We start from the raw sequence: 109,138 nt of genomic DNA on the forward strand, positions 1-109,138 counted from the left end.
TTGAACTTGCACTCCTCTTTTGTGAGCTTCCAAGTAGCTGGGATTACAACAGTAGAGTCTAAGAACTTTTTTTTCTTTGAGACAGGGTCTCGCTGTGCAGTTCAGGTTGGCCTTGAGCTCACTTTGTAACCCAGGCTGGTCTCAAACTCACAAAGATCCTTCAGCCTCAGCCTCCCAAGTGCTGAGATTATAGGCATGTGCCACCACATCCCACCCGTTTATGAACTCTTTTCTAACTGAAAGATTATATCCTGTTTTCCCCCTAAATGTTTAACACTTTTACATTTTATTTAAACAAGTCTTAAATAAGTTGCATTTAGACAGAACAATAGGAAAGAAAATTAAATGAAAGGGATACAGAGCAGAAAGGAAGAAATAAAATTGTCCTCATGCATAAGAAACACGATTGCTACATATAAAGTCCCAAGGTATCCACAAAAAAGTTTCCAGAACAGATAGGTAAGTTCAAAAAGTCCACAGAATAAACAGTCAATTCTATTTCTATATACTAGCGATGAACACATAGACATCAAAATTAAAAATACAATACCACTTATAATTCCTCAAAAAAGTACTTATATGTAAAAGTAAAAACAAAACAAAACAAAACATTTGTGCCGGGCTTGTAAGCCAAAAACTACATTTTGTTTTTGTATTTGTGTGGTGCTAGGGATCAAAACCAGGTTCTTGGGCATAGTAGGCAAACACTCTGCCACTGAACCATATCCTTACCCCTTACATAAATGTTTTTGACTCACTTTTTCTTTTTTTTTTTTGGTTTTTTGGTTTTTCTCCGGTACTGGAAACCGAACTCACGACCTTGCGCTTGCCAGACAGGCGCTTTTGCCACTGAGCTAAATCCCCAGCCCCATACTTTTTCATTTTTTAAATAAAGTGTGAGATTAGGCCAACGTTTATGTTTTTGTCTCTTGATGTCCAATTACTCCAGCACCACACGCTGATAAGTCTTTCTTTAGATTGCTTTGGCGCCTTCATAAGGAGGGTCAGCCGTACTTACACAGCTGTATGTCAGCATTTTCCATTCTTTTCTATTCACTACGTGTTTTATCCCTCTACTCCTACCACACAATCTTCATTACTATAGCTATATAATAAGTCTTGAAATTGGGTGGGCTTATTCCTTCCACCTTATTTTTCCCTTTCACAATTTTCTAGATACCTTTATTTATTTCCATGCCATATAAGTTTTAAAATTATCTTCTCTGTGTATCTGTAAGATATCTTGGTGGAATTTTAATAGATACCATACTAACTGTATATGTCAATTTTAGAAAATACATGTATGTTGAGATTTCCAATCCATGAAATTGATATGTCTCTTTATTTACTTAGATCTTCCACTTTTTTCTTCAGTGTTGTATAGTTTTTGGCTTCCAAGCCCCATACAAGTGTGTTGTTTTTTGTTTTTTTGGTTTTTTTTACTTTTACATATAAGTACTTTTTTGAGGAATTATAAGTGGTACTGTATTTTTCATTTTGATGTCCATGTGTTTATTGCTAGTATATAGAAATAGAATTGACTGTGTGTTCTGTGGACTTGTTGAACCTGCCTATTTGGTCTGGGAACATTTTTGTGGATACCTTGGGACTTTATATGTAGCAATCATGTTTCCTATGCATGAGGACAATTTTATTTCTTCCTTTCTGCTTTGTATTCCCTTCATTTAATTTTCTTGTCTATTGTTTGTCTAAAATTTCCAGTACTAAGTTGAATAAAAGTGATGAATGAACACACTTTGTTTTGGTTTTTTGTTTGTTTTCAATACTTGAGATTGAACCCAGGGCTTTCATACTAGCTATATCCCCATCTCATTTTTTATTTTTTATTTTGAGACAGATTCTCACTAAGTCACTAAGTAACCCTGGCTGGGCTCAAACTTACTGTCTGCCTGATTCAGCCTCCCAACTCTTCTTGAACTTAGGGGAAAAGCATGCTATTTTTCATTATTAAGTATAATATTAGTGAAGGGGATTTTTTTGTGAGTGCTCTTTATCAAATTGAGGTTCTATCTCTACTTACTCAAAAGTTTTTATCATGAGCAAGTGTTGAATTTTTCATATACTTTTTCTGCACTGATTGATATGATTATATTCTTTTTCTTCCATAGCCTTTAACAGGGTAAATTACATCAATTTGAAATGTTGAATTAGCCTTGCATCTATGGAATAAACTCCACTTGGTCATTATATATAATTATGTTTATATATTGTTTTAGTTTAGTTGTGAATATTGGAGATATGTTTGTCTATATTTATGAGGGATCTTGGTCTACTTTTTTTTTAGACTGTCTTTGCTTTGGGACAGTACAAAAATCAGGATAATACTAGTATTATTAAGTGAACTAAGAACTGTTCTATCTTCCAGAAGAGATTGTGTAAATTTTATGTCCCTTCTTTTTTTAATGTTTTATTAGTCCATATTTGCAGCATATAATGATTATATTCATCATGGGGAACTGATATACATTTTTTTTTTTGGTACCAGGAATCAAACTCAGGACCTTGTGCTCACCAGGCAGGTGCTTGTGCCACTGAGCTATATCCCCAGCCCTACATTTTCACGTTTTGTTTTTTTTTTTTTTTGCAATTTAATTCTTTTTATGCTCCCTTGTCCTCCCCATCCTTCCTTTGCTGTTACTTTTTAAACACTTGTAGAATTCTCCATTAAAACCATCTTGACCAGGAGATTTGTTTGGGGAAAATTTTTAAATTATAATATCAATTTCTTCCAAAGTTATAGATCATCTCAGTATCTTTTACATTTAATAACTTGTGATAGTTGTGTTATTTGAGGAATTGGTCCATTTAATCAGAGATGGCAAATTTCTGTGTAGAGTTGTTTGTGATATGTTCCCTGACTATCTTTTCTATGTCTACAGTGATATTCCTGGTTGTCATCTGTGATAGTGGTTGTTTATATCGTCCCTCTTTCATTGTCAGTTTTGCTACAAATTTGTCAATTTTACTGACCCTTTCAAAGTACCAAGTCTGCTTCATGTGTTTTCTCTATTGTTTTCAATTTAATTAATTTTTTCTTTAATCATTCTATTCCCTCTCCCTTTGAACTTGGGTTAAATTTGCTTTCTTTGATTTTTCTCCTGTTTTTCTTTTTTCTCCTGTTTTTTTTTTTGATTTTTCTCCTGTTTTTCTTTTTTCTCCTGTTTTTCTTTTCTTTTCTAAGATAGGAACTTAGGTCACTGATTTTAGACTTTTTCTCTGTCTTTGTATATGAATAGAGTGCTATAAAATTTTCTTTCCATACTGATTTAGCTACATACCATCAATTTTGATATAGTTTCTATTTTCACTCAATTCAGAGCATTTTTAATTTCCCTTTAGATTTCCTTTTTGACCTAGAGTTAGATGGATTTTCAGTGGAGATTTTCCTTTTATCTTTCTAATTTGATTCCATTTAACACACTATATGATTTTAGCTCTTTTAAATTTGTTGAAATTAGTTTATACCTTAAAATATGGTCTGTAGTACATGGTTTATGTTAACTTGAAAATAATACATTTTCTCTCATTCGTAAGTGGAGGTTCTATAAATGTTGAGTAAATCCTGTTGGCTGGTAGTGTTAGTGATATCTTCTCTGTGCTGGCCAATTTTCTGTCCCGTTTTTCTTCAAGTTGTCAAGAGATAAATAGGGAAATCTCCGACTATAACCATGAATTCATGTACTTCATTCAGTTCTATCAATTTTGCCTCTCATATTTTGTAGCTGCTTTGTTTAGTGAGTACTCTTAGGGTTGGTATGTCTTCTTGATCCCTTTAATGCCCCTGTTTGCTGTTATGTAATATTCCTTTCTGAAAATTTTCATTGCTCTATAGTCTACTTTATCTTATATTAATATATCTAGTTCTGCTTTCCTATGATATTTTTTTATTGACATTTTCATAATATATTTTTCCATTCTTTTACTTTCAGTATGCATCAGTTATATTTGAAGTGATAGGGCATTTTTGTTTTTGCTTTTATTTTTGTTTTGGGTAGAGAGCATGGAGTTGGGTTATATGTTTTAGTCCCACGGGCAACCTCTGTCTTTTCATTGGTATATAGAGAGCATTTACATCTACTGTGACTGTTAATATGAGAGTGCTTATGTATGACATTTTGTTTTCTGATCTCTGTTTTTTGTTTATAGTTTCTTTTTGCTGCTTTCTGTTGGGTTACTGGAACATTTTTTTTCTAGAATTCTGTTTTGATTTATCCATAGTGTTTTTTAGTATATCTATTTTTTTCAGTTTTTTCAGTGGTTGCACCAGGTATTACACTATTTGTACATAACTTCAGAGTCTTCATATGTTATCATTTTACAGTATGACTGAAATATAGAAATCTTACTTCATTTTATTTCCCTTTTCAATTACCTATTTATAATTTGATGATCTTACACATTAACTTTTCAAACATTTAGAACCAGACAAGAAATTTTTGATTAAGCTATCAAACATAATTTAGAAAAGATTAAAAAATGAAAAACTATTGTTTTCTTTCTTTTCTTTTTCTTTCTTGGTTCTTTTTTCCTTCTTTCTTTCCTTTCTTCCTTCCTTCTTCTTTCTTTCCTCTCTCTTCTTTCTCTTTCTTTCTTTCTTTCTTTTTTCTTTCTTTCATTCTTTCTTTTGCTTACCATGTACTTTGTCTTTTATTATCTTCCATGATCTATCCCACCAGTTTTTTTTTTAATTAAACAATGTTCTTTTCATTTTGGGAAACTTCCTTTAGAGATTCTTTTGAAATAGCTCTACTTGTAACAATATTATTTTCCTTCAACTGAATATGTCTAAGTTTTCTGTTCATTCCTGCAGTACAGATTTTCTGAGCCAAGGATTCTGTATTTTTAGTTATTCTCTTTCAGCCCCTATAAAATATTGTGCCAGGGGGCTGGGGATTTAGCTCAGCGGCAAAAGCGCCTGCCTGGCAAGCGCAAGGTCGTGAGTTCGGTTCCTGGTACCGGAGAAAAAACCAAAAAAAAAAAAAATATTGTGCCATTTGCTTCTGTCTTCCATAATTTCTGATGAAAGCTTCACTATCATTTGAATTGCTATTTCTTATAGTATGTTGTCATTTTTCTCTGGTTGCTTTCAAGACTTTTTTCTTTTTTAAGAGTTTGATTATGACTTGTTTGGGTCTAGATTTCTTTGAGTTTATCCTACTTGGTGGTTACTTAGCTTATTGGATCTGTAGATTTGTACCTTTTGCCAAATTTTAGAAATTACAGTCATATTTCTTCTAGTATTCTTCAGCCTTGCCCTTTACCCTCTTCTTCCATGATTGAGTGATCTGCTGTAGTCTCCCAGGTCCTTGAGGTTCCATTCACTTTTGAGGTTCCATTCACTTTTGGTCATTGAGGTTCCATTCACTTTTTTATTTTTCTAATCATTTTTCTCTAAATTAAACAATTTAATTTATTTCTAAATTATTTCTATTATTTTCTCTTTCAGTTCACTAATTCTTTCTTCTTCCTCATTCAATCTGCTGTTGTACCCAACTACCAAGCTTTTTTACATAGCTATTAAATTTTCAGTTATAAAATGTCTATTTGGTTCTTCTTTTTATCTATTTTTATCTTTTTATCTATTTCTGTGCAGAAAAAATTATTTTATTTAAGAATTTCTACTTTTCATATGTTTCAGTAATATTGCTAATTCCTTTGGTTTGAATGCTTTAAATCCTTGTCAGATAATTCTAACATCTCTGTCATCTTGGAGTTTCCACATATAGATTATCTTTTTTTATTTGGTTTTATATTTGTCTGTTTCTTGGTACGAAAATTGATTTTTGGCTAAAATGGACATTCTTGCATTATATGAGGAGGCTCTGGGTCTTTTTAAACATTCCTTTAATGGGCTGCTTCTGATAGTACTCTTGGAGGAGAGTGGAAGGGGGCTACTCCTTGCTACTCTAGTAGAAATCCACATTCTCCACTGGTCTTCTGTTCACACCTCCAGATGTTGGGGCTTCTCATTACTGCTGGGCAAATGTAGGAGTTCCATATACCCACTGGTGTACGCCATCTTTTTGGCTACATAATTATAACCAGTTCATTTTTTAGTAGTGAACTAGCGAGGCAATCAATGGGATATTTCTTTTCTTCTTTTTATAATCTATATGTTATAAATTTTCTGAGACACATACATTATTTTCAATAAGAAAATGTATTTCATTTAAAGATTATTTAAAACCAAACTCATAATGCTATATGGTAGTATGCTTTTGTTAGTTATTATCAACTCTTCACAGGTTCATGGAGTCAGAAGGAAGTGACTCCTGCTAATTCAGTGTTGTGGGTGATAGTCTCCGAGAAGCTGATTCTGAGCTGGAGGTGTGGGAAGGAAGAGTTCTTAGGATCGGCACATAGAAGAAGTTGCCTTCAATTTAGGCTTCACAGGAAACTCTGAGACAAGAGCAGCCCTTGCAAGTCAGTTTTGTGGCACTGAGAGGGCCAGAGCTTCGTACTTCACATTTTTCAGTCTTTGATGTAGGCTCTGAGCGAAGACCATCCCTTTGGGTGAGGGAATTCTCTCCAGCTGAAGCAGTTTCCAAATGTGCTGCCAGCTGAAGGCTGTTGAGGAGCAGCACTCCCAGTGCATGAGGCCACAAGTCCTTCACTGAAGGAGTTTCTGGGCAGTGCATCACTTTGTCCACCTCATAGGACACCCATTCTGAGGGGGGGTTGTCTTTTTGAACTTCTCATCTTTTTCTTTCTTTTCTTTCTTTTCTTTCTTTCTTTCTATCTTTCTTTCTTTCTGTCTGTCTTTCTGCTATACTGGGGGTTGAATTTAGCAGCGCTGTACCACTGAGCCTGTCCTTTATTTTACTTTGATATAAAGTCTTACTAAGTTGCCAAGGCTGCCCTGAAACTTGCTGTGCTCCTGCTTCAGTGTCCCAGCTAGCTGAAATTACAGGTGTGTGCCACCTTGTCTGGCTACTTTCCTCATTTTATAGATCCTGCTGCAAAAGACATATATTTCTTCTGCTTAAGACTTCAACATGATAGACCCAAGAAAGATCTTCTATTTCTGTCGGCAAAAGATCCCTTTGTTAACCTGTGTGTATGCTATACATTTGGGACACTTGTTCGTAGTCAGCTGTAAATGGCCTCATTGCACCTGCAGCAGCAGAATTGCTGCTATGATGATAAATATTGCTGTTAAAAATATTGGCCTTTATCTGACATAGGTATTGCCTTGATCCCTCAATTGATATTTCTCTCTGAAGGAAGAGGCCTGGTGCTTTGAAATGTGTAGGCGTTTATGCATGTGTCTCTTGATCAAATGTCAGATAGAAAAGGAAATGCAAACAAAGTGCCTGGCTGGCAGAGCACACCACGGTAGGCAAGTCCCCACCTCCACTTCACTTTTTGGCGTTTGGGTAAATTGTGGGTCTGCTCAGCTAACACCTTGCATGGTTGGTAAACCTTGTTCATGTCAAAGAAGCCCTGCAAAGCAGAGCAGTATATGACCAAGACTAGGAGAAGGACAAAAGATAAGGCTATGTTCCACAAAATCCTGAGGTTCAGCTGTTTTCACCTGGGCTAATTCAGCCTCTGGCATAGCCGTAAATTTGAGACTCAGCACCAAAATCTTGGAAAGTGTTCCCCCTTTCTTCTGTCCTCTACTCTACATACCAACCTCTCGCATTCCAGGAGGCTCCACCAAAGACTCTCAGATTTTTAAAATGTGCTCCTCTTCATCCTTCTACTCGTACCCACTACTCAAGGGTCAGCCCCAAAGACGTATGGATTCCTAGCATCTGTCAACCCTTATAGTGAAAATCACAAGGTGTGATTTTTCCAGACATTCACCAGACCAACTGATGAAAGCTGCCCTTGCTACTGCCAAACCCACAGACACTTTTTACTTTTTTCTCTTTAGAGGAGGTGCCTGCTTTTCTGGAAATCCAGTGTTTGTCCTAGAAGATGCCATTATAAGAGAATAAACCAAACAATTTCAAGGCTGGGAAAGTGTCTCTTGCCCAAGTTCATGTGAACACACATGTGCCCACAGTTATTTTTCTCAAATCTAATTTTTATCATGTTGTTAATTAATAATTTCCATACACTCATTAAGTTGTCATTTTTTAAATTAAGAAACAATTCCCAGAAGTCCAAAGTAGGCACAGAATCTAGAAAGCTGTTGGAGAAAAGCAATGAATCAGTTACAAACGGAAACCCACTAGAATTACAACAGACTTCTCAACACAAACCTTAAAGGCCAAGACACCTTGGAGCAATGTGTTTCAATCCCTAAAAAAGAACAGTTTTCAACCATGACTTATGCAAATAATATCATGCAAAACTTCTTTTCAAAATTGATGGAGAAATAAGGTATTTTCATGACAAAAGACACCTTAAGAAATTCCTGACTACGAAACAAACAATACAAAAAATTCTCCAGGGTATCCTAGAACACACCAGGCACGGTGAGCAGCTAATCAAAGGAGGAGGATCATCAACAGGAAAATATAACAATCACAGGGAGAAGTTAATACCTTTTAGGAATAATGCAACATGAATGGTCTTCGTTCCCCAATCAAAAGAAACAGACTGGCAAAATTGATCAATAAACAAAACCCAAATGATATTCAGTAGACAGGAAACATATTTAATCCAGAAAAAAATTCACAGATTAAAAAATCAAAGGATGGAAAACAATATTCCATGCAATGAGAACCTGGAAAAACAAATGTAGCTGTCCTATTTTCAGACAAAGTAGACTTCAAACCAAGACTGATCAAAAGAGGTAAAGAAGGTCACTCCATACTGCCTAAGGGACAATTCAAAAGTAAACGTTAACAATTTTAACATATATGCACTGAACACAAACACACCCAACTTCATGAAATAAACACTACTAGATATAGAAGCTCACATAAACACCAACACAATTTTAGTTAGGGTCCTCAGTGTATCACTGTCACAAGTAGACAGATTAACTAGATAAAAAGCATATCAGGGTTAAACCAAACCCTGAAACAAATGGACTTAATAAATACATAGAGAGTATTCCACTCAATAAAAATGAAATACACTTCTCAGTAGCACATGGGACTTTTTCCAGAATAGGCCACATGCTAGCCTATAATGCATGCATATGTAAATGCAAAAGGATCAAAATTATCCCAGACATATTATCAGATCATAGTGCAATGAAGCTAGAAATAAGTGAATGAAAAAAGTACAGAAATTATGCAATTGCATATAAATTAAACAGTACCCTCTTGAATAAACAATGGATCAGAGAAGAAACCAGGGAAGAAATGATACAGTTCCTAAAATCAAATGTTAATGCAAATAGAACATACCAGAGCCTATGGGACATGATGAAATCAGACCTAAGACAAAAGCTTATAGCTGTGAATGCCCACATCAGAAGAGCAGAGTGAGCCCAAAGAACCCAATGATGTACCTCAAGGTCCTAGAAAAGCAAGGACAACCCAAATCCAAATCTAATACAAGAAAAAATATTATAAAGATAACAGCAGAAACTGAGATGACAAATACAAAAGATCACTGAATCAAAGAGCTGGTTCTTTGAAAAAATAGACAAACCCCTAGCAAATCTTACTAAAAAGAGGAAGACAAGACCCAAATCAATGCAATTAAAAATAAAAATCGCAACAAATTCTACCAAAACCCAGAAGATTATTATTATCTATTATTAGTATCTATTATCTATTATTAGTATCCAATTATTATCTATTATTAATAACTACTTTTTTATTAGTAGTATCTACTTTGAGAACCTGCACTCTGAATTCAGAGGAAATGGATAGATTCTTAAACATGTATGGATTACCAAACCCAAACCAAGAAGATATAAAAAAAACTCTCAATAACCCAATAACAGACAATGAAACTGAAGCACTAATTAAAAAAAAAAAAAAAAAACTACCAGCTAATAAAAGCCCAGGTCGCAGTGGATTCACCACTGAATTCTGTAAGAACTTAAGGGAAGATGTAATGCCAACTACTCTTCAAAATGTTTAGTGAAAGTGAAGGGACGGAGTTCTCCTAAAGTCATTCCTAGAAGCTAGCATTACCCTCATTCCAAAACCTGCAAAGGACCCAACCAAAAAGAACTACAGGCCAATCTCTTTAACTGAACATAGCTGCAAAAATCCTCAAGTCCAAGAGATGGAAGGAGAAGGAGGAGAACAAGGAGAAGTGTAGAAAAAGAGAATTAAGATATATCATGTACATGGAACAACTCATGATGAATGTAATCTTAATGTACTACAAATGTGTACAAAACAAGGCAAAGAAAAGGCAGATAATAGGAAACAGAGATAGATCTTTTGCAAATGAGAATGAGACTAAGAGATAGAAGGAGTAGGGAAATAGGGAGAAGGAATGGATGAGAGAGGAAGTAAAAATAATTAAGATGTGTTATGTATATATACCACTCTACATGATGAATGTAAGCATTATGTACTGCAAACAATAAAACTAAAACAGTTTAAAATTTTTTTTAAAAGTCCTGTTCAAGGTACTGACATACAGTGCAACAAAACCATCAAAAAGATCATGGCCAAGTAGGATACATCCCAGGGATGCAGGAATGGTTCAACATATTGCAAATCACTAAATATAATACCATCACATGAATAGAAGCAAAGACAAAAAATCATATGATCATCTCAACACAGAAACATACATTGGATTTGACAAAACCCAGTATCATTCATGATAAAATCCTTGAAGAAAATAGGTGTAGAAAAAACATCACAATCTGATAAGAACTATGACAAACCAATGGCCAATACCACATTAAATGTGGAAAAAACTGAAAACTTTCCTTTTCATATAAAGAAGAAGACAAGGACGTCCACTGTCACCAATTCTGTTCAATATAGTTCTTGAAACATTAGCAAAAGCAATTGGGCAAGAGAAGGAAATAAAAGGGGTTGTATAGGAAAGGAAGAAGTCAAATTATCATTATTTGCAGATGACATGATCCTCCACATAGAATACAAAAAATTCCATCAAAAGACTCCTAGAATTAATAGCTAAATTTAGTAGTGTAGCAAGATATAAAATCAACACTGAAAAAATCAATAGCATTCCTGTATACCAATAATAAACTTACCAAAAAACAAGTTATGGAAACAATACCTTTCATAATAGCATCAAGAAAAGTTAAATATTTATTTATTTTTTGTCTTTTGGAGATAGGGTTTCACTATGCAGTTCAGTCTGGCCTTGAACTCACAGTGATCTTCCTGCCTCAGCTGCTGAAGTACTGGAACTATCGGTGTGTGCCACCACTTCTGGCCAAAAAATGAAATATATAGAAATTTACCTAACCAAAGAAGTGAAAGACTTCCACAGAGAAAATTCTAGTACTCTGAAAAAGGAAATCAAAGAAGATATCAGAAAATAAAAAGATATCTTCTATTTTTGGATAGGCAGAACAAATATTGTCAAAATGGCCATATTTCCAAAACTAATACACAGATTTAATGCAATCCCAATCAAAATATCAATAGCATTCTTCAGAGAGCTAGAGAAAATAATCCCAAAATTCATGTGAAACCAGAAAAGAGCCAGAATAGCAAAAACAATCCTGGGCAATAAGATCAAGGCTAGAAGCATAGCAATCCTGGACTTCCAAGTTATATTTGAAAGCTGCAGTGAAAAAAAACAGTATGTTGTTGGTCAAAAAGGCACATTGCTTGATGGGACAGAATAAAGGGTACAGAAACAACTCCATGTGCATTTAGCTATGTGATCTCCAAAAACATATGCTAGAAGAAAGATGACCTCTTTAACAAATGGTGCTGGGATAACTGGCTATCCACATGCAGAAGAATGAAGCTAGATCCATATCACTTAGCATGTATAGACTAAAATCAAAATGGATCGAAGATCTAAATGTTAAAACAGAAATACTTGATCTGCTGAAAGATAAAACAGGTAAAACTTTTGAAGACATAAGCATAGGCAAGGACTTTCTGAACAGAGGAACCCGAATTGCACAAGAAAAACTACCAAGAATCAAAAATAGAACCATATCAAATTAAAAGTTTCTGCATAGCAAAGGAGACAATCAACCGAGTGAATAGACAACCCACAGAATGGGAAAAATATTTTGCCAGCTACTCCTCAGATACTAGACTAATATCTAGAATATATAAAGAACTCCAAAAATAGACCCCCCCCAATAGAAGGCCTAATAAATAATGGGCAGCTGACGTACATGTCACTTTATACTTATTGAAGAAGAACACATGGCCAATAAATACGTGAACAAAATGTTCAACATTGCTGGCCATTTGAGAAACTCAAATTAAAACAACGCTGAGATTCCACCTTACTCCAGAAAGAATGGGGTGCCAAGAAACACTTCCATGTTGTTGGCAGATATGTAAACTAATACAATAACTGTAGAAATCAGTGTGGAGATTCCTCAAAAGACTAAAACTGGAAATTCCACTCAACCTGGCTATTCCCCTTCCTGGTAAGTTCCCAAAACAGTTAATTAAGTACATCATATGACAGTGATATATGCATGCCCATGTTTAAAGCAGCATAATTCATACTAGCTAAATCTTGCAGGAGGACTATATGTCCATCAGCAGATGAATGAATAAAGAAAATGTAATTATCCACCCAGCCTCCTATTATTTAATGATATATTTAAATATTTTGTTTCAATATTGTGAATAGTCTCTTTTATGACAATAAAATTTTATACTCATTGAAAGATATCTTGCAAAATTAGATATTTTTCATAAATCTCTTACAGATATAAAAAGGAAGACATAAATGAAATGTCAGCTAAGGTCTTTCTAAGGCAATGCCAATGACACACAACTGCTGCTTGGATGACAGTGACTTATTAACTGTGCTGATTTCAGAGATATTAAAATAGAGATATAATAGACTCCCATAGATATATTCTCTTGCTTAAGAAATAAAACAATTCAGCTGGACATGGTGGAACATTCCTGTGATCTCAGCTACTCAAGAAGCTGAGGCAGGAGGATCTTAAATCCAAGGCCAGCCTGAGCAATGTAGCAAGACACTATCTCAAAATAAATATAAAATCAAATGGATGTTGGGGATGTAGCTTAGTGGTACAGTATTTGCCTAGTAGGCATGCGGCCCTCGGTTCAATCCATAGTGCCACAAAAAATAAACAATTCCCACTCTGTTCCAACTTCTTCCTACAGCCCACACCTCTCCTTTTTATCCTGTGGACCACCACTATCCTGAATTTTGTTTATTCTACTGTTTTTGGCAAATACATGCTTCAAATATGGTTTATTCTTCTTGTACTATTGTATACATGGAACTCTATGGAGTGTATTTCTCTGACTTTTATTATTCAATGTTATGTAAGATTCACCTATGCTCAAGTGAATACCTGCTATTCATTTTCATTGCTGTATAGCAGGCCCTGCGGCATGTACCAGTTTATCATTTCTCCTGTTTGGTGAACATTTGGGCTGTTTCCAGGATTTTACAGTTGCAAATTGTTTTGTCTTTTTTTGGGGGGGTACCGGAAATCGAACTCAAGACGTTGTGCTTGCCAGGCAGGCGCTGTGCCATAGAGCTAAATCCCCAGCCCCCTCAAATGGTTTTAGTATAAACATTCATGTCTCTGTCTCCTGATAAACACTTGTGAGCTTTTCTCCAGGGCATGGACATGGGAGGAAGGAGAATTGCTAAGATTAGCTCAGGAGTCAGCAAATTTTTTCTGTAAAGGGCCAGAAAGTAAGTACTTTAGATTCCGTGGGTCATATAGTCTTTATGGCCTTACTGCAAAGCTGCCATTTTGGTGGGAAAATAGCCAAGACCATACATAGCTGTGAATGTGCTCTGGTAAAATTTTGCTTACAAATCTGAGCAGCTGGCTACTGTATGGACCTCTGAACATGTGCTGCTAAGTCCTGATGGCTCCCCTATTCCAGTTGCGTGCAGATGTTACCGCATCCTCTCATTCCGCTATGGAAATATGAGGATAATCTTTCTCTGTCTACAGACTGGACTGAATCTCCGTATTCACAGACCTTCAGAGGAAGGGAAGACGGACATGAGGATATGATGGTGGTGAGGGATCCAACCCATCATCTGTAACCTTTATAATCTTAGGGAATCAAAGGCAGAAAGGAGTTGAAGTTCTGTCTTCAGCATTGGCTCTGTTGGGCCTGGGAGTGTGAGGCTGTCCTTGCCTGGAGCATTAACATCACAGAAGCCACTGTGAGGTCACTGCCAGGCAGTGGGTGGGAGAAACTCAAACAGAAGACAGTATACTTTTGGAGTTGTAGGACCTTTATTATTTGAACTGTAATGGGCTCACTGGGGATATTTTCCTGAGCCCAACTCTCTGTTGTTACGGTTCTAGCTTCCCGCCTGGCTCCTATTTAAATGGATACGGCTTCAAAGATGATCGTTTCCGTTGTCTCAGATGTCATGGTACCGTAGAGCTCCAGCTCCTGACCTGCCTGGCCCTTTTCCACCTTTGTCTCTATGTTGCGCTTTTCCACTGTCTTTGTCATGATGTCTACTTCTCTGTCACGTGATCCAAGGGCTATTTTGGAACTAGATGCAGTTAGGAAGCTCCTCAGAAATGAGCTGATTTTACTGGATTTCTTACTTACAGAGCTTGAACTGGCTGCAGATCGTCCTTTCCCTGCTTTGCGAGAGGTCCTAGATCCCTTGTTGGAGGAACTGCGGCTGGCGTTTTTGTGAGGGGAACTGCGTCCCCTGCTGCTCCTTGCCTTTCTTGACCCTTTTTCCTTTTTTTCTTCTCTCTTGCTCCTGTGGCCAGACACAGAATGGTGGGATGATGATTTCCGGCTCTTGTGCCCACCTGACCTGTGCCGGTGACTTTCACCTGTCCTGCGGTGATGGGAACTTTTCCTGCTGGCAGTTCTGTTCTTTTCTCTTCTTTCCCTTTTCTCCTTCCTGGCTTCAGCACTGACCTGGGAAACCTTCTGGCTACCATCCCGTTCACACATGTAGCTTTCACTCTGCAAGGCTGAGACAACGGGTACCACCGCTGACCCTTCAGCTTTTTCTCCCATAGGCGCCTTGGTCATCATGGTGCCTGCAAAAACCACATTCATGCTGTCCTGGGAGACACTGGCGGCACCCGCCGTGGAAGTTCCCGCTGAGGAGCTGCTTGCAGCGCCCGCCATCGCCACATTGATATTGTCCGCAGATACACTGGCAGAAGCTGCCACGGCCTTGCTGGCTCTGCCTTCTCCGGACTCCTTGATGGCCGTCCCTGCCAGGGCTGTGGTTACCTGGCCTGAGCCTGCAGACTTAGCTGCTGCCATGCTCATCGCACCAGCTGCAGGGCGCGTCGCTGTCCCTGCCACGGCCGTACCTGCTGTAGGACCGGTTGTTGTCCCCACGGCTGCCACACCACCCACTGTCCTTGCTGCTCCTCCTGTGGCTGATGCTGCAAGAGCAGCAAGTTGGATTCCCTCTCCCCCAGCAAAAGCAGAAGAGCTGGCTCCACGCACCTCATGAAGCTTCAGAAGCCCAGAATCCTGGTCCCCTTCTCCACAGAGGTCTGAAGCCTATGCCAAAGAATAGATGGAGGGAACAGGTGAAATAGAGAAAACAAAGTCAGAACTGCCTGGTGCTCTCATCCTGGAGCTGAGCAACTCAAGGGCTCATCATTAGAACCCCTGAAATCATCACCTTTTAGGTCACACTGATTATAGGCCCCATCTTTACACCTCTGTCAAAAATCAGTTTCACTCCAACAATACTAGTGCCAATGATATCACGGATACAACTCCCTGTCCTGGGATTTTGTTTACACACTCATCTTCAGTCTTTTCAAGACAGATGTCTAGAGGTGGGATTGTTGGATCTGGGTTTACATTTCACATTTTGGTGGCTGCTGAAACAAATTGTGTGTTTGTATACACACATATGTGTTGTGTTGATTTATACAGAACAGCCCATTGTAGTCACAGGGAGGCAGATCATGGCTCAAACGAAACAAGGACTTTCTAGTTTTTAAAATGTACCACACTAAAAAGTTGGTCTCAGAGAAATAGAGAATAGACTAGTGTTTGTCAGAACTTGGGGAGAGCGCACAGAGGAAGGTATAGGAAGGGAGATTCATGGGTATGGGGTGTAGTTGGGTAGGAGGATTAACATAATGTTCTATGTCATAGTAGGATAACTTGGTTGACAAAAAATTAGCTATATATTTCAAAAACTAAAAAAGAGGATTTTGACTATTCCAAGCACAACATAATGATAAATGTCTGAGGTGGTGGATATGTTTGTTACTCTGGTCTGGCTATTACATGTTACATATAAGCATTGTAATATCACACTGTACTATATACATAGGTACAATTATAGTGCATCATTTAAAACACAAAAATATATATTTTTTAAGAGTTCCATAATGAATAGGTTCAGGTATAAAATGTTCAAGAAGAAATTGGACCATCAGGATATTGTAGAAGCCGTTACAGCATTGAATGTGAGACAGAGTAGTTGATACCTAAGATGTCTGATATTTGGCCTTTGGTGCATCTTAGAGAAGCACTTAACTGCCCAAGATGCTAAGTGCCTAGTGGTAGTTCATTTGGCCCTAAGCCCTTTCAAATGCAATGCATCTCCCAGCATGGAAAGCCCTGTAGGACCTGCATTGGGATTCTCTCCCTAAGCCCTCTGCCCCATTTCCCTGGGGCTCCACCTGCTTACCAGTAGACTCTTGATGTCCTCAGGAGTGCCTGCATCCCCAGTCTGAATAGTTGGGGTGCTACTGCAGCTGTCGACTGGTGGCCTCAGGAGATAGACAAGCTTTTCCCAATAGCAGAAGAGATCTTCGCGCGTATCTGAAGAGGGGCACAGCTGCAGATAGAAAGTTCGGCCTGTGGCAAGCTTCAGGCGCAGCTGCTGTTTCTCACGATCGTGGATGGAGATCTTAACAAACTTCAAGGGAAGTAGCCTGGTGAGCTCTAGAGTCCTCTTGGGCATCTGAGTTCTTTTTTTGGGGAGTAGGCCGCGTTTGGCATGCTCTTCACAGACTTTAGCTGGCCGGGCCAGCAGCATGACGTCAGGGAGCGGGAGAACGGGGCTGGTGGACGCAATGCATACAGTCACCATTCGCACACGATTGTGCACATCGATGACCTCTCCTTTTTTGCTAATCTGGATAAAGTCGCTCTCAAACATTGGTGCATACTTGAAGATTTCATACTCTCCTCCCTTGTACAGCTGCCGCTGCAGGTCCCCCATGGAGGTATTAAACACGCCCATCGAGCGGTAGCTGCGGGCTGTGTAATAAGGCAGCACACACTCACTGCTTCGAATTCTTTTTCCTCCAGACATCTTTGCCAGCTACAAATTGAGTCCCCAAGAGAGAGAGGGAGTGATGGCAACATACCATCTCCTTGCAAGGCTTCTGCCTACATCTCTTCACACCACTGCATTTATCCTCTGCTGTCCTTTGTGACCTGTCACCAACACACACCCCTTTGTCCTGTCCTCCCAGGAGCCTCCCCTCAAGATGGCTTCAGCAGCCCTTCAAAACAATGAAAACAAAAACACACAAGCTACCGCCTCCAGGGAAAGCAGGCTGGCCCTGTCATGGGGTATTGTTTTTAATTGGAGAAGGCAGAATACTCTTTTTAATGAAAATATTGAGATGCTAAATTCATGAAACGATTGTTTTTGTGAACATCCAGGAGGTACCCATCCAGTTTTACTGTTCTTGCAAACACCCCTCCACAGACCATCTTGCTACAAAGATTTTTGCTCCACATGAATTACTTCCTGGAGATAAAACCCTAGAGGTGGACATTGTACTTGGCAAGGGCAGGGATCCAATCGATGCTTGCCATCCCCTCAGTATGTAGGTAGCACGGTTCAGACAGGTACTCAGGAGATGTTGGATGAACAGTAATAGTGCAGAGAAGCTTCTGCTACCTATCAGCACCAGTCTGATTGTCACAGATAGAAAATTTTGCATGTGACAGAAAACTTTCTCAGCATTTGAAGTTTGCAGGAAGTTAGTTTTTCAAAAACAAGTTTATGGACGGGGAAGCAGGCTCAGGATTGTCTTGCTTACGGTCAGAGTACAGAGGTGGATTCTGTTAGGTCTTACAACTCAGATCAGAGTTTTTTCTGTGCCTCAAGCAGCATGTCCAACTGTTACACTCTTGTTCCAGACAAACAGGGAGATGTGGCGGTAAGCAAAACATGTGGGGACTTAACTAGGAACCACAGGAATTCACAGAGGTCTTGAATCACCGTAGCATTTCCCACTATGATGTATCTTCTGCTTCACTCTTGATGTCTGCTTGATAAACCATTGACGTTTTCTTTCTTTGAAGAGCTCTTCAGAGAAATTGTGGCAAAGACATCTTTCTGGATTTATTTTTAATTTTTCACGAGGTTATGAATCCAAATTCCCCCTCCCCCAGTGAAAAAACTACTTCTGAAATCAGTACACATCCTCCAAACTCACTGATTGCTGTGTAGAGGTCTTGAAATAAATACCAACCACAGAATGTTCTTTTTTGTATCTCCCTTGCCTATGGCTGTGCCTAGCACATTATCGCTTTTCAAACAATATGAACTTACTTGTGCCAGTTGGGCCTCATCCTTCCTTCCATGTATTAAACAAAATTTAATGAGCAAGTATATTATTTGAGACCAGCTAGAAAAGGGAGATGCAGTAAAGTTCTTTGCCTCTGAAGAGCTAAAATATTTTTTTAAGAGCTGTTACTTCTCCAACAAAGGAACAAAGGGGCTTATATTGATTGTATTATAAAGGGATAATCACTAAAAGTCAACACACTCAGGATTAAAAGTAAGAATTTGGTTTTCACTATATATAATGTTATAAATTATTATATATTAATATTACATATGATACTAAACTATATATTCTCATAAATCCAATTTAATGTAATCATTAAAAATTAGAAAAATCACAACCATATTTTTGAGAACTTACTATAAGACAGGCATGATGCCAACCATTGTATTGTTTTTGTTTTTTTGAGGCAGGGTCTCCCTATGTGATGCAGGCTGGCCTTGAACTCGCTTATATAGCCCAGGCTGGCCTCAAATTCCTGCTTCAGCCTTGTGAGTGCTGGGATTACAGGCATGCACCACCATGCCCAGCAGGCCAACCTTGTTAAATTTTAGAAAAGTTTTAAGCTTCACAGCAGCCCTATAAGATAGAGGTATGAATATCAGCCTTGATTTATAGGGGGGAAATTAAGACTCAGAGAAGTTAAGCAGCTTCACCAAATCATAAGAGCCCAAATGATATGAAAGTCCCAAAATGCAGCAATGGATAATTACACTAGGCTGGGTCACACTAATAGAACTGACATATATAAGTATTACTACATGTGCATAAATTCATCCATTTGTTCAATTAATACTATGTGGTGCAGACTTTGTGCTGAGAATCCAACAGTGGATAAAAGACAAAATTCTTCAGTCTCCTGGAGCTTGCACACAGGCAGTAATTAAGTAAGTTATGTGGTATGTCAATGCTGATAAGGGGTGTAGAGAGAGATAAGTAGGCATGTGGGATGGGAGGGCATGGAGGTGCTGTGAGGGAAGGTTCAGTGAGAAGCAACATGTAGGCAAAAATATAAAGGAGGGCAGGGAAAATCCCATGCTGATGTCTGGAGGGAACAGCAAAAGGTCAAGCCCAGAATAACAACCTGTGCTTAGGATAGAGCACACCAGTTGCATTTAAGGAGCTCAAGAATGGAGTGAGTGGGGAAAGAGTAGTTGAAGATGAGTCTGACAGGTAAGTGGGAGATGCTAGAAGGACAAACTCTCATGGAACAGACCTCATCGACCATTGTAGAGTCTTTGCGCTGAATGGGCATTGTAGAGGTTTTGCGCTGAATGGGCAGCATTATGATCCACACACACAAAGGATCTTTCTGGCCACCATACTGAAATGTTTGTGGTGGTGCCAGGGGAAGGGGTGGAGTGGAGCAACTCCTGCAAGTGGTAACCATGAGGAAGATGTATGGCCTCGGGGAAAGGAATGGAAAATACCCAGCTCACGGACATATTCAACTGAGGTGTGTCTCAGTGTACTGATTTATACAGATATTAAACATCATTCAATAAATACTACTAAGTTAAATAATTACAAGCCGGGCATGGTGTTACACAACTGTAATCCCAGTGCTCGGATGGCTGAGGCAGGAGGATCGCCATGGGTTCGAGGCCAGCCTGTGTTACATAGTGAGTTCAGGGCCAGCTTAAACTACATAGCAAGACCTCGTCTCAAAACAAACAAACAAACAAACATTACAAAAGAATACAGATGATGTCTTTTTTTTTATCAAGCATTAGAAATTGAACCTCGAGTCTCACAATGTTAGAGCCATGCTCCAACGGTGAGCCTGCAAGTCCAGCCCTATATCATATATTTTTGAATGAAAAGTTCAAAGGCTGTGTATGTGTGTGTATGTGTGTGTGTGTGTGTGTGTGTGTGTGTGTGTGAAAGTATGCACAAGAAACTTGTAGCAAGAGCTACTCTGACGCATCTTGTCACCTGCGGGAAGTCACAGGATGAAGACTTTTTTCAGGGCATTTCCTTTTATACTTTTCAATTTTTTTTGCTACATATACTACTTTCATAAAAAGAAACAACATCTTAAGTTTATAGGTTGGTAAAATATTGTGCCAGTAAAACTATATTCTTAGAATATTTGACTTCCACCCTTCATGTAGAAGCCAGTAAATAGCTTCATTTAAATTTAACTCTGGCATGAAATTTCAGAATTTGAGAATGAAAGTACAAAATAACATGCAACTCTATTTGCTTATTTTTAAGACCTGTAAAAATTCATTCTACCTCCTAAAGCTTAAAACTCAGGAAGCTCTCCAGCCATTCAAGTTATATTTGTTAATGGCCCACTATGTCCTGTCATCAGGCTAAGGGGATTCAGGTTGTCAGAATACATTTCAGAAATTTTAAACCATGCCTCTCATGCAAATATAGAATGAATATGTGTCAAAGATGGAATTCATTCATTCATGGGGTAACATGAATGAACAGGATGATCAATCTGGATCAAAGGAGAATGAAAGGAGCAGGCACTAGCCTTCCAGCGCAGACCCTTCAGCCTCCTGATACGGACTCTCACAGGACACTGCATGGAGTTCCAGGCTTTTGACTGGATCCTTTGGATCCCCAATGACCAGACAAACTTTTGCCTCTTCTACACCCAGCTCTGTGGGTGACCATTGTAAGCCAATTTTGTAAATTCTTAAATATTTGTATGTCTTGTGTTATATCCAATTCTCTGGTAAACACTGACTGATAATAATAATAATAATAATAAGAAGAAGAAGAAGAAGAAGAAGAAGAAGAAGAAGAAGAAGAAGAAGAAGAATAGAAGGAGAAGGAGAAGAAGGAATGTAGGAATATTATTACCAGGTTAGATACCAACTGGTTAAATTCCAGTGCAACAAAATTATAGCCTGTGGGGTTACTTTCATTAGCAAGCAGAAATAATTTGCCTCTCTTTTGAATGCAGAGTCACACATTATTATGGAATTTATATCATTAAGACTTTAGTTATAGCTTTTTTGTGTTGAAAATATTCTAAAATTAAATTGCAATTCTGTGACTATGCTAAAAATCCCCGAACTGTCCTTAATGGGTGAATTTTATGGTATGTGAAATGCATTTCATGAAAGCCTTTAAAAATAATGGGTAGCAAACACCTTAGGCTTGACTAACTGAACTAACACCACTGTTTTCCTTGTTCTCCTGGACAATTAAATATCCTTGGGCAGCCACCAATATTAAAGCTCTAATATGATATTGAAAGTGTATATGTCTGCTTCATATGTTTGTGTTATGTACAAGCTTTGGCACTTTTTCATCGTTGTTGTTGCAGTACTGGGGATTGAACCCAGGGCCTTTGCACTGAACTACCTCCCCAGTCCTTTTTCTGTATTTTATTTTGAGACAGTCTCATTCAGTTGTCAGGTTACCCAGACTTAGCTCTAGTTTGGGGCATTCCTGTTGTGCTAGGATTACAGATGTGCACCACCACGTCTAGCTGAGTACTTTTCCTTAACAAGGAATATAGTGGAGCATATATAACCCATGACCCTAAATTCAGAGACTTTACAACCACTTAGGAGAACATACGCAGAGAAGAAAGCAGGGCAAATAAACATATGGCGCAGTAACAGTGAATTAGTTGAGTGAGTAGTGAACCTAATAGTACTTGTCACTATATTTGAAACCAACAATAATTGTTTCGTAAGAAGGAAAACCGTCAAAACCACAATTCTACAGATAGTGTTCTATACATTTTAAACTAGTGTAAAGTCTAAGAGATGTGAACATTACGAAAACACAAATAAGATACTGAGCATATTTAGATATGCAAGAGTATAGATGGCGAAAGTCTACATACTTATAGTGGGAAGTGGTTTTATGTCAATAGCTTTTGCTCCCCATGTATTATTTTGAAATTCAAGGTAGAGAAGCAGCTATATATAGACTTTTCAATGAGTTTGCAACCTGGAGAGGGGAGATGTTGTGAGCTAGGCAGGATGTGAGGGTGGGGAGATTTCCACACTGTACACAGTATGTACCTGTTGGGTAAATCCCCTGGCCTAAAATATAATCCACCATACTTTTATGTCAATTGTTGCCACCTGAAGTGGCGTGGGGTGAGCTGCGGTTTGCCTTGGGCACCTAGGACTTCAGGAAGCCAACCTGATCTCTGCCTTACCTTCTGGCTGGTAGAAAAGACCACAGGCACCTAAATGTTCCCCTGATCGCTAGTTATGCAAATTAGCTTGCATCTGCCTCAGGTTTGAAAGGAAAATGAGTTGGTATACATAAAAGAAGCTGACAGGCTATCAAAATAATTTTATTCTAAACATTATGATCCCTTCTTCTTCAATGTCCTCCCTTTCCCTTTTTTGTTCTTCTTTCTGCACTCCTCAGCTGCGTTTAGCTCTACTCTGAACCAAAACTCCTTCCTGCCCATCACAGTCTTAGGACTGTTTCCCTCTTAGTACTTCCTGTTTGGGTCTGCTCACAAGCCAGGATTTATTTCTTTGTATTTATTTCTTTGCTGCTACATTGAAAAAGGATTGCAGCTAAACACAACAATGGTGGAACAATTAACTTAGAGATAAAAATAAAGATCAGAAACTAGAAATATAGAGGGGAGTGACTGAGCCAGGATCGGGGATAAAATGATTATTACAGGTAGATACCAAATTTAACTCTGAAAAATATAAAAGAAATATTAACATAGATGATCATTACCTCTGAGTGGTGAAATTAGAAGCAATTTTTACATCTTACTTTCTTATCTGCTTTTTCCATCAAACATATCACTTTTGTAAATATTATATATATATATATATATATATATATATATATATATGCACATATATTTCAAAAATTATCTCTTCCTGGTCACCTCAGTTATCACTTCCTTCTATTAGTCAAAGCAATGATTTTTAACACAAGACATCATTTTCTTTTATTTTAAATTAAAAATTAAAATATTTTCTATCATTTTTTAAATTATATAAATTAAACATGAAATACCAGTTCCATCTGATGGAAGTTTGATATATAAGCTTCCTGACACTGCCATGTTTGTATACATATATGTTTAATGTTGACACAAAACATTTGTTTAAAAAGCAGGATGACTTTGTATCCAGCTACACTACTGAATCTGGTTATTAAATCTACATGTTTTTTGGTGGAGGTTCTGGGGTGTTATATGTAGAGTATCATGTCATCTGCAAATAATGATAATTTAACTTCCTTTTCTATCCTTATTCCTTCTATTTCTTTCTCTTGTCTAATGGCTCTGGCTAATGTTTCTAGAGCCATACTGAATTGGTATGGTTATAGTGGACATCTTTGTCTTATTCCTGATTTTTAGAGTCAAAGCTTTCAGTTTTTTACCATTTAGTATGTTGTAGCTGTTGGTTTGTCATAGATAGCTTTTATCAGGTTGAAGTAAAGACCTTCTATTTTCTGTAGGGTTTTTACAGTGAATGGATATTTTGACAAATGCCTTTTGTGCATCTGTTGAGGTGATTATGTGATTTTTGTCCTTGACTCTGTTGATATGGTGGATCGCATTTATTGATCTGCATATGTTAAACCATCCCTGCATCCCTGGGATGAACCCTACTTGGTCATGGTGTGTAATCTTCTTGATGATTTGCTACATTCTGTTTGCTAGTATCTTACTGAGGATTTTTCCATCTATGTTCTTTAGGGAGATTATCCTATAGGTTTCTTTCGTTTGGGTACTTCTCTGGTTTTGATATAAGGGTAATACTTGCTTCCTGGAATGATTTTGGAAGTATTGTTTCCCTTTCAATTTCATTAAAGAGTTTCAGCAGTAGTGGAATTAGTTCTCTAAATTTCTTGTAGAATTCAGCAGTGAATCTATCAAAACCTGGGCTTTTTTTGTTGGTAAGTTTTTTGTTTTTTGTTTTTTGTTTTTTGTTTTTTGTTTTTGTGTGTGTAGGGGGTACCAGGAATCAAACTCAGGACCTCACACTTGCCAGGCAAGCACTGCACCACTCAGCTAAACCCCTGGCCCCTACTGGTAAGTTTTTAATTATATTTTCAATTTCATTGATTGCTATCATTCCTGTACATAAACAAAAAACTCACTGAGAGAGAAATTAGGGAAATCACACTCTTCAGAATTGCATGTAAATAAATGAAATGCTTAGGAGTCAATTTAACAAATGACATAAAAGATCTGTATGTTAAAAATTACAGTACTCTGGAAAAGGAGACTGAAGGGGATATCAGAAAATTAAAAGATATCCCTTGCTCGTGGATAGGGAGAACTGACATAGTGAAAATGGCCATACTCCCAAAATTGTTACACAGATTTCATGCAATCCCAATCAAAATACCATTAGCGTACCTCACAGGTCTACAGAAAACATTCCTAAAATTCATTTGGAACCAGAAGAGACCTAGAATAGCAAAAACAGTTCTCAGCAACAAAGGCAAGGCAGGGGGCATCACAGTCCCTGACTTGAAATTATCCTACAAATCTACTGTGATAAAATCATCATGGTACTGGCTAAAAAACAGACCCAAGGATCAGTGGAACAGCTTAGAAGATACAGACACAACTACAAACACACTCACCTATCTCATCTTTAACAAAGGGCCAAAAATGTTCACTGGAAGAAAAATAGCCTTTTTAATAAATGGTGCTGAAAAAACTGGCTTTCCACATGCTGAAGACTAAAACTAGCCCCATGTCTATCACCATGCACTAAACTAAAGTCAAAATGGATGAAAGATTTAAGAATTAAAATAGAAACACTAAATCTACTGAAAGAGAAAATATGCAGAAATCTCAAAGACATAGGTGTAGGCAGAGACTTCATGAACCAAACCCATATCACACCAGAAGTATTACAAAGAATCAACCACTGGAGTCTCATCTTATTATAAAACACTTTTGCACTTCAAAAAAAAATCACCAGCAGAGTGAAAAGACAGCCCAGAGAGTAGGAAAAATTTTTGGCCAATTGTCCCTCGGAAAAAAGACCTCTATCTAGAACATATAAAGTATTGGGAAAAAAAATCAGACACCCAAAATTCAAAAACTCAATCCAAAAATGGGCATTTGTGATGAATATACACTTCTCAGATGAAGAAATAAAAATGGCAAATAAGTATATGAAAAAATGTTCAACAGACTGTCATTTGAGAGATGCAAATTAAAACAACACTGAGAGTCCACCTCACCCTCAAAAAAGTATGGCTATCATCAAGAACTCAACCAATAACAAGTGCTGGTGGAGCTGGGGGGGAAGGAACACTTCGCCACTGTTGGTGGGAGTGTAGAATGGTGCAACCACTGTGGAAATTAGTATGGAGATTCCTCAAAAAACTAGAATTAGAGGTCCCATTTGACATTATTCCCCTTCCGGGTATCTCCCCAGAAGAATTAAAAACATCATACCACAGTGATAGATGATTTAGTCTGCAAGGGAACCCAAGGAAGACTAAGGCCTTCAAAACCATTTAGAGAGGACAACTGAAGGATCTCTTTAGTGTGGAAATAAGAGAGGCTCTGAAGCTATATAAGAAGCGCGTTTCCTTATCTAGAGGATTGTCCCCTTCCCAGAGAAAACAACTGCAGTTGTAGAGCCTCAAATGGTAAGACAGCAAAACGAGGCTTTCAGTCAGTATCCAGGTGATCAAGGGTGAGCGCACCAAGACTAGAGATGTACAGAAACATGGTTACACCCAGAAATCTTCACTGCCTAAGTCTAGGGTCACCTTGGATTCCCGCAGAGCCTCACATGACTGCGACTGCCATTTAAATCATGAGGATTCCTTTCGTGAGAACTAAATTTCCCCTCCATTTACAAGGATTCAGCCTAGGCTATGAGACCAGGTCTGAGATAATCAACCAGACTCCTCCCAACTAGAACCCCATAAAACTGGCCTGTGGTCCTATGCTGGCAGGCCAGCCTGATCCTCATCATACTGTGCCACTTCGAGCTACTCCTCAAGTGGGAGTCCTTTGTTTATCTTCTCTCACCTTTCAGGTAAAGCTTTTCCTTGTAAATTCATACTGTCACTTTGGTTTTCATTTCCATTATTACTAAAGCAAGGACCCATGTTAGCCAATGATAGCTCCAGACAACCAAACATCCTATTGCCCTGGCTGTGGCAAATGGGAGATTTGTGAGTATGTTACACAACGTAAGCCAGTGATTCACAGTGCTGGGACTGTCACTGGAACTATGAGGAAACACAATCCAGTTCCGCTGACAAAATGTCAGCCTGCGATAGCTGGCAGCCATCTTGCTGCCACAGAGGACAGCCCTTCTCAGTGGGAAGCTGGTACAGATCTAAGGAGTGACAAGCACAATTTCTGATATCATTGCTTAAACAGGTGCATTCAGCAGTCCCAAGATGAACTGGTGTTTCTTTAATTATAGGATATTAAATGAAACGTTGTCAGCTCACCTTCATGTGAGGGTCCCAAGGCATCTAAAATATAATGAAACGAAGCAAGTACTTAAGTGCCTCACGGTGCAGTGCTGTACACTCTACACTTGTCGCAGGAAGAGACAAACCGGTTCTGCCTGTCACAGTGTTCACTCACCTCCAGTCTTTAGAAAACACAACTCACAAAGCCACGAGAGACAGTTCCTGGTGGGCTGTGTGCGTCTTCTCACCACCGCTGATGGTGGGCTGGGGAGGGGATCCTTGCATCCACCAGGAATCAAGGGATGGGGGCTTTAGAGAATGACTCTGAGCCTGGAATGAGTTTCAGAGTTTTGGGGATATAAAGACTGTGTCTAACTCCTGCTTGAAAAAAGCTGATGGTGAGCGCCACTTATTCTGATATCTCAGGATAAAGGGCTGTTCTTGGGACAAGTAGTATGACCTTCGATAGCAGGACGAAAATGCCTGAGGTTTCCAGGTGAACCATGGGAAAGAATAAATGGTATGTGGCTTATTTTCAAAGACATTTCACTCCAAGGACAAGCTAGTGGGCAATGAGATCTAAAGCAGTCAGAGGGCAGGTGGGGAGGTGGGCCAGCAGAACCCAAAGTCTGAAGGTTGAGTTCATTAGCCAGTTAGAGTGTCATCTCACATAAGGGAAACAGCTATTGAAGTTCTCAGCTGAAAAAAATCTCAGGAAACAGCAAAACACTAGACAAACATTTGTCATGAAGAAAAGCAGTCGTTGTGCATCTAGCCTGTCCCTCATGGCACTGCCATAGCTTTGTTGAATGCTGTGCTTCTTGTTCCTTTTCCCTTCTTCCCTCCAACTTGAGCCTGAGGGGGTGGATCAGAAATCAGGCGAGTGCCTGGGGAAAGGGGAGGATTAGGATATGGTGCAAAAGCCAAAGAGCTTCAACTCCTGGTTGTATATATGTACACAGGCTAGCTGGGATAATTGTACTGCTAATGTCTGTTGGCTTATTGAAAGGAACTATTAATGAATAATTGATCAATCTTACATGCTCATATCTCATTATATGTGCAAGCATTTTGAAGATGACATTGTGGAGTATAACAACCATTGTTGATTTCCTATCACCATGTTTTGAAATTCTGTATCATTTTTATTGCTCTCTATGCTGTTTTGTTTATGTATTTGTTTTTGTTATTTGGTTTTTTTTTTAAATGAAAACCAAAATTTATATGTATATATATTTGTATATATGTATATATACTTCCTCTCACACCACCTCAGGAGACATCCAGTGTCTGGTTGTCTTTTTGTGATGTTAAAGATGGAGCAGTGTGTTATGGTGTTGTCTGCTTCTTACAAGGATGGCGTATTTTCCCAGTGGCTTTGCACATGGTGACTTTACCATAGTAGCACTGAAGAAAAGCGTTATGTTGAATATGTGATTATTACACTGAACTGGACTATCTTTTCTTTTTTTATTTTAAAATTTAAAAACTGACAAAACAACAATGAAGACAAAATCAAAACAACGCAAAAACAACAAAAATGATACATGAACTCAGAACAAAATGATAGAAATTCACAATCATTGCTACATTACATACTGTTATCTTCAACGAAATTGCTCAGTCCACTAGACATAAGAATGTAAGATTGGGGCTGGGGATTTAGCTCAGCGGCAAAAGCGCCTGCCTGGCAAGCGCAAGGTCATGAGTTCGGTTCCCGGTACCGGAGAAAAACCAAAAAAAAAAAAAAAAAAAAAAAAGAATGTAAGATTGATCAAACAATCAAAGACAGTAACAAGTTAAAAAAAAATATTAAAAATAAATAAAAATACAACTTGGAAATGATGCAGAGCTTCACCATACAAGTAGTAGGAGTTCAACAATGGTTCTTATACTGCATATTGTTGATTTCAGATCAGTCATTCTGATTACCAAATTCAAGCATGCAAAATTCGTCAAGAAAAAAGAAAATTTTAAGCATTGACTGTTCCTCTCAATAAACCGCAGACATCATCAGTACACCTATTCCAGTTATCCTTATATATACATATCAATTTTGGCTTTCATTTTAAAAATAACAAAAACAAATACATAAACAAAACAGCATAGAGAGCAATGAAAATGATACAAAATTTCAAAACATGGTGACAGGCTATCAACAATGATTGTTATACTCCACAATGTCATCTTCAAAATAGTTGCACATATAACGAGATATGGGCATGTAAGACTGATCAAGTACTCATTAATAGTTCCTTTCAATAAACCAACAGACGTTAGCAGTACAATTATCCCAGCTAGCCTGTGTACATATATACATATTTTTTCCCTCTTCCTTATTTCTTTTTCTGCTGCCTTCCAACCCAGTTACTCCTTCTTATTTGAGCAGTTTCTTTTCTTTTTCACTATATCTATTGTATGGACTATCTTTTCCTAACTTAAAAACTTTCAAATATATATCAATATAAGGAGAATAGTATAATAAACCCTCATGTTTATTCAGTAATTCAACTTGAGTCTTTACCAACTCAGGAGCATTTTTCATTTCTCTCCCTACCTGTCCCTTCCTCTCTACTGGGTGATAACAAAGCAAATATCAGGCATCTGACTATTTTATCAGTCATTTAGTTTGTTTCTATACAAAATAAGGATTCTCCTTTAGCATGATTACAGGGTCATTATCATACTTTAAAAATTAGTATTTATCTGTATCACCAGGGATCAACTGTTCAAATGTCCCCCGTTGTCTCATGTTTTTGTGTGGTCGATTTGTTTTTTGCTCTGAATCCTAACTCCTTACAGGTTTGGTGACGTCGTCTCTTCATCTGTAGGTTCCCTTCCAGTTTATTTCTCTCAGATACCGGATAGGTTGTCCCTGGTGTTCTGTGTCTTCTTGACATACCCAGGTATAACTCCATCTTATCATTTTCCATGTTCTTTTATCTCTTATATTTCCTACAAACTCAGATTTAGATGTAGAGGCTTGGTTAGATTCGTGTTCGATTTTTTTTTCTTTCCTTTTGCAAGACTTCTGCATGGGTGGCTTGTGTACTTCCTCTCGTACCACTTCAGGAGATGTTCAGTGTCTGGTTGTCTCTTTTTGTGATGTTAAAGGTGGAGCAGTGTGTTACAGTGTTGTCTGCTGCTTACAAGGATGGCGTATTTCCCAGTGGCTTTGCACATGGTGACTTTAGCAGTCACTGATAATTGATGTATAGACCCATTTGTTTACTTAAGATTTCAAAACTGGGATATTCTATCATTCCTCCTTCATTTATTCAGTTCTCCAAAGAAAGACTTTACCTCATTCAATATTTGATTACTAAGTTGAAATCTAGTTCGTCATAAAAAGCAGCAAAATACAGGTTTTTCTGTTCTCAGCTTTTACTACATAAGTTAGTTCTTCACTAGCCTCTATTGTTTTGTTGTTGTTGGTTTTTTGTTTTGTTTTTTTTTTTTTTCCAGTACCAGGAATCGAATTCCCAACCTTGTGTTTGCCAGGCACGCACTGTGCCGCTGAGCTAAATCCCCAGCCCCTTCACTAGCTTCTAAAAGTGATCAGTAGTTTGAACTTTTTTCCAATTATCTTATGAACTCGTGATTTTAACATTTTTTGCTGTTCTTCAATTCACTGCAGTGATTGTTCTTTTTGATACCCAAATTGTTGTATCTTTGGCTAGTAGGAGCTCTTTGAATGTGTCTCCTGTGAACTGAACTTTGAAACCAAAACAAACAAAGAGCCTATTATTTTGTCCTCAAAGGGATGGAGAAAACATTGGCTCTTCTAGAGTTAGAGTTAAGAGTGACTAGAGACTAATCCCAGCAAGTGATTCTGAAGGCTCTATGAGTGAGATAATAAAGTTATTTATAATTGTACTCCATAGAGAGCTAGGAAATGAAAGACTCTGACTATTGCAATAGCTATTTTGCTTTCCTAGGTGAGAACGCTCCAGGAAGTAAATGTTTTAATTTAAATCAACTACATATAAACCAAGCCTTCCCAATGGAATTTATAGTGTGGTTTGAGAAAGTAGTACATAGTTTTAGTTAGAATTAGGTTTGCTGTTAATCACAAAAATCAAAACAGCAGGTCTTTTTATATTAAATAAAAGTAATCCAAGCCTAACATGGAAGATTCATGGTCATCCAGACCCCAAGCTCTTTCTATCACATATGTTCCATTGTCATCAACGTGCAACATCTACCTCATCACATTGAATGGCTGCTCTAGCTCCACCCATTACATCAATGTTCTAAGTAGCAGGAAGGAGAGTAAAGGGGAGAAAAAGGACATGGAGATTCCCATTAAAGACATTTCCACTTTGCTATATTCTGTTGATCAGCAAAGAGTCACATGAGTACACTTTATTACAAGGGAGGCTGAAAAATAATCTTTATCCTCGTTGGCCAGATGTCCAGATAAACATCAGGGTATCTGTTATTCTCAAAAGAGGAAAAAGCAATCCCTACCTCACAGCCATATTTTATAAAATACTATCTCTTGTGCAGTGCATTTCCACATATGTCTTGAGATCTCAAAATGGGGAGGTCACTTAAAATATTCTCTTTATCTTCCTTCCTGAGTATACTGATTATGTTAGGACATCGAATATATGAAATAAAATTAAGCTGTAGTCTGGTAATTATGTTTAAAAAGGAACTTGAAAGACAGGCACTCTTATACAGCAATAATGATCATTTTAGCTATCCATACACAGTCCAGGCCATCGCTGCTTACATTAGGATTTCTTGGTGATTAGCTTCGTGGTAGAAGTGAGCTTCATGGATATTTTTACAGGGGCTCCCCGATTGGCACTCACTGCTCATGGAATGTCTGGGGTTCAGTCCTCAAAGGACCCTCCCAAAGAGCCTGGGGATCAGAGACAGCAAGTCACTAGCTCAGAGGAAAACAACTTAGTAAGTGACAGAGCTGGAATCCCAACACAAACTCTCCTTTGTTTACTTTGCCACTCTGAAAGACCTGCTTATTTTCTGCTCTTCCACAAAATTTCAGGATAGAAAAACAACCATTTATATGTATCATAGAGAAACTTCTATGGGCTTTAATTTAAATTTTTTAAATTATTTTTTTAAAAATAATGAACTGCAGTATATTTCTGCTAAGAGCTGTAAGCCCACTGTCTCTTTTAATTGTCTAGCCTGATTTGGTGGTTACACGGTCAGTCATTTTTCCTAACCATCCTTTGTGTGCTGAGCTCTGTGATAGGTGCTGAGTGTATAGTAAAGAACAAAGCCGCATATATTCCTTACCCGACGGAGTTTCTAACCTAATGGGGAGACAAACAGTCCCAAAACCACTCTCCATATCGTGTCGTAAGAGGTATGAAGAGAAAGTTATGTGTGTGTGTGATGGGCGGACTTGACTTAGGAGAAGCGGGCGGACTTCCCCGAGGAGATGCCATGTAAGCGGAGGCTGACAATATAATTTTGACCTAACCAGGAAGTGAAATCTCAGGCAGAATGAGCGGCCTATGCAAAGTGGTGTGAGAGCCGTGCACAGGAGGGTTAGGGTGGGAACTTCTGGGCGAGCTGTAACACGAGGCTGAGCCAAGAGCCTAAGACGGGCCCTGCAGCCTCTGGTGTGAGGACCTGTTAGTCTCTTTCACAGGGGGAGAAGCTGATGCTCAGAGCCACGGAGGCATTTGCCTGCAGTCTCACCGCTAGTGCGATGTGGGACCAGGGCCAGCTTCGTCGGGGAGAATAACGGCCCTGACTAAAGACACCCGTGTCCTAATCCCCATCCTATATGTTAGGGTACATGGCAAAAGAGAATTAAAGTAGCAAATGGAATTAGAGTGCTAATAAGCCGACCCTGAAATAGGAAGACATGAGCCTAGATTACATGGGCCCTGTGCAATCAGGAGAACCTTCACACGTGGAAGAGGGTCATACAAGGGGTCATGGGGACACGAGGCAAGCGGCACTTGATGTGCTGTTGCTGGCTTTGAGAAGGAGGAAGAGGCAAAGACCCAAGCAGTACGGGTGCTCTTCAAAAGGCAGGGGGACCAAGGACACAGAGATTACCCCAGTAGTCCTCCAGAAAGGATCACAGCACCACAGAGCGCTCTGAGACCCGTTTATTCTCCCAAACAGAACTGTAAGACAATCAACTCGTGCTACTTTGAGCTACCATATTTGTCATAATTTGTTACATCAGCAACAGAAAATTTATGCACAAGGTATGTGCCATGAGCACCATGCTCTTATCTCTGTGCCAGTGTCTTACCTAGAAGGACTAAGCCAGGATCTATAAAAGTTAAAAATCCGCTCCTTAATACATGATGGAGTCTAAGGTTCTTCAAGTGTGATTTTCAAACCATACTTGAAAATCAAGTATGGTTTTCAAACCAGCGAAGGGTATGTACATTTTTTTACGTGTGCCTTTGGGTTTTGTGAATTTCGAAAGGAAGTGGTTGTGGCCTTTGACATCAAAGGAGAAGCTTGGCGCTGTCAGCTGAAGCTGATAGAAAGATAACGTGAGAGGCAAGCTGCCTTTGAGCGAGTCTCTGAAGATCAACTGCCTCCTGGTCACATTTCTGGTTCAGAAGCTGCTTGCCCTGGTTGTGCTAAGGGGTGATGCTCAAGACGCATCACTTTTCAAGAATTGGATCATGAACAACTTCATCCTCCTGGAAGAACAGCTAATCAAGAAATCCCAGCAGAAGAGAAGAACTTCTCCCTCAAATTTTAAAGTCCGCTTCTTTGTTTTAACCAAAGCCAGCCTGGCCTACTTTGAGGATCGTCATGGGGTAGGTGATCGCTTTCTTCTGTGTTTTCTTTTTGTATAGTATTTTATATTTGGACTGGGCTGACTGCAAAGGATATACACAGGATAAAACAATGCATGGAACACGAACAGGCTGGGTGTAACCACCAGTGTACAATATAAGTAATCAGAGGGGAATGTGAAAGGAGTCAAGAGGTAAGGTGTTGTGCTAGACAGTTTTGGTCCTGAAACCTATAACTTTGGATCCATCACCTAGAAAGCTAAGTTTAATTTTTAAATCATAATAATGTTTTATGTGGAAAATTTTGATTGGGTAGAAATTGAACTTCATATGAAATATGCTATATTTTATGGGTCTTGGATTAATAAAATATTAGTATTTGATGGGACCCAAGGGATAATCTAGCTAGATGTCCTTGTTATACAGTGGAAGAAAGAGTATTTAGAATGATTAAGTGGTATATCCAATGTTATGAATTCAACTCTATTTGTTTCAATGGCCATCACTGCCTAATACCTTGAAATAACAATCCCCAGGTATTTAATAGTCTGAAGTTTGCAAGGCATAATGCCAAGTCTCTGTATCCCTCGAAAAATGTCCCAGGAGACCTCGTGTACCGTGTACAACTTATTCTGCATGTACACCAGCAGTCCTTACCTGGAGATTACAGCAGCTTAGTGAGACTGAACTTACTTATATATCCAAAGACATTCTCATATTCTATAGCATCAGTGAGAGCAGAGGAAAAATTAAACATAGCAGTGTAGTTTGGTAGAAAATGGACTGGATGAGCAGTCTGGAGATCAAATTCTGCTTCTCACTGAGTGACTGCGCCTGGGCAAATGTCTTCCTCCTGCTTTTGGGGTTTTCTTTACAAAGGAAAGGACTGGAAATAACCTGTGAGATCCTTTCCTTCTTTAAGAATCCTTTGTGTCTCTGCAGTAGTGCATGTCTAGTCTTTCTCAGCCTTTTCTCAAAGCATATTTGATGTCTTATTATATCACTGTATTTTTTTAAATTATTAGGGAAATAGAGCAGAGATTATCACTTATATTTTACCAAAGGGACAATAACATTAGGTGCTTGGTGGTCACTTAGAGACAAAGGTATTCAGATTCCTTGTTGGTGTCTGACCTGCTGGTTGCAGGTATGAGCTTGGGGTGCCAGCATTAATGTAGGGGAATCCTAGAGGAGGTCAGGCTGGGTTTGGGCCTCTGGATGCTTGGCCTTTTGAAGTTACAAATAAAATAATGCCCCCTCTTCTTTAGAAGTAAAAAAATTATCTTCAGTAGATTCTTACTGATTGATAATTTTTCAGTCAATCAAAAAACACATAAGCATGTGCCAAGCCTCATTGGAAGGTGGCAGGTGCCAAGTTTTGAACTTGGGGAATTCCTCATATGGAGCTTAGACACTGCGTGACATCAATCAGGGCTTTTTTTTATGAATGGGACATTTAAAGTTCATGTTTTGTATTGAAAGAACAGTCACATACCTTTACATTTTTTTCAAAGGCCATTTTACAATTTTTACTAATTTGTTTTCCTGACTCAATATGGCTTCATATGATTTATTTAGAACTGGTTGCTGTTTATAAACTGTTTGATAGTGAATTCAGCACATTACTTGCAAATAATCGTATAACAAATGGTCTTGATTCAGGATTGCGCTGGTTACAATTTGCATGTTGGTAATGCAAAAATTAATCCACTTCCTTATGTGAGCATTATGAAAATTCGGGGGGTATTTAATTCTTTCTGGGTAGCCCTTGGCTATAGCATCTACGACACATGCACAAATGTCAAATTTCTTTAAAATTCTTAAATAACAGCTTTTAAAGCTTTTCTTTGTTTAAGTTTCTCTTCAAATGTCGTAGAAATTTACTAGTGAGAAAGTTTTTCAAGGTCACTGAGAAAAATATGTGAATTAGTATTGTGTAGGCTGCATCTGTAGTGCATTGTTTAGGATCATCGGTTTGCACACAAAAGCATGCTGTGCATCATTTATAAATAAATGGCACTACACTTAGGGGCACAAATTTTTTAATTTTTGAATTACAGCTTCAGTTTTCCAGTCTTCCCATCTATCAAATGGGTGCAGTGATAGTATCCATTTCATAAGAAGACGACAAAGACTCAGAGGAATAAATGTGCATTTAGGCTGAACTACTTGAAGTGACAATTTGTCAGGTAAAACATGGTCAGACAGTGGCAATTTCATAGTTCAGCTTAATACATAAAGTACTTAATATAGGCCCTGTTACTTAGTCAGCACCTAGGAAAAGCCATTTTCACATCGCTGATGGAAATGGCATGGTGGCATAATATGTTCATATCCAAGTGATAGTATACACTTAAGATTTCTTCAAAATCAAGCTGAGATCAGGGTCCCGAACTCCTATTTTGTGGCTAGATGTTAGCTTGTGGGGAAATATACACTCATCATAAGCTGCGTGATTCTTTCTTTCATGCCTATAATCCTAGCACTCAAGAGGCTGAAGCAGGAAAGATTGCCATGAGTTCAAAGCCAACCTGGAGCTCAAGGCCAGCCTGAACTGCATAGTGAGACCCTGTCTCAAAACAACAACAACAAAAATAAAATACAATAAAAATAAATGGCATCATCCTAGGTTGGCCCTTTTAAGGATCTCAGCTTCTTTTCTACCTCTGCATTATGTTTCTTTTAGTTATAACCATCTGTGAATGAACAACATCATATGAAAAAATCACTCCTTACATTCTCAAAAACAAATCCTGCAATCCTGCTAAGTGTTCACTCGAACTTTCAGCATCCGTGCCTCTTTCTAATGTCCTGATAACTCAATGAACCTTCTATTTTATCATGCACTTAACTGGGGAGTCAGCCGCCTCTTTCCCTTACCAAGTGTGCTATGCCAGTGCTTTCTGGAGGCCCAGGAAGCTCCTCCATCTTGCTGAAGCTTGAAGCGGGGGCTCAGAAAGATTTACCGAGTTGGCAGAGGGTGACTCACAGGCAGGCGTGATCTCAGATGCTCCCCTGTGCTTGCCAATTTCTAGACAATGTAGTCACTGGTGCCTGAAATTCTTTAATAGAGGACAGGGAGAGACAAGGACCTGGCAGTGCGATGTAATAGTCACTGTGACGGGGGAGGGAGTTGGGGGAGTACTGATTCACAGTGTTTGTCAATTCCTCTGGTGTAAATACTCCTATCATGGCCATATCAAGCTACCAATATGATATCTGCTCTTCACAAATTTCTGAAAATTTAACAATCCAGCCTCATGGGCCAATGAAAGTCAAATCTAGGACCTTCCATTGTTGGAAGGCTTAGCTACCAATAATCTTCAGAGAGGTAGTTACCAACTAAGCAATATACTTAGCAGCATATGACTGATATAAGATCACTGGAAGGGGTAAAAGGGGAAAATGGGGGCCTTGGGTGCTTAAGTAGGCACACGATGGAAGGGCCAGCAAGACGGAGACAAGCCACAGGGGGTGAGGACAGTGTGGCCAACAAGAGCTGGGTTCAAATCCTGCCTCTCCTACCTTGCAGAGGTGGGATCGCAGGTTAAGACATTTCACCTCTTTAAGCCCCTGTTTCCTATTTGTAAAATAAGAACCCTAATATTACCTACCAAGTAAATTATGAGAAAAATATTTAACAACCTTAATACTAATTGCTACATGGTAAGGTGATTATTATTCACACTTTTTTGCCAAGCACTACCCAGACCTTCTAAAAAAACACTCGGGAAGCCTGGAAAGATTTCCCTGAGGGTCAGGTTTGCTGTGCTTCCCACAGCAAGGGAGCAGTCGCTGTTTCTGTGGGACAGAGTAGACACTCAAGGTCCCCAAGCAGCCAGAGCCCTTGTGAGGACCTCCACTTCCCTAACCCGCAGTCTGATCTAGCGGCAGAACCATTTCTTAGAGTATTTGCCCATCCCAAAATGTCAGGAGGGGAGGAGATGGTTCCTCTTCTTTGCTTTTTGGAAGCATTACTGTCCCCTGGTCAAAAATGCAGCCTACATTATCAGAGAGATCTGGATCAGAGACCAGTTTCACCATCTGAGCTGTGTGACTTTGTGCAAAATACTAACTACTATGAAAGTCTCTAAAAAAGCTATTTGCGTTTTTAAATGGTTAAATATTCCTTCATCTTACTTCTTTTTAATGAGCTAAAGGCCACCATTATTCTATAATAGTAACATAGTAACTATCATTTACTGAAGCTGAGCACTTACTGTGTGTGTCAAGCTCTGGACTAAATAGAGATTACTTTGTCTAAACTTGGTAACCGTCCTGAAAGTTAGGAAGTATTATAACCCCCATTTCTAGATCAGGAAATGGAAGAAAAGGGAGTTTAAGTAACTTGCCCGAGACCCCTTATGTCTCCAGAGCCTTCGCACTTCCCTGAGTAATGGTGCTTATTTCTACGAACAGTTGTTACTCCTTGGTAATTGGGAACCCCATTGGGTTATTACAGAGAGTATGGTGTGCCCTTGCTCTGAAGTCCTTAATCTGAAGGGTGGTCTAGAAAATCACCATCCCAGGCTACACGACTACCTCGCAATGAGGTATACCATGAGGTCTATTTCCATACACACTTCAGGTTAATCCTTATCTTCACTCACTTTAGGGAGCTCCAGTGTGTCCAAAAAGAAATGGAAGCTCCAGCCAGATTTATCTCCCAAAGTTTCTCTAAAATCTCCCCAGATTTCCATAGTGACCTTCCTGGTAGAAGCCACCAACATCTCTCACCTGGGGACATCTCTAAGGGCCTCCTTGTGCCCGCCATCTTAGCCCCTAACACTCCTTTCTCCACACAGCGGCCTGCACGAGCTTTCACATGACGACCTTCCTCAGAAGTGACGTAGTGTTTCAGCATCTTTCCTATTAACAAAAGAGGGACACCAGAATCGACCGGGCTGTTCCAGCTCACATCCCTCTTCCTCTCATCTAAGTTCCAATCACACCAGATTGGCTTCAACTTTAAAGCCTCATCTTAAATGTCACTTGCTGAGAGAAGTTTTCCTTGAATCCCCTCAAGCAGATCAGAGCCTCCTGCCATGTTCTGCCGTAGTAGCAAGTGTTCCTTTTTTCAGAGTACACGCCAAAGTCATCATTACCCATCTATCATTATTATTGTATTAATGTCCTTCCCCCGCAACCTCCTCCATTTCACAATAACTCTCTGAAGGCAAGCATCCACTTTGCTGGACACAATGTTACCAGAGTCCACAATAGTGTCTGAGACATACAGTTCACTCAGGAGATGGCAGGTAAAATAAAAGCAGAAAGGGAGAAAAGCAATGAGGAAAAAGGAAATAAGATCTAGATCCAGATGGAAGTTAGAGTAAGAAAAATGAACTCCGAATAGAGAAAGTCTCAATGCTCAAAGAATAGACAACAAAGCATCGTGGGACATGAAGAGGGAAATTATGAGCATACAAGCGAGTAACTGACACTCCTCGGTGGGGAGTCGTGATGGTCTCCCTGAACAAGAAATAGGAGAATTCGGGGGTTGTAATTTTGACAGCCAGGCTTGAAAAGCACATGCAGGTGTGAACAGGAGGGCCAAGCTCCTCAGCTCCCAGCTCTCTCTAGGAGAACCTTGCAACTCTGCTCTTTTTTCCCTCCCCCTCACTTAGCCACCCTTCCTTCCTTCGGCGGCTAAGCTCTCTGGAGATGAGGTTCCGCCTGAGACTTTCCTCAGTCGGCCTCCTCCCGCTTCATTTCCCTGTGACTCAGTTGATTCCAACTGAACTCCTGCAGCACTCAAGGCGTTAGCACTGGTCTACCACACAGTTAGAGTGAACTTTCAAAATTATAAATCATGTACCAGCCCCTGCCTGAAAGCTGCCTATCACTGTGTAGTGTATTTAAGCAACTTCTCAGCCATAACCCGCAAACCCCTCCATTCTATGGTCTCTGCCTGCCTCTGTGATCTTACTTCACCCCACACTTTCTATGCAACTCTACCGTGTCTGTTTTCCTTCTGAATTTTGTTCCAAGCTCAAGTTCCCGGCAGCATCAGAACTAGGACGAGGTAAAGGAGACACACACTTAATTTTTTTTCAGGGTTTCACTGTATTTATATTCTTAATCCATTCTCATGACTGCATTTTCTTAAGAATTGCATTTATTTTTTAAATTAATTTTATCGGTATGCTTGTGATATACGTAAGAATGAGGTTCATCATAAGGCATTGGTACCTGTACAAATAATATATCTTGATTCTTCTTCCTCCCCCATTGCCCTCTGCTACCTTCAACCCTCCTTTCCCTCCTTATTTACAAAAGCTTCATTTCCGTTTCTATCCTTCTACTTTCTTTTTTCTTTTTCACTTCCTTCCCTTCCCCCTCACTTCTCCCTCACTCCCCTTCCCATTTGAACATTTTCTTCCTACTTCCCAATATCTATCATCCACTGTGGTGCTTAAATTTATGCTTTCAGCTTCTGACATAAGAGAAACAATGACATATTTAAGCACATGTGTCGGATTTATCTCACTTAAAAATGTGGTCTCAAGGTGCATCCGTTTACCTAAAAATGTCTCCAGCTATCCTTCTTTATGGCAGAGTAGTACTCCACTGTATATAAAAACCACATTTTCCTTATTCATTCATTCACTGATGGGCATCTGGGCTATTTCCAAGATTTAAGTATTACAAACTGTGCTGCTATAAACATGGGTGTCCATATATCACTGTGGTATGATGCCTTTAACTCTTTCAGGAAGATACCAAGAAGGGGAACAGCTGAGTCAAATGAAACCTCTAGTTTTAGTTTTCTGAGGAATCTCCACACTGATTTCCACAGTGACTGCACCAGTCCACACTCCCTTTAGCGGTAATGAAGAGTTATCTTCTCCCCATAGCCCCACCAGCACTTGTTATTGGTTGATTTCTTGATAATTGCCATTCTTTCTGGAATGAGAAATCCCAGTGGAATCTCTGTTGTTTTACTTTCATAACGCTTGAGTTCCAGTGATACTGAACATAAATAATATATTTATTTGCTGTTTGTACTTCTCCATCTCAGTGTGGATTTACCTTCATAACTCCCCAGGGCCTCACTGAGAGATCCAGAGAAGGGAGCAGTTCTCAGGCTTTCTTATCCAGATAAAATTCCTTCTTTAGATCAGCTATCTGATTCGTTCTTTGAAATTCAGTGCAAGGTTTTAATATGCTAATTTAATAAGAACTTGATGTAGGTCTTCTGTTACCATATCACTCCCATTAATCTAAGGGATTTTTTGCTAATTTAATAAGAACTTGATGTAGGTCTTCTGTTACCATATCACTCCCATTAATCTAAGGGATTTTTTTTTGTTTGTTTGTTTGTTGTGGTACTGGGGATTGAACCTAGATCCTTCACACTGAACTACATCTCAGTCCCTCTTTAAAATTCTTTTTTATTTTGAGACAGTCTCTGTAAGTCACTAAGCTGCACAGGCTGGGTTTGAACTTGTGATCCTCCTGCCTTAGCCTTCCAGAGTGGGATGATAGATATGCACTACCATACCACCTAATCTAAAGTTATTTATAAGCATGTTCCTCTTATACTGTTCATCTACGAAAGGATTAATATCCAGACTGTATAACAAATTGTAAAAGCTCAGTAAAGGTACAATGAATAATACAATTAGAAATGGGCAAAAGATACAAATAAGCACTTTTTGAAAATAAATCCAAATGTCCAATAAACTTATTTTTAAAAATAGTCAACTTCATTATCCATCAGGGAAGTGCAAATGAACACCACATGGGAAATATCTTTTCATCCCAGTTAGAAAAGCTATCACCAGGGCTGGGGATTTAGTTCAGTGGCACAGCACTGCCTGGCAAGTGTGAGGTTGTGAGTTTGATTCCTGGTACCAGAAAAAAAAAAAAAATGCTGGAAAAGATATGGAGAAAAAGGAAGTCTCATACAGTGCTGGTGGGACTATAACTTAGTGCATTCACAATGAAGACCAGCTCAGAGCTTCCTCAAGAAAGTAAAACAGATTTACCCTATACCTGCACACCCATGTGCATTGTGGTACTGTTCACGGTAGCAAAGACATGGAATCAACCTAAGTGCCCATCAACAGATGACTATGTAAAAATATTATATATACATTATATATATATATATACTGTCATAGTCAGGGGTTGCAAGAGGAACAATTTAATATGGGACACATAGGATTATTTTATAATAGTCACCCAAAGGGTTTAGTACAAAAGAGTGCAGGAAATCTATCCATACACTAAAGACCAAAAGAATCCAGCTGAGGGCCTGGATCCCACAGCAATGTCCTGCATGAGTCCAGCTGAAGACCTAGATCCCATAACAATGCCTCCCACGAGCCCATGCATAATGTCTCAGGCAGGCCTGTTGCATAGATCTACACCGGGAAGGCCCAAAGGTCAGTAGTGGAAGCTAGAAAGTCTGTGCCAGTGGGATGAAGGATCTGTGCTAGCAGGCTGAGGGTTCTGCACTGGAACCAGGAAGCAACACTCAAAGTAAAGACCAGAGCTCCCCCAAAAAATACCACAGCCATCCTCAGTGACAATAAGGTCCCAAGCTCCTCTGACAATGAGAACAGCCAAGTTCATATCAGGAAAGCCAGCGTGACAAGCTCCTCCAAGTGAAACAACAGCTCCAGGAGAACTAACAGCTCCCTAACAGCTTTTATTTCCTCTCCAGTTCTCGTTTTTATGCTGTTTGCAACAATCTTCAGGGGGGCCTCCTGCACCCAGCACCATGCTGGTTCAGTTCAGCTGGGTGTTACAAGTTGACCACCAGTTGTCAACCCACACACATATATATATACATATATATGTATATATATGTGTGTGTGTGTGTGAATATTATTCAGCCATAAAAAGTGGTGTCCTGTCAGTTGCAGCAAAATAGGCAGAACTAGAAGACATGCTAAACAAAATAAGTCAGACATAGAATGATAAATTGTTCGTGTTTTTTCTCATATGTGGATGTTTTACAAAGTTGATCAGAAAATAGAATAATTATTACTAGAAGCTGGGAAGGCTTGGGCGTAAGAGGGACAGTGGGAAGTTAGATCATTAGTTCCCCAACACAGATAGAAGTTCTAGTGGTCTGCAGAACTGTCGGGGAGAGCTACAGTTCCCAAACATCTACTCTGTGTTTGTGAAAAGACTACTATGTACTTTGTGTCTTTAGTTAGAAGAAAGGAGCTCAGAGGCTCCAAACACAAAGTAACAATCAGGAAATGAAAACGTCACTTTGATTTGATCAGAACATATTGTATATATGTATTGAAACATGACATTGTGCCCCACAAATATGCATAATTATTATGTGTTAACCACACATTCTTTAAAAAAAAAACTAAGGCTATGGCATTGATAACCGCCCTGATTTGATCATTGCGTACTATATGCCTATACTGAATGATTAAACAGTACAATTTGTACCATTAAAATAATTACATAACTTGTGCTATTTTAATTTGTACAATTAAAATAATAAAAGATCAAAATATGCATACATAGAGTCATATAAATTATACCTGCTTGATACAAAAAATTGAAACATAGGAATTTCTCTAAAACTGATATATATTTTTCTTGACCTAATACTGTACCAGGGAAATGTTTCAATTTTGGTAGGTTTAGATTACAATCATTTCTTAAGCACCTACTATGTGCCAGGCACTGTGCTAGATGTGAAGAAAACAGTGATACCAATAGGGATAAGGTGTCCTCCCTGTTCCGTTGGGGGAGACAGACAATAAGACAGTATCTGACTACACAGGACAGATACAGGCTGGTAGGTCCTATAATAAGTTTAAGCATTAGCAGAGGCTGAGAGGGGAGGGTGATTAGAGAAGAGATTGATATCTAAGCTGAGGTTTGAAGGATGAGGAAAGTGCCTGTCCAATGAGGAAAGAAAGAGCATTCTGATCAGAGAGAACTGCAAGTGTGCAGACCCTGAGGTAGAAAAAGGCTTGGCTTGCATGAGGAATAGAGAGACTTGTACATTCAGAGTTTAAGAGCAAAGGCAAAAGATGCAAAGGCAGAAGCCAGCTCCATGAGCCATGGTGGATCCTGGTGAGTAGTTTAGATTTTATTTCCACTACAAGGAGAAGCTACCAAAGGGCTGAAGCAGGAGCACAACACCACCCACTTTACACGCACATGCGCTTGTTCCGACAGCTGTAGGGCCCGCAGAGGATACACAAGACAAGAAGAGAATGCAAAAAGCTGGGTAAATGCTACTGTGGTGGTCTGTTCTGTTGTACAATATCCTGTTCTCTGAGCTGTTCTTCATTTATTTTTTAACTTTCTTGTGGCATGCTTCTTCCTGGGTTTTTTTTTTTAACCCAAAAACATGTTTCAATAGGAAAAGTGCCTATTTAAGTAGGGTAGGAATAAGGTAATCTTTGGCAACAAAGACAGAAAACAAGTTAGAAATCAGTGAAATGGACCTTGATGAATCTCAAGAGAGAAAGGAGTAAATTTTCAGCTCTTTATACTGTTAAAAAAAATTAAGGAAACAAACTGGGTGTGACGGTGCACACCTGTAATTGCAGCACTTGGGAGGCTGAGGCAGGAGGATCGCCAGGAGCTCAAAGCCAGCTTGAGCTACATAGCAAGACCCTATGTCAAAAAGTAAATTTAAAAAAATAAATACAGTTCAGGAAATAACTACACTCAAAATCTTCTCCATAACTCTTTTGTCTATAGCCGTGGTGGCGCACCTGTGGCTCGTGTGCCTCCACAAGCTGTTTGTCAGTGAGAGCTCTGAGATGTTTGCCACTGTTGGTCTACGGCATCGTGTCAATCCCTCTGCATGCACTGTTTTTTCTGTTCATGGAAATACATCTCTCACTTAGTTATAATCATACCACATGGCAACTTGTATTCAACTCTTTCCATTTCTTTGTATAAATATAGTCCCATATTCCTAAATGGTCTCCAAAGTAATGTATATAAAATTTTTAATTGTTGAGTCAGTTAATTGCAGGGATATACCTGTACATATCTATTTTAGGTATGCAGAAAAATGCATACGCATATCTGCGATCTATTGTCACACTCAGTGTGTTTCCAAGTATAATGAAAACCTTGAAAAATAACAGAATGCCTAATATAGGCTGTGTCCCTGCAAAATCGGCTTCTTAGGGTACAATGCCCCAAGCAGGATAACTGTCACAGAATGAGAACAATTTCTAGCCTCAACCATTTGTTGCTACAGCATCTTCAAAGAATTTAAGGCAGCAAACGAGGACACTCATATTTATTACCAGACCCATTAGGAAGGATTTGAAAAGGGAACTAATAAAAACAAAAGAACCCATTATTGTAATTTCAGTGTATGCTCTTTATGGTATGTCTTGGATGTTATGGTGAGAAGGAAAATTCGTAATACTTTATACATGGGTGAGATTGATTTAAAGTCAGTGTTGTGTACATATAAAGGGGGCTACTACCTGCACAGTAAGATTTAAGAAGTGCGTCAAAAAAGCTACAAAACATCCTTCTACTTAACGGACCATCTTGTGGGATCTCAGAAGGCTCACTTGAAAGCTCTTTGGGTTAGGCCATCATGTGCCTAATAAAGGTGCGATGGGTTTTAGCACGTTTTCATGAAAACCACTTTGGACGGCTGCACCTGCACCAAGGGAGGTCAGTTCTAGCGCTACAGAGGATCTGAGGCTTTGCGGGTGTCATGCAGGCTACAATTCTAGAGAAGTGAGACAGGCAAAGGAGCAAGAATGGCTTATCAGAATGGAGACTTGGCACTTAGGTGACTTCGGTCAGTCCCTTACTCTATCTGGGATTTGGCTTTCTTGTCCAGAAAATTGAGTAATTGGATTAGATCAGTGGTGTTCAAACTGTTTAAAATGTAGAACTCTTTTTTAACACAAACTCATACATGCTACCTTCATCCATGTAAATAAAACAGACAGAAAAGGAGGTCTTCATGTTGAAGCAGGACAAGGAAACCGCTCAGAACCCTCTCCTACCCGTGGCCTGCCAGGGCCCCAGAAAGTGAGACTGACTTTGATTAGTATCAAACCTCACGCTTTTGCACAATCCAAACAAGGCCAGCTCACAGACAATTCATTTAGAGATAATGTTTTAACGTGTTTTTTAGTTTAGTTGGTCATGTGTTTATTATAATTTGTATTAAAAATGAGCGTCCTTCAATCTGCGGTGGTGATTTAAAATTCTCTTTTAGAATAAGTCTGCTTCTGTGAAGAAAGTGAGTCCATTTAAAGAACACTGTTAAGTACACAATACCACGTGAGAAAACTATAGTGTGGTAGAAATTGCAGTCATGGTTCCTGATTCTTTATTTTTAAATACTAACCTCCACTGGGCACTTGGAGACACAGAGGTTGTCTGTGGAGGCCAGGACACTTGCAGCAGGTGTGACAGGCAAAAGCCATCGTCTCAGCCTAGGTGACCGTAACACAAGGGCACCACGAACACATGAATCTGTGGCCACAGTCTGATTCCAAATTTCTCTGCATTCAGGAAGAGGCAGTTTCAATTTCTAAAAACACAAGTCCACTATAAATCTCATTGACATTAGGGTTAGTACTGCTCATGTTATTTTTTAATGGTGTTTCCAGTTGATATACCTCACTCACAAAACAAATTGACTCTTGCTGGAATGAACCCTGGTCCCCTTGCCCTGTGCCTGTTGGACTTCATATCTGTGTATTTTAATAGGCACTTTAATTTGTCAATCTTTTGTAAGACACAGAACAAATTTTGTCTTGGATAGATAATGCCTCCACATAATTTTTTTTTAAATTACAGAATATTAATATAACAAAATCTCTCATCTTTGTCCCAAGTCCTGCTACGTCTTTGTCTGAAAGCAACCTGTATGATGGATGTCTTATAAACTCTTTTAATGATACTTTATCCATATACATGTAAATACAGATAGGCATTCTTTCCCTTATTTTCTATTAAATGGCAGCATAATCTACACACACTCTTCATTTTTTTAGTTGGTTAACAATATATATCAGAGATCAATCTATACCAATACATAAAATGCTTTGTGCTTTTAATGGTGGTATATTTCATATATGGATAAAATATCTCTGTTTTAAATTTAGTCTGTTTCCAGTCACTTGGTTAGCAAAGCAATGAGGAAGGAGTACCTTTGCAGCTGTGTCACTTGTCATGAGTATTATAGTTATTCTCAACCAGGTAATTTTACCTACCAGAGGAAATTTGGCAATGTCTGGAGAAATTTTTGATTGTCATCACTATGAAAATAAGTACCACTGGTATCTAGAGTTTAGAGGTCAAGGATGCTGCTAAATATCCTAAAATGCATAGAAAAGACTCAAAATAAAGACCTATCCCAAAATATGCTAAGGTTGAGAGGCCCTGGGCTCTATAGAAATATACCCAGAAGCAGGAATGCTGAGTCAAAGGATATTTGCATCTGTTATTTTGTTAAATATAATGTGATCACTATCCACAGAGGTTGTACCAATTAACTTTCCCCAGGGTCATGTGTGTGATGCTTGTTCTCTCAAAATCTCAATAACACCAGTATCTTGTGTTTTGATCTTTGCTAGTATGATAAGTTTTTTTAATGGTATCTAGGTAAAATTTACTTCCATTTCTGTCACCATAGTAACTTTGAGCATCTTTTTGTGTGTTTTAGAAACATTTATAGTCTTTCCTCCATTTTTCTATAAAGTTGTTAGCATCCTCCATAATTTGTAGGAGCTGTTCTTCTCTTACCTAAATTCTTTGTGCAGGCATTTTAATTTACTTTTTCATTGTTGAGAGGTTTTTATTCATCTAACAATTATCCTGGAACTCTTATCCCAAGAATTTCCATTAGCAGTTTTGTCATAGGGCACAAACATCAGCTTTTGCATCATACTTCATCTTACTTGCTGTACCCTCAACCCATCCATCAACATATATTCATTGAACATACTCTCTGTGTAAGGAGTTATTTCCTGAAATGCAATGAAGTGGTTTTTTTTTTTTTTTTTTTTTTTTTTTTTTTTTTTTCTCCAGTACCGGGAATCGAACTCACGACCTTGTGCTTGCCAGGCAGGCGCTTTTGCCGCTGAGCTAAATCCCCAGCCCCAATGAAGTTGTTAGTTACTTACATACTTTGGCTACTGAACCCTCAGTGCTTGAGAGGAAGACATAGAAATGTATTCTTTCAAACTCATTAGCCATCTCTTATTTCCTATTCTGGCAAGAGTTGGGCTCTGAAAGAGGGATCAGACTAGGGATGCTGAGAGCCACAGTGTTCAGGGCTCTTAGGGGCTGCACTTCCTTGGCCTATGACACTTAGTCCTTGATCTTGGTTTCCACGCCAGTCCTTTTCTCTCTTCCCGTTTTTGTAAGTGAATCTAAACGAACTCTAAGAAACATCCTAGAATCATTACCTTTATGTACTACGAATTGGGCTTAGAAATTACTCCTGAGTTATTGCTTCATTTATAAGATAAATATAACCACATGAAGGCACACAGAATTGCTTTGTTAAATTTATGAAGAAAATGGCCATCCTCCAAGAAGAACGTAAGAGGAACTGTCGTGAATCTGAACCTCGAGGGCTGTTGAACCACAGGTGCCAGGGGCGGCTGGCTGCCACTGCCTGCTAATGGGGACGTGAGGTTATGAGGACCAAGAGCGGCGTCACTGTACACACCCAGCAATTAAAGGGCACCCCTCTCCCAGTCCTCACCAGCACTGCACGACAGTGTGGTGTTTGTAAAATTTCCAACGGCTGTCAACATTACTTTCTTTTCCTTCTGCTTTTTGTCATTCTTTATGCTCACTGTAAAAAACTTCAAATATCAGAGAAATTTATTCCACCATAAAATCATGCCATGCTGACACCCACAAGAGAGAGCCAGTGCTGGCCGCTTGGATAATCTGTCTTCTTAGATTTTCTCTTTGGGTATTGTACATACTAATATATATTTCATCTCTTTTTCAAAAATGAGATACTTCACTTCGGTTTACATTTGCCCTTGTTACATTTAGCCTGTATTTGTGTTCCTCTGTGTAGATCAGTTCTATTCTTTATTAATGGTCAGATACTAGTCAGAATGGGTGCATGATAACTAACTTAAGCTTTGTCTACTGATGGATAGATATTTGAGTTTCTCTAGATTTTCTTAGTATCATAAACAATGTTGATGTGAATATCCTTCTACTATATCCTAATACATTGGGAACAAACATGTCCATGGGGAAAGCCGTATAAAAGAAATGTATTTATTTATTTTATTTAACTGTGTGTGTGTGTGTGTGTGTGTGGGTATGTGTGAATGTCTGTGTGCACCTGTGCAGTATTAGAGATTGAACCCAGGGCCTTCACAGTGAGCTACATTTTTGCCCGTTTTAATTTTACTTTTTGTTTTAATTTAGTTTTTTGGGGGAGGGAATAGGGTCTCACTATGCAGTTCAGGCTGACCTTGAACTCGCTATGTAGCCCTGACTGACCTTGAACTCAAAGGGTTCCTCCTGCCTCAGCCTCCCGAGTGCTGGAATTACAGGTGTGCACTACCACATCCAGCTTAGTCTTTGTTTTGAGAAACAGTTTCACCAAATCCCTGAGTTGCTTGGGCTGGGTTTGAACTAATAATCCTCCTGCCTCAGCCTTCCAGAGTTCTGAGATTATAGGCATGTACCACCACACCTGGCTTTAACTGTTTGTTTTTTTTTAATACAGTAAAAGAAATGCTTGCTCATGGCAAAATATTCAAACAGTATAGAAGGGTATAAAGTAAAAAAAGAAAAGTGTTCTTTTTACCCCCTGCTTCCAAACCCTAGGACCACTCCAACTGGCCTTAAACTGTTCTTAAACAGTTTCTTATGAGAAAATACATTCATAATTTGAATACAGGATCATGAATTACCCTCACACTGTTTTAAGACAATAGTAGTTTTTTGATTTCTCTCCTTTTTTTTTTTTCCGTGTTCTTCCTTTGTGTAAATTCGCACCTTTTACCTTGGGCAGTCAGAGTACTCCTACTGAAAACATGGCAGACCTTAAGAAAGACTACACTGTCTTCCCCACAGCCAGCCTCCTAGTAAACCACAGTGTGACAGCGCTGAAGTAATGAAAGCCGGATGACGGTGGGTTAGCTCTGAGTAACAGGTCTGTGGAGATGAGGAAAGAAAAGAGAGCAGGTATGGATAGGGAGTTTCCTGGCTTTAAATTGGCCCAGGGAGCCTCACCCTCAGCTGCCTTTGCCCCAGACCATCCCAGAGCTATCAAGTTCCTCTGCATTAGGTCCACTTGAAGATAGGCTGGGGCAAAGGAGGGATTAGTAGCAGCCAATAACAGTTGCATGGCTTCTCTTCCCAAAAAGTACTTTTTCCATAGAGATATCAGTGATTGCATCTTTATCTTGCGTACTCCCATGGCTCAGGTCATGGCAGCCTTGAGCAGCAGCTACCAGCATCTGCACTGGTGCTGGAGAACTAAGAGGTCTAAGAGGACCCACGAGAACTGAGCTCAGAGCACACCACTTACCCAGTGCCCCAATCACTGCAGGGATTCAGATCCTGCCTTTTCCAAGCCCTGAATCCCTGCTTTTCTCTTCCCACTGTTTGACAGCACTCCTTTTCATTAGACACAGAAAACTGAGCTAGGAGAATGGCAAGGAATTTGTGGCTCCCATTAAGCGGGCTTTGCAGAGGAGATGAAACCCAAATCTAGGAAGACTCCTTAAAACCAATTTTAGAACTGCTAATGTGAACTTTGCTGTGGGTGGGGGAAATAACCCCCATATCAGTCACTTAAGTTTCACTTCAGTAGGACATAAGTTTTAATTTCATGTATACCACTGAAATTTCAGATGGTACAATAGCTGTACACACCCAGAAGGGGCATTGAACGAAACATTTGCAATGCCTTGTTAAAATCATCCTAAAGAAAGATTTCCTGGACTTAGGGAAATTCAGATACTGCTCCATACAGTTACTGTTAGAGTGAGACCCCAGGAAAGTCTGAAATGCACCATCCCTTTATTGATTCAGTGAAAAAATGCCCTTGGCTGATGCTTAAAATTCCATTACCATATCTCCCTCTGTTCTCAAGTGTCTGATATTTTTCCTCATAGAAGCTCCTCAGAAGCAAGCCAAGTTTTAGGCCACCAGTGAAGTTATACTTTATGAGTGTCTGGGAAGGTTTTTATAGCTGAAGGAGAGGAAATGAAAAAGCTAAAGCCCTATGAGAATGAACAGGGCACAGCTGGGAAGATCAGGAAACTGGCCCTTTTCATGATTTTGCCCTGATTTTACAAATAATTGGCAAAATAAGCAAATGGCTCTTGCTGTTAAAATCACCACTAGCACCAGTTAAGAATTGTCCTGCCCATTGATGGTTCCTGGTTACACTTTTGCCCAAAAGAAAATCCCCAAAGAAAAAAAGATAGACACGGGAAAATGAAAGAGCAAGGTGTCATTTATGGCCAGCATTTGGGAAAGGAAAAGAAAGGAAGTACTACTGAGTGACCAGTTTATCATTTTAATGATATTCAATTGTAATAGACGGATGTAGTTGGTTTAAATTCTCTTAATGAACCTATGGCTTTAAGGGCTATTTTATGTCACTTTTTATAACGTGACTAAGAGACTCAGACAATTGCCTCAAGTTGCATCACTGTAGAAAATGAAGTGAGGGCTCAAACCTGAGTCTTCTTGAACTGAAGGCTCCAGTTCTTCCCCACGCTGCCTCACCAGAGTAGAAATATGAAATTCAGAATATCCCCTTTTCATGGGTGTCCAACACAGAACGGTCTCCTAAGGTATCTGCTGAGCAAGCAGAGTGGCGAAGGGGTCAGTGTCACTAGAGTAAAGAGGAACTGTCCCCCGAAAGAACCAGGGAGTGTGTTCCACCTTTAAAACTCAGCACATGCAGTGCAAAGCCCAGCAGGGGAGAAATCAAACTCTTTTAGGTCATGGCGTGCAGAAATAGATCATGCAACATGTTGTTCACCATTGAGTTTGGGTCTTGAAACCTTCCTGTGACAGCTGGAGCAAGCATAGAGCCAGAAGCACAGCAGTTAACCCTTAGGCCCTGGCATCGTAGAATTAAACTGCTGCTCTGCTTTTGCCCTGAGTGAGATGGACTCTCTAAACCTCAATTTTCTCACCAATGCACTGGTGAGAATAATACTTTGTTGGGTCGTGATTAAATGAGGTGAAGTATGGAGTATAAAAGTTCCCCCAAAGCATTGTATTTTTAAATTTTCCCAGCCTCTAGCTTTAAAATTCACAATCCAAATTCAACATGAAAAGGAGAATGTAAAAAGTCATTTGTGGTTTCTACACATCAGCATCCTGGACTGTGTTTGGTACACACAGATGTCTGCATGAGACATTAAAATGTGAGGTCAGGATAGCTACGAACACAGCCAAGAAAAACAAGGCTCAGTGGCACAGACAGAATAACAAAGAAAGAGGAGGGCAGGTTTTACGTGGTGTCTCTCTGGTGGCTTTCGTGTGGTTTCCTTGGAAGGCTGTGCCCTGGCATTTTGCAGAAATAGTGCAGTTGTTAGAGATGATTATAGGCAGCTGCCGTTTCCCAGAGACTGAGCTGTGTTTACTCATGGACCAGCTGACCGGCGGAGGAGGGCACAGTGGGTCTTGGTGTTTCCCACAGATTAGATCTTGTGAGAGCCAGGAGAACTGGCCTCGGGGCCCTGGGGAGACACACCAGACACAGTGGATCGTAGGGGAAGAACTCGAGCTCTGAGGTGGGAATGAGAGTGAGGTTGGCGGTAGATCAAGGAATCCATTCCAACAGAAGAGCAAACCTGAGCTCACTTGATAGACTAAAGTCTCCTACAATTCATGCTTGGAATCAATGAATATTAAGAAACCAACGGAGATCATCTGAGTTAAGAGGGGAAAACTTCCTTGAAAATTGTGTGGCTACTGAGTACTTACAACAAAGCCAGACGAAACGGACATGTGTTAGAAAACATGATTTCAAAGACTGAGGACTAACAAGGAATATATCACATTATGTTGCTTATGGTTGCAAATGACAGCATTTTAGATATAGAGTATTGGCTTAAATGACATAATTGCTGAAATTCATTTTAATTATTGTTCTTTAATGTGCCTACAGGAAAATTTTAAACGAATGTGTGCGTTGCATTCTATTTCTACTTCACATAGAAATTTTTATCCCTATTCTTGATTCTAGCTCACATTTATCTCCATTTTTATGCCCTGATTGCAGTGACATTCGTATCTTGCACTTTTCTACCCAGGGGTTTTGCTCTTGCTGTTTGCTCTATCAAGAATGCCCACTGCCCTACACCTGCTTGCAGATGGAGCTTATGTGACTGTCTGATTTCTTTTCAAATGCTCTCTCTCCCCTTCTCTCTCTCTCTCTCTCTCTCTCTCATACTGCCCTAATAACAAGTTGTTCCATTCTCTTTATGTTTGTCCTTTCTGCCTTCCCAGTCTTATAATGGGATCACATCCTACTAAACCCATCCTAACTTGAAGGTATTATAAGTCAAAAATGCATTTTCTATGCCTCACCTACTAAACATCCTAGCTTAGCAACAGCACACTGCAGAGTGTCAGGTCTGTCCACTCATGATTGTGTCCCCAGCCAGTAGCTGTGGCTTGCATGGCATCTCAAGAGAGCATCAAAGTAGATATTGCCAGCCTAGGAGAAAGATTAACATTCCAAATTTGAAATGCAGTTTCTACTGAACACCGCTGTGCCATTGTAAAGACAAATAAAACCCTAATTAGAAACATTAATTGGGAAACTATAGGTATAGTGTGAGCCTCATCGCTCCACTCCCTGAGCTCAGAACAGCATCTTATTCATAGCTGGCCCCAGGCAATATTTTCTGAAAGGTCAAATGCATGAGCCTTAAGCCCAGCTAAAGCTGTATACAATGTGCTTCAGCATGGTGGGCTCTGTTCCTTTCTTCCTAGTTGAGCAACGTAGAGGACCAGCTATGGTGCTCGGCACTTAGGCAACATCACAGGTGTCTTTGTTTCTGCTCCTAAAAGTTCTGAACTCAGTAGTTTTCATAGACAAAAGTGTCAGCAGAGTTTTGTGCTTTGCCTTGAGGCTTGTATTTCATTTCATTTCATTTCATTTCATTTCATTTCATTTCATTTCATTGTCTGTGCTCGGGAAATAACCCCACAGCTAGAAGAACAAGGTAACCTCAAAGCTCAGACTCTCTGTTTACCAGGAGCTGCAGATGGTTGTTGAAGGGGTGGTTCCTTTGTGCTCTTCTGTTTTTGAAAAACAGATTAACCTTTCCTGAGAACTATGATTATGGGCAGCATCCGGGCATGTATTTCTAGCTGCGGAAGATGCTAAATGAGGAGATGATTTGGGTCCAAACAGCATATGTTTTCAGAGGTTTTATGGGAGTACATCGGTGGATTACAAAAGCAACTTCTATAACAATATGTAGAACAAATTTTCATTTTTGTTTACATATATTCTATAAAGGTGCAAGGGGAAGACCAATCTACCCCAAACGGTTAACCTTACCTAGGTCAGGGTTGGAGAAGGGTGGGATAATAAGGCGCTACAAATATCTTTCTCATGTGCCTCCATATTATTTTATTTCTCTAAACATGTGTATGTTTTGTACCCTCAGAAATGAATAAAGTAACTTTCCTGAGGAAAATTTTAAAAGAAACATCACAAAGCTTCTCTGTTTGATAGGGTCTACTTCTCTCAATTTTGTACCTCAACTGTCCACTGCCAGGCTGGTCATAAAAACTCAAGAAGTGAAGATTTAGGTCACTTCTGGAGATATTGGTGACATCATGGCCCTTATACCTGCCAAGGACACTCATAAATCATGACTCCCATGCAGCAGTGAGGACTTTCTTCACCTCTTTATTCAGGAAGGCTATTGAGGGTACTCGTTATGACCCAAGTACTTTGTTTACATTGTCCTGTTTTATTCTTCAATCAGCCCTTTAAAAATAAGTGTTTTTGGATGTAAGTGTTTGGGGTGTAGAATCCAAGGTCCTGGAGGATTAGAAGAGTTGCCCAACATCACATCTGATAAGAAGCAGAGGGCGTGTTTGAGCCTCACCTTTTCCATGTTGTGCTAATTTCCCCACTAGTTGCTACCCTGTTAGGAGAGAGAAATCTTAGTAACATGTCCTGCAACTGGTTCTGTAGCTGAATGAAACTACTTTCAATGGCAGCCTAATTCTAGGCACCTGCGGAAAGGCTTCTGCTCTGTAAAAGCATTTTCCTTCCTTGGAGCCCAACAGTCCACCAGTAGAATCTGTCCCGTTGCATAAGGCATCCTGTCCCCTTCTCCAAATGTGAAGTCCCTTAGAAATGGGTGACATGTAACATCATTATACATCACAGACTATCATATGGGCAAGTTCATTATCTAGAAACTATATCAGCAAGGTAATGAGACATGGGGCCAGTGAGATTTGGTGGGGGTGGGAAGAAGTAGAAAAGGAATAATTACAGAGCACAGACAGGAATATCTGGCAGAGGTGTCACTGTGGGGCTGTGAATGACTAAGGAATGGGGAGAAGCCAACTGTGGAAAAGAAAGCTATCACTAACATAATACATCACCGTGCAGGTCAGGCCTGAGCTCAGTTACAATTCTGAAAAGTCATGGGTTGGCATGCGTGTAGCTCAGTCTCCATAGACTGCACTACCCATCCCAGTGATGAGTTCTGCAAACACTGCCGTCTGTCACCAAGGCAGTAGGGGATGTGATACCGTGGCTCAGCGAATAGAAAAGAAACGGTTCAGATGGCACATTCTCCCATGAGTCTGCTCAAAGTCTTTCTCAGATTGAAGGCCAGGAGCAGTTGGTTTACAGCGCTGATAGAACTTTTCTAGTACTAGATTTCTGGAAGCAGCCTAGACCAAAACCTCATTGTCTGTCTTACTGAAATGGGATGTTCTTATCTTCTCACAGAAAAAGCGCACACTGAAGGGCTCCATTGAACTCTCCCGAATCAAATGTGTCGAGATTGTGAAAAGTGACATTAGCATCCCATGTCACTATAAATACCCATTTCAGGTAAGTCCATCGGGCCTAAAGCAGATAGTTTCCCATTTCCTGGGCCATGGTTAAAATCCCAAGACAATGTAAGAGAATGTGGGAAAAGAACGATTCTGGTCCAGGATTAGAATTTAGACAAGCCCATAAGGAAACTTCTGCGTTGTTCTTCCTGTCAGTGACATTAATCCATTCACTTCTTCCACAAAACCTAAGCCAAAAATCTTGAAAAGGCTGTTGTTTTCCTCCCTGTTTCTCCCCTGCTTCAATGAAAGTCCTAATTACTCTGCTCCTGGGAGAAGTAAAAAAGCTCCTACCAACAGCCCCAAGCCTAGAGGCCACAAATTGCAATCCAGGGTTAGGAATTTCTTGCTGTTTCCAAGGGAAAAGTTCTTGCCTTTTACAATCTGAGGACTACCTGGAAATGGTTGCCTTATCCAAAATCTTAACTACTAGCAAGATGTGGTTATTTGCATTTAACTGCTGATTAATTAAAATTAAGTGGTTCTACTATTTTAGCTCCCAGTCAGTCTCATTGGTCACACTGCACATGTTCAGTAGCCATATGTGGTTGATAAGGGCTAGTATTGGACAGTACACATTGCAGAATATTTCTCATTGCAGAAAGTTCTATTGGACAGTGATGAAGGATGTCCCTTTGAAGTCTTTATCTGGCTTACCGCTCTTGACATTTACAGCTCCAAAGGAATTGAATTGATATCTCCTGGTACATCCCAGTGTCTCATTCTTGCTTGACATCCCAAGGGGTGAATATTCTATTTTTAATGTGGTAGAGAAAAGAACTTTTTCTACTCGAGAAGTGACCCCCATGATTTGGAATTTTTAGGACTGAAAGTCAAAGGAATGACATTGGCTTTCCAGTTGTTAAAAATCTCAATTGCAAATGAATGTATGACAAAAATTAGTGAAATTCAAAGATCTGTAGTCTAATTGATAGCACTGTACCAGTCTCAATTTTCTGCTTTAAAAATGTGCTGGGGACTAAGCTGAGTGTGGTGGTGCACACCTGTAATCCCAGCAATCAAGAGGCTGAGGCAGAAAGATCACCGTGTGTTCAAGGCCAGCCTAGGCTACATAGTGAGTTCAAAGCCAGCCTCAACTACAGAGCAAGAATCTGTCTCAAAAAAAAAAAAAAAAATGTTCTGGGGTTATGTAAGATGTTATCAGTGGGGAAAGGTGGGTGGAAGCATACAGGAACTCTGTACTATTTTTGGAACTTGTGAATCTTAAACTCTTTTCAAACAAGAAAGGTTTTTTAAAAAATTCTTATTACGTATTTGTCATTAACAACTTACTCTTGCATATGCTGGCAGAATATTTATAATGACTGAAAATTTAAGAGAAATAAATGTGCTACCTGGGCAAGATGAGAACTTTCTCCTGCTGTCTTAGCTTAAGAATTGCTTCACTTGCAGCATGAATCTCTGAGGAGAGCGCGAACTGCAGAGGTTCACCCTCCAATTTCACAGCACATAAACATGTGGATGAAAAGCCCACTAGCTCCCTAGTCATCCAGATTTGCTTATATAATGATGGGCACTGGGAGCTCCATCCTCAGCCCCGTCAACTGAATAAAGCTGCTGTTATTACCATCTTTGGGCACCCTGCTCACCTGGGACTCTGTGTGTGTGTGTCTCTAGGTTGTGCATGACAACTACCTCCTGTATGTGTTTGCTCCAGACCGCGAGAGCCGGCAGCGCTGGGTGCTGGCCCTTAAAGAAGGTAACTAAACTCCTATGCCACTGGGTCACTGAGACCTTTGATCCGTGGTAGGCTCAGGTTCCGTGATAGAACAGTGTGGTTTGAGAGCCACTCATTTCAAATATTTCTCCCTCTGGGAGTTAGTGCAGGTCCCAAGCTTTTACTCCAGACCCAACCAGAGGCAGCAAGCAGTACAGTCAAGGTTGGACAGACAGCCTGTCACCTATTCTTATAACGCTCCAAGCTAAGAACAGTTTTTATGTTTTTAAGTGGTATCTAGACTTTTAAGACAAAGTTTGCCAAGTTCTGGCGTAGTGACAAGATAAGAGTTAGGCCCTTGAGTTGGATGACTTCTTCCACGTATTCTGTGCTCTTGGGCCGATTCTTAACTGCTCAGGGCTTTGGTTTCCCTACCTACTAAACAAGGAGAGTGGCAGTGCTAAACAAGGAGAGAGGCAGTGACCTGCCTCAAGGGTCAATCTGGGTAAAAATCTTGACCCACATTCAGCCACCAATCAATATTAGCTGGGTTTCAAGTCACTGAGACAATCAGTAAGGGTGTGTCTTAAATCTTGCCTACCTGACAGCATAAGTAGAACTAGCGTAGTGTCAAAGTCCGTGGGCTGTAGGGCAGGCTGCTGAGGTGAAAATATCCAGTTATCAGTGTGTGATCTTAGCCAAATCTCTTGACCTTTGTGTGTCTCCACTTCCTCAGCTATAAATTTTGACTATGAATAGTGATAGAGTTGTGAGAATTAAATTTATTAGGACATATAAGGTACTTAGAATAATACTTATTATTAAGAACACCACATAATCAATATTCCTGATTATTGTTGTTCTTCAACCCAAAGCATCCCATGTATCAGGAAGTCTGTGCACAGGTAGTAGTCTGTCTATAATTGGCTACGAGAACTAAGGATATGCAAGTCTGGAAAATGGTAATAAAAATTCTGTCCACTTCCAAGGCTGTTGTGAGTCTCAAGTGAAATATGAACAGGCAAGTGTTGGGTAAACTGGAAAGTGCTCTCATATGTAACACTCACAAGAATGGAGCCCACTGTGTCCACCGGGCAGCCTCCCTGTGTGAATGGGCTTTACATATAGGATGCTGAGGTTGGGGAGGAGTGCTACAAATGAACTGTCTAGTTCTGTGGGTTTTATACTTTTTTTTTTTTGTAGTTACAGAATCTTCTTTTTCCCTACCAAAATCTTACCTCAGAGCAACATGTCTCTAAAGTATAAAAGCAAAGTTGCTGTAGTTGAAGGTGCAGACAGTGAGGTGGTGGGAATCCCATCCTCTCTTCCCATTACTGCTAAGGCACCAATGTGGGGACCACTGACCTAACAGTGAGTTTACCAGTCTCATTACTTAGCGGGGGGAAAAGGAGGTTCAAGATGAAGGTTCACCCAACCCAAGGACACACAACCAACTGGAGGCCTAGCCAGAGAAGGACCCTAATAGAATGAGGTGGAAATAACTCTTCTGTTGGTGTCAACCCCTTTTAGAAACAAGGAATAATAACAGTCTGGTGTCCAAGTATCACCCTAATTTCTGGATGGATGGGAAGTGGAGGTGCTGTTCTCAGATGGAAAAGCTTGCAACGGGTTGTGCCCACTATGATCCGACCAAGAATGGTAAGACGAGGGATCCCCTTTTGTCTCTGTGAAAGCCCTGTAAAGACGCGAAGTTATCGGTGTCCCATCATTGAGGGTATCATGGATTGAAAGTGAAAGGCTACCCTTGCAGAGGGAAATCCTCATCTCTCTTTCCTACCAGCCTGTTCATGCCTTTTCACCTCAAAGCTCATGTCTTATATCTCTTGGCTACTCGAAGTGTGGTCCTTGGGCCACCTGCATCAGCACACCCTAGCAGCTCATTAGAAACGCAAATTCTCTGTTCCCAGCCCAGATCTATTGGATCACAGTGTGCATTTTAGTAAGATCTCCAGGAGATTTATGTGCACAGTAAAGTTTGAGGAGCACTGCTGTAGTCTCATTTCAGGAAATTTGAATTACGTGGTCTACTTAAATCTTAAATTATGGACACCAGCTTAAGAAGTACAGAATAATATTCACTTATTTGTTACAATGACATCCTATGACACACAAGTTTAATTTCACAAATTTCAACTCTTGTTTTATACTAATTCAATTTGGGAAAGGAGGGAGAAAAAAGAAACCTTATTTTACTCTGTGGTTTCTTCCTACCTCTCCAGACTTGCCCTTGACCTACCCAATCTCAGAGAAAAAGAGTCCACACTCTAACCACAAAGTAAAAACAAAAGAAGTTGTTTCTTGGCCTTTGATAGCAAAGGCTCAGGTCCTGGTGATTGGAGTGCAACCTGATTTTACCTTATGTGTTGACTTTGGCACCGTAACCTCCCTGTCTAATGCACTTCCACATGTTTTATATCTCGTTTCTCACAGCCATCTGGAGTAGAGGGGGTAGTATGATGTTAAAGACATGGCTGACCTTGAGCAGTTCAGTATGTGCAGGGCTATACAGTGAAGCAAAGCTCTGCAAAACCATTATAGAATAGGAATGATAAGCTGGGTGTGGTGGTGCACACCTGTAATCCCAGTTCAGGAGGCTGAGGCAGGAGGGTTGCCTCAAGTTTAAGGCTATCCTGGGCTCCATATGGAGTCCAGGGCCTGAACTACATAGGGAGACCCTGTCTCAAAAACAAAAAAACAAAACAAAACAAAAAAACCAGAATAGGAACAATGGCTCATGCAAACTCTTTTGCTCCATTTTCCTCTCCTCCCAAACTTTTCTACCACAAATGCCTTTTCTCATCTGTCAGCTTCTTTTTCTGCACTAAGTTTACATATATTAGATTGACAACCCAAGGTGGGTGTAACACGTGGCTGGGTTTTCCGTGGCTTCCTGAGTCAGTAGCACTTTAAAAACCACCACTTCTCACCCTGCACCTTAGGAAAAAAGGTCTTGTAAGGGTATCAGCTCATTGCCCCAGGAGAATAACGTTTAGCAAGACTTAAAAGTTAGTGATCTGCATCTTAACCCTATTGGCCGTAATCACAAGAGCCTGTATTCTGTGGAAAAGAAATGAAAAGCTTGGTATCAGGGGAATCTGTTATGCTACAGGATGGCATGGGTTTGCCTCTGTAAAAACCCTCTGCAAAGCTAACGATCTACTCTCCAAATTCCTGCCAGCACCCACTGTAGGCCTCTGAGGAGTCCCTTGGCCACCAAGACCCCTAATATCCTCATCTCTAAAATTGTAGGGGAGGGGCTGGGGATTTAGCTCAGTGGCACAGTGCCTGCCTGGCATATGCAAGGTTGTGAGTTCAATTCCTGGTACCAGAAGAAAAACAAAAAAACAAAAATAAAATAAAATAGTAGGGGAGGTCTTAGTGACCTACAATGAAATACTAGCTATGCTTCCTTCCACATCTGAAATTCTGAGTCCGAGTCTCCACTTTCCACCTTTCACCATGCATGTCACAGCTATTCCTCCACAGTGTGCATAGATGTTCTCGCCACGGAGTGCTGCACACGGGACAGCAGTGTTAGGAGTTCCCACCTCGTAACTACGCTTGGTCAGGGCAAGCTCCTCCCCACATGAACCCAGGGCCTAGCAACTCTCAGCACCCCCCGACACGTGTGCCACACTGTTGGCGGTGTTGCTTTTGCACTGCAACACACTGCTATCCCCTGCCACACGCACACTTAGCATCTCCTCATGCCACTCTCTTCTGACTTAAGTAACTAACCTCATGCACCATCGTTTTGACTGAAGTGGGAGCAGTTTTTAAGAAGCAGATTGTGCTGTGAAGGCTCATCAAATTGTTGGTATTGGACACATTGACAGTATAGGGCTGATAAGCCCAGGGCTTTGGAGTATAAAGAAATACCTGGGCTGAGTCCTAGCCCATAATTTCATTGCTGTGTGATTTTATATGTTTCTTAACTGCTCTAGGCCTCTGAGGCAATTTCTTTATCTGTAAATGGGGATAATGATAATGATATATTGTGTGGTTGCTGGGAAATTTGTTGGAGTCACAGGACACTCGTAGCACTGCTGCTGGCACTTGAGTTCTTGGTAAATGGTCATTGTGTCTACAGGTCTTCCTTATTTGTCGATGAAAGAATCTGAGGCTAAGATAGCCATGTGTGTGTGTATCTGGAAAGAAGCAGAAGTGGTTGAGTGGAAATAGATTCTTCTACACCAGCTCATAGTCACACTCATCTCTGCAACTAGAACCAGCCCTAGTCCTATCATATCAGTGTCACACAGAGCAAGAGGAAGGAAGGGAAGATGAAAGACCAGGGCCACAAGAAGAAAGAGATCGATCACAGAGTGTCCCAGTCTCATAACGCTGGACCGGGGCTAGGACCCCAGTTTCCTGGCTCCAGTCTGAAAGCTAAATAAGAACCATGCTTCTAGTTATGTAGGTTTTCCATCTTGAATGTGAAATGTATACCCAAATTAATACTCTGGCCTACCCCAGCTTAAGGAATCAGCACTGGGCTGGGCTCCAGCATCAAGATGGGAATCTGCCCTGCCATATCCCGATGTGGGGTAGCCACCTTCAAGTCTACTTCCTGTATAGATGAGGACCTCACACCAGCCTATGGACTCACTTCCTGCTTATCTCTAATTATTACAGAGATCTTCGTGCTGAGCTAAAGCCCATGTAGTACCTCCTCATACCCTCACACGCACTCCTGGACACACACACAACTGTAGCCCATTGACTCCAGACCTGATCTTTGCAGTGCCACAAAGGAGAAATAGTGAAGGATGGAGATGAAATGATGAAAGGAGGCCTAGAGGGAAAAGGAGGGAAAGAATAGAGGAGAAAGGAGGAAAGGAGAGAGGAGAGCTAAAGAGAGCGGTATGGAGACAAGAGGGAACAACACAGAGAGAAACACTGAAAGTGCGTGGTTTGGGGAGGCAGCAGGAACAAGCAGTCAGATGCCTTCAGGCAGCTAAAGCCAGATTCCATCCCACTCAGAAAGCAGCACAACGACTCCCACCTCAGCCTTCTCCTCCTCCTCCTCAGGCACACAACAGCAGCAGGAAGCCAGTGAGTCACTGTCCCCTGAGTCACCTATTCCCACTTTGGGTGACAGATAGGTTCATAGAAATCCCTGCACCAGCGGCAGGAAGGGCCCGCGTATCACCTCCCTCCACAGTCAGGCTTTTTTGGAAAATAGAGAAAGGAAGATTCTATAATGTTGATGGCTAGAAGTTTCTGGTGCCTCCTAGAAAAAAACAGTTGGAAACCAGCAACCAGAAGACGTAGAAGACAGACTCTGCCAAGGCCGATTCTGGTTCCTGTGTGTCTTGCTACCTCCTTCTGGCCCATTTCCTTCTGTTGTTGTCCTCAGGCCCCTTTTCTCTGAAAGGCTGGGTGTCTCATGCTCACTTTCTTTTTCTGTTTTTCTCATTTCAGCTTCAAAAAAGCCTCTTCCTCCTACTCCTGAAGACAACAGGGTAAGTGAGAGCCCAAGCTCTGTGTGTGGGAGGAGGTGGGGGCAGCACGGTAGGTCTGACCGGCGCCTGCCTGTGTTTCTTAAACCCTGGATGCATGCCGCAGACAGCCATGATCCCACTGAATTCCACGTGTCACTTTTTGGGCTGTTCCATGGGTTTGGCCACTAAACGTCCACCTCTGCGTTTTCACTCCACACTTACTCTATCAAACTGTGTGTTCATTCTGTGCCTTGACACGCGAGCGAGCACTTTGGAGACCCACACTTGATAATGCTTCACATATTTCATAGTGCTTCTACACTTTTACTGCCTATGTTAAAACGGAGTATCTCTTCTAGCCACTTCAGAGCGTAACAGTTTCATGCTTCATTCCCTCTCTCTCTTCTTTCCTCTCTATTTTTCTGTGGTGCTGGGGATTGAACCTGGGGCTTATATGTGCTAAGCAAGTGCTCAACCACTTAGCTGCAGCCCTAGCCCTTCATTCTCATTTGAAAGTTTGGGAAAAGGAGCTCCAGGACAGAGGCCTTGAGGCTTTCCCAACGCCACTCACCCACTTAGCAGGACCCAGAGTTTCTGGGGTGATACTCCGGTGGTGCTTCTCAAAGTACAGTCCATAGAGAAGTGGTAGGTGTCAGCCTCACCTGAGAGCATGTTAGAAATGTGGGTATCCATGGCCACCTGACCTGCTGCATCCAAAACCCCATGGAAGGGCCCTGGGCTTGAGTAGGCCTCCAGGTAACTCTGAGGTTCATCCAAGTTTGAGAACCACTGGGCTGTAGTGTCCTGACTTACAAGACTTAGCTGGTATAGCACCCACTCTGGGGAAGATTATTTGGCACAGGGGAATAGGCCTTCATCTTATGGTCATATCAACACCAACGCATACCCACATTCAAGTACCAGCCCTCTATTCCAGAATCTACCAATCCTGCTTCCTCCTGAAGAATGAACTCTGCTTTTTTTTTCTTTTTTCTTTCTTTCTTTTCTTTTCTCCTCCTGCCAACGTGGTGACATTTCAAAGCTGGCAGCCTCCCCGTCAGTGAAGCTCTAAATCCTCCCAAGCTTGGCTGGGTTTTGGATCTGTCATCAGCCCACTCACTCACAACCCAAAAGAGGTGCACTTACATGTAGCAGCAGACAAGCTCTCTTTTCTTTCCTTTCCTTCCCAAGACCCGATGAGGTGCCGAGTCCCACACCCTCCCTGGCAGATGGCTCCCTCGCAGTTCCACCTAAACCCACACCTCCGCTTAGGGCGCTCTGCTCCTGCTTCCTTTCGGTACCATAGAAGAGGAAGTCCATTGCTCCCTGGACTCCACCTATTGGCTTTCTTGAAGGAGCAGCATCCATACCATTTTGGACATCCTGACCTTGGGGCTTATGCTTATGGCTATAATGTCAAGCACAGGTCTAAAGCCATGGCAGGGTTTCTCTGACCCTGAGTCCTTGAAGCCACTTCTCTCTCCACCTTCTTCTGTCACTCGAGGGGTCATGATATCTGAGGGTCACACACGGAGAAACAGTGTTTTAAAGCTAAGTTTGTAGGCCTCGTGCTCGACGTGAGGATGTATGAGAGGTAGTCGGTCCTCCACAGGGAGACAGAGGTTATTTTTGGTCAAAATGGAGAATATCCATGGTGGGAATAACTGACAACCACAGGTCTCTGCTGCTTGTGGCAGCAAAGCAGCTCAAGATCCACAGTGAAGTCCAAATTCCAGTCCCTCTTGGCCCTTCATGGAGTTCCTCTAAGGCCCTTCCAGTCACCCAGAAGAGCTTCCCAGAAGCCACTCAGGATGTGTCTGCCTTGTCTGTTCCCCAGGCTCCCTGTGAGAGACCCTTTCCCTGCTTCTGCACCCTGGGTTTTCTGTGAGGGCATGTAGGCCCATCGACACTCTCCCAGCGGGGGCCAGGAGAGCCATTCAGGCCAGGAAGTGGGGTCTGTGGCCTGTACAGAGTGGCCAGGAAAGCCTCACCTAACCCTGAGGCCTCACGCGGCTCTTCTGGAGCCCACAGATCCTTGATTTTCTCACTTTAATCCAGTGGTTCTCAACCGTATCAGGCCCACTGCTCCCTCTCATGACAAATATTTTGTAAAGATCCTTTTTCTATCCTGAAAAGCAAGCCATAAACAATACAGCTTTTATAAACACATATTTTTAAAAGAACCAGTACCTGCCATAACTGCAATATTAAGCACAGGGGAGAATTTATATAACATGTGTTTCTGCATATAAATATGGAGATAGGATTGTCCCAAAGGATATAATAAAATAACCAATTGCTTACACCTATAAGCAGAATCCCATTGAACTTGGCAACCCAATGCAACTGACACAGAAATGTTTTACTGGTGACTCAGACACAATGTTACCACCATCTATGATATGATTTTCCATCATGGTGAGCCATTCTTGGTGAAGATCTGAATTAAGTGTAAGCTCCCTTCAGTGCATTCCTGGGAAACCTAGTAGTCTGTATCAGCTAGAGGTAAGGACTAGGCTTAGGGTCTTCATATATGTTATAATCATAAGCAGACTTCTTACCACATAGACGTCTAAGGAACGTTCAAAAGTTTTACAAGATGTGGGACCTACAGAGCATTCTGCAGTGGCCCTTGCCCACCACATACCTATACCACACATCCAACTTGTAACAGCCCAAATACTCTCCCAGATATCTTTATGGAAAGGTCCCCTATAATTTGGGAATTCTGATCCTTCTCTTCCTAGCGATTAACCAGCAACCTGGACCTAGGGCAGTGTCATTCCATTTCTCCCCTGTGTTTTCTTCAGGTGTCCTTGAGCACTGTTCCTCACTCCACCATTTCCTAAGCAAAAGCCTGCAATCTGTCCAGCTTCTCTGTAGTGATCAGTGTATCACCGCCTCATTAGCTCGTTGTGCACCTTCGGATTCCAATCTGGGGACATTTGACCTCAGTAAGATAAAAACCCTCACACACTTTAGCTCAGATATTTTTATGCCACTAAATATTTCATTGTACTTAGAGAACTTGTGACTTCCTGACTGTTACTTCCTAGCCTGTCACTCATATATTCTCTGTCCCCAAATCTGCCAGCATGTTACAAGTGTGTCCATCCTGCAACTCTGGTGACTGATTTCTGATCTTGTCTTCACAGTCCCAATTTGTCGTCCTAAGAAAGGTACTGCAAGACAGAGCTATAGTTCAGAGAGGGTATGAGAGAAAGGAGGGAGCCTGTGTACAAGTAACGAAGGAAGCATTGTGATTGATTTCCCTAAATTGACCATATCCGTTTCCCCATCCTAAATAGCAGAGAAAATTGAGTGGTCTCTTAGAGAAATTTCAGCTCCCATAGCCTCTGAGTCTGTGGATGTGAACAAACGTACAAATCAAATCAGCCAGGCATGGGCTGGTGACTTGGTGTTGACCACACCTCCTTCCAAAGGTGTGATGCTTCCGGTAGGAGGCTGCAGAGCAGGACATGGTGCAGACAGAAATCAGCAGACAAACTGGCTGCTTGGCACTCGCTGTGGTTGAGATTTACCTCATAAAAAAGAATCGGACGCTGATGTCTTCACATCCTATTTAGCAGCAGTATTCTAGCTCCTAAAAAAAGCTAATAGAGGAAAGTAGATTATCTCTGAAAATGCCTCGGGGATGGTAGGAGCGAATCTGTTGACCTGGCATAAATCCAGAGTAAGTTACACCTTAGGAATTCGCTGCCCTTGCTTTTTACTTCACCTTTTTATGTCTTTGCTTGGTTTGGTTTTCCCCTCCCCAGCGATCACTTCAGGAACCTGAAGAGACCCTGGTCATTGCCTTGTATGACTACCAAACCAATGATCCTCAGGAGCTGGCGCTGCAGCGCAATGAGGAATACTACCTGCTAGACAGCTCTGAGATTCACTGGTGGAGAGTTCAAGACAGGAACGGGTAAGGCATCTTTGTGGTTATTGACCCAGCATGTAAGGTGCTGTGAAATCAAAGACAGCGCTGCAGCGATCAGTCCCGCCTTGCTTAGTCTGCCCACCAGGCCCACAGCCCTGAGCAGGGAGGGAACGCAGGGGCGAGAGGAGGAGGGGCGGAGAGCGGGTTCTTTCCTTTTCCCAGAAGCGGCCAGGAGGCAACCACTTGCTCCCCTTGCCCTCTGTACCCATGTGCGGTACTGCAGGCCCTGAACTCATCTAAAAATCCCCTGGGTTTTTCCACTGACACCTGCAGTTTGAGAGGTCGGAACTTGTTCTGCCCACCACTGCTGCTCTTGATTGCCGAAGTGCCGCTGGTGTTATGAAGCGCTTATTTTCAGTGGGAAGGAAAGACATGTAGAGATGGCACCGATGGGTGATTATATTCGGAAGCATCCGAACATACTAAAGATTTAATTATGTGTATAATCATTGAACCTAGCCATCTAGGCGAGTTATGGAGAAAATAAGGTTTAACATTTTAAAGCATAAGATTATTATTAATTTAAAAATAAAAAAAAAGAGGGCTGGGGATTTAGCTCAGCGGCAAAAGCGCCTGCCTGGCAAGCGGAAGGTCGTGAGTTCGGTTCCCGGTACCGGAGAAAAACCAAAAAAAAAAAAAAAAAAAAAAAAAAAAAAAAAAAAAAAAAAAAGAAAAAAGAAAAAGAAAACATGCTAGTTTTGCCTATGTCACTATTTTATTTGAAAAAAGTCATGAAAAAAAAAATTGAGGCTGGAAATGTGGCTCAGCAGCAAAATGTTTGCCTATCCTGTCAAGGCCCTCAGTTGGATTCCCAGCATTAGAGAAAAACAAAGAAAGAAATGAAGGAGGGAGGGGGGATTGAATGTGGAAATATAAAAAGTAAGCTACTCTCCTTGTACCTCCTACTTCAACCCTATCAGTACTTTTTCGTGTGCCCTAGACAAGAATTTTACACTGATACAAGTGCCCTTTTTATATTTGCATTAAGATGGTTTAGCCTGTCCTTTGCCTTTCTTTTAACCTTAAGTGATATTATCTTAGTCAGCTTTTCATATCAACACACATGGCTACCCCTTTTTAACATAATTGTACAGTATTAGAATGTGTGGTTTAATTGCAAATATTTCAAGATTTTGTGGTAGGACATTTCCTGTTCAAATTAGTTGGGTTTTTCTTCTTGTTTCAAGCAAGTATACAATGAAGACATTGCACTGCTGATACGTATAGCCTGGTAATCTTTTGAATTATAAAACATTTTAAATTGTTGAGTCAGAGTATGTGACAGTTTAATTTTGATAATAATTTCTTCAAAAAGCTTGCCAAACTTACATTGCCCCCAAAGAGTTAGGGATGTGCCCACTCTATTATTAATCAGATAAAGGAAGGAAGGCAGGGAGAGAGAGAAATCTGATGCATTAGAAAAAAAAGAGGCACATAAATATTTTTAAGATTAAGGCTTGGCTTTTAAAATCCACTAAAATTTACAATCTCGGGATATCTGCTCTTTAAGTAGGGACAGGGGCAGGAGAGGCCAGGTGGGTAAAATACAATTAGACAGAGAATGGCGCACTGAAAGACAAGTGGCTTACTAGCTAAGAGCAGACCTCAAAGCTCTCTCATTGGGAACTTCCCTTTCCCTTTCCAGCTGACTGGTGGGGGCAATCAAGATTCAAGACTCCCCTGGTCTACAAACACCAAGAACTTACTCAGAAATGCATCAGCTCAACCACCTGACATTTAGCACCCCTAAAGTGCCAGGAACGCTTCTAGGTCTTTCTTCCCCCAGTGACAGTTCACTCTTCAGTCATTGGCCCAAGGAAAGTCTCCATCTGCACTTCAAAGGGCGGGAAAGAGGAGCCCCAATGGGCCAGCCTGTCCGGAACTTCCTTGGTGTGCGTTATAATAGCGTGGCTATGGGAAAGCTCATGAACAGGGAGAGATAGGACTTGGACTTTAGCATCAGGACTCTTCTCATAGGTGACTGTGGTCAAGTTGCTGTCTTTCTGGGAACTCATTTCCTTATCTGTAAAATGCAGATGATATCAGCTTTTCCCGTCTCACAGCCTTGAAAAGAATCAGTGAAAGAATGGGAAATGAACGTCTTTGTAAATTCTATACATCCACACACAGCTGATGAGGATTATCTTTTGTATAAATTCCCCAACTGAGGGTGGCATATTAAAACCAGTTTATTGTATTCAATACAAACTATTGCTTGTTCTATTAATATAATTGTAAGTATACGGTGTAGCCAAAAAGAGAGAGAGAGAGACAGAGAGACAGAACTAAGAGAAATTCCAGAAAAGAAACAGGACTGGTAAATTTCACAAGTTGATTCCCATCACTTAGCCCTGAGTACTATGTTGAGGACGATTCTGAACCTAGATGCTCAACCCTCCAAGAAATTGTGCCATGATTGATTAGCCATGCTTGTTTTGAAAATAGTTTAGGTCCCTTGATTTTTAGGTAAGGGCTAGATGCTCAGAAAATGAAAGGATTCTACTTTCACACCGCGTGACTGTGAAAGTGCTTGGAAAACTGTAAAGCTATTCATAAATGTGAAAAACATTGATATTCTTACTAATTCCTGCTTACTTTTGTGCGCAAGTATTAATTCCTAATCTAAATTGCCTCTGTACCCCCAAATACAATCTGACTTTATTCTTTTGTTCTCTTGTTCATATAACTAAAGAAGCTCAATTAAAGAGTCCTTGAATTAAAAAGCTTATAATACCAAATGGGACAATCTTTCAGGAGCTGTGGTTAGAAAGTTATTACTTTAATTACTTTGGTTTCCTGACTATAAAATGATGGCACTAAAGTGGAAAAAAAATACTGATTATCACACACAAAAAGTGTTTCATTTTAAAAAATAGAATCTGAATATAATTTTTTTCCAGTAGAGGAAATTTCACAATAAAGGCAGGCAGCATCAGAGCTTTTTAAAGTCAAATGGACATTTGTTATTTATTATATTTTAGTAGTGAAATCTATCGCTTTTAAAAGATAACAAGCTTTTGTTACTTTTATTAAATTCTCTTCCTCTAAAACTTTAAAATACATCTTATCACAAACTCCAAATAATCTGAGATTTCTTCGTCTGGAACTGACTTTTGGTGGATTAAGCCTACAAAATGAAGATGTACAAATTGGTTCTATATTAGTCTAAACACTAATTTCCTTTTTAACAGGCATGAAGGGTATGTACCAAGCAGTTATCTGGTAGAGAAATCTCCAAATAACCTGGAAACCTATGAGTAAGATACTTTATTTATCTTTTGTAAAAAAAATATATAGTACTAAGGAATCCTCCCTTGCTTAAGAAAGTTATGGTTGACTATAAAAATACCAGATGGTTTCTTTTCTTGTCATACTTCTTTCGCTGCTATTATCTGACCCACTAAACAGTGAAAGAAAAATGAGGAGGTTGGATATACTACCCTCCCCTTTTATCAAAGGAATGATTCTCAGGTACCTGAAAAGATCGTAGTAAAAAGAAAAGATTCTTTTGGGAACTCCAGACATATTGGGTTTACTCGGAGGAAAAAAAACTAAGAACACTGACTCAGACATAAACTGATGTAAAACTTAGCTTACTGTGATAGTTCCAATACTAGGACAACATACAACCAAGGAGACATTAAATGTCTGTTTAGACCAAGGAAAGTGTTCATTCGTAAGCTATCATTTAGGAGGATAGCTCAAAGAGGCATGATTTTAATGCAGCTATGGAATGTTTAATGAAATTCGAATGTAGAGTACAAAAGACCTACCGTGTATGCATATGTTCTAGTGCAGAGTCCACAGGGAGCTGGGAGCAATGATACCACCGCTGCAGTGTTTACACATACTACTCACATCCTAAATTCTAACTAACACTCCCCACTGAAAAGAACCAGAATTTCTCCAAGAAATATCTTGGGCATTCTAAGTTTGGGGCAGGGAAAGAGCAAGATGAACTTTTAGTTATGTTCATCAGATAACAAAATTATAAAAATAATGCAATTACTTTGCAAAAGATCTGGAAGACCAACCCTAAAGAGACAAATATGGCAGTTGTTTTAAAAGGATAGTTGCTAAACTTTCAAACTGGTATTAGCTTTTTATAGCTGTGCGAACACTTTTCTACTTATAACCACCCACTGACTTATGAAATAGAGAGGAAACTAAATGTTTTGTAAAACTCTGTCATGGAAAATCTCCAACGTGCACAAAACCAGAAAATAATATGATCAATGCTCCCAAATCCAGCTTCAGCCATTATCAGTATTTTGCTAAATGTGTTTTATTTTGTGCCCTTCCAAGTGAACATTTTACTACCTAGAAATGGATTATGACTTTGCTTCTGAGTTAGAAACCACTGATAGAAACAGAAAGTGAATAGATGATTTCTCCGGCATTATTTTTTTAATAAAACTTTTAAAAATACCATTGACACATGACTGTTTCCTGCTTTCAGGTGGTACAATAAAAGCATCAGTCGAGACAAGGCTGAAAAACTTCTGCTGGAGTCTGTAAGTCTCCTCAACCTGTCTGTGGACTGAAAATAAATGGTGGTTTTTCAGCCATACTGTGGCTTATGCAATGTGGTGGGTTGGCATACTAGATTAACAACAGTTTTCGTGTTTGGGGACAAATATTCCGGAAGGGTTCTGGACCAGCAACCATTAGAGAAGAGACCTGGAGAGGCCATGATCATAGCATCGTAGCTGCAGAGGTCTTCAGTCTGGAAGCTATGGAGGCTCCTCTGCCGTGCCCACTTCTCTGCTAGCTCCAGAGGCAGATTCTGTGTGGTTGGACTGTGTGTCCGGACGAAATACAGCGCTTGCTTTCTCTTACTTTTTATCAGCATTGTTTCTCTAAAGCCATGCAGTATGAACAGCAGGCCTCACCTTACCCAAGGATATCAGCATGAAAGGAGAGATGCACAGGAAGACCGAGAGCGTGGTGAAGTGAGGTTGTAGTGGGCTCTGGTCCCTGTTCTCCAGCTCAGGGGACTCTGAGACATCTGTCCTCCTTCGGGCTTGTGCTCTGTCACTGCTGCCTCCCCCAAGAAGCCTCCCATGCCTTCCCAGTCCCTCGTCATGAGCTGTTGTTTCTCTCACCTTGGAACCTCTTGGGGCAATGTTATTACTTCTCCAGTGGCTCTGCTCTTACTGTGCCATGGCTCTTCTGATTTTCTCTCCTGACTTAATTCCATCTAGGTAGAGGTACAGTTCCTAGTGAGTAGGTGCTCAGTAAATCACTTAGTACACTTTGAGCATCTCACACACCAGGTGACCCACACCTTAGACAGGAGCCTTACCTGAAGCATCGATTTATAGTATTTCTGTGGTTCTAAAACATCATCAGAAATGCGCCATTGAGTTAACAGTAGTGTATTTTAAGATGAGAAAGGATCCCCCGCTCCCTCTCAGAATGAAAGCTGGCTGTACATCAGAGACACTCTGGAAGCACACTGCCAATTGCAGTTGGACAAGGCCACAATCATCAGTCCATCTTTCCACCACAGCTTACCCTTTGTGAAGAATATTTTCCATAAGGTCACTTTTGAGTTGTATGGATAGAAAGAAAAAAAATATATTCCTAACACAGCCAGCATGACTCAGGTGCTGACAGACAATGGAGTTCGTGCTCCCAGCAGATGGTCTACTGCAGCATGCAATAATAATGTCTAATAATAATCCTAATAGCCTTATTCTGGGATTATATTCCAGGAACTGTTCTACATACTCTACTTAATTTTCCCAGCAGCCTTACAAAGGTCATTTTACAGGTGAGGAAACTGATGTTCATATATTTAATCAGGAGCCATCTGGAATTCACAATGTTAGAGTTAAAATTCCCATGAGAAAGCATCTGGTCCTTGTCCTTCATTTAAAGGCAGATAATGGGGAATAAGCTCAGAAAGCAGGTCATTAGCATAGTCAGGACTAACACAGGGATGCTTCTTCAAACACACACACACCAGTTAATGAAGTCATAGTAATAAAGAAATATATGAATTGCTTTCTACTTTTCTATCCCACCAGGGATGGTACATCACCTCCTTTGCATTATTTTTCCTGTTGTTGCCTCTTTATTTTTCTGGATTAAGTAGCAAAAGGTAAAGTGAGACCTTCGGTGTGTCCCAAGGGAGTGATGGTCTTCTGCGGCTGCATCGCACAAGTGCCCCCAAGGGTAGCAGTCATAGGCGTGCTGAGCTCTGAGGTCCGGTGTCTTGGTGGCTGTAACTATCTCTGCGTTCCTTGAAGGAAGTGGGCAGTAAAGCACATGTGGGAAAGTGCGTGCTACACTTTCATCAGAAGCCTTGGTTCCCTTGGTTCAAACCAGAGTTTCCTGGTGCTATCACCAAATGTCACCCACAACAGCTATGTGTTCTTCAAAGATAACTTAATGCCTATCAGCTGATCAGTAGATAAAGAAATGTGGTAGATCTGGACAGTGGGACGGCATTCTGCCATAAGAGGCAGTGAAGTACTGCTGTGTGCTATGATTTAGATGAACTAAGTAAAAGAAGCCCACCATAAAGACTACACATTGTGTAATACTGTTTGCATGAAATATTGAGAATGAGCAGACCTATACTGTCATGTTGGATTAACATGTTGATGCTGGCATGTTATTCTAACATGCCAATGCACGTTAGTGTGGCAGGAGTGCAAATGGGACAGAGATTTCTTTCAGGGGAGGTGGAAGTGTTCTACATTTAGATTATGGTGGTGGTCATACATCTCTGTAAATTTACTAAATAATTATTGAATTCTAGACTTAAAATGGGGGGGAATTTCTTGTATGTAGCTTGTGCTTCAGAAACTATTTTTAACACCAAGAGAACTTAACCTGGGGGTTTTGATGTCCCCATAGATCAGAAATCAAGTAAATTGCTGATCCCAAAGGGGGAAAACCTAACTCTTAAAAAATCAATATTTAAAAGAATGATTTGTAAGCAAAAGTTAAAAGCATTCTTAATATTTTGTGGGTAAACAGTTAATATTCATATCTGAAACAGGAAAAAATAAGAATCTGGTTGGGTTTCCTTTTCTTTACAATGCCCAAGATCCCACACACATCATCCCCTGTGGATGATAAATCCACAAGAAGCTCAGCAATGTGCAAAAGATTGCATTAGTGTTTTCCAAAGACTTATAACTCAGTCTCCTGAGTTTAAAAGACATGATATAGGAAATACTTAAGGTATCCTTGATGTGTACAAAAGCGAAAGGACTGCTTCAGGTCATCTTAGAGAAAGCAATGTAGTCACTTTCTTGTTTTGCTGGATTCTTGCTCTGCACTCAGGCAGCAGCAGGAGAGGACAGCCTGAGCTCTCTACCTAGAAAAGGAAGGCCGCAGGTGCAGAACAGAGATCAAATCTGAACTTCCGGTTCCAAAATAGAGTCCTGAATTTCCAAGGGATCTAAGAGGCATTCAGGGATTTCAAGAGTCTGTTTAGTTCTCAAACCCAAAGTTTGTGTAATAAATTATAGGTTTGGCAAGAACATACAATGATGTAAGAGCAAAGCATCTGTCACTTCCATCCCCTACAGGGTTACAGCCATGTTATAGGAAGCAAGTGTGACTCCGGATGAGGATGAGCTTCCTAATCATCAGTTTGAAGAGACAGAGACTACTGATTAGGACTGTTACAAAGATGGGTTTTTGTTCAGTTAAGTCAGCAGTTAAATCAGCAGCTACCAAACCCAGAAATCCATGAGATCATATGGCATGTTTTCAAAATGTCCAGGAACCAGGGTCCCCATGGTGGAGATTCTTGGTGCATAGGCTTGGGGTGGGGAGCATGTTCTGCTACATTGTCTTATTTTGTGTTTTTGAGTCTTCAGATGATTGTGAAAATGAATGGTTTGGGACATATGGGTTTAAGGAGCTGAATCAGATCAGTGGTTCTCAACCAGGAGTGAGTTTTGTTTTCTACAGGACATTTGGTGTGCAGAAAGTAGAGGCTAGGAATGCTGCCAACCACCTAGTGCACTGGATGAGCCCACCTCCCATGACAAAGGACTACTGGGCTGAGGCTGGGAGAACCCTGGCATATATCATCTTTATAAGGTTCTTTTAAAAGCTATGAGCCTACATTTCAAACAATTACTATGACTTTCTACATGTATTTGTGTGTGTGTATGTGTGTGTGTGTGCTCGTGTGTGTATGTATGTACTTGCCCACCTTTGGGACCAGAAGATAGATGGTTTTGTCTTGTTCTACATAGTATCTAGTTCTGTATACTTTAAGAGTATACCAAAGTCTGAGGAGTCTCAGCCCACCACATGAGACTCCTGTCTAACTCTGACCTTCACTTAGGGCTCTCAGGATGTCTATATGAAGTAAATAATAGGCTTCACAAATGTTACCAGGGCAGACTTGTAGCTGGGTAGGAACAGTGCATTATGTATGCAGTACTTAAAAGAGAGCTCAGATTTTTCAGTTCCCACCAGGAATGAGTAAGTTGGCATAGCCATTTGCCTAGGTATATTGTCAGAGCTAGCAAAATTGTCAGGACTATGAGAGGTACATTCTCAGGGCACTCCCTTCTCCCAGCTCCCTTATGAAGCCAGGAGCTTAATATCTGTCCTCCTCCCCTGCAGCAAGGTTAGCACTCTGGAAAGGGTCTGAAATTATATTTCCATTAAGGAACTGGTGATGCTTCCAGGAAAAGAAGTTTTGTGCCTCTGTAGGGAATGGAGAAGTGGTTTCCAAATCTGTTGATCGGAGGCATCATGGAGCAATAGTGGGGTCATGGGCTTTGCTCACATGCCAGAGTTCAAATCCCAACTCTGCCTCTTACTAGTGTCGGGTGGTGGAAAAGCCACTTAAGCTCTCTGGAACTCTGTGTCCTCCTTGGAAATGGATGAAGATAATGTCCAGGCTACAGTGTTTTGGGAAATATCTGCAGAGTTTAGTACATGATGAGCTCTAAGAGGACAGGACTTGTGTCTGTCTGTTCTCACTCATGGCTAGTATAAGCCCTAGAACTTGGCCCCTGTAGGATCTCAAGAAACAGCTGTGGAATGAATGAATGAAATGGTAGCCACCATTACTGAACTACACCAAGCAGTACTTCCTCCTTCCACAAGAAAAAAGTGGAGCTGGGTGCGTGGGAAATCTCTAACCTTCCTTTCTTTCTAACCAACCCAGGGCAAAGAAGGAGCCTTCATGGTCCGAGATTCCAGGACCCCAGGAACATACACTGTATCTGTTTTCACCAAGGCCATTGTAAGGTATGGTGCTGGCTCAGCAGAGTAGAAAGGGAGACGCTACTAGGGTGGGGATGGGGTGGGTTACACAGAGCAAAGTCAAACAGTGCAGAAGGTAGAAGCCCACCAGAAATGGTATGGTCTGAGAAGGTCGAGGCTACAGAGATTCAGGACAGAATGAAGACAGTTAGAAAGAGACAGAGCCAGGGCTGGATGCCATCCAGGTCCTCTTCCCCATTGGCATGCCTAATAGCAGAACTCTAAAGAAACAAAGTATTTAGCCCTGCATTTGATGAGAATATCATTTCATTCAATGTATAAAGGAATAAAATGATATTTCCAATTGGAAGTGAAAATGGATAGATTCTAGTTCTGGCTGTACTAATAAAACTCTATTGATTGCTTATTATGTGCCAAGAACTTTACAGTTTGCAATCCTAAGAACCACTGGGAGCAGGTATTACCCTACTCACCTCTCACAGAAGAAACCAAGAGCTCAAGAGTTCAAAGAGCTGCTGGTGCCTCCCTGCACCAGTGCAGCTGGAGCAGCTGTGCCCCCTTCATGCGCCAGCCTGGCAAATCACAAGACCCTCACCGGTGGCACTCACTTTCTTCCTGTAAAATGGTGTCTAAGGGCCTATCTGGCTCTGGAAGCTCATTAGCAATAATGAAACAATTTGGCAAGTCCAGAGTGTAGTAAGAAAAAAGAGGAAAAGAATAATTTCCTAGGTGTCCTTAGGGAACGTTTGTCAGAAGGCGGAGGACATAAGCAGGACCTGGAGGAAGGCAGGGGTTAGACAGGTGGTAAGGAGCAAAGCCACTGCCTCTGGGAGGGACAGAACACAGTAAATGTCATGGGGGGGTTTGCAGCTCTGTCACAGCCAGGGGACAGGGGAGGAGAGTGACCTGAAACCTGTAAGACTTGGTGGAGAGAGAGTGAGAGCTCAGTTCTGTGTTGGGGTCCCCCACATCACCTGCAGCTCTAGTAATTCACGAGGATGACCCCTCACGCACAGAATAACATTCACTAAGATTATTTCAGCGAAGGAATACAAAGAAAACTCGACAAAAGGAAGAGGCACGTGGGGCAAAGTCCATAGGAAACCAAATGCAAGCTCCTCAGATACTATCCCAGCAGCGTCACACAGGACATGCTTAATTCCTCCCACAAGGAGTTCTGACAACGCTCGTGAGGTATTGCCCACTAGGGGACTCACTAGAGACTCACTCCCCGGGGCTTTTCCTGGAGACTGGTGAAGTACACAGCATCTGCCTAGCACCTCCCAAAGTTCCAGACTCACTCAAGGGAAACTCAGGTTCAGCACAAACCATAGTGACACCGTTTCATAACAGCCAGCCGCCCTTACCAAGAATGGTAACAGCCTCTCCGAAATCCCCGTTCCCAGCACCAGCCAAGGGCTGGCCGTGCAAGCAGTTCTTCCCGAGAACAGGAGCCAGCCTACTATGCTAACTGTTCTGCTCAAAGTTAAGTGAGTGTGAAGGGCCTGGAGAGGATTCCTCAACAGACTGCTGAAATTAGCTAAATCCTGCGGGGAAGATGACCAGGCAGTGTAGACCATGCCATTTCCCCGTTCTGTGGCTGTGGAAACTATGCCACCCATCCACCACTGCACTGCTGCCACGCTGGCCCAGGTGCAGCGTCGGAAAACTTCTGAACACGGCAGGGATGGACCAGCAACCAGCCCGTCAAGATTACTGTCTATCTGCCATGCCGTGGGAGGTTACAAAACAAAGACAATCCAAATCTGACAGCGGTAGATGTTTTATGTCTCAGTATTTTTCCGAATAATCACTGTGTTTCATTTGTTTAAAGTGAGAACAGCCCCTGTATAAAGCATTATCACATCAAGGAAACAAACGACAACCCCAAGCGATACTATGTGGCTGAAAAGTATGTGTTTGACTCCATCCCTCTCCTCATCAATTATCACCAACACAATGGAGGAGGTGAGTTCTAAAAGGCAAAGCCAAAGGGGGACCCTTGCAGGGAACTTAGAAAGAAAAGACAAAGCTCCAGTTGGTTTCTTCATGCCAGACAAACTGGCCATAAACAATAAGTAGATATGCAAACAGAAAGGGATGCCGAATGCTGGGTGATCTAAGTCATCTCCCATGAGCACTCTGCACTGTGGAAATGACTTTCACCGCCTCCCTGCCTCTGCATAGGAGGAAATGACTTTCACCGCCTCCCTGCCTCTGCATAGGAATCTGCCAAGCAGAACATAACATCAGTGAATAGACGTGGGGATTTGTTTTCCAGACTAAAAGTAGCTTTTACATCAGATTTTTTTCCTGGTAATTTACTTTGGACAGTTCCTACAGTAAGGCCCTAACCATCGCCTTTGGCTTTTCAATCAACCCAGGCCTGGTCACGCGACTCCGGTATCCAGTTTGTTCCTGGCGGCAGAAAGCCCCGGTAACTGCAGGGCTGAGATACGGTGAGCAACACAACAAAAAAATGTGAGGCATTTGAGCTCAGACTCGAATCTGTGAAAGTGACAGATAAATTGGAAGTGGATTTGCCACAAGCCTAACTGTTCTCAGACCCCAAATGATCATTAAGACAGGTATACTGTATATATAGGTAAGGCGTTCTGATGAATATTTTCAGCCTCTGGAAAGTGGTTTGTATGAGCATGTAGACCAAATCAATATCTTTTGGTTTTAAGGAAGAGTTTGTCAATGTAGTGTTTATTAAGTACCTACTTTGAACAAGGCAACCGTATTAGACAGCAATGCCTTAGCACTTTATTTCTGTGTATTTTCTAGAACTTTTTTATTACCTAGTTTGTTGGGCATTTTGCAATGGCTATGACCCAGCAGCATCCAGAGTTTTTTGCAGAGCAGAGTATTAAAAGTTTTTGAGAACCAGGGATGTAGATCAATGTGAGAGAGCATGGATTTCCAGCAATGCAAAAGAATACAAAATTTAAAATGTCTTTGGCAAAGTGTGAATCTCCAACGAAGCAGACCCTCCAGTGCCCTCTTGTCCTGTGGAACTTCTTCACTCATTTGGAATTATCTGCCTGGAACCTAAAGGCATTTGAGTTTACATCCCTTAAACAAGCACAGCATGTCTTATCATAGGTTGGTGGTTCTCAAACTTGAGTGAGCACCAGTGTGCCTCTTGGAACACTGATTAAAAATGTTGACTCCAGGACACTGCCCAGCACTTACCAAAGCTCAAACCCTGACAGTGGAGTCTGCATTTTAAACAAGTGCCCTGGGTGATTTTGACTCAGGTAGTCAGAGGGAAGCATTTCCTCCCTACCCAGCAGCGTGCTGGGCACACAGCAGAGACTCCATACAGTATGCTCTTAAGAGTGTGCCCCAAGGGGAGAAATCTGGCTATTTCTGCTATTAGACCAAACATTGGGAAAGGATACAGCATCTGTATCATCCTTACGAAAATAAGAGTCACTACAGAATCTTCAAGTGCCCCTGCTAGGTGAGATCTCAGAGATTATCTGGTCACCCACGTTGTCACTGGTAAAATTGAGGTCACATCCTTTCATTTGTTTATCAAATATTTATTGAGAACCAGCCATGTGTGAGGCCCTGTGCTCCCTAGCTTGTGCCTCTATACAGTCCTTTCTGAATCTACCTCGTTAACTGCCACTCCTGCTAAGCCTAGCAGAGTTCTGTGTGTACAGCGGATGATTCCAATGGATGGATGGATGAATGAATGAATGAGTGAATGAATGGATGAATGACAAACTCAAATGCGATTTGTTCTATGTGAAAAGTAACAATAAAAACTTATAGCCAGGTACAGAAAATGATTGGAACCTTGCAATAATCTTTTCATTTAGTTTCTCTCATATCTTGATTAATGTCATCCCTCTCCTTTCCATGTTACTGCCACACACACACATAAATGCATATTCCATGTTACTGTTTTGGGAGAAAAGATAATTATGTGTGATAGTTCCAAATTTAGGATTTACACCATTTGCCATCTTTGAGTTACGCTAACTATAGGCTAAAATTCTAGAGAAGGCTGTCATTTTATGGTACCCTATAACTTATTACTTGCTTGCTCTGTAATACTCTCTCTTCTAGGAAAATGGGTCATCCATCCCTCAGAGCTCACTTTTGTGCAGGAGATCGGCAGTGGGCAGTTTGGCTTGGTACACCTTGGCTACTGGCTCAACAAGGACAAGGTGGCTATCAAAACCATTCAGGAGGGGGCTATGTCTGAAGAGGACTTCATAGAGGAGGCCGAAGTCATGATGTGAGTGGGCACAAGGCTCTGCGGACACCTGGGGAGGGTGCTTGCTGCTGCATTATTTATGTGTCACTCTAGTCTCACACAGCGCGCCTCCCTACTCAACCCAGCAGCAGCTTCTGTTGCACAGAGAACAGTGATCCTCCTCACTCTGGTTTCGGAGGCCTGCTGCGGTCGGCCCCTGCTCACCTTCCAGCTTCGTCTTCTACTCCTCTCCCCCTGATCTGTGACACACCAGCTGCACTGCCTTTGTCTGTCTTGCAAACTAGCTGATTCCCTGCCATCTTCAGGCCTTGACTGCAATGACATCACTGTTTGCATGAGGGGGTGGATTCTCTTTTCAAAAGCCTGCATTGGACAAAGTGACATTGAGCTGTTCAGTGCTGTAAAATATTCAATACTTTTAAAAGACTGGGTTTGGCCCATCTCTCCTTGCCTTTTTCCTCCAGGAAACTCTCTCACCCCAAGCTGGTCCAGCTCTATGGCGTGTGTCTGGAGCAGGCCCCCATTTGCCTGGTGTTTGAGTTCATGGAACACGGCTGCCTGTCAGATTACCTGCGCAACCAGCGGGGGCTCTTTGCGGCAGAGACCCTGCTGGGCATGTGCCTGGACGTGTGTGAGGGCATGGCCTACCTGGAAAAAGCGTGTGTCATCCACAGAGATCTGGTACATGCGCGTGACCACTGCGGGAGGAGGAGGAAGGGGCACATCACCCTGAAACCAGAACTACCAGGACTGAGGATGCATTCACAAAAACAAACCACACGCTACCTCTCTGCCCTTCTTAGCTGCTCCTTTCTCCACCCACTTCGGGAGGTCCTGGCAGGAGAACGCTCCGTGAGCACTCAGATCTGAGCTCTCACCCCACCCTTCCTCCCACTTAGACCCTGAGTCTTGGTTTGCATTCTTCCAAAATGGCCTTAACAGCCACTCCTCCTTAGCCTTTCTGAGCCTCACTTTCCTCCTGGTAAAAGAAGGAAATGAAAAAGCCCAATTTTTCTCAGGGTTTACAGAGACCTGTCAGAGCCCGGTGCTTGAGCTCAGGAGGGTCCCTGTGGACCCCATGTGACTTCCAGGCTCTTGCACATGTGCGGCTGTGCCGCTCCCTGGAGTCTTCTGTCCCCGAAGTCCCTTCCAACCCAACCTCTGTGTGCTAATTAGGGGGCAGGTACTCCCTGCACAGGAGTAATTCTAAGAGGTCGAGCCACCTCAAAATAGTTTAGATTAATCTAATGGGAATCCGTTTCTCCCTGTTGCCCATGGTGTCAGCATTTCTATCGCATCAGGTTGTGTTCAAGCATAGCCCTGAGTAGACAACACCTGGATCCATCCTCTAATTAGGGTCCAGGAATGAAGATAAACCTACTTGTCCTAACAGAGGTCTCACACACTCCCATTCCACTTTGCACTTCCTCCTAGCAGGCGCTGGGGAAGCTCAGTTAGTGTTTGCAAAGCCCCTCCATGCCCTCGCACGGCAGCACACACAAAGCCAAGGCCCTGGTGCTGGGAGGGTCCCTCGTCACCGACATCCGCCCATAGTTCGCCTTTCTCTCTTCTTCTCCTCTCCAGGCTGCCCGAAATTGCTTGGTGGGAGAAAACCAAGTCATCAAGGTGTCAGACTTCGGGATGACAAGGTAACACAGGAACGTGGTGTCCCAAGTCTCAGCGATGGGACCCGGGCCCCCGGACGCTCTGACCTTCTCCTCCCCTGCCGTCCCCAGGTTCGTCCTTGACGATCAGTACACCAGTTCCACAGGCACCAAGTTCCCCGTGAAGTGGGCGTCCCCCGAAGTGTTCTCTTTCAGCCGCTACAGCAGCAAGTCAGACGTGTGGTCATTCGGTGGGTAACCTGCTGGCCCCGCCCCCGCGTGCCTGACTGTGGTCTGCCCCTTCCTTTGTCATATGGGGCCACTTACCCTGGTCTTCGTGGGGAGAGGACATCCCCTTGAGAGTCTGTGTGGGGACAGCCCCGAAATGTACATAGGAACCCTTCGGATTGTATTTATTCCCAGAGATTTTAAGTTGGGAGAGAAATGAAAAGTGGAAATAGTATTCTGGTAGTGTCAGTGGCTAGCGTGGATCTTCACTTCAGTGATAATGAAATTAAACCCAAAGCATTCAGCACAAATTTACAAGGAAAGCTTTAAACTGAAAAGAGGACACAAAGGGGTACACAGCTCTGACAAACATGAAACCAGTCTCCAGCAAAGAAAAGTAAGACAAAATAGAAAAAGGGCTTCACGTTAAGAAACTGGAAGGGGTACAGGTCCACTGAGGTGGATCAGACTACACACTCATGAAATAACAGAGGCCAGTTTTGTGGGGTGCCGTGGTGGACTGGGGTCCTGTTGGTCGTCACCTCTGTCCTGGTTTTGTAGCTCGGGAAGAACCCTTATGACTCATCAGTTCTTCCTGACTCTGCTTGAAGCAGTCTCAGTCATGTGAGGCTCTGCTGGAATCCAAGGTGACCCCAGGTTTAGGGGAATGAGGATTTCTGCGTAGAGCTGAATGACCCTATAATTATCTTATCTCGGTAGCCAGGGTCTCAAGGAGGGAGGAGACAGACTAAGTAAGTTAGGCCTGATAAATGCTGTTTCACCAACTTTCAGACGAGCGTTCTCTAAATGACTAACGACAGGCAGAGTCAGGAAGGATTTGATGTTACAAAGTGAGGTCAGTTTTGTTCTATTTTTAGTTACCTGTTAAGCATCTGTAGGCCCAAGTGAGTCACAATGTTCAGAAAAAACTTTTAAAGTCACTCTATGCCCCAGGAACACACACACACACACACACACACACACACACACATACACACACATCATGCTTTTAGTGGGTAACAGCTTAAGGACCCAGGAGTTTGTCTTCCGTCCCTAGGGAGGCCTCTGATTGTCATGAGGTCAAAAGCTGCAGGAGTGTGGACATTTGAACGTCAATGCCTGGAAGGCAAGGAGTTTTTTGGTCCAACATTATGTTTATGTTTCTGTGCTCAACCCTCACTAACTATTTTATTCACACAATAGCAATTTATTGAGCATCTACTATTGCCAGAGGTGAATCTAGGTGCTGAGACTCAGAAGTGCATAGGTTGTAAAAGACCTTTGTCCTCTTGGAGCTCAGTTTGCGGGGAGGGAAAAGGCAGGTAACAACTGCATAAATAAGCTAACAGACCTGCGGTGTAGTCAGGCAGGGGTTAGCAGTACTGTTCCTAAGACAGTGACGGGGTAGAGGGTAGCTGGGATGGAGGAAGAGTCTGCTCTAGGTCGTGTTGTCTGAGGAGGGAGCTTCTGAGCAGAAATGTGAGGAATGAGGGGGCTGTCACCATTCAGAGAGCCAGGGAGCAGTGTCAGCAGTCGGCAAGTACAAAAGCATGCTGTGGCCAAAGCCCAGGGGACACGGACTTGGTGAGAGAACAGAAAGCAATGCATTCGGGGTTAAAATTTCTAAAAAGTACAGATGACATGAATGAAGGGAGGAAAGAATGACAGGAGGTATTCATCCCATGTGATGGGACGCACTCAGAGCTCTTGCCGGATTCGCCTTGCTGCCTAAGTCACAGTCCCTGCACACTCAAGAAATCTGAGTCGCTTTCTTGTCCCTGAGACCCAAGACCAGACACCTCAGCTTCAAGGAGGAGAGGGTAATGCTGGGTCAGGGCAGAGTGGGCACAGCGGAGGGGTCTGTTCACTCTAGGATACCCAGAGGCTGAGAGAAGGGATGAGCTGGGAGGGAGTCAGACGCTCCTAAGCCACACCTCCAGCGACTTGCTTCTTCCAAACAGCAAGGCAGCAGCGTCGCCCTCATGTCCGGGCCTCCTCCGAAAGCCCCGCCTGTGAGCACCTGAGGCTCCAGGGGGCATTTTTCATATGAGCCACAACACAAGGCAGGCGCAAAGATACACCGGATAGCCTCTTTTATTGGGGTTACAAGAAGGTTTATACTGTGGAAGAAATTATAGACTGAGCTTGCCCTTCTCTATGGAGGGTTTAAAAAGGGATACTAATGAAAGAAACCAGGGGGGAGAAGGTGGCTAATTAAACATCTTAGGAAAAGAACTAGTTTAAAAGTCTTCAGCACTTTAGAATGTCCATTTCCAAGAGGCAAGAGGTTTGTTATTTATGAATCTTTCTGACCCATTCCTTAGAACAACCCCTCTTCACCATGTTTGGCTGCTAGTTTGTTAGCGAGGTTTAAGCCATAGGATGCACTTGGAAGCAACCGACAGCATCCTCGCTGGCTGTCCTCTCCCAGTGCACATGACTAGGAGAGTCAGGGCCTCTCAGTCCTCTCCCCATCGGTGATGAAGAGGGTCACACGCACCAAGCCAGCACCCCACAAAGGGACGCCTGGAACAATGGCCACACTGGCATGGGCACCCTCTGACGCTGAATGGGGCTTATTCGGCTACAGGGTGTCAGCCTGGGAATTTTCTGCTACATTTTTTAATTGAAGGGTTGGGCGCAAATCATCCCTGCCTAACCTGTGTTATTTGAAAACCGTCCAGAAATGAGCGTGATGGCTGGGTGCAGAGCTGAAATGGGTCAGCGAAGAGAAGTTTGGGAAAACCAAGCTGGCAAGAGACCTGGGAGGACTCAGAGCTGCCCGCCTGCCTCAGCCCACTGGACTTGGTCAAAAAGTGCCTTTTTTTCTTTTGGTCCTAGTTAACTTTGATATTTGAGCAAATCAAGGAACTTCTTTGAGCTTTGCTCAATTTCCCCATCTATGCACGAGAAGGTTTTGTATGAAAACACTTTTTTCATGCCATGCTTCAGCAGCGTTCCACCTTCAAAGTGAACCTGGCTGAACATCCGGGCATCTCGGGGCACTAAACAGTCTTCTTTACAGTCGGGCTTTGAGTGGTCAACTCCTGAGGTGTCTCTGAAGAGCCCCCAGAAATTAGGATCCAGGGAGCCTTGCCTGAGGCTCAGGACTCTGCTCCTTGAACAAGTTTCTGAGATGAATTTTAAGCAGCTGTTTGGGGGATTATAACTTGGAAAACCCCGGGTTAGCTCATGTGCTCTGCTGACCTATGAATATAAGCACAGATAAAAAGTAACGCTGGCTGTGGCCTCCTGTTGAGGGTAAAAGAATAAAAGGGATTAAATCAGAGGCAATGAATGGAAAACCAGAGATATATTTTGCTGGGTCTACAAAGTGTGTCATACAGGTTGAGTTTCTTTACCTGAAATTCTTGCAACCAAACAAATGTTTTAGATTCCAGATTTTGAAATATTTACACACCTAATGAGATCCTGTGAAGGTATGACCACATCTAAACACAAATTCATTTGCTGCATATACGCCTTATGTGCATAGCCCGAAGGTAAATTTATACAACGTTTGTTCATAATTTTGTGCAGAAACAAAGTTCTCATGCTGTGGAATTTTCCATTTTTGTGATGTCAAGTCAAGACTCAAAAAGTTTGTTTGGATTTTCAGTTTAGTTTCAGTGTAGTTTTAAAACTCAAATCAACTTCCTTTTTTTTTTTTTTGAGACAGGCTCTCCTATGCCGAGTTCTCAGTTTTAACTGTCAAGATCTGGCTTCTTTAAAAAAAAAAAAAATCAGAAAATAAGATAATCCTGAGCCCCGATTTCCCTGTCATACTTTGGCTGGCAGCCAAATCCCAGCCATCCCCTGAAGTCAAAAGTTCTGATCTCTGGTTTTCTCCAGCGCTCACCAGCTCCTGTTGTGTCACACGCCACCCATGTATATCTTGTGTACGCATTTGAGTTTCCCCCTCTCAGACTTTTAGCTGTGGCCTTTTCGTTAAGTGTAACAAAGGGCTGGGCTTGAGAATGCTTTGCTCCTAGGGAGGTTGGGAAATGTTTAGTTCCTCAAAAATTTTACAAAACAAAGAGAAAGAAAATAACAGAAAAGAAATAGAACACGCCTACAAAGCCTCGACTGTGCTTGGTACAATAATTCTATAGGTCTGGAGCAAAGGACTTGATTTCTCCTGCCAGCGAGCCTGCGGTTTCTGGAGGGAGGTGGGCTTATTCGCCGTCTGGGGACACCGCTGTTAGCTGTCTCCTGTCTGTCCTTGCTTGTAGGAGTGCTGATGTGGGAAGTCTTCAGTGAAGGCAAGATCCCGTACGAAAACCGAAGCAACTCGGAGGTGGTGGAAGACATCAGTACCGGATTTCGGTTGTATAAGCCTCGACTTGCGTCCGCTCACATCTACCAAATCATGAATCACTGCTGGAAGGAGGTCAGTAGACAGTGGTTTCCCCGGAGTTATAATACACAGTTGCAGGGTTGCCTCCTTTCCCAGAGAAAGGAACCCTTTTAGAAGGGTGGGGCGGCAGGGATGAATCAAATAGATCAGTAGGAATATGAATTTGAGAGTCTTTTTAAAATGTTTAAATTGCTATTTTAATTGTACATATTTGTGGGGTACAGTGAGATAATTCAATACATGTAATGATTCATACAATGCGTAATGTTGGAGTCAGGATTTTTAGCATATATCTCCTTAAATTTTGATTAACTGCCGGGTGTGGTGGCAGACACCTGTATTCCCAGCACTGAGGAGGCTGAGGCAGGAGGATCGTTGTGAGTTTGAGACCAGCCTGCGCTACAAAGTGAGCTCAAGACCAGCCTGAACTGCACAGAGAGACCTTGTCTCAAAACGACAAAAAACATTTTTTGATTACCCCATAGCAATTATAAATATTTATAGCATACAGTTTGATATTTTAATACATGTACATAATGTGAACTGATCAAATCAAGGTAATTAACATTTCTATCCCCTTATCATTACCATATAGTTAGAACCTTTAGGCTCTTCTCTTCTAATTATTCATTAACTATATAGTAAATATTGTGAACTAATCACCCCCCTGTGCACTAGAATGAGGAACTTACTCCTTCATCCATGTTTTGGGTCTCATACAACCCAACTCCCTCCACCCTCTGCAGCCACTAGTAATCACTGTTCTACATTCAGCCTGACTAGGTAGCATCTGTGGATGAGAAAGAACATGCAGTATTTGGTTATTTGGTGTCTGACTTATTGTACTTAATATAGTCTTCCATTTCCACCTATTCTGCTGCAAATGATAGGATATCCCTTTTTATGGATGACTCGTATTCCATGGTGCATATATACCACAAGTTTTTACCCTTTCATCTGTTGATGGGCACCTAAGCTGGTTCCATATCTTACCTGTAGTGAATTGTGCTCCAACAGACAAAGGCGTGCAGGTAGCCTCTTTGATATGCTGATTTAAATTCTGTGGATATGTTCCCCAAAGGAGGATTCCTGGGACATATTGTAGTTCTAATTTTAGTTTCTGAAGAACTTCTGTTCCGTCCTCCATCATGATTAACTTAATTCACATTCTTACCAACAGTCTATGAGTTTCCTTGTTTCATGTCCTCACTATCACTTTTTTTCCAGTCTATTAACTAGATAGATTTCCTTTCCCTAACAGAGGTAACAGCAACCTTAATTATAATTTGATTTGTTATATAACACAAGCCATAAGCATAGTTTCAAAGACAAAAATGGGGTCAGACCTCCATTTTTTATTTATTTTTTTTTTTTTATGGTGCTGGGGATTGAAACCAGAACCTTGCACATAGTAGGCAAGTGCTCTACCTCTAAGCTACATCTCCAGCCTTGGACCTCAATTTTCTGAAAGAAAATCTATAACATCGTAGAACCATTAGAGTATATGAATTAGGGGAACAGAAATTCACTTGTGCTATGAGACTATTAAAATGGCTTAAAGGTCATATTAATCTTTAATCACTCACAATTTGTAATTGCTCTGTCTTCCCACAGACAGCTCAGTTACCCTGTGCTTGAATTTCAGGCTGGGCCTTCACCACAGCAGCACACGTCTTAGATATTTCTGATAAACTAGAAAGCTGTGAATTGTTGCCAGAAGTGGAAAGTTGCTGAAGTAGAGTCAATGAAAATTTAGATCATTGAAAGGCAACAAGGCAGAATTTTTTTAAAAGTAGATACAAGGAGAACATTTAGATTTTGTCCAGCTTTACCACATCTTTATCTTGGACACTTCTCTGAACCTCTTTTTTCTTTTTTTTTTTTTTTTCCTTTTCTTTTCTTTCTTTCTTTCTTTTTTGTATCAGGAATTGAACTCAGGACCTTGTGAACCTTCTTTTTTCTGTTTTTAAGATAAGTAAATAATGTATCATCTGTAAATTCGTAGAGCTTTTATAACCAGGAACAAACAGTAAAGATATAAACAAGAGCACAAAGCTATAATGTATGTAACATACGGCAGGAGGAGGGGACCAGCAAAGGCCACCAGGCTATGTAAAGGCAACATGGCGTGGAATTTATTGTGCCTGGGTGCAGGCAGGCAGAGAACGGGATAATACTGTCTGCCCCGAACAAAGAGAAATGTATCCCTATTATAGGGATGCAGAGAAGGCAGGGAACGTAAGGCAGGAAGATCCTAATAAACATCTGTGGTCAAAGTTCTCTGGCGGTCTTGTACCTCAGTGGGCAGAGTCCTTGAAGTGTCCAGCGTAAGTTCTCAAGTGTCTCCAGATGTTTCCAAGTGTCCCCAGGACCTGCAGAATGTTTTGTCCTATCTTATCTCCTCCACAACATCCTGTGTTTGCTGATGACAGCCTCAGTGCTGAGCTGAATTCCCTGCAGAGAGTCATGCTTCTCGGTCAAGCAAGAGGGGGGCTGGGAGAGTCAGGGCTGGTTGGAGCCTTACAAAAACAAATCTTGGTCACTTCATCAGGATTAAATAACACTGTAATAGCCAATAACTGGTATTGCATATATTTTTCTCTTGAAACTCTGTTCTAATCAATAGACTTTATTTTTTAAGAAGTTTCCAGTTTACAGAAAACTGAACTAAGAGTGCAGAGAATTCTTGTATATTCTTCTCCCCAGTAGTTTTCTCTAATTAACATTTTGCCTGAGTATGGTACATTTGTAACAATTAACCAACCTCTACTGCTACATTATTGCTAACTAAGGTCCACAGTTTACCTTAAGGTTCACTCTTGGTGCTGCAAAGTTCCGTGGGTTTTGACAAATGCTTAATGCCAGGTATCCACCATCATAGTATCATATAGAATGTGAATTCTACATGATAGAACCATATAGTATCATGTAGAATTCTCTGTCCTAAATTTCTCCTGGGCAATTCTTCCATGACCAAACTCCTGGCCACCACTGATTTGTCCCCATACTTTGGCTTTTCCAGAATGTCACATGTAGGAATGATACAGTGCATAGCCCTTCTAGGCTGGCCTCTCACATTTAGTAATACGAATTTAAGGTGGCGTCATGTCTTTTCTTGGTCTGACAGCTCCTTCATATTGCTGAATAATATTCAACTGTATAGCTACATCACTGTTTCTTTCCATTTAGCAGCGAAAAGAAATCTTGGTTGCTTTCAGTTTTCAGCAATTATAAATAAAGCTGCTATAAACATTTATATGTAGATGGATCCATGTATGTGGATCTATTTACGGTCATAAATTTTCAACTCAGTTCGGTAAATACCTGGGAGTGTGCTTGTGGATCACATGGTAAAGCTGTGTTTAGCTCCAGGCTGTCTTCCATGGTAGCTATTCCATTTTATCCATGTCATTACTTTGTGTGTTGTCACCAGTCATTTTCAGAGCCATGTAGTGGTTCTTCCTTCTGGTTTTAATTTGCATCTCCCTAGTGACGAGTGATGTCGTGCATCCTTTCACATGCGTATTTGCCCTCTGTGCGTCTTCTTGGTGAAACGTCTATTCAGTTGTTTGGCCCATTTTTCAACCAAGATGTTTGTTTCCTTATTGTTGAGTTTTAAGAATTCTTCGTATATGTTTGTATACAAGTTCTTTATTATATGTTTTGCAAATATTTTCATCTAGTGTATAATTTATCTTTTCATTCTCTCAGCGGTGTCTTTCTCAGAGCAGTTTTTAATTTAACAATGTTCAACATCAACCTTTTGCTTTCATGCACTGTGCTTTTGGCATTGCACCTAAAAACTCCTTGCAAAACCTAAAGGCACCGGATTGTTTCCTATGCTACTTAATGGAAGTTGCGTAGTTTTGTATCTTAGATTTCATTCTGTTATCCACTTTTGAATGAGTTTTTGTGAAAGGTGCAATGTGTTTTGCTAGAATCACTATTTTGATACGGATGTCCAATTATTCTAACACGGGTTTGTCAAAAAGACTTTCTTTTCTTCTTTGTTCCTTTATCAGGGGTTGGTTTGCTAGATTTCTGTGGATCTATTTCTGGCCTTTCTAGTCTGTTCCATTGATCTATTTGTTTATTCTTTTCACCAATACCACACTGACGTGATTACTGTAGCTTCACAGTAAGGCCTGAAATCAGATAGTGTCAGTCCTCCAGCTTTTTTTTTTGTCACGATCATATTGGCTCTTTGAATCTTTTGCCTCACATATAAATTTTAGAATCAGTTTTGTCAGTACCCATAAATAACTTTCTGGGATTTTGACTGGAACTGTGTTGATCAAGTTTTGAAGAATTGCCATCATAACTATCAACTTCCTGTGCATGAACTTGAAATATCTTTATATTTATTTAGGTCTTCTTTGATTTCTTTCATTAAAATTTTTATAGTTTTCCTCATAAGGATCTTGTGACATTTTTTGAGACTTACACCTAAGTATTTCTCTTTTTTGGTATTATCTAACACTAATTTTATGATGCATTACTACACATGATTTATTTAATTCTCAGAACAATTTCATGAGGTAGGCTTTATAATTGCATTTCCTTTTTCCAGATGACAAACACAGGCTCAAATAGGTTGAGTAACCTGTCATCCAGCTAAGAGAAGTAAAGTTTTTGAGGTTTAAAATCAAGCTGTCTGATTGCAGAAAACCTGGTGTTAACAATGAGGGCATAGTGCCTCCATTCAAACCGATAGAGGTGTATTTTAAAATTAGCAGAGGACACTGTTATTGATGTGGTTTGCTTCGGATTCAGCTATGATAGATAAGTACAAGGAACTCACAGAGCTCTCTCTCTTCATCTCCAGAGACCAGAAGACCGGCCACCCTTCTCCAGACTATTTGGACAACTGGCTGAAATCGCAGAGTCAGGACTTTAGTAGAGACTCACTGCCAGACCACGGACTGAACCTCCTGAGTGGAGGAAGAATGTCCTCCTTCCACGGAGCATTAAAAGCTGTCACACCAGCCCAGGACTTCCCAGAGGCAGGCGGCTCAGCCATGGAGCTGAGGACCAGGCCAGCACCGCAGTGACGTCCCCGCACCCTGCTGGCCTCCTGTCACAGAGTGCACAAGCTTCGGTCTGACAGCTTTCAGGAAACATTTCTTGCACTTCTTGGTGATAGCGAGAGACAGATGAAGACTCCAGGTTCTTATTTTTATTAGTATTTTAAGCCTGGATCTCAAGTTGATGGCTCAAGGGACTTTTTATTTGACCAGATGTAATATCCCAGTATATAAGCATGGCCCTTCTTCTAAGAAAACCAGTGAGTTGATTAAGGCCAGGAAGAGTGTTCTGTAGCTGCACCTTTGTCAGCCACAGCTTCCTGCCCCTGCTGAGCTAAGTGAGCACCTTCTCACACCAAAGGCCGGATGTGCTGAGAGGCAGCTTTCTGAGGTTTTCTGAGCCCGCTGCCGTCTCTGTCCTTCATGCAGCATGGTGAGTGCCATTGGATGCATTGGGGTGAACCATCAGCATCCCTTAGTTGGACCACTGGGTATTTGACGTCCAGACAAGAATAGGAGAGTTTCTAAGAGTGGAAAACCAACGAGTACCAAGCAGGCCTTCAATTCTTACCACTCCAACTCTCCCATTTTATACCAAGCCACTCAAGTGACAATGCCTCCTCATCTGTGCAGAACGAGGAGGGAATAGCTACTTCTGAACCCTCATCTTTAACGCCTTTGGCAGCCAGCCCCTTGTCTGCACTATCCCACCCACGCCAACAGAGGGCAGCATTGTGCTGGGTGGCCCTGCAGAGAAATTGAAGGTTGCTTAGGCCTTCAGGGTTAGCAGCGTTAAGGTCAAGACTTCAAGGCTCCCAAACTTCTAGGCGAGGAATTAGGAGTTTGTTCTTCCTCAGACTGTCTGGATGGGAACTGAGTCAAGCACCGATTGGGATACTTCCAAGACGTTCGAGTACGTCTGATGTTGACTGAGCACTTGTATAGGCAAAGCGAATGTACGCTGGGCTACAAGATATTCCTACAGGATCTCAGTTCACCAAGTTTTGATACCAACCCCTGGAGATAGTATTATTATCTGTTATCCCCATTTTCCACATTGTGTAACTGAGTCCTTAAAAAGCCATGTTACCTGCCCGAAATGACGGAACTGGGAAGTACAGAGCTGGGATTCTTGTCCAAATCAGTCTTGCCGGAGTGCAGATTTTTTAATCTTATTCAACACTGCCTCCTGCTGAGAATGAAGAGAATTGCAAAGGAGATCGACATTACAGAGGAGAAAGACCTCTCATTGACCACCAAGACAAATCAATGTATCACCATCAGTGAGTAATCTTGCTTGTGCACAGACCACGAAGGTGAGCAGTGCAGCCCTCCAACTTGGAACAGGACCTTCACTCTTTTCACCTTCACCTTGATCACAGTTAATGACTTTGGAGTCACTCAGTTAATTAACTTTAATCTTCCCAGCTCAACAGTCAGTTTGCATAAAGCCATTTATAGATGAGCTTTAAAGCAGCTTTAAAAATTCTACTGCAGAAGCATACCTTTGCCCTCTAATTATCATTCTAGCTTTGAGCGTTGTCATCTTTCACACCTCATGGGGAGGGGTATTCCATAACACGAGAGACTTGGTTTTCCTCGAGTGTTCAGATAAAGCTCTTAGAAAAATTATCGCTAGTGTTGCAATCAGCTCTTTCTAAGTCCTGCAATATTTTGACTGGCTTGAGATACAGATATATAACTTTTAACTATAATTCTTGTGAGACAGAGAGCCTTAAGATAAAATATCGTTCTGAAGATGATTTTGCTCAACTTATCCACAATCATCCCCGTTTACTTTCCAGCATTTTGTACATTCTCTTTTGGAAACCTTAACTAGGGGTGATTTCTGGGATAGCCAGCCAGGAAGAAAAACAATAGAATTGACTGATCTCTGTGATTTGGTTTAGAAAAATTCCCCTGGTATGGTATTATCTTTTTTCAGCTCAGATTCATGCCTTTAACGGAACCCGTGTTACTTCCTCATACCCAATATTTGGTGTCACAAAATGGGCTTCTCGCCTGCTGTTTGTCCCCCTCACATTTTGAAAATGATGCCCTTTCCACAGAGAATTCCTCTATGCAAAGTTTTAGTTGTAGTTGCGTTTTGTATATCTTGTATTTTGCATCCTTTGTGACTATGTATTTATATGTGGATCAGATGACTATTTATTAGTATACGATCACTGCTACCGTTCAAAATACAAATGAAAGTATCCCTTATCCTTTGTAGAATGCAGCAAGTCAAAAAAACTGCCTTATGGCAAATAAAGCTGTGTATGTTTCAACAAATATAGTGTGTGTGGCTTGGGTTCCATATTTCCCAAATGGCTAACTCCAAAACTTTGCTTAAGTAAAAATGGCCATGTGGTTTCATCTTCCACAAATAGGTGAAGACTAGACAGTCAACAACATTCATTCAACATATAATTATCAAATACTTCATACATGTGTCATACGCCCTGCACAATGATGAAACACAGCTGAAAAAGGCAAAACTCCCAGTCTGATTGACACGTAAACGAGTACAATTGTAGTACTGCACTGACAGCAGCAGGGGCAATAGGGTCAGAGAAGTCATAGGCCTGGAGAAAGAGTCATGGAACCTACCAGGACAAGGACAGCATCAGGGACAACTTCTTAGAACCTTGCTACTCAGTGTGGTCCCTGGACCAGCGGCAACGGCATCGGCGCCTTGTGCGAAGGGCAGTCGGCCAAGCTTCTTCCTCACTGTCAGGCAAGAATCTGGACTTTGACACTGTCCAGGTAATCACATGCTTGTGTAAGTTTGAGAAGTACAGTCGTAAAGGATCTGTCTGAGTTTTGGAGAGAAAATGTATAGATGAAGCAACAAATACTTTCCAGACAGAGAGAACAGAATATTTTGGGAAGCTATTCGTTCAGCATTCCAGAACACATGAATGTGTCTCTCTGTGTGTTCTACCAGGGTGCGGATGAGAAGGGGTAGGTAAGTTGAAATTTAAGCTATATATCTAGGCGTATTTTTAAATCCCCCAAAAGGTAAAATTTTACCCTGTAGGTAGAAATGTCACTGAGCAAGGTAAGAAGATCAAAGTTTAATTTAAAAATGTGTTCTACCAGCAATGGGGTGAATAGATTTGACAAAGGCAAAGCTGGTGGAAGAGAAATCAGTTCGAAGATGATTATTTTTCCTGCTGACAGTACCAGGTTATTGTTCACACTTGTGCACTGTCATCTGCTGTGTGGGCGATGTGTGGAAATGTGTAATTCAGAGTCCTCCAGTCGCTGCTGGACAGCAATAAATAGCTGTTCCCTTTTCTCTTGAAATTCCACTGCAGTGAGAGTTGTGTTGCTACAATTCGGGTGTGTTGAGCACTGTGTTTACCATATGCTCGTGTCCGTTGTGGGAGTCAGATCATGCACCGTGGACCACTGGGTATGGGGAAGAAAGGCTGTGACTTCTCTTCAGTCTGTCGAAGGACTCACTGCGGGGCTTGACCCCCGCTGACAATAATCCACAGGGGAAAGTGCTAAGGTAGGCTGAGGGAACTCATTGTGTGTCCCTATGATCCCATTCTCCCTGAATCTCTCCGCACACAAGCCCACCATTCTGAGAAAGGGACAGAATATACCTCGTTCTACTGAGTAAGGAGTGTGTGTGTGTGTGTGTGTGTGTGTGTGTGTGTGAGAGAGAGACAGACAGACAGACAGACAGACACAAAGAGACAGAGAGAGGATTGTAAAAAAGAGCTATGAATTCCCTAGTTAGAAGGATTTGAGACTGTGACATCATCAGAAAGAGAAGATTGAAGGGAGAAGTTTATTAGCGCAATAAACACATGTTTTTATGTTAGAGCACATATTAATTTAGCGTAGTTTTAAAAGAATTCCTAGAAATTGGGTTTCCCATAGCCCACTCTCCAGAGCCATCTCTTGCGTGTGTGTGTGTGTGTGTGTGTGTGTGTGTGTATGTGTGTGTGTGTGTGTGTGTCTATCACAACTTTGAGGTTTTCTCCCAGCAAGAATGCATCATTGGCTTGTAGGATAACAGAAACACAGATACTATTGAAAGTTTTAGAAATCATTTATTTATTTCACCTACTATGGTTCTGTATTAAGTGGAGGGTTTAGAAAGGTGAATACAGCATCCATTAGGTAACAAACACATCCCAAATTAGGATAATTTATGGACAGCATATTTACAAAAGAGCTATTTGAAACGTGGTTGAGGCTTAGGAGTGCCTAATGAAGTGGCACAGAGGAAAATAAACACTGGGGAGCGGCGGTGCGGTTCACATGTTTGTGTCTCCCCACCATTCATAATCCAAAGTCAGTAGTATTAAGAAGAGCTGCCACTGCCCATCTCTTTGCACCTTTTGGAGACAGTTAGGTCATGAGGACCCCAGCCTTACGAATGGGATTAATGACTTTATAAAAGGACATGAAGGACTTTTTCTTTTTGCTCTTCTGATCTCCACCACATGAAGACACAGCACATGGCACCCTCTATGGAGCAGACAGCAAACCCTCAAGAGACACTCAGTGTTCTGCAAATTTGATCACAGACGTCCCAGCCTCCACAACTATGAAAAGTAACTGCATGTTGTTTATAAGTTATCAGCCCCAGGTATCTTGTGATAGCAGTCCGAACGGACTGAAGTGAGGAATTAGCAGCCATAGGCCCTAAGGAATGAGGAAGGGAAGTGGTCTTTTGAATGTGGAAGGAGTCAGCTGGAGAACATTGCCTTGAAAGGAAAGAACTTTAGTAGTAGACAGATGAAGCTCAAGGCAACAAACATACAGGGACGAACATGCCCCTGCTCACCCACCTCAATTGTTAGAACTTCTGGATGGTTCAACCCAATTGAAGGCAAAAGGACTCAGGAGCTGGAGCACGGCAGTCCAGAGAAGTCAGGCTCCAAGATCACGAGAGCAAGGTGAAAAGGCTGCTGCAGACACAAGCCCTTCTTCTAAGAAGCTTGCAGGCTAGGAAACTCTTCCAGCACATAAACGTTGGTCCTTATTATATGTGGATTCTGTATTTGCAAATTTGCCTATTTGCTAAAATTTATTTTAGCCCAGAAACCAACACTTGAGGGGTTCTGTTTTGGTCTGATTCTCCTGCAATCATTCGTGCTGTGCCTACACATAGAACAGTGCAATTTTGTGTTGCTCTATGTGCTCATTCCCAGCTGAGGTCAAAGAAGGCAATGTTTTCGTTTCCCACCTTGTGCTGTAAACAAGTGGTCTTTTTGTAGTCTATTTGGTGTCACATTTTTGTGCTTTTTAATGGGTGATTTTACTGCTTAAAATGGCCCAAAATGTAGTGGTAAAGTGCTGTTTACTGTTCCTAAATGCAAGCACATTGTGATGTCTTACATTAAAAAAATAACTACTGGATAAGCTTTGTTCAAGCATGAGTTCTAGTTCTGTTGACCATGTACAATGTTAATGAATCAACAATATATATATAAAGGAGGTTATTTTAACAGAAGTGTGCATAAAGCAAGATTATGTATTCACTGGTTGACAAATCGGGTCTGTTCTGACCAGAAGCTTGTAGGAAACTAACATATGCTCCTGAGGAGCAGCGTCAGTGTTTGCTAGCTCATTGTTCGTGCTAGCTTTATAGAGATAACTTCTGCATAACAGCAGTGAACTGCAATTGCAAAGGGTTGTTGTAGGTTACTTCATGGAGATGTGGTCCTAGCACAGTGAGAGACAGACAACCAAGTAAAAGCACCTGAGGGGCCTTCCCCGAGGATGTGTGAAAGGCAACTGGAGGCTCCCGAGTAGGAACGCCCTCCCTTGGGAGAAGGCCGAGAAGGACATTTCAAGCAGAGAAACCGGCATGCATCAAAGCACGTCTTCCTCCATCTTCTCTCCCTGGATTGTGTTTATGTTAGGACTAAAAGCCTTGAGGTCCAAGCCAACAGATCCCGGCCACAATTACAGGAGGGAGAATTTGTGGAAAGAGCAAAGGAGATTATCCGTGGTCCTCTAGGCTGGAGCCCGCACCATGTGCAGCGGCCATAGCCAAACTCTTTGCATTTTTTCAAAGACTGATTTTGAACCTGAGACAATACAAACTTTCCTTTGCTTTTCTGTTCTGTCTTTCTTAAAGCACTTTCACATCTAAGGCTGTGTTTGATCTTTATAGCAATTTGAGGATGACACTGGGAGCGAGGTCTTATTTGACAGAGGAGGGAAGTGATATACAGAGACACTTAAGTGACACAGGGGCGGTAGAGTTACTTAGTCCACCTGAGACTGAACTCAAAGCTTATGCCAAGTCCTGCTTGTCCCTAGGAATTACACCAAAATTCAAATCTTTTTTTAATTAAAGAGAGAAAAAAAGCAATAAAAATGATACAGAACTTCAAAACAAGATGATAGGAAATTAACAATGGCTATTATATTGCATAGTGTGTGCTTGCTTCGGCAGCACATATACTAAAATATATTGCATATTGTTATCTTCAAGGAGTTCCTCAGATTACCAGATATAGGCATGTAAAATCAACCAAACAATAAAAGCACTAACTGTTCCTTTCAATGAACTAATAGAAATTAGTAGTACAATTATCTTAGCTATCTTGTGTATGTATGTATATTTTTCCCCTTCCTTCTTTTCTCTTTTCCCCCATCCAGTTGTTCTTTCCTTTTCAGCAATTTCTTATCCTTTCACCATATCTATTGTACCTTTTGGATCTTATTTACTCTTTCAGTTTTTTTATACTAGGGAGACAATACAATGTTTACACATGTGAGCCTGATTTATTCACTTATGAGTATGATCTCTAGTTTCATCCATTTACCTATAAAAGCCTCATGTTTATCTTTCTTTATAGCTGAGCAGTACTCCATTGTAGAAACATACCATATCTTTTTTATCCATTCCTTGGTTGATGGACATTTGGGTTGTTTCCAAGATTTAGCTGTTACAAATTGCGCTGCCATAAACATGGGTACCATATATTGCTATGGTATGATGTTTTCATTTCTTCTGGGAAGATAACCAGAAGGGGAACAGCTGGGTTAAGTAGGACCTCTAATTCTAGTTTTTTTAAGGAATTTCCAGGCTGATTTCCATAGTGGTTGTACCATCTACACTCCCACCAACAATAGAGAAGTGTTCCTTTTTCCCCACAACCCCACCAGCATTTATTATTGGTTGATTTCTTGATGATAGCCATTCTTTCTGGGGTGAGAGTGACTCTCAGTGTTGTTTTAATTTGCATTTCTTCAATGACCAATGATGTTGCACATTTTTTCATATATTTATTTGCCATTTGTATTTCTTCATCTGAGAAGTGTATATTCATCTCAGATGCCCATTTTTGGACCGGGTCTTTGAATTTTGGGGACCTGATTTTTTATTTCTTCATATGTTCTAGATAGAAGTCCTTTGTCTGAGGAATAATTGGCAAAATTTTTTTCCCAATTTGTGGGTTTTCTTTTCACTCTGTTGGTGATCTTTTGATGTGCAAAAACTTTTCAATACTATGAGATCCCAGTTGATGATTCTTTGAAGTATTTCTCATGAAGTTTGGTTTTTCTTCATGAACTCTCTGCCTACCTCTACATCTTCAAGATTTCTGCTTACTTTCCCTTCCAGTAGACCTAGTGTTTGTTACAATATTTAGATTTTTAGTCCATTTTGACTTTAGTGCATGGTGATAGACATGGGTATAGTTTAATTTTCAGCATGTGGAAAGCCAATTTTTCCAGTACCATTAAGTTATTAAAGAGATGATCTTTCTTCCAGAACATCTTTGGTCCCTTTGTCAAAGATAAGGTAGCTGAGTGTGTTTGTAGTTTTGTCTGCATTTTCTAATCTGTTCCACTGATGCTCAGGTCTGTTTTCTGCCTGACCAGCCTGATTTTATCACAGTAGCTTTGTAGTATAATTTCAAGTCAGGGATTGTGATGCCTCCTGCCTTGCCTTTGTTGCCCAGGATTGCTTTTACTATTCTAGGTCTTTTCTGTCTTCAAATGAATTTTAGGAATGTTTTCTCTAGATCTGTTAGGTATGCTAGTAGTATTTTGATGGGGATTGCATTAAATCTGTACAACAATTTTGGGAGTATGGCCATTTTTACAATGTTGGTTTTTCCTATCCCATGAGCAAAGAATATCTTTCCATTTTCTGAAATCCTCTTCAATGTCTTTTTTCAGAGTATTGTAATTTTCAATGCATAGATCTTTTACTTCCTTTGTTAGATTGATTCCTAAGTATTTCATTTTTTTGCATGCAGTTGTGAAGGGTGTGGTTTCCCTGATTTCTCTCTCAGTGAGTTTGTTGTTTGTATACAGGAATGCTATTGATTTTTGAGTGCTGACTTCTTATCCAGCCATGTTACTGAATTTGATTATTAATTCTAGGAACCTTTTGGTGGAGTTTTTGCTGCCTTCTCTGTAGCCTATTGTGTCATCTATGAATAATGATAATTTCACTTCTTCCTTTCCTATTCTTATTCCTTTTATCTCTCTTGTGTAATTGTTCTGGCTAATGTTTCTAGAACTATATTGAAAGGGAGTGGTAATAATGGACATCTTTGTCTTATTCTGGATTTTAGAGTGAAAACTTTCAGTTTTTGTCCATTTAATATGATGTTGGCTGTTGGTTTGTCATAGATGGCTTTTATAAGATTGAGGCAAAGATCATTCATCCTGATTTTCTGTAGGGTTTTTTTTTTTATCATGAATGAGTTTTGGACTTTGTCCAAAGCTTTTCTGCATCTATTGAGATGATCATGTGGTTTTTGTCTTTGGTTCTGTTGATGTTGTGCATCACATTTATTGATTTGTGTATGTTGCACCATCCCTGCATCCTTAGGATGAATTCCACTTGGTCATGGTATAGAATCTTTTTGAAGATTTGATGCATTCTGTTTGCTAATATTTTATTGAATATTTTTACATCTATATTCACAGATGGAGATTGGCCTGTAGTTCTCTATTTTGGTTGAATCTTTCTCTGGTTTTGGTATCAGGGTAATACTTACATCCAAAAATGAGTTAGGGAGAACTTCTTTCCTCTCAATTTCATTCAAGAGTTTGAGGACTATTGGTGTTAAATCTTCTCTAAATTTCTTGTAGAATTCAGCTGTGAATCTATCATGACCTGAAGTTTTCTTTTTTGATAAGTTTTTAAGTATGTTTTCAATTTTATTAACTGATATTGGGTTATTCAAAATTTTTATATCTTCTTGATTCAGTTTTGGTAATACATACATATATAGGAATCTGTCCATTTCTTCTGTGTTTTCCATCCTATGGGAGTAAAGATTTTGGAAGTATCTATTGATGATTTTCTAAATTTCCACAGGATCTGTAGTGATTTCACCCTTTTCATTCCTCATTGCATGGGTTTGAGTTTATTCTTTCCTTTTTTGATAAGCTTGCTAGAGGTTTATCAATTTTATTTATTCTTTCAAAGAACCAACTCTTCAATTCATTAATTCTTGTTGTTGTTCTCTTTGTCTTAATTGCATTAATTTCTGCTCTGATTTTATAATTTCCTCCATGCTTTGGACTTTTGGCTTGAGTTGCTCTTCTTTTTCTGGAAACTTGAGGTGCAGCATTGGGTTGTTTATTTGTGCTCATGCTGTTTTCCTGATGTGCAAGTTTAGTGCTATAAATTTCCCTGTGAGGACTGCTTTCATTGAGTCCCACAGCTTCCTGTAAATTGTATTTGCATTTTCATTTGATTGTAGATATTGTGCAATTTCTTCTTTAATTTCATCTGTGACCCATTGGTCATGCAGGAGGATGTTATTTAATTACCATGTGTTTATGGAGTTTTTGTGGTTTCTTTTGTCATTAATTTCCAAATTCATTGCATTATGATCAGATAATATGCATGGGATAATTTCAATTCCCTTGCATTTACTTAAGCAGTATATAGTCCATTTTAGAGAACAACCCATGTGCAGCTGAGAAGAATGTATATTCTCATGTTGTGGGGTAGAACACTCTGTAAAGGTCTACTAAGTCCATATGTTCACAAGTTTGGTTCAGTTCTGTTATTTCTTTGCTGGTTTTTTGCTAGTTGATCTATTTCTTTGTGACAATGGGGCGTTGAGGCCCCCTGTTACAATTGTGTTATTCATTATTTGATTTTTCATGTCTATTAATATTTATCTTATATAGTTGTATGATCCCGTATTTGGTGCATATATATTTATGACTGTTATCTCTTCCTCTTGAAGATTTCCCCTAACAAGTATGTTTTTATTTTTTGTTTTTGTTTTTCTTCCAGTACCAGGAATTGAACTCACGATCTTGCACTTGCCAGGCAGGCGCTTTGCCACTGAGCTAAATCCCCAGCCTCCCCTAACAAGTATGTAGTGACCTTCTTTATCGCTTTTGATCATTCTTGGTTTGAAGTTCACATTGTCTACAAACAGAAGGGCTACCCCTGCTTTTATCTGGGTTCCCGTCACTTGGAGTATTGTTTTCCATCCTTTGATTTTCAGTCTATGAATTTCCTTTTGAGTTCAATGTGTTTCTTGTATACAGCATATTGCTGGATTTTGTTTCTTCATCCACTCTGCCAGTCTTTTTCTTTTGATTGGTGAATTGAGGCCATTTACACTGATGATTATAACTCATATGTATTGGTTTATCTTTGTCATGTTATTTTCCAGCTGTTGGTTCCCTACTTCTCCCTTCTATTTAATTGCTTGCCCTGCTTGGTAGCTTCTTTTTTTATTGTTCTTGGAATTGTGGTCATTTTTATCTCTTTCAAGAATATCTTTCAGAACTCTTTGTAGGGTTGGTTTTGTGGTCATGAATTTTTTCAGTTGTCCTTTGTCATGGAGGTATCTTATTTCTCCATTAATTTTGAAAGATAGCTTTGCAGGGTACATCAAACTAGGTTGGAATTTGTTTTCTTTCAGGACTTGAAATACTTCATTCTAAACTCTTCTTGACCGTTTCTATTGAGAAGACTGCCATGATTCTGATGGGCTTTCCTTTATAGTTGATCTGTTATATTTCTCTAGCAATTTTTAATATTCTGTTCTTGTGCTGAATTTCTGGGATCTTGATTATTATATGTCTGGGTGTAGATTTATTTTAGTTAAGGTTAATTGGAGTTCTATATGCCTTACTTACTGTTTGTCAGACTCTTTTCCCATGCTTGAGAAATTTTCTACTATCACTTTTGTAAAGTCTTTTTATGTCATTTGTGTTGACTCTTGCTTTTTTGTTAATGCCTATCAGTCCTATATTATTTTTATTTGCATCATCTTGCAGCTGTTGAATTGTTATTTCTTGGTTCCTTGTTATTTTTAAGAGATCTTTCCTATCATTGTCGCTAGCTGCAATGCTGCTTCAAGGGCTGAAAGTCTATCTTAGTTACATTCAAGTGGTTTTGCAAGCTTTCAACAGAGTTTTTAATTTCCTGGATAGTTCTTTGAATCTGTTTCATGTATTCTAATTCTTTCCTATATTGTCCATTCAAGGTTTCCATAATTTTTCTGTGCATCTCTATTTTTTTAATCTATGTCTTCTTTATATATGCTCAGCAATTCTTTCATTATGGTTGTCATTTCTTTTTTTAATCTGAGAGGTTATTTCTGATCTGCTTTCCTCTATACCCTCCTGGAGTCATTTCTTTACTTCAGTTGCTATTGTCTAAGCAATTTCAGGTGTGTGACTTTCAATTTTTTCTATGTTGATGGCTCCTGTACTTGTTCTGCATGAGCTGAAAGTCTGAGATTACATTTTGCTCCTTCATCTTGACATTTTCTATTTCCAAAACAAATTTTTATTTTGTTTTCTGTGATAATCCTTGTGAGTTTTGGTAGTTAGTAACTATATCACTAGTATCAAAGCCACTGTATGAAAAGTCTGTTCTTCAGGGATATCTTCTGTGTGTTGGAGATTCTTGGTTTGTGTCTGTCCCAAGATCCTACCTTCCCAATTAGTTGAGAGTGGGATATTGGTTTCTGTTTAGCTTTGTCCTCAGTCTTTAAGTGTAGGGCTATGGTGAGGTTATTACTCTAGAGCTTCCCAATATTTTTACCCAAGGGAGAACAAGTGATTACAACAGATATGATATCCTTGTTACAGAAGTACAATTAGCAATGATGATAGCATCAAGCAAAATTTAGAAATTGATAAACTGTGGTAACTATTGATTTTGTACTTTAGACCATAGGAGCAAAGTTTATAGTTATATAACAGAGCCAATTGTAAATTAGGAGTTTATATGCAAAGTGTTTCTCCTTGTTATAATAGATTTACCCTGGGGTGTTTCTCCTTGTTATAATAGATTTACCCTGGGTTCCTCTGATCTGGTTGTCAGGTCCTGGGTGTTTCCCACCATGTAGGGGGATGAGTCAGGCACCTGGGTTCCTCTGGCCAAGCCAGTTGCCTCAGGTCATTAATAGTAATGATGATGATGATGATAGCTCACATTTGTGAGAACTTAAGAGGCTCTAGATTCTGCTTAGCATCTTACATTTACTAATTAATTTATTCTTCACAAGAATCTTACTGATAGGCAAAATTATTGTTTTCTAAATTTTACAGATAAAACGTATAAGGCTCAATAAATTAAAGAGATTTCTCATGGACCTACAATTAGTAAGTGGCAGAATGGGTGTGTGGAGTCAGATCTGTCTATCCTCAAGTTCCAACACTCACAACCATTTTGTAGGGCCGATTTTAGATCCACTTATGCTAGACTCTGAAAACACAGCAGCACCGGGGGTTATAGTGCAGTTGCACTGTGGAATTCTAGATCCAATTGCAAATATGCTTAGACTGTCTTTATCAGTTCTTATCTGAAATTATTGTAAAAAGTATTTGTCTAAATAAGGATGAAATTTTCTTTGCCATTAAATTATGTGTAAAAGATCTGATCTTCAAGGGAAGGTAGGTATCCCAAAGTTGTGTAAAATGAGCACAATGAGAGAAATACCCTAAAGAATGGAAGGCATGTGTTTCCATAGGGCCCAGGATGGAGCCTGTACTGTTCCAACCACAAAATAGTCCTTAAGTTTCCGTGTGAAACAACAACAACAACAAATAAGAGCTGCTGCTCAGAATGCTTTGAACATAAAATGAACCCACTTTTATACACTATTTGGCATAGAGGCTGGCTATGGATAAACATTCAAAAAATATCGGGTCAAGGAATATGCTTTAACAAGCTGTTGCAGATTCAGAGGAAGAGTTAAGCAACCTACTATCCTTGAGAAAAGCATACTATGTGGGACAGGCCAGCCTTTAGTAATCCTACCCCTTTCTGAGCCTGGATTCTTATATCTATAGCATGAAGCAATTTGGAGCAAGTAGGCAGATTTTATCTAATGGCTAATCTAAATTGTGCAACTGACTATCATGTTTCTCTTTTCCCCCCAATGATATAAATACTTACAACCAAATATATGGGGCTAATGTAGCAGCCTGATAGAACATAAAGTAATTTTGATTGTGTTGGGAGTTTGTTTCATGTTTTATGCACACTTTTCTCTCAATTGCCTATTTATAGCCCTTTCCTTATTAAGTCAGTCTCCATTTTGAATGAGTTCTTTTCAGGAAGAATATTCATAAGTTGACTTCTTTGTAAGTCTGACTTTGTAAGTCTTATACACCTTTGACACACATATACAATGCATGTTGCTCTGTGCTTCCTAGCAGTGCCCTCCACATCACCACTGCATCTCCTCTTGCTTCTGGACATGATGGGCTCTGACTGAACACTGTAGTACTCTACTGCACACTATCACACTGTCCCATAAGCACACAGCAGCACAACTGTCACAGTGTCCAGCACACATGTCAGCCACTTCCGAGATTTGTTCACATCTATAAACATTTGTAATATGAGGTCCATTTGTATCTGTGAAAGTTCACAACTCAAACCTTCATAAATCAGGCACTTACTGTGCTTTAAATTATTTTCTTGCTGATAATCTACATATCCCTGCAGCATATGTTAAGGATACTTTTGGCATAAGGTAGCATATTAATAAATGAATATGGTTTGGAATAAGGAAAATGAAGTATGTAATTGTAAATGCCATGGTTTGGTTTCGGTAATTTTGGCAAATTTCTTACCAGCTTTAGTTTCCTCAATTATACAGTGTAACAAGGGATTATATTTTCCTTGTAGAATAATTGTGCAAGTAAATGAGGTAATGTATGTGGCAAATGTTAGTCATTTTTATTTTCCATATTTCCCCTCTCCAGAATAAATTTTCATGCCCATTCCAGATATTCCACTACTGATTTCCATGAAGTAGGGTCTGCTGATGCTTTTTAAATGGAGATCTTGATGTCCTAAGTGAGTTGACACTTCTCTAAAAATAAACATCACTGCCTTCCATAGAACCACGATGCATGAATCACAGGTTTGCAAGTGGCAAAACAGCTCTCATACAATATCTGCGATCTCTTTGCTGATTCCTGGAGTCTGGAAGTGAAGGTAATTTGAAGACAATAGACAGACAACTACAACTTTTAATGGCAACCTGTAAAGATTTAACCTTGAGTTAGTTGTTCATTTGATCTGTTTGTTGACAGCAACGTCATGTTTCTGGCTCTGTGCCAGGCTCTGAAGATTCCACAAGGACAAGACAAATATATCCCTGCTCTCTCAAATGTTATGGTCAAATGGCAGGATGCAGGCATTGTATTAAACATTATAACACAGCATAATTAGCAATAGCATAGAAGAAGCCCAAGGGGCCGTGGGATCAGAGATAGAGAATCCTAACCCAACTCACACAAGGAAGGATCAGGGAGCGAGTAACAGCTAAGGCCATACGAGAAGGCTGAACAGATGTTAGGCAGGTAAACTAGGAGACAGTGTGGAAGGGGTGGGAAAAGATGAACAAAACATTGTAAACAAGAAGCTTTGGCTTGTGCAACAGCCAAACATGAATGAGAATGCAGCCAGTTTGGGGAACTAAAAAGGTTCCTTTTAGCTATAGCAATCGTGTTCACATGGGAAGAGACCCAAGAGTTAGATGCTAGATCACTGTCTTGGTTACTTCGCTCAATGCTGAGACAAAATCCCTGACCTCCAAAATTAAAGGAGGAAAGGTTTATTTTAGCTCACAGTTTGTAGAGGTTTCAGTCCATAGTTGCTGGCACCAAGTCAGGTGGCATGGCAGAGGGTCATCAGAGAGGAGAAACAGTTTTTGGCAGGCAGAAGGCTGCAAAGCAGTGAAGCAGCAGCTGCAAGCAATGACAGCAGCCCTCTTTCTGTCCCCTGTAATATATCCAGGCTACATGCCGTTAGGGTGGGTAGCGCTCACACCCAGGCTGGGCCTTCCCATTATTCACATCTAGAACTATGCCAACCCAATCTGTGGACTGATTTAGTAATCACACACCCTTGATTGCAGCACCACACACTCTAGATCCAACCACCTCTGAAAAGCCACCATTTCTGAAACAGCAATTTAAATGAGAGAAGTGATGTAACGTCTAACTACAAAGAATCATGAATTCTGAGTACTTGTGAAATGATGCGAGATCGGAGAAGGCAAAGACTTCATAAGTCCTTCTGAGACCTGAGCAGCCCACCTATGACCACATGAGGCTTTGGGGGGGACATCTAGACACAAACACAACAATCATTGAGACCAATCTGATAGGTCATGGTAGTGAGTTTGGGCTTCATTCTGAGAGCAGGGGGCAGCTAATGGAAGAAACACACCCTTTTGTTTTAACTCATGCAATTGTCCACATTCAGAGGGCTCTTGGACTGTGTCCAACCTGCTGAATTTTACAGGTGAGGAAATACAGAGGTGAGGCTACTTGCCTAAGATCATTCTTCAGTTGGTTGCAAAACTAGGACCGAAAGGCAAGCCTCTGTCACTTCAAAAGACCCTATTACTTGTCCCTTACAAGCAATTGCAATTCAGGGATTGTGATAATATTTTTTTGCCCAGAACTAACCAAATATATAGGTAATAGTTTTTTCTTGTGATCTTTTTAAACAACTTCTTTCTGAAAGGCAAAAAGAAAAAGAGGGAACAACAGGAAGAAATATGTCTCCCAGGTAATTGAAACATCCAAAATATTGGATGAATATTTTTTATTTTAGAATAAAAATTTACTGGGACCCTCACTGTTTCCCTGACACTTGAAATCCCAAGGAACACAATGGAAAATGGAAACTTAATATAAAAGAAAAAAAAATATGAGTTCCGTTGTTTTTTTTTTGTTTTGTTTTGTTTTGTTTTTTTTTTTGTAAGTCATCCTCCACAGCTTTCTCACATGGCACTAGGGAGAGAAATGCGTGTGTGTCTCTATGTGTGTAAGCCACCGTTTCTGAAACAGCAATTTAAGTGAGATGAGTGATGTAACATCTGACTGCAAAGAATCATGAATTTTGAGCACTTGTGCAATGATGTGAGAGCAGAGAAGGAAAAGACTTCACAGGCCCTTCTGAGGCTTACAAAACAGTGGCTCCTCTATAACCTGCGATTTATAGGAATAGCCAGCTGGGTGATTATGGGTAAATTTGCGAGCTCTAGCGAACATTCCAGGGAGGCTCCCTTGTAACAAGACGTTATAATATATAAATATATATACACATGTACATACATATACGTGTATATGTGTGTGTGTGTGTATATATATATATATATATAACAATGTCGCAAATGCTCTCAAGTTGGTTACCCTCAAATTATTGAGGTACAGAGTATCTCAAGAGCAGAGTGGTGAAATAAACGCCTCGCTTAGGTTCAAATTTCAGCTGGTCCGAAGGCTCCCTAATTGCATCTCCATGAGCACAGCTCCTTGGAAGATGTGCCCTGAAGGGAAAGGAGCCCACCACCTCAGTTCCTTCTGGACCCTGGCTTTGCCCGGGGTTGCACAGAAGTGTTTCCTGTCTCCTTTTTGCTCCAAGGCAATTCTTCTTGAATGAAGTTGAGGCAGGCACCTGCTAAGGAGATGACGTTTCAAGATTCTGCTCCAAGGAACGGAAAGGAAGTGGGAGAGGGGTGGTCTTCCCCTCCTGCAGTATTGGAGATCAAATCCACGGGCGCTCTACCACTGAACTACACCCCAGCCCTTTATTTTATTTGAAGACAGGGGCTCTCTAGTTGCTGGAGCTGAGCTCCAATTTGCATCTTCCAGCCCCAGCCTCTCTCGGTGCACCGCCCTGCCTGGGTGAGAGTCCTTCTGAGGCAAGGAGCAGCCCTAAGGAGCAAGGTCAATGAGTGGAAGGTCCTGACCCCAGCCCAGCTGTATCCTCTAGGACTTCACCCCACTCCTTCCCTTGACAGCAGCTCTCCCAGCGCTAACCAGACGCTTGCTAGGTTAATCGACACTGGTAGAGGACACATTTCAAGAGGGCAGGGACCCTTTTCTGCGCACCAGCGCACATCCAGCTCCGGGGCAGGTGCTTGGCACAGAACAGGTGACCACTGCAGATTAGGCAGATAGATGAGCACTTGCAAATAGTGAGACCAATGAGATCCGAAAGGGGCCGCAGCTTCCGCCCTGCCCAGGCTGCAGGTGTGGTTCCGGGTTGATGGCAGGGAGGGGGCAGCCTTCCTTCTCCCTCCCAGAGTAGGCCAGGGGGGGGGCGGTGCTGGGGCGGGGGACCCTGGATGCGGGTCGCTGAGCCCCGAGGCCCGCGCCAGCCACTTCCGGCTCTTTGTGTGACAGCGGCCGCGGAGGGGGCCGGGCGCC

General features: G+C 40.9%; 2 protein-coding genes across 2 annotated transcripts; one reads left to right on the forward strand and one right to left on the reverse strand.

Moving 5' to 3' along the window:
- Positions 1–14,283: 14,283 nt before the first annotated feature.
- On the reverse strand, positions 14,284–17,432 carry Fam71b (family with sequence similarity 71, member B). Its single transcript, XM_005376226.1, has 2 exons — positions 16,708–17,432; positions 14,284–15,557 (listed from the first exon to the last, which is right to left on the reverse strand). The coding sequence occupies exons 1-2, from the start codon at positions 17,335–17,337 to the stop codon at positions 14,394–14,396; spliced, it is 1,794 nt and encodes a 597-aa protein (XP_005376283.1). The 5' UTR covers positions 17,338–17,432; the 3' UTR covers positions 14,284–14,393.
- A 16,044-nt stretch (positions 17,433–33,476) lies between these two features.
- Itk (IL2-inducible T-cell kinase) lies at positions 33,477–93,778 on the forward strand. The gene is made up of 17 exons (XM_005376228.2): positions 33,477–33,738; positions 55,634–55,738; positions 57,379–57,460; positions 58,949–59,077; positions 62,864–62,904; positions 66,663–66,814; positions 70,021–70,086; positions 71,289–71,343; positions 75,981–76,063; positions 77,874–78,007; positions 78,424–78,498; positions 80,123–80,294; positions 80,738–80,954; positions 81,858–81,922; positions 82,010–82,128; positions 86,338–86,495; positions 91,288–93,778. Exons 1-17 carry the CDS (start codon positions 33,601–33,603, stop codon positions 91,357–91,359), a joined length of 1,863 nt encoding a protein of 620 aa, XP_005376285.1. The 5' UTR covers positions 33,477–33,600; the 3' UTR covers positions 91,360–93,778.
- The last annotated feature ends 15,360 nt before the right edge of the window (positions 93,779–109,138 follow it).

This window comes from Chinchilla lanigera, unplaced genomic scaffold, assembly GCF_000276665.1.
Source record: "Chinchilla lanigera isolate Chin_1 unplaced genomic scaffold, ChiLan1.0 scaffold00007, whole genome shotgun sequence".
Classification (NCBI taxonomy): domain Eukaryota; kingdom Metazoa; phylum Chordata; class Mammalia; order Rodentia; family Chinchillidae; genus Chinchilla; species Chinchilla lanigera.

Coding starts and splice junctions, on each gene's coding strand:
- Fam71b (XM_005376226.1), bottom strand. CDS start 17,337: ATGTCTGGAGGAAAAAGAATTCGAAGCAGTGAGTGTGTGCTGCCTTAT. Junction 15,558..16,707: donor AGGACATCAAGAGTCTACTG/GTAAGCAGGTGG, acceptor TCTTTGGCATAG/GCTTCAGACCTCTGTGGAGA.
- Itk (XM_005376228.2), top strand. CDS start 33,601: ATGAACAACTTCATCCTCCTGGAAGAACAGCTAATCAAGAAATCCCAG. Junction 57,461..58,948: donor GGTGCTGGCCCTTAAAGAAG/GTAACTAAACTC, acceptor AACCCCTTTTAG/AAACAAGGAATAATAACAGT. Junction 76,064..77,873: donor TTCACCAAGGCCATTGTAAG/GTATGGTGCTGG, acceptor ATTTGTTTAAAG/TGAGAACAGCCCCTGTATAA.